This window comes from Lissotriton helveticus, chromosome 8, assembly GCF_964261635.1.
Source record: "Lissotriton helveticus chromosome 8, aLisHel1.1, whole genome shotgun sequence".
Classification (NCBI taxonomy): domain Eukaryota; kingdom Metazoa; phylum Chordata; class Amphibia; order Caudata; family Salamandridae; genus Lissotriton; species Lissotriton helveticus.
The window spans coordinates 31,981,359-32,125,537 of NC_136069.1; the positions used below are offsets into that span (position 1 = coordinate 31,981,359).

At 45.4% G+C, this 144,179-nt stretch overlaps 2 protein-coding genes across 3 annotated transcripts in view; one reads left to right on the top strand and one right to left on the bottom strand.

Annotated features, from left to right (window-relative positions):
* The first annotated feature begins 16,436 nt into the window (after positions 1 to 16,436).
* On the top strand, positions 16,437 to 80,547 carry LOC144772274 (uncharacterized). 2 transcript variants are annotated; one of them, XM_078656507.1, is made up of 4 exons: positions 16,437 to 16,593; positions 27,566 to 27,645; positions 76,417 to 78,942; positions 79,101 to 80,547. In XM_078656507.1, the coding sequence occupies exons 3-4, from the start codon at positions 77,487 to 77,489 to the stop codon at positions 79,496 to 79,498; spliced, it is 1,854 nt and encodes a 617-aa protein (XP_078512633.1). In that variant the 5' UTR covers positions 16,437 to 16,593; positions 27,566 to 27,645; positions 76,417 to 77,486; the 3' UTR covers positions 79,499 to 80,547. The 2 variants fall into 2 exon arrangements, with proteins under 2 accessions (XP_078512633.1, XP_078512632.1); XM_078656506.1 differs by having other exon boundaries at positions 76,417 to 80,547.
* Positions 80,548 to 141,328: 60,781 nt separating this feature from the next.
* Positions 141,329 to 144,179, bottom strand: part of LOC144771447 (uncharacterized) — a 3,570-nt gene continuing 719 nt past the window's right edge. The window contains exon 1 of the mRNA XM_078655885.1: positions 141,329 to 144,179. This exon is cut by the window's right edge and continues 719 nt beyond it. Coding sequence (XP_078512011.1) covers positions 142,753 to 143,979 — 1,227 coding nt within the window. The 5' untranslated portion in view covers positions 143,980 to 144,179 and the 3' untranslated portion in view covers positions 141,329 to 142,752.

Genomic DNA, 144,179 nt, shown 5'->3' on the forward strand with positions numbered 1-144,179 from the left:
TCTCTCGCCTGGATTATGGGAATGCTCTCTACCTAGGAGCACCGGCTTCGGTACTGCAGAGGCTTCAGGTCACACAAAACAGTGCGGCCCGCCTACTGTTCAATCTCTCCCGTCGGCAGTCGGCGAGGAAGGCTCTGAAAGACCTCCACTGGCTCCCAATGGCTGCCAGAGTGCAGTTTAAAGCTTTGTGCATTATGCACAAATCCTTTCACCGTGTAGGCCCAGCGATTCTGCACCCTTTGGTCACGCCTTATGTCCCAGCACGCCCCCTTCGGTCTGGTACCTTGCAGCTGGCCACCTCCTCTAAAATTAACAAAGCCCGTTGGGGTGGCCGCTCTTTTTCCCATTCGGCGACCAGACTTTGGAATGCCCTCCCCTTTGCCATCCGAGGAAATAGCAACCTCCTCTCATTCAGAAAGGCCTTGAAAACGCATCTGTTTGCTAAATCCTGCTGATCTGCCCCGAGCCTGCGCTAAACCATTTTATCTTCAAGCGCTGCGAGGCCCTAGGGCAGTTATGCGCTATACAAATGCAATTTTTCATTTCATTTCATTTCATTTGTCTGCGGGAGGTGAGGGCTTGTAGCGGGGCTAGTTTCTCAATGGCCGCTATTAGATCATTGTTAAATGTGTGCACCGCTATATCAAGGTCGTCAGGACAAGGGTTCACGTTGTTATGGTAGTGAAGTTCTAGGGTAGGGCAAGATATTTTATGCCATTTCCTTCCTTGAGTTCTATTGGCGACCTCTTTCTTGTTAACTTGGGTTAAGTGAATCACAAAAGGGATTAAGAAGTGGTCTGACCAAGCCAGGGGCATACTTTGAAGAATGGTCAATTGTTCGTGGTTCGAAAAGATGAGGTCGAGAGTGTGACCTGCGGTATGCGTGGGGCCCTTAACTTTTTGTGATAGGTTTAGGTTTTCCATTGATTGGAGGAAATGGCTGGCGCGATTGCAGCTGCTTATGTCAACATGGAGGTTGAAATCTCCCAGTACCAGGAAGTGGGGGTGTTTAATCGAGAGATCAGCGATGGTTGCCAGCAGGTCAGAGATGGCTGTTTGCGGGGTGTTTGGGGGATTGTATACTAATATCCCAGAGGCAATGGCCGCTGTGGAGTCTGTGATCGAGAAGTAAAGTGCCTCTATGGGTTTAATGTTCGGAATTTTTCTGGCCGTGATATTCAGATGGTTCTTTAGGATTACAGCGATTCCCCCACCTGTTTTGGGACCTTCTCGGCAGATGCCGGTGAAGTGGTAGCCGGGGGGTATGGCAAGAGAAATGTCCGGGTTGGAGGAATCTTTAATCCAGGTTTCCGTTAGGAATAGGATATCCCAAGTGGTGGAAGAAAGTAGTAGCCAGATATCGGTGGAGTGACCGGGTAAGGAGCGGCAATTCACTAGTCCCATAGAGTGGTTTTTAATGAGAGAGGCGTGACTGGTAATAAAAGCCTGGGGGCGAGTCCAGTGGGGGCACAGATTGAAATGGCAGTAGTCACATTCATATTGCAGAGAGTGAGGATTAGGAAGGGGGAAGTCGCATCTCTTGGACGGGGAGCATGTTTTCTTACCAATGTCCAGAAGCTGTGACCTGGTCCAGGTGAGCCTTTGCGTTGCTGGAAGAGTGGCAGCGTGGCTGGCCCTAGGCACTGAGCTGGCGCGGACGGGCGCAGACGGGCTTGCCTTAGGCGCGCCTTCGGCGCGCCATCGTCGCGCCCGCTGCGCGACCGAAAGAATCACATAATTTATGTTTGTGCGAGCGCTTGAGGCGTAATGGGCGTGGCCTCGAGAAAGGGGCGTGGCCCAGGGGTGCGGTGGGAGATGGCAGCAAGATTTGTGTATCTGGGTTGCCTCGGCAGCGTTAAGATCGGCTGTGTGGCAAGGGCTGTGCTGGAGGAAGGTAGGGGTTTTTCAATCAACACACTCGCGCCTACAGCCATGATCACAGTGCAAATTTTAAAAGCAAACAAACAATTAAATGGTGACTCTCAAATAGTTTTTAAAAGAAGTAAATGCAGAGTGACACTCCCGGCTTCCGCCTCAGGAGGTAAAGTCTTTCTGTAGGTCGCTGACACTTCGCGCCTTAAGTAATCAGGGGGGCGTGGCCTCGAGAATGGGGCGTGGCCCAGGGGTGCGGCGGGAGATGGCAGCAAGATTTGTGTATCTGGGTTGCCTCGGCAGCGTTAAGATCGGCTGTGTGGCAAGGGCTGTGCTGGAGGAAGGTAGGGGTTTTTCAATCAACACACTTGCGCTTCCAGCCAGGATCACAGTGCAAATTTTAAAAGCAAACAAACAATTAAATGGTGACTCTCAAATAGTTTTTAAAAGAAGTAAATGCAGAGTGACACTAACGGCTTCCGCCTCAGGAGGTAACATCTGCTCTACCTCATAATTCAGCTCCATATAAGGAGGCCCCCATTGCCTGGCACCTATATATTTTGAGGGCTGGAGTAATTTGGTAATATGTGGATGCACGAAAATCCCTAAACCCCCCCCACCCCACAGTATTTTTCAAGTTTAATCTTGCACTTCAGGATGATACCAATCTAATGGATCAGAGAGAGTCAACCCCAGGTAGTCAATCAATCAATAGAAAGGGTTATTCGATTCTTACAATAAAAATCATAAACACTCTAACCTGTTCCAAGCATTCTCTATTAATAGCAGGGGTTCGACGTGGTGGATAAAGCATCATATATTTGGTTTTGCCCAAATGAATCTCCAGTTGACACTGTTAGTACAAAAACTCCGAAATGGTGCAGAAGTTTTTGGGCGCCCATCAGTGTTCTGGAGATCAAAAGGGTATTGTCCATAAACAGGAGAGCTGGTACTTTATGGCCCGCCAAAACTGGAACATCACCCTCACAACTTTCTAGATGAGATACTAAACCATTGGAAGAGGGTTGGGGCCAGCACACACCCCTGCATCTCTCCCCAGTTTACATGGATGGGGCCCATTAGCTCTCCCCGGGGCCACACCTAACCTGCATATAAATATTCGTATGCAGCCCAATGATAATATTGAAAAGATAGGCAGGGACACCCAACTGCCAAAACTCTCCATAAGGATTATCTAGGTACTAAATCAAATGCTGATCAGAGGTCAACACAAATTACATAAAGACAACCTCCCCTCAGCAAAAAATACCTACAATATAGCAATTAGAGGCAAATGACCTGATCTATTGGGATGTATGACGTTACAACGCATACTTTTACAACGCATGCCATTACAACGCATTTTCCCAACGCAAAATCTTTTAAAACGCATTCCATTACAACGCATGCCATTACAACGAATTTTCTAAAAACTACCATTACAACGCATTCCATTACGACACATACTACCTTTACAATGCATACCATTACAATGCATACCATTACATTGCATGTATGGTAAGTATTGGATAGTATAGGGGTAAAAATTACTATTCTAACTCCAGGGGGTGCAACAGTAGGGTAAGTGTTGGATAGTGTAGGGGTAAACATTACTATTCTAACTCCAGGGGGTGCAACAGTAGGGTAAGTGTTGGATAGTGTAGGGGTAAAAATTAAAATTCTAACTCCAGGGGGTGCAACAGTAGGGTAAGTGTTGGATAGTGTAGGGGTAAAAATTACTATTCCACCTCCAAAGAGTGCAACAGTAGGGTAAGTGTTGGATAGTGTAGGGGTAAAAATTACTATTCTAACTCCAGGGGGTGCAACAGTAGGGTATGTTTTGGATAGTGTAAGGGTACTATGCGTTGTGATGGTATGCGTTGTAATGGTAAGCGTTGTAATGACTGCGTAGCAATGACATGCGATGTAATGGATCTTGCGTTGTAATGACTGCGTTGTAATGACATGCGATGTAATGGATCTTGCATTGTAAAAGTTTTGTTGTAATGGTAGTGCGTTGTAAAAGTTGCATTGTAAATGTTGTTTCCCATCAATTGTACTATGCCTTCTCTAATTCCCGCTTGGAATAGGAACACAGCATCTGCATCTAACCATCCATTTAGTCAGCCTGTCCATAATAATACGTCTGAACAGTTTTTGGGAACTCCCAGTAAGACTGATCTACAGCCTTTTTTAAAAATAGGGATTATCTCTGAAGTTGAAGGCAGGAGAGCACCAGCAAATAAGGTGTTGAAAACTAAATAAAACAAACAAAATAGAAACACCAAATATCCTTAAAAATCTGAAAAGTTTCAGCGCTCAGTCCATCATCTCCTCATGTTTGCTTTGTTCGCTCTAATTTAGCAGGGTATGCCCAGACGTGGGTCCCTTGCTTACTTTTCCACTGGATTCAAGCTAGCCTGGCTGATGATGGGTGTAACCAGTCCAAGGATGCTTGTGTCCGGTCCAGGGAAGACCTGGTTTGGCAGTTCGGGTCGGGCTGTTCCCATGAGGAACAGGGTCAAGACTGATTTGCATATGGCTGAGTCTGAACTGAGGTGGTGAAGTGAGCCAAAGAACGATGATGGATTCAACCCAGATCTGAGACTAGGGGTGAGTGTCTGAAAAGATCCAGCCCTCTGTCCATCATCTCCTTGTGTTTGCTTTATTCACCCGAAGATAATAAATTACCAACTGCTACACCATAGTTAATGGATAGCTGATTTTCAGCAATCTCAGTCTCCATCAAGACAACACCTACTGCTCAAACTAGGAATGAGTCCAAAGTTGTACCACTTAACTTGGGAGTAGGAAAGAGGAGCTTATCCTCTGCTGCTTTCCATTTAACCATAATTGTAAGAGGCCCTCAAAGAGAAAACAAAATAAACTATAGTGGCCAGAATCAAAATAATTCAATTCATCCCACATTTGCAGACTCTTGAAATTGTAACATTGGCTAATTAAACCCTGTCATCGGCCCCCTCAAAGGTCCTCAAAGTCTCGAACTGCAACTGGGAGTTACAGTAAGAAGATCAAAAGTCCAGACTCACTGGGGCCAATAGTGGCTTGAGCTTTGGAGCTGAGGACAGCAGGGATCCGCAGTTTGAGAGGATAGAAGCATGCACATAAGATGGTGCCCAGAGGCCTTCAGAAGCAAGCCAAAGGGGGTGACCCCACCACGCCTCTTCCTAGCACTGACAGGTGCAGGATGGGCACTCGGCTTTGGCCCGGGCTTTGCCACATTGCTGCCCATGCTCACATCCCGTGCTGTGAGAGCTCAAAGGGCCCGATTCACAGAACTAACTTAAGACAAAATCCTAAACGTACTACTTTTGGTATTCACTGAAGGCATTTAGTAGTAGTAAAGTTAGGATTTTGTCTTAGGTTTGACTTAAGACAAACGTAAGACCGACTTAAGACAGACTTAAGACAAACTGAAGACAGACTTAAGAAAGACTTAAGTTAGGATTTTGTCTTAAGTCTGTCTTAAGTCTGTCTTAAGTTTGTCTTAAGTCTGTCTTAAGTCTGTCTTAAGTCTGTCTTAAGTTTGTCTTAAGTTTGTCTTAAGTTTGTCTTAGGTCAAACTTAAGACAACATCCTTACTTTACTACTACTAAATGCCTTCTGTGAATACCAAAAGTAGTAAGTTTAAGGTTTTGTCTTAAGTTAGTTCTGTGAATCGGCCCCAGTGTGCCTTAATGCAGTTAATCAGGCTCAGGTGCTGGAGAACAGGGTATCGTGGGCATGCAGTCTGTACCCAGTGGCAGCAGGTAAAAACTGTGGTGGCTCCCCCCAACAAAATACAAACAGGCAATGTCCCCCAGCAGTGCAGGTCAAACACTCTCCAGTCCTCCAGAGTGTAAACCGTCAGTATTCTAACTATTCTTCATGCAGGATCCAAACAGGATCAGCCCTCTCACTGCCACTATCAATGGCTGGCAGAGTTGTTTTGATTGAAATGATAGTACTGCCCAGATTTGTGTCCCTGTTCAACAACATTGCATTCCTCTTGGTAAATCCATTTTGTTAAGCTAAGGTCTCTGTTTTCCAAGTTGGTATTGGGAGAAGGAAGCCCTGTATTGAACTGGGGATTGCTCACAACGCCATATGATAAAGGGAGGATTGTGGTCCGCAAATTGGAGAGATAATATCATGCAGCACAGTCCAGCTGTGTGTGGTTGAATCCAGTTACTGTGTACCCCATATTCCAACAACAAATAACCAGGAAGATGTGGGAGACAAAAAACAGAGCTACCTAAACCATCACAGCCTATATAAATTGTTCACTGTACTAACTGGTCGTGTGGTCCATTATAGGGCGGCCGGAGTGTCGCAACTATACTCCCTGACCAACCCGCTCCTTAACAACAAAGCCCTTCCTTAAACACAGGATAAGGGTGTTAAATCTAGACTAGAGAAGGCTGGCCTGGTGAGACTGGGCCAGCTGTACATAAACAATACATTTATAACACTACAACAATTTAAAGGAACCAGGGCGCTGAATGCCATAGAAATGTTTGATTATCTGCAACAGTGGCATGCGGTGTCAGCCAGGCGGCCCTCTTTCCCGGACAAACCTATAGACTTTTTCCCACAAACTCAAATGATAATGAAGCCTGGAAGTAGAGGTTGGATTACTTAATTGTATGGTTTATAAAACAAATACTGTGCTAAGGCTATTAATAAGGCTCTTGAAACATGGGGAGTGGATTTAGAGAGGATAGTAACACCTTGGCTCCGGCGCGAATTCCAAAGCGGCACTGGACATTCCATTCTTGGGCGTTGTTCGGATGGCCCCGGCCGTCGTGCGCACACGCCCGCCGTGACTCATGATGGCCCCCGGCCATCATGAGCACGGAAGGGGTTAAACCTGAAATGTGGAAATAATTCTGAGCTTAAACTAAATGAGTGAACTACAGCCATAAAATGCTTCATTTTACATTTCTAACTGGATTATACTGCTCTCCCAGTTTCTTCCTCAGAATAGACCCAAGTAGGTCTTAGTGTGAGTGCTGTATGGGCGACACAGTTGGATTCTTTCATTTGCATGGGAACGACCCCTGTTTGGCTGATACTTGTTGAAGGTATCATAGACTACTGTGAAAATAGTTAGACTCAGCTCCTTTGATAATGCTTTTGGAATATGCTAAACTCTTCCCTAAATCAATTGATTGCAGGGTTGATTCTGCTGGATAAGCACTGACTGCTTTGATTTCGGATGATAGGGCCGACCCCCAAAGTAGAGGATTGATTGCCAGTGAAGAGACACTGGTAGATTACGCGTCGATGCAGGTCTCCCAGTCATGACGAAAGGATATCTGAGGTTGCTCACACACTACTCAACCCTCCAGTCTGAAGAAATGTTGATACTTAGGGGCCTATTACGTATCTGCTGATCCGAGGCCCGCCAGACTTGTGGTGTCGCGGCGGTGGTGATCTTACGACCGCCCCATTACGACCCTAGTAGTCCTGCCGCCCTGAGAACTCCGAATATGCCAGGGAGCGGTCCAGAGACACCTACATGCTTAGCCGGACCACTGCGGTCCCGTCAAGCATATTACGACTTTCATCACCACCACTGTTTTCATGGACTTCTTTTTTAGATGAAAACAGTGGTGTTGAGGAAGGAAATGGGGCCCTGAAGCACCCCCTTGTGCCTCACGCCTTGTGGATGTACACGGGGGCACAACAGTTGCCCTCCTGTGTGCATGCACAGAAGTTCCAGCACGGCATGGACTTTTTAATCTATGCTGTGCTGGAATATCCTTTGATGTTCCCATTGTGGTACCTATTTTATAGGCACCACCGTGGGAACACCAAAGGAAAAGCCCGCCAAAGACTTGAAAAGTCATTATAGGGCAGGTGGTCTCCAACCACCTTTGGGTGTGCGGCGGTGTGGAAGTCCCACGGCCACACCTTCAAACTCATAAAAGGGCCCTTACAGAGTGATACACAGCTGTCAAGTTTTCCAATCGTTAATGTGTGACATTTCTGTAGTTTCAATGCGGCAATAAATGACATACAACTGTCAAATATATGGCACTTCGAGTGACACTTTCCCACAAGCCCATCAAAGCAATGAACAGTATTTAAATAACTCTCTCTGAGTTTTCAGTCACGGTATCCAGACATATCACACAGCATTGAACATTTGCCTAAAACAAGCCAGACATATTGGTGCCGCCAATGCTTATTAGCAGAATCATATCAATTATTAACAATTTTGCTAACAATGAGAATTGAAATGCTTCAATTCTGAGTGTATTGGACTCTGAATTGAATTCTAGGGCTTTAGAAGTGGTAGAGGTATCTGCAGTAGCACAAACATGCCAGTTCTCCCCTTAACACCATTTTCCTCTATAGTTTGTCACTCCAGTAGCCAATTATATTGCTGCAGACTGTGGTGTACCTTACTGTGCTGATTGTAGGCAGCCTGAGACTTATGCTTGCCAGGGAAGAAGCCTGCTTTCGGACCTAATTTCTGGTCTAGCCTGTGCACAATGTCACAAAACTGCTCCATCGTAAGGCCATCTCTCTGTCGTGTAGTTCCTATTAATCCGTAGAATCTGTGTATTTGTTAGACAACATAAAATAAGGGCTTGGTGCCTAGACCAATTCCGGACAACCCAGCAGGACATGTTGGCCTGTAGGGCAGCTAGCTCACAGTGCCACCATAAGCACCCCTAACCTTACCAGGGAGCGAACGGCTTCTAGCTACCAATGAACATGACAACCCTGACCCCTCAGGGATCGTAAAAACAGTACAGAACCTTTCGCTCAGTCACTCATGTTCACTTATTCTCAGAAAAGTATACAGAGAATACATAGTGGGACATTTTCAATATATTTATTGAACTAGCGTTACTCTTGTATAGAATATGTGTGCTGCAATGACTAATAGACAGAAGCATATAAAAGTGATTTCAAGCACTACCATGGTGCTGAAACAGTGTATATATGCAGGCATAGAAAACAAGGCAGTAATCGAGCGTACTCCTACTATGCAAACCCTACTCTAAGTGTACCTAGAGTGTGTGTAGGTGTGGAGCCAAGATTCTCCCAAGGGATGATCCAACCCCATTACCTGATGAAAGAGGATGAAGGACTCAGTTTTGGTCACAAACTGGACGCCCCTCACAGAGATGTCAGACCACTGTGCAGTGAATTCTCAGTATGCAAGGATCTCTGGTGTCAGCTGGAGGGCCTCCTCTGCTAATCTATTGGGATGCCATCTTTTATAATAGAAAGCGCCTTGCAATGTGCATATAGATTCATGATGTTATGGACATGTGGCTAGCCCTGTTGCCCCATGGATGAAGATAGAGACAGCCTTTGTACGTAGTCTGAGAAGGGACCTTGTACATGATGTTCAGGGCATTGTGATAATGTTGTGCGTAGCTAAATGTGTAAACAAGTTCAGTTTCAGAGAAACTAATCAAATGTTGTCGCATACGCAATATGCGCAAATGGTCATAGCTAAAATGTCATTGTGAAAAATAGGATAATGTAAAAATGAGCTGCTTTGCTGCATGGGCCTAGCCCGGGAACATAACACCCACTCCTCATACTAAGGGTCAATATATAAAAAGCTATCTAGAACAAGAATAAAAGCCAGAATAAAAATAACATTCAAAGTTCTAAAACCAGTCTAAAATCCTCTAAATTAAGCTTCTCTTTAAAATATTCATTTAAAAAAACCTAAAACGTCACTATACCATTTGAAATCCTAAGCACTCAGAAAGCCATGGTGCCTAGAAACATAAGACAGGAATTTATGTGACACGCTAAAAGCATCCTTACAGTCGGAACTGCTAAGAAAAACTCCTGTGTCCTCAGTTGTGCATCTAAACCTGAACGGTAATTCCCAGCACTCATGTACAAAACCTTCTCCAAGCGCTTTGTACCTGCCTACCTGGTGATATTGGAGACAGTATTGGAATTGGAAAGTCGTGACCGGTAGGTTAATGTAACTATGGATTATCCAGTTGGTGTATGGTGTCTCAGCCGCGGTAAAGGGTAATTGGTCTAATTTCTCAAAGTGCAGCATGGTATATTGCGCATCTCTTCATGCCATTATAATCTGTCTTTCAGTTAGATCTTAGCTGAAAACAGACTTGTGGTGTTGATGTTAGAGCACGTGGCCAGAACGCAGTCTTTGCAACATCCAGCAAATATTAACACAATGGACCGCAGTTGTGATTGTCCATGTTGCAAGATAGATATATCTTGTTCTATTTTGTCAATTGCAGAAGACACAATGTTGCCCAGTGAATAGATTCTGGACGTTAATGTGACCATACCATTGTCAACCACAGCCAAAGGGTAAACAACCTTTACAACGAAACTTTTACAACGACCTACCATTACAACGCAACTTTTACAACGCAAACTATTACAACGCATTGCTCTGGGGGGCGCTCTAGGATAGGGAATAGGTTAATTTACTATCCAATAACCTTCCCTACTATCCACGGGGACTGGAGTTGGAATAGTAAATTAAACTATTCACTATCCAGCGCCTAAAAGCATTATGCGTTGTAATGGTATGCGTTGTAAAAACCGCGTTGTAAAAGTAGGCGTTGTAAAAGTATGCGTTGTAACGTCATACATCCCAGCCAAAGCCTTTTCTAAATTAACCCTATCAATGTTGCACAGTCTCTCAGCAGCCTCCTGTTGAGAAACTTTCCAAAGCTCATTGTATATTGCAAACCAGAAGCTCTGTTGACGTGGCTTCTGGGGACCCAATAAAAAAACCTGAGATCCATGTCATCAGAAAGAAGGGACACGTGTTGCTTCACCTGAGAGAGTGTTGAGGTTTTTAGCCATTCAAGGCACAACTTCCCAACACTATATGATGCCACCACCTGAGTGTTCTGGCTGTACATATCTCTGACCAGGCCTATAAACCCGAAATCCTTCAGTGTTACCCATTAATTTGGACTGGCACCCATTTGTGTCCACAGGCCAAACCAACCATGCCTTCCAATTGGGGTCTGATGAATTGTAAGAACCATTTTTTAAAATGGTGTCTAGTGTATCCTCGCTGTATTTTGTTAGTTGTTGCCAACCCTCAAAGCTTGTAAAGGAGGAAATCCTAGGTGTGTTCAAATCCTTCATCTTGGCTATTCCAAGACAGGAAGTCTGTTGCACTGTTTTATTCAGGGAAATTATCTGATGTGGTATGAGGCCTGCTCTGAACAAAGCCTCATTTACCTGAACCTGCCAATCTTTCGTCCCCCAGACAGATTTGGTGTCAATGGTGTCCTTCCAAAAGTCAAAACCCTGTATGGACAGTTGGGAAATAAAGGAAGCAGAGTATATCAGCTTGGTGTTTGTCAGTATATTTTTCTTTGCAGGTGTAGATGCAAGCCTATAATAGTAAAAGGCTGGGTCTGAAGTATCAAAACCAGAAAAATAAGTAAACTTCTGGCCAAATGTTTTTAACTACCTTTGAGTGTAATTGTAAACAGCACGTGGAATACTAGCTTTGTGTAGAAAATGGTGTCCATAATGTTGGTAACAGAACATATCACCGAAATTAGATGTAGCATCATACAGTTCATCATTACAAAATGCAACTGATTGCTCTCGATCAAGCACATTGTACACAGTTTCTATGTCTTAATCATCAGAAAATTTGATTTCATTTAATTGATACAATTTAAGGATATTTTAAACAGATATGAAATTTGTAAAAGTTCAGTAGGACCATACACATCATACGATGATACCCTTCCACAAACAATTCCTACTGGAACTGCTGTAATGTTCACCAGGGACCGGTCCCTCAATTTACAGTGTGAAGATGCATGGGGTTTCAGAACCAAGTTCACAAGTTGCACTGAAGAGCGCTCTAGGAGAAAGTGTCCATTCAGAAATAGGAAAAAGACAGTCACCAAACCAATGCAGATAACCAGGAAAAGTAACCCCATTGTAATCCAGAGATGTAACCAGGGAGGTATGAATTAAGTCTTTTTAAGCCAAAGATAGAAAACCTACCGGCATAGCTTGAAATGGAGAGGCCGTGGTGGCAGCTCAGGTTCACTGGAATCCGATTAGAAGTTGTCATAATGCACGAAGTAGCCAGACGCCGTCCGGCCTATTTTTGGCAGCTCAGCAGGTTTTGTAGAACTGAGAGATGCCTCAATCTGTGGTATATTTACATAGACGTCATTGATGTTCCAAATAGAAATTTGTTATTTGTGTCCAGGTTGGTTGTACAGTAATAGGTGTTTCAACAAGGAAAAGTAGAACTTCATTGTCGTTTATGGCTTTACTTTGGAGAGTGGAATCATCTGTAGTTATTAAAGCTTCCATCAAGCTTCCTAAATGGTAGCGAAAGGAGTGCGGCGGGTACTCAGGATCTGAAACGGGGACTACTGTTGAGAATCGGCTACATAATGTTGTTTGATCAGATCAATAGAGACAAACTTTTTGTCCCGGCGACCGGCAAGGGGCGGAATAAGTACAGTTCTGGTACCTTCGAAAGCCAGGGCAAATTCTTTTTTGTCCACTATTTTCTCTTCAACCAGGTCCCCAATCTACGGGACCCAGGCAGATCTTTCTGGCACAACCCTCACTTCCAAAGTGAGGGTGCGTTTTACTTGGACGTTGCTTTGAGTTTCTGTAAAACAGCCAAACGTTCATTGATGTCAAATGGGGTTTCAGCCACCACTGTTTTGACACCCACGACCCACTAGGGTTTGCCCTCTGGACCCCATATATGTGATTGACTCAACTGCAACCTGAGCCTAATATCCTAGCTGTCAGGGACTGCTTTAAGTCACAGTTTTTCCTCTCAGTGACCAAATTACCCTCAGGATAATAATAATATTAATAATAGTGTCATTTATAAAGCGCGACTACTACCTCTTTCCGAGGTGTCCCGGCGCTGAGCGGATGAAAACAGGGAGGCTAGCCTTGGCTAAAGAGCCAGGTCTTTAGGATCTTCATGAACTTGTTTTCTGATTCAACTAAGCACATATGAGACGGTAAGGAGTTCCACAGCCTGGTAGTCCTCACTGTGAAGGACCTGCCTCCCATTCAGGACTTAGCATAGCGAGGTTCACAAAGCAGGTTCTGGGAGTTGGATCTCAGAGTGCGTTTATGTTGATATGGACATAGCCTCTGTCTGAGATGTCTAGGTCCTTTATCATGCAGGGCACGAAAGGCCAGCACCAGGGACTTGAACTCTATCCTTTTCGCTACCGGTAGCCAATGGAGTTGCCTGTTCTGAGGGGAGATATGACAAACAGAACGGGACCCGTCAGATTAATCTCGCTGCCGCATTTTGTACCGTGTGAAGTCTGTTGATCACATAACACCGTAGCCCTAGGTACAGACTGTTTGCATAGCCTAGCTGAGAGGTCACAGTAGCATTGACTATGATCCTGCATCTTTTCTCTGGTAATAAGTGCAGGAATTTCCTTGGGCTTCTTAGTTTCCCAAAGCAGGATGAGGAAATGTGTCAAACTTGGGTCGCAAAAGATAGGTCTGAATCTCATTTGATGCCCACATTCCTCGCTGTATTTGCTGGAGATGGTGGTGAGCCCAATTCTGCTGGCCACCATAACCCAGCAGATCGAGGGGAGGCTTGACCGAAGAACTGTACCTCCGTCTTGTCTGCATTTAGTTTTAGGCTGTCGTTATTCAGCCTATATAATCACAGAACAAGGGAACCCTTATAGTCAGAAGGGCCCATGGGTAGTAGTAAATTATTAGAGACAGCGGTCCCTTTCAAGAGAGATAAATAAACATAACCACAAAACTTCAATCAGGATTCGGTCTATTACTATCCAAATGGATGGTATTGTGATTTATTTAGCAAACAGAATAAAACATGGAAACAATACATTACCATAAAGTGAGCAGGAAGTGGCGGGGTGTCTGGAAATCAACACATTTCCTTACCTCAGGCATGTAACTTAAAAGTGACTTTAAGTGAGATGAGAAATAACAATATTCACAATAGAAAGAACATCTTGTACTCCGCATAAATCATAAATAACGGTTAGAGTTAAGATGTGGTTGTCGACGACGTTTCGATCCCCATCAATCGTTATGGGATCATCATCATGGGTACTGAATCAGAATGCCTGAGAAGTTGCTTTCGGTACAGGTAGTGGCACAAGATTCTGAAGGGAGAGAAACGGTGTCCCATCCAGGGCTAATGATTTGAACTTTCGGGAAGAATGTACGGAATGAGGTCGTGGAGGAGAACAGGGTCTCGACCTCAACTATTACCGTAATAGTAAGGCGTATCACTGGAGGTGCGTGATAGTACGCTCGTCGTTTGGGGAGTAAAGGATCTCGCACCCGTGGCACTGCAGTAGGGATATTTCTTGTGAATGAAAGGCCTAGACAGTGGCTGCGATGATCTCGGTCCGTAGGTGCCCAGACGTTCAGGCACAATGGAATCATCTTCATTGGGACCCATTGTTATGGGTGGACAATTCTGCAAATACTGCACAGACTGTGATTCAGCTGCCCAGCAACAATCCACATTATCAACTTCTCATTGATTCACCCGGGCCCGGAGAGAAGCTTTATATCATTGGTGACAATTTATAATGAGACTTGGTTATTTTTTGTGTTACATGTCCATTGTCTTCTTATCTTTGTACGGACCTTAAAATCCCTAAAACAGGTAGTAAGTTCCAAGAATGTAGTTTATTAATCCAGTTCCAAGTAAAGTAGAAGGTAGAGGAGACAGTAAATGGCCCCACCAGGAGCAGCCTCCCTGCTGCTCAGCCTGCATCCATCAACTGGCACTCCACACATAACCAAGCAACCAAGCATTCCATGACATCTCCACACATTCCAGCACTCATCCTGGCTGAGCAGTGGGGAAGGAGGGAATAAGGAACAAGAAAGAGGACAACCAAGTCACAACATTAATCCACCTTAGCAGTACGTTTGCAGTAAATACTTAATTGCTCCGGCCTCTCTGGGCCATGGGACTGGTGTCAGTCTACCTGAAAAGAAATGTAATTTGTTGCCACTTTGATGGTGCCTTGTTTTCCGTCACGCAACTTTCAGTGATTGGCCCAGGCAGAGAGTTTTTGTTTTGTAGTTCAGGCTACTGTGCCCGTTTGATACGGTGGATCGTTGCGCCCCCTGTGCTCTGTGTGACACCTGTAGTGGCCTGGGGTGAGGAGAACACGACATCACGGGTGGTCATGGTGGAAGGCAAGGCGGGGGAAGGGTCGGGGAGGTTTGGGAAGGGCTGCACATGATGTTTTCTTCAGTAACTCCCAGGCATGGTTTCCCTTCCCTCTGGCCAAACCCTTCAGGCCACAGGAACTATGGCTTTGACTGCTGGATGCTGTTGATTTAAAAGTCAACAATTTGTAGGCCTCATCTACCGTCCTGCCTCGTGTGTGGTTTCCCTATAGTCTGGTCTGATCTCGGCAGTCGAGCACACACTTTAAAAGATCTAGTCAGCCTGCCCTCAGCTGTCACATGTCCCTTCACGTACCAGCGCCTACAGCAGTGTGACCGCGCAGCAGGGCCAGAAAACAGCCTGCAATGCTGCACTCATGGGAGCACGAGCATCAACAACAGTACACAGACAGTCCACATCTCATGGCCCCTCAGCACAGCCCCAGTATCAATATTCCCCCTCCTGGCAGAGTCTCAGCCTGCCATGGCAGGCCCAGGTAAGCCTGGCCGCAGAGCACTGAACTGAGTACAATGATGACAATGTCAGAGAGGGGGAGAGTGAGGGGAAAATACGTGTTTGAAAGGACAAAATAATTTTGGCTGTGGTTTTGTTGGTCTTTCACCTTCAGATAACTACATATAAAATAACGCCCACTCTTGGCATGAACAGTAAATGTAAGTTTAAATATTGGGTGGGAAATGCACTCTTACATTCTGCAAAATCAAAGGTGTTCTCTTAAGTTGTCTTTCTGTGTGCAGTCTGTAACAATCTTGATTGGCAGAGTATAGAATAGTGACTTTTCTACTTATAGTGCTATGCGGTCCCCTCTTGGGACTGCAAAAGCATTCATGACTTTGCAAGCAATTAATAGTATAAAAGTCAGTAAATGATAAGTGTCACTCATTTGACTGTAGAATTTCACAACTAAGTACACTGAACATATGAAAATGTCAGACACCAGCAATCTGAAACCTTGGCAGCTATGCAAAAGCCAGATGAAAACGTGGAAATGTCACAGAGTCAAACTATACATCTGGCAGCTCATATAAATGCTGCATTACAAGGCCCTGCAGGCTCCAGCTGAAATAAACAGCAGCTCTTGATGCTGAAGTGTATTTTCCATGCAGTGTAAATGTCCCATCCTGGCGAAGTCTTCTTTGCTGACTACAGAGAGGGGAATGTTGAGAGACGCTACAAATTCCATATGAAAATATTCTTTCAATTTGGTGTTTCTTGGTTTATTGTCGTTTGTGTTCATTACAGTTTATCTGTCACTTCTCAGCCGTCTCTTTCAGTTTAGTCCGTTGTCTCTTTCAAATAAGCTAAACCGGCAGTGACGTCTTTCCTTTTCCGGGTTATTCAGAGCAGAGACAGCAGCAGCAGTGAATGCCGTCACTTCCGGCCTCTTCCTCGGCTCCAGCAGCTGTAGGGGCGGAAGGATCCTCGGTCTGTGCGGTGACCTTCACCCTCTGACCCCGGACGTCACCCTCTGACCCCGGATTGTCATCTTCACCGCCCCAGGCCGAGGGGGAGAGGGCTCTGAGCAGGGGTCTGCGCAGGTAGAGTCTACAGACCCCCCCCCCGCTGAGGACAACCTGAACTCTGCACCCCCCCTTCAAGCCATGACCCCCCCCCCCCGGGCTGAGGACCCTTCACCCCCCCTTCCCACCCCTCCTGTGCATCCTCTCCCCTCCCTCCTCTCCTGTGCAGCCTCTCCCCTCCCCCCTCTCCTGTGCAGCCTCTCCCCTCCCACCTCTCCTGTGCAGCCTCTCCCCCTCCCCCCTCTTCTGTGCAGCCTCTCCCCTCCCACCTCTCCTGGGCAGCCTCTCCCCTCCCACCTCTCCTGGGCAGCCTCTCCCCTCCCCCTCTCCTGGGCAGCCTCTCCCCTCCCCCCTCTCCTGTGCAGCCTCTCCCCCTCCCCCCTCTCCTGTGCAGCCTCTCCCCTCACCTCTCCTGTGCAGCCTCTCCCCTCCCACCTCTCCTGTGCAGCCTCTCCCCCTCCCACCTCTCCTGTGCAGCCTCCCCCGTACACCTCTCCTGTGCAGCCTCTCCCCTCCCTCCTCTCCTGTGCAGCCTCTCCCCTCCCACCCCCTCCCTCCTCTCCTGTGCAGCCTCTCCCTCCCCCCTCTCCTGTGCAGCCTCTCCCCTCCCCCTCTCCTGTGCAGCCTCTCCCCCTCCCACCTCTCATGTGCAGCCTGTCCCCCTCCCCTCTCCTGTGCACCCTCTCCCTTCCCACCTCTCCTGTGCAGCCTCTCCCCTCCCACCTCTCCTGTGCAGCCTCTCCCCTCCCACCTCTCCTGTGCAGCCTCTCCCTTCCCACCTCTCCTGTGCAGCCTCTCCCCTCCCACCTCTCCTGTGCAGCCTCTCCCCCTCCCACCTCTCCTGTGCAGCCTCTCCCCTCCCACCTCTCCTGTGCAGCCTCTCCTCTCCTCCCTCCTCTCCTGTGCAGCCTCTCCCCTCCCACCTCTCCTGTGCAGCCTCTCCCCTCCCACCTCTCCTGTGCAGCCTCTCCTCTCCTCTCCCCCTCTCCTGTGCAGCCTCTCCCCCTCCCACCTCTCAAGTTCAAGTTCGGGCATTTATATAGCGCACTACTCACCCATAGGGTCTCAAGGCGCTAGAGGGAGGGGTTCATTATTTGTCGAATAGCCAGGTTTTCAGTTCTTTTCTAAAGGAGATGTGGTTCTGAGTAAGGCGGAGGTGGGTGGGGAGTGAGTTCCAGGTTTTGGCAGCCAGGAAGGAGAATGATCTGCCACCCATGGTGGTTTTTCGGATGCGCGGGACTGCGGCGAGGGCTTGACTGGATGATCTTAGTTGGCGGGTGGGAATGTAGAAGGACAGTCGGGTGTTGAGGCATTCGGGTCCCAGATTATAAAGGGCCTTGTGTGCATGGGTAAGAAGGCGGAAAGTAATTCTCTTGTTGACGGGAAGCCAGTGGAGATTTTTTAGGTGTCCGGTGATGTGCTCTTGGCGCGGGATGTCTAATATGAGTCTAGCTGACGCGTTTTGGATACGCTGGAGCTTTTTCTGCAATTTTGTTGTAATTCCGGCGTAAAGTGTGTTGCCATAGTCTAGTCGACTCGTGACCAGTGCATGGGTGACAGTCTTTCTTGTCTCGAGGGGGATCCAGCGGAAGATCTTTTTGAGAATGCGAAGGACGTTGAAGCAGGAGGACGATATGGCGTTGACTTGTCTGGACATTGAGAGAGAGGAGTCTAGAATGAAGCCAAGGTTACGTGCATGGTCAGTGGGTGTGGGTGCTGATCCCAAAGCGGACGGCCACCATGAGTCGTCCCAAGCTGAGGGGGAGGATCCTAGGATGAGCACCTCCGTTTTGTCTGAGTTGAGTTTTAGGCGGCTCTGTTTCATCCATTCGGCTACTTCTTTCATACCTTCGTGAAGATTGGTTTTGGCGGTGTTGGGGTCTTTGGTGAGTGAAAGGATTAGCTGAGTGTCGTCGGCGTAGGAGATGATGTTGAGGTTGTGTTGACGTGCGATGGAGGCTAGAGGACTCATGTAGACGTTGAAGAGGGTGGGACTGAGTGAGGAACCTTGAGGAACGCCGCAGATGACTTCGGTGGGCTCTGAGTAGAATGGGGGAGTCGGACTCTCTGGGTTCTCCCAGCTAGGAAAGAGATGATCCATTCCAAGGCTTTACCTTGTATGCCGATGTTGTTGAGGCGTTGTATGAGGGTGCTGTGGCAGACAGTGTCGAAGGCGGCGGAGAGGTCGAGTAGAATGAGGGCCACTGTTTCTCCGTTGTCTAGGAGTGCTCGGATGTCGTCGGTCGCCGCAATGAGGGCTGTTTCGGTGCTGTGTTTGGCTCGAAAGCCGTTCTGTGAGGGATCCAGGGAGTTGTTGGATTCAAGGAAGGCGGCGAGTTGGCTGTTGACGGCTTTCTCGATGACTTTGGCCGGGAAAGGGAGGAGGGATATGGGTCGGTAGTTTTTCAGTTCTGAGGGGTCTGCTGTGGGTTTCTTCAGAAGGGCGCTGAGTTCGGCGTGTTTCCAGATTTCTGGAAAGGTGGCAGAGTTGAAAGAGCAGTTGATGACATCGCGGAGTTGGGGAGCGATGATGGAGTCAGCTTTGTTGAAGATGTAGTGGGGACAGGGGTCAGAAGGCGAGCCAGAGTGAATTGAGTTCATGAGGCGGATGGTGTCTTCAATGGTGATTGGGTTCCAGGAGCTGAGGTTGTTAGTTGGAGGGGTGGGATCTGAAGGGGGTGGGGCGGGTTGGTCACTGGGAGTATTCTTGAAGCTGTTGTGGATGTCGGCAATTTTGTTGTAGAAGAAGGAGGATAGCGCATCGCAGAGGTCTTGGGAGTTAGTGATATCGTTGGATGCTGCGGAAGGGTTGGTGAATTCTTTGACGATATTGAAGAGTTCCTTGCTGTTATGAGAATTGTTGTCGAGACGGTCCTTGAATGCTGATTTCTTGGCGGATCGAATCAGTTGGTGGTGTTTGCGGGTGGCTGTCTTGAGGGAGGCCATGTTGTCTGGGGTTGGTTCTTTTCTCCAATTCTTCTCCAGGGTGCGGCATGTCTTTTTGGATTTTTTAAGGTCATCATTGAACCAGGGAGCCTTTTTGCTGGATGATTTCAACTGGTGTTTTTTCAGGGGTGCTAGTTCGTCCGCACTGTGGGCAATCCATTGTCTGAGGTTGGTGGCCGCTTGGTCTGGGTCCATTGCTAGGGTGGGAGGGTTTTGGTTGAGTGATGTGAGGAGTTGGTCGGTGGTGATTTTATTCCATTTTCTCCTGGGAATGGGTTGTGGACGGTTGTGGGATAGGGTGGTTTTGTAGCTGAAGTGAACACAGCTGTGATCCGTCCAGTGGAGAGCTGTAGTGTGATCGAAGGAGATGTGCTTGCTGGAGGTGAAGATAGGGTCCTCCTGTGCAGCCTCCCTCCTACCTCCTCTCCTGTGCAGCCTCTCCCCTCCCACCTCTCCTGTGCAGCCTCGACCCTCCCTCCTGTGCAGCCTCTCCCCTCCCTCCTCTCCTGTGCAGTCTCTCCCCTCCCACCTCTTTCTCTCACCAGAATTATATTATCTTGCTTTTTATTGCCTCTGTGCATGGATTTGTTTCGAAAATGGGTGAGAAATAAGAGACTTTAGCCTTGGGTGCCAGTGTTTGAATGGGTACAAACTGTGTGAGTGAAGTATAGCTTGTGATGTAATTGTTGTGGTGTTATATCTGTACACAGAGTCTGCTCAAACCACCAGAGCAAGTGTGCAGCTTCGTCTGTGCACTAGTGTAGGGAAAAGTGAGAGAGAAGATGCGCTCATCACTGCAGGTGGATACCAACCCGTTTGGCCTGGTCTCTCTTGGATGTGAGCATTGGAAGGGCCCAGACATGAGATGATACCAGTCTTGGGGCGGGTACATTCTTTCATTATCTATAGCATGGGTGCTTCTAAACATTTTAACAGGAGTGACAGCATCTGCATTGGGGTGTTGGGACTCCACTTTTTTGAGTTTGAGGTCTGGATTTTTTTTTCATCTGTTCTTACACTTAAAAAGTAGCTTCACTCAGAGCATTAACCCGTCATCCAGGCAATTATGGGATGACGTTGTGGGTGTGTGGGAATCTCACTAATTGGGCTCATCTTTTTACGTTCTTGATTGTCAAAAGAGAGGTGCTAAAGATGTAACCACATCAAGGCCGATGAAACTCAGTGATGGCTTTGCATGAAGCAGTCAGACCCTATGTTACTCAGGCAGTGAGAAACATCTGTTTTGCAGCAGTCCCTCTTCAATGTTTAACAGATGACAGACTGCCCACTTTGACTTTGTTGTGTTGCAGCATTCAGAAACCTCCACTAAATGACTCAGGCGTTTTAGGACAACACCTCAGTTAGCATTTTTCACAGTAAATGATGCCACTAGGACTTTCATTGACTAGGTTGGTGTGATGCAGTTGTTCTGAAGTAGTGTAATCAAACAGCGCCATCTCCTGGAAGGTTGCAACTTCTTTAATTTTCTAATGAAGTTAGTGCAACTCTTTGTAAAAATAATTGTGTGGCATGAGCTAACATGCACTGTTTCCATTGTATTTACTGGACTGGATGGAAAACACATGCTAAGCAGCCCTCTGCAGTGCTTGTAGGGCTTGTTTAGTTCCTATACCGGCTGGGTGTATGTACATGTCTCACAGTAGTACTTTTTGGGGCAGAAATCTCCCCCACCCCAGCTAAACCTTCTTTTAGTAGTTGAGAGTTGCATGTTTTATTTGCTCACTTGTTGCATTTCACTGTGTGGTTTTTTTTGGATTGGATTTGCATGCTATATGGCAGTCCATCGAGCGGGTCAAGACTGGCCAGATGATCTGACGGCTTCGGTATTCAAAGAGGCACCAGGCAGAGGTGTCCACTATCCCTGCTCAGCTCCTCCCTGGCCATGGAACCGCTTGCTTACCATCTTTGCCAGAGGGCCAGATGGGGTCTTCCTGGAGCTGGGTGTCCTTTACATCATATTGCTTTATGCAGATGACTCTATGGTCCATTTACGCGATGTAGAGGCTTTGCTGCCTGACGTTGTGCGGTTGCTAGATAAATTGGGGATGTCTCAGGGCTCCTCATTAACAGACCCAAATGATGCTTTTTTCCCTCTGGTGCAGCGCCCTCCTTCGCTTCGTGTTGACCCTCTGCGGGCCCATCTCAAGTAGTGTTATGACACTTTTAAATAAATTAAATAACTGGGGGCCAGATGTAGGTGGCCCAATACCGGTCGGTAACGGCCGAAATTACCGAATTTCGGCTGTTACCGACTGGTATTGGGCATTTGGGATGTACGTGGCCTAAATTGCAAATTCGGTAATTTACTGATTCGGTATTTTAAGGAATCAGTAAAATTCGGTATTTAAGAATAGGTAAATTGAGAGTACCTACATTTTGCCCTTTGTGTTCTATTTTATCACTCGGACAAAGACCTCAAGGAGGGCAATCTAGGCAAAGCGATCAGCTCCATCTGCCGGTTCTTGCCCTTTTGGCGGCTGCTGCCTCTATCCCCGCTGGGTCGCATGGCAATATCCAAAATGTTGATGTTCCCTCGCTTACTGTACTTTTTTGCCACACTAGGAGTTTCTGCGAATGACACAGCTTACTGCTCAAGATGATATGAAGCGAGGGACGCAGACCGGTTGCGCTTACCCCCCTACAGCGTCCACTGATGGAGGACGGCTAGGCACACCCAAAATTGAGCATTACTAAGCGGTGGCAAAGCTGCTATGGCCCCTAGTCTAGTTATGCATACCCGCAAATCCTGAACTGGCACTTGTCTATGCAACTCTGGGCACCGTGAGCATCTGTACATGGCTGTCAGACTTGAAATCCCAACTCGTCAAGAAACATGCCAGATGGTTGTGGCCCACTCCTGCTTGTGTCAATTTGTACTCACTTAGGGAGCCCACATCCCATACTTGCTGTCCATTGCAATTTGGGACTTCCCCCAGCTTCACAAAGTGGCGCGACAAATGGATGTTGCCCCTGGAGATAAGCGGAAGTCGAACAGATGGGGAATTGTACGCTTGGGGCTCCATTATGTTCTTTTAGGACGTTATGGACACCTATTGCTTAGAAGCTGGCCAGTTCTTAACCTTCCACACGATACAAAATGCACTACGTACTGCATGGGGTGGCGGCAACATGGAACCTCCTTTGTCTGCCATGCTACACATAATCTTGACTGCAGATAACTCTCGCCACGCAGTCACCACCCTCTACATCTCTCTCAACTCCACCCCGCCAGACTACTCTGCGGGATCACACACCAGATGAAGCACTGTACTATCACACCTCCTAATGAACAAATTCTGGTCCGCACCCTACAAATGGTGATGGACATATCCTGCAATCCTACATTTCGCTTCACACAATTCAGCTATGTAGACAAAACCTACCTCTCTTCCCAGCACATCAAGCATATGTATCTGTATCTGTCCCTCTTCCCCTGAATGCCCCCGCTGCAAACAATCGGACGCCTGATTCTACCACATGGTTTGGGATTGCCAGATGCTACATTCTGTATGGTAGATAGTCACTGCCACACTGCCATGGTGGCTGCACTGTCTGAACACGCTCTTGAGTCCACACCTGGATCCTGCCCATTAGGATAATGCACCCATGCAAAAGGTGACGACACCGCCACATATTCATAGTGCTCGCTTTTGTGCCTGATAACCATGGCATGGAAGTCGCCCACTACCTCTGACCTCCAGCACTGGCTGCCTGCACTACTGGCATGGGTGCCGGCGGCAGAGGCCACCACTCTGCTTCTTCCCTGCTCGTGGGAGGGACACAAGGACCATCGGTGAATACTGGGACATCTTCTTACTTCAGGTAGATGTCAAAAACCATACGTGCTAGTAAACCATTCCACTCTATCACACTTTTTACCCCACACCTGCACGACCACAGACGGACTTCTCGCTTTGAGCAACGCAGTTGCATCTCCCTCCCGGCACATGACTCGTCAGCCAACATGACCATTACTGCAAGGCCCCCTTGGGACTCGAGCGCACAAAGAAGATGAAATCTAGCTGCAACCCCAGCCCCCTTTTTGGTGCTGCTTACTAACGCCCCCGCCCATGTGCTTCCCTTGGAAGGCGACCCACTCAAGAATTCAACCCTCTACACCAGAGGTCTTCAAACTTTTGTAGGTTGAGCCCCCCATGCTGATTATTTTTACATGTCGGGCCCCCCCCACCACCTGACAAATTTCTGGAATCACGTATACCACATAATGGACCGCCACCCTCATATCCTGGGCCATATCCAGCAAATAATATCCAACACAATAAGTGTGTTTAGTTAACTGCAGGTTTGTGAGTGGGTGTAGGGTTAAATGACAAAGGCTTATTACACAGCTCAAAACTCAATCTTCCAGCAGGTACATTAGTACTCTGGTGAACCACACCTGAATATAAGCGATACCACTTTTATTGTTGCCTAAAAAATGCTGGATATACAAGGAACTTTGCAGTGTCAGCCCCCAGTAACAAACCCGCCCCCACCTTTCCAGCCTCCCTGGGAAACGCCTGATACCCGGAGCGGCCAGTCAGCCTTTCTACCACCCTCCAGTGGTGCCCCTCATCTTCGCTTAGACCGTCCCTCATGTGTATTTGATTTCTTTTATAGTGCTACTCATCCCAAGTATGTACGGCAGGGTGTTGAAGTGCTTTAAATCACACACATTATATAAAGACAATGACTCATATAAATGTGAAAGTCAATGTTCAGAAGATAATGGGGCTACAAGGTGTAATCATTCTTTCATCCATCATTCAGTCTTTCACCATTCATTCATTTCACCATGTCCTTCCACCTGTGTGCCCATCCATGGCCACACATATTCAACCATTTGCAAACCTATCCATCATAAATCCTTCAATCAATCATGTCACTCATCCATCCCTACATCACCCTTTAACCCTATCCATCCGTACACTCGTCCATCCATTCACCCTTTTAGTCATCCATCCATTCTCCCTTTCTCTCTCCATCCCCCTTTCTCTAAGCCACCCATCAAGCCTTCCATACACCCATCCACTCATGAATCCATCTATTGACCCTATCACTCATCCATCCTCTCTCATCCATCCTTCCTCTCATCCATTCACCCTTTCACTCCTTCACTCATTGACCCATGCTTTTGTCCATCTACCCTCCCTTTCACTCACTCATCCATCAATCCTTACATCCACCCTGTCATTTATCTGTCCATCCACCCTTTCAATTATCAATCCATCTATCATTTCACTCATCCATCCACCCATTCACTCGCACATCATCCACCATTCCACCCATACATGCATCTATTTACCTTTTCTTTCATCCATCCTCCCACTCACCCATCCATCCTTTCTCTCATTACCCATCCATTCACCCTTTCACTAATCCACTCCACCATCCACCCATCCCTTCACTTACTCACTCACCCACCATTTCACATTAATTATGTTCTGAGCTTTTGTCTGCTGATCTGAGGGCTAAGTTTTCCCTCAGACTAAAATCGTTTGGGTGTTTTTCAAATGCCTGCAGGATACTTGCCAAGGGCCCTTCATCCTTTCAGGTGGCGCCCCATTCAGTCCAAGACCAATAAGCATATGTGAAACTCTGGGGCCTCTCCACACATTCTGCAGGAGGGGGCGTCTTTTTGTGTTATGCCACTTCACCAAGCACATAATAATAAAAACAGGGACAGTCATTTCAGCTGCAGTGGGAATCAGGGAGTCTCTTCTGCCATGAAACGGAAAACAAAGTAACTGACAGTCCACTGGGGACTGTCTGTGCGTTTGCTTTCGGTTTCATAGCAGAGGAGACTCCCTGCCTCCCACTGCAGCTGAACCATTTCAGCTCTCACAATTAACCCATTCCCGGGACGGTTAGCTCTTTCCAGAAGAGAGGCAAACTTTCCCTTGAAGTTAAAAAAGCATGGGCACATCGTGACCCATCCATTTCCCCTCCAACCCTCCGTGACAGCTGAATTCCCTCCATGTCCCCCCCACAGACTTGTGATGTGGGAAATGATAGTAGGAGTTTAGGATGGAGTCCGCGCCCCCCCTGAGATGGCATCGCGCCCCCCCAGGGGGGCGGGCCCCACAGATTGAAGAACACTGCTCTACACCATGATCATGCAACACACACGTCACACTCTCACTCTAAAGTGTGGCCTCGAAAAATCTACTTGCCATTGCGAGTCAAATTTAATTCGGATGAGCTATTTTTAGCACCTACAAGTCCAGTCTGGCGAGTGAACTTAGGCTGGAAAAGAACAGGTGTTCTGTTCATTCAGAAAGTGAATGAGCAATAAAGATGCCATTAAATCTTGTTTTCATCTTGCCACATTTGCTGTCTGTTCAAGGAAAGTGATCAAATCTCAGTGCTTGGAAAATTGAGGTTTTTTTTTCTCTCTTTTACTAGAGTATGAGGTTTTTGTCTAGTGAGCTGTCTGAAGATGTCAGTTATTTTTCTCTAACTCATAACCTTTTAAATAAATTGCCTGTAAATTAATATTACTAACATTTCCAAATATAAAACGAATTACAAAATCGCATTGTTTTGTAAACAAGAAGTGTGATTCAAACAAAGTGTTATATGGGAGGAAAACAAACCAGAACACTTTACTTGATGATGTGCAAATGACACATATTTGCAGAAACACTATTTTCAAACATTATTGCTTATACACTATATAGTTTTATCTGTAAAGCTGCATGTCCATTGGAAAGTTTGTGGCCATTTCAATGTAAAATCTGCTGATTGAACGTGACAGTGTGCGACCACTTCATGCTTTAGTTATTTATTTGTTAAAAATGATAGTTTTTAAACATGATTTCAGAAACATTCCTGACCCCGCCCTGATGACAATACTGTTAATGAACTAAGAGGCAAGGCAGGGGTCATGTGTATCCTACATGTGGCTAGATTTGTATTATATGTGGAAATAAAGTTGTGTCTATTAAATCAAACAATAGTTTTTTGTGCAGCAGACATGCTGAACTCGCACATCTGAAGGTGCTCCCAAATGTGAAAATGAAGAAATTGGCAGCTTAATGAATTAAAATATTTGCCCATAATCACATCATTTGAAACCAGTTTATGGGTCAAGAGCATTACAAATAGGTTGAGTAGATTATTTAAGTCACTAGACCTGCAGGTCTAATAATATTTTAATGATTTGTTTGAGGCCTGTAAAGTAGACTCCACAATTGTATTAAGTTTTGAATAACTATTTAATTGTAAACGTGTTTATCATGTTGCTTCAAAACACAGGCTTATGTTGATGGCTGTAAAGGGATGTAGAGCTGATATCCTACACGTGCCTCACTGCGAAATGTCATTATGCCCACGATTATCCCGAAATGTCATTATGCCCACGATTATCCCTGTTACTAACACTGTACAATGTCTATGAAAATCAATAAAAGCTATTTAAAAATAAACTGCTTCGTACATGCTCCATCGAAGGGACAAATAGACGAGGAAGAAGTGAAACCAATGGGCACTGACAATGAGAAGCAAGGCAAGGAACACACAAAAGATCTATCAAGCCAATCTCGGGTGAAACGTAACAAAGGACATAGGGGAGCCGGGTAAACATGATGGAGATGTTCATGAATAGATGTAGACCACAAACACGCCTTCATTAAAAATATCAAAAACCAATACTTGCCTCCAGACCAAAGCCTAGTCTGCTCTTGTCTTAACAGCCCCAGAGGTCTGAGATAATTACAGAGACAGACAGACTAGGACACACTTGCAGACACTCTTTAACACACTTGCAGACACACTTTAAAAACACACAGACTGTACATGGAAAAGGGGATCATGGGGCAAAAGAGGGTGTGGAATGTGGTTTTGTCTTAGTTCAGTAGCAAAGGCTATCTACAAGGCTCTCTGAATTTTTAAAAGTGTCCCCTTAAAAAATCTACTTGCAATTGCGAGTCAAATTTAATCAGGGTGAGCTATTTTTAGCACCTACAAGTCTCCATTTATCATATTGGCTCACGTTCAGAATCGTTTCTTGTATTTTCCTTAGGCTTAGGCCCTGCAGACTCCTTCCTAGCTCCAGAGACCGTCTGGGGTTCCACTTCAAGTGTCCTCAGATTAAAGTAAAAGGTAAGTGTCATTTTAACCCAGATAAAATGTTTTAAAATTCTCAATTATTGGAGAGACAATTCCTCTCAACTTCTTATTTATGGTTGCTCTTCCCATCTATAATTTTTCAACTATGTTCTTTCTATGAACACTTGTATTTCTTTCTCCTTTCAGCTTATCCTTCTGCTATGTTTCTTATTCCTTAAGTCTTCTCCTCATCTTCCCGTCCCCCTCACACGAATAAGGCCCTTAGTTAGGCCATCAAGACTTGCTAAAAGAATAGAAACCCAGGTGATTTTAGGACTCAACATGTAAGTAGGATTCTATGCACAGCTGTCCTGGTTTTGCCCTCAGTTGCCCTTCAAGGGCTCTGTGCCAGCCTCTAAACCTTTACTCTCCCTGACATGTTCCTTCCCGGACTACCCTGTCACACACCTGGTCAACCACAGTCCTCCCATGAACCATGGAGGGCCAAAACGTTTCATTTGTATTTCTAGGTCTGCCCCTTGGCTCCATGGTGCTCCTACCTCCAACAGCAGCTCATTGGTTTTGATTCCTCCTGGCTTTCATCCATGCTGTAGCTCCTCATCCCTGTGCAGCAGGGTATCCTCCTCTGTGAGCCGACTCCTCGTTGGTGGTTCTCCGCATCCCAGGTCTTAGGGTAAAAAATTGTCAGTATTAGAGAAGCTTTTATACTCCTATGTTGGTTCTCCTTCTCCAAGTCTTTCCTCTCTATCGCTCTTTCTGTCTTTTAATTTGTTTTCAGTCTTTCTTCTCTTTCTACGTTTTACTCTGTTGTTCTTCTGCCGGTGCTTGTCCACTCTCGGTATGCTGAGGGCATCATTGGGATTCCTCCTCCTTAAGCAAGTAGTCCCATCCACGGCAGGGTTGGCGGTAGCTTATTTTTTCCTAATGACCAAACCTGCTAAATCATAAATTGTTAACTCTCTGTAACCAAAAATACAACACTGTACTTCACTATCCACGCTACTAGCAAGACATAATAAAACCCCAAATTCATATTGAAACCACACTTTACATCAACAAGAGGCTTAATGTACAAAGCAAAACCTGAGGTGCTCGTATACTTCTTTTATAAGTGACAGTCCTGTCTTACCTATTTAAACAACAAGAGAGATAGGGTAAAGCAGATTACTCTCACACCCCATAGGATAATCTTTCATAAACAACTAAAGAGTATCTCAAACTACAAAAAATAAATAAAAATAGAGGGTAAGAAGAAGTAAGACAGCCTATCACTACCACCACCACCCGTAAGTGCACTAAGCAGCAAACAAAGACTGTGTCAATTTGGAATAAAGGTAGTGAATTCCTAGTGAGGAAAAAGGAGCCCTCAGGCACCCACACATGGTCGGTAGCCGTTTGTCTTCATCGGGTTCCAGTTTTTAGTCAGTGCAAAAGTATGACATAAAGGTGCAAGTTAAAATGAGTAAAGACCATTCCCCCTGCCAACACTGCAAGGAAATCTGCAAGGAAATCTTTTGTTTTTAAATTAATTACAATACAATCTTCATGGTTAAGATCAGTAACCTATGACTTAGGCGAATTATGCCCTTAGGAGTGCTTCTGGTTAATATATGAATGCACCATTTGAAGATAGTAATTACCACTACTGCCTAGATGGTAGTTAGTATTTCATGATTGGGCCTACCCATTTACTGAGTGGTCAGGGCGGCTACCGATCTACAAACATTTTATTGACTGTGTCACGGGGAAGGTAGAGGGTAGTATAAATATATAGTATTATGAGTTTACACATTTAGAAAGTGAGGAATATGAATATATGATCATTATCTATTAATGTTTTTGGTCTCTTTTCAGATTCCATTTCCCTCAGAGATTAGAGGGCGTGCAGCGATGCCAAGTTGGTAAACGCGTATTAACGAACAATTTTCCACCAAGTGTGAGTAGGTTCCTTAGTGTGTGCCTCCCGCAAGGTGAGAAAAAATATTATTGGTCCTGAGGAATGCTGAGTCGATAAGGACTCTTTAGCTGAAACATGTCGACCCCCTTTTTTTAGGACAGTGGGTTCAAACTGACTTAACCCTTATGTGTCCAATTCTTTCACTTTGTTTTTAATTGAGTTCGAATCACCCCCCTATTAAAAGTGTTGGCAGGGGGAATGGTCTTTACTCATTTTAACTTGCACCTTTATGTCATACTTTTGCACTGACTAAAAACTGGAACCTGATGAAGACAAACGGCTACCGACCATGTGTGGGTGCCTGAGGGCTCCTTTTTCCTCACTAGGAATTCACTAACTTTATTCCAAATTGACACAGTCTTTGTTTGCTTAGTGCACTTACGGGTGGTGGTGGTAGTGATAGGCTGTCTTACCTCTTCTTACCCTCTATTTTTATTTATTTTTTAAAGCTTGGCGGATGGGATATTCACCATTTTTTCGTGCAGTATCAATCAATCAATCAGGGATTTGTGAAGCTCACTACTCACCCGCGAGGGTCTTAAAGCACTGGGTGAGGGGTGGACGAGCAGCTACGTCTCATTCGTAGAGCCAGGTCTTGAGGCTCTTACTGAAAGCCTGCAGTGTATCTCACTGGGAGTAAAAGAAATGGAGTCCTGTTCGCTAGAAATATTGCTAATCAGTACCAATTTCTCTTATTTTGCACATCTGTGTCGATACTTAGGTGTAGCAGTATTTGGTGTTCACTCAGTCATAGCATCTGCTGCAAATGCGCCCATTAAAGAACAATGAAAAGATAAGAAAAGAAAATACATTGTCCACGCATTGATTACATCAAGATGCAGCTATTCCAATGTCATTTTCCTTGAGGCACCGTTGGAGCTGATTATTACAAAAAGAGCAATTGGTGAACAGAATGTTAAACAATGTCAAACATTCACCCCAGTATAGAGATATGGACCCAAGCCCATTGCGTTGTTGCTCCCCATGCCATTCCAGTTTAAACCCAGCCATATGCTGATGAGGAGTGATACCACAAAACTTATCCCAAGATGCTTGTTTCTGGTCCAGGGAGGACCTGGCCTGGCAGTTTGGGCTGGAATGTTCCCCTAAGGAGCAGGGTCAAGACTGATTTGCATATGTCCCGTGTCTAAACTGGGGTGTCCTAGGGAGCAAAAGAATGATGGATTAAACCTAGATCTCTTGACGGGGGGTGAGTGGTTGAAAAGTTTAAGCACCCAGTCCATCATCTTGTGTTTGCTGTGTTTGGCGTAAGTGGCCAAGGATATGCCCAGATGTGGGTCCCTTGCTCTCTGTGCCACTGGTTTCGAGCTAGCCTGGCTGATGAGGGGTGTTACCCCGAAGCCAGTCCCAGGATGCTTGTTTCTGGTCCAGGGAGGACCTGGCCTGGCAGTTCGGGCTGGACTGTTTCCATGAGGAACAGGGTCACTCTGATTTGCTTATTGCTGAATCTGAAATGGGTTGGGGAATTGAGCAAAAGAACAATGATGGATTCAACCCAGATCTGTGACTGGGGGTGAGTGTCTGAAATGTTTCAGCGCTCCGCCCATCATCTCCTTGTGTTTGCTTCACACAGAACACACCCATTCCATTAGCTGTTAAGAATTACATAGAATTAATTAGGGAAGTTTGGGATGTAGGGCACTCCGAAATCACATTTTAAACATTGACTCGGTCAGTATACAATGGAGGGATTGCATTAACCAACATTAAACATATTAGTGGGTGGCCCATATCTCTCTAATGAATGCCTGTATATGTGCACCTAGGGAGGAACTGTCTATTTGGTTGGAGAGGGCAATGATGGCGAAACTTACTTCTGATTGATACATTTACTTGCAGATTCCTCACCTTTTCAATATCCGAGGCACAAGACTGTGTCCGTAACCTTTTCTCCAATAGCTCTGCCACTCTGCCAGGGACGTAGTTCCAAGTCGGCTCCGCACACAGCACCACATGACGTCAGTGGAGCCACAAAGTACCCCTGTCTGCACGCTGACGTCACTTCCCTGAATAACTCTCCTCAGAGTAAAAGCAAATCTTTCATTCAAAAATTTCTCACTGATGATTCTTTTAGGTGCAATTGTTGTCCAAGTGTCCCAAATGAAGCGATCCAGATTCAAACCATGCTGGGTTGATGGGCAAATGCCAATTCCTGACCCTCATGAAATCTGCCTCTGGTTCCTGGTTTTGGACTATGATGTAGACAGGTGCAAATCCTGTCAGAAGATGCATCCCAAGGCTCTGAAAGAAAGAAGAGTCAACATGTTAATGGCCAGAGCTCAGGAAAAAAAGGTTGTAGGAAGTTGTGTCCCAGATCAAGATTATATCCTCAAAATACTCCCAGAGAAAACATAAAAAGAAGAGAAGGCATGGATCAAGACTAAGATCAACAAAAGCAGGTCACCTTCCCCGAAACTGCCACCTGCACCTCCTCCATTGTCTGACATTGAATACCCTCCGGAAGATTAAGACACATCAGAGCCGCCTCCGTTTGACCCAGCACCAGTGGCACAAAAGGAACCAACGATCGCTGTGCATCCATTTCCACCTGTGGTGCTGTCTCCAAGGCCCCAGTCAAGAACCCAGTATCCTAAATTTGAGAATTCTTGGATAGATCCTTCAAACTTTCCGACCACCATGTTAAGTGTATTTATTAAAGATCACTGGTGTGCCACTTGACCGGTTGTATGACGGAACCCCGTATGCATTTACCACGCATGCCTTTACAACACAGTCACTATCTTGACTGTGACTTTACCACACGTTCCTTTATCACACAAGTCATTACAATAACTTGCCTTAGGGGGGTGGTAGGCTTTTAATCCAACATTGTACCCCCCCTAAAGTAAGTCGTGCACTGTAGGGCTCTTGTGTCTGGTGAACTGGTTGCTCAGGATGCTGAATGCGTAAGATTGAATGGTGTCTGTCAATCTGCAGGATGCGTATTCCCACATCCCTATCCTCAGGTCAGACAGGAAGTATCGCCGCTTCATTGCAGGATCAGCGATACAAAAGGGGGTGGTGATGGACGGAGCATCTGAATCAATCAAACACTCACACCCAGTCAAAAGATCTGGGTTTAAACCATCACCGTTCTTTAGCCCACTCTGCCACCCCAGTTCAGACATGGCTATATGCAAATCAGTCTGACCCTGTGCCTCATGGAAACAGTCCAGCCCGAACTGCCAAGCCATGTCTTCCCTGGACCGGAAACAAGCTTCCAAGGACCGGTTTCTGGCATTCCAGCCGTCTTCAGCCCGGCTTACTTGAATCCAGTGGCAAAGTGAACAAGGGACTCACGTCTGAGCATACCCTGCCACACTTATGGAGGCCAAAAGCGGTACAAAAGGGGGTGGTGATGAGCATCTGAATCAATCAAACAATCACACCCAGTCAAAAGATCTGGGTTTAAACCATCACCGTTCTTTAGCCCACTCTGCCTCCCCAGTTCAGACATGGCTATATGCAAATCAGTCTGACCCTGTGCCTCATGGGAACAGTCCAGCCCGAACTGCCAAGCCATGTCTTCCCTGGACCGGAAACAAGCTTCCAAGGACCGGTTTCTGGCATTCCAGCCGTCTTCAGCCCGGCTTGCTTGAATCCAGTGGCAAAGTGAGCAAGGGACTCAAGTCTGAGCATACCCTGCCACACTTATGGCGGCCAAAAGCAGTACAAAAAGGGGTGGTGATGGACGGAGCATCTGAATCAATCAAACACTCACACCCAGTCAAAAGATCTGGGTTTAAACCATCACCGTTCTTTAGCCCACTCTGCCACCCTAGTTCAGACATGGCTATATGCAAATCAGTCTGACCCTGTGCCTCATGGGAACAGTCCAGCCCGAACTGCCAAGCCATGTCTTCCCTGGACCGGAAACAAGCATCCGAGGACCGGTTTCTGGCATTTCAGCCGACTTCAGCCCGGCTTGCTTGAACCCAGTGGCAAAGTGAGCAAGGGACTCACATCTGAGCATACCCTGCCACACTTATGGCAGCCAAAAGCGGTACAAAAGGGGGTGGTGATGGACGGAGCATCTGAATCAATCGAACAGTCACACCAAGTCAAAAGATCTGGGTTTAAACCATCACCGTTCTTTAGCCCACTCTGCCACCCCAGTTCAGACATGGCTATATGCAAATCAGTCTGACTCTGTGCCTCATGGGAACAGTCCAGTCCGAACTGCCAAGCCATGTCTTCCCTGGACCGGAAACAAGCTTCCGAGGACCGGTTTCTGGCATTCCAGCCGTCTTCAGCCCGGCTTGCTTGAATCCAGTGGCAAAGTGAGCAAGGGACTCACATCTGAGCATACCCTGCCACTTATGGCGGCCAAAAGCGGTACAAAAGGGGGTGGTGATGGACGGAGCATCTGAATCAATTAAACACTCACACCCAGTCAAAAGATCTGGGTTTAAACCATCACCGTTCTTTAGCCCACTCTGCCACCCCAGTTCAGACATGGGTATATGCAAATCAGTCTGACCCTGTTCCTCATGGGAACAGTCCAGCCCGAACTGCCAAGCCATGTCTTCCCTGGACCGGAAACAAGCTTCCGAGGACCGGTTTCTGGCATTCCAGCCGTCTTCAGCCCGGCTTACTTGAATCCAGTGGCAAAGTGAACAAGGGACTCACGTCTGAGCATACCCTGCCACACTTATGGAGGCCAAAAGCGGTACAAAAGGGGGCGGTGATGAGCATCTGAATCAATCAAACAATCACACCCAGTCAAAATATCTGGGTTTAAACCATCACCGTTCTTTAGCCCACTCTGCCTCCCCAGTTCAGACATGGCTATATGCAAATCAGTCTGACCCTGTGCCTCATGGGAACAGTCCAGCCCGAACTGCCAAGCCATGTCTTCCCTGGACCGGAAACAAGCTTCCAAGGACCGGTTTCTGGCATTCCAGCCGTCTTCAGCCCGGCTTACTTGAATCCAGTGGCAAAGTGAACAAGGGACTCACGTCTGAGCATACCCTGCCACACTTATGGAGGCCAAAAGCGGTACAAAAGGGGGTGGTGATGAGCATCTGAATCAATCAAACAATCACACCCAGTCAAAAGATCTGGGTTTAAACCATCACCGTTCTTTAGCCCACTCTGCCTCCCCAGTTCAGACATGGCTATATGCAAATCAGTCTGACACTGTGCCTCATGGGAACAGTCCAGCCTGAACTGCCAAGCCATGTCTTCCCTGGACCGGAAACAAGCTTCCAAGGACCGGTTTCTGGCATTCCAGCCGTCTTCAGCCCGGCTTGCTTGAATCCAGTGGCAAAGTGAGCAAGGGACTCAAGTCTGAGCATACCCTGCCACACTTATGGCGGCCAAAAGCAGTACAAAAAGGGGTGGTGATGGACGGAGCATCTGAATCAATCAAACACTCACACCCAGTCAAAAGATCTGGGTTTAAACCATCACCGTTCTTTAGCCCACTCTGCCACCCCAGTTCAGACATGGCTATATGCAAATCAGTCTGACCCTGTGCCTCATGGGAACAGTCCAGCCCGAACTGCCAAGCCATGTCTTCCCTGGACCGGAAACAAGCATCCGAGGACCGGTTTCTGGCATTTCAGCCGACTTCAGCCCGGCTTGCTTGAACCCAGTGGCAAAGTGAGCAAGGGACTCACGTCTGAGCATACCCTGCCACACTTATGGCAGCCAAAAGCGGTACAAAAGGGGGTGGTGATGGACGGAGCATCTGAATCAATCGAACAGTCACACCCAGTCAAAAGATCTGGGTTTAAACCATCACCGTTCTTTAGCCCACTCTGCCACCCCAGTTCAGACATGGCTATATGCAAATCAGTCTGACTCTGTGCCTCATGGGAACAGTCCAGTCCGAACTGCCAAGCCATGTCTTCCCTGGACCGGAAACAAGCTTCCGAGGACCGGTTTCTGGCATTCCAGCCGTCTTCAGCCCGGCTTGCTTGAATCCAGTGGCAAAGTGAGCAAGGGACTCACATCTGAGCATACCCTGCCACACTTATGGCGGCCAAAAGCGGTACAAAAGGGGGTGGTGATGGACGGAGCATCTGAATCAATTAAACACTCACACCCAGTCAAAAGATCTGGGTTTAAACCATCACCGTTCTTTAGCCCACTCTGCCACCCCAGTTCAGACATGGGTATATGCAAATCAGTCTGACCCTGTTCCTCATGGGAACAGTCCAGCCCGAACTGCCAAGCCATGTCTTCCCTGGACCGGAAACAAGCTTCCGAGGACCGGTTTCTGGCATTCCAGCCGTCTTCAGCCCGGCTTACTTGAATCCAGTGGCAAAGTGAGCAAGGGACTCACGTCTGAGCATACCCTGCCACACTTATGGCGGCCAAAAGCGGTACAAAAGGGGGTGGTGATGGACGGAGCATCTGAATCAATCAAACCCTCACACCCAGTCAAAAGATCTGGGTTTACACCATCACCGTTTTTTAGCCCACTCCGCCACCCCAGTTCAGACATGGCTATATGCAAATCAGTCTGACCCTGTGACTCATGGGAACAGTCCAGCCCGAACTGCCAAGCCATGTCTTCCCTGGACCAGAAACAAGCTTCCGAGGACCGGTTTTTGGCATTCCAGCCGTCTTCAGCCCGGCTTGCTTGAATCCAGTGGCAAAGTGAGCAAGGGACTCACGTCTGAGCATACCCTGCCACACTTATGGCGGCCAAAAGCGGTACAAAAGGGGGTGGTGATGGACGGAGCATCTGAATCAATCAAACACTCACACCCAGTCAAAAGATCTGGGTTTAAACCATCACCGTTCTTTAGCCCACTCTGCCACCCCAGTTCAGACATGGCTATATGCAAATCAGTCTGACCCAGTGCCTCATGGGAACAGTCCAGCCCGAACTGCCAAGCCATGTCTTCCCTGGACTGGAAACAAGCTTCCGAGGACCGGTTTCTGGCATTCCAGCCGTCTTCAGCCCGGCTTGCTTGAATCCAGTGGCAAAGTGAGCAAGGGACTCAAGTCTGAGCATACCCTGCCCCACTTATGGTGGCCAAAAGCGGTACAAAAGGGGGTGGTGATGGACGGAGCATCTGAATCAATCAAACACTCACACCCAGTCAAAAGATCTGGGTTTAAACCATCACCGTTCTTTAGCGCACTCTGCCACCCCAGTTCAGACATGGCTATATGCAAATCAGTCTGACCCTGTGCCTCATGGGAACAGTCCAGCCCGAACTGCCAAGCCATGTCTTCCCTGGACTGGAAACAAGCTTCCGAGGACCGGTTTCTGGCATTCCAGCCGTCTTCAGCCCGGCTTGCTTGAATCCAGTGGCAAAGTGAGCAAGGGACTCACGTCTGAGCATACCCTGCCACACTTATGGCGGCCAAAAGCGGTACAAAAGGGGGTGGTGATGGACGGAGCATCTGAATCAATCAAACACTCACACCCAGTCAAAAGATCTGGGTTTAAACCATCACCGTTCTTTAGCCTACTCTGCCACCCCAGTTCAGACATGGCTATATGCAAATCAGTCTGACCCTGTGCCTCATGGGAACAGTCCAGCCCGAACTGCCATCAAACCCAGATCTTTTGACTGGGTGTGAGTGTTTGATTGGTTCAGGTGCTCCGTCCATCACCACCCCGTTTTGTACCTCATTGCAGGATCAGAGCACTACCGTTTGTCTTCACTTCTGCAGCATGAGTTTTCACTAAGGTTAAATGTAAAATGTAAATGTGGAGGTACTTGTATAGCGCACGACTACCCGGAGGCATCTCGGCGCTTGTACGAATATCGCTGAGGAACCCTTCCTGGCTTTTACCTGTGAAGTGTCCACTCCTGGGCACCCCCAAGGTGAAGCAGGCATCCTAGCGTTGTTGGGGCCGTTGTGGAGATTAATCAAGCTATTGCCTAGAGTTGCAGAGTGGGACCCATGATTAGAATAGGGACCGAGGCGAGAATTATCAGGTCCGAGGAAATTGAGCCCAAGACCCGCCGAGGCGGGAATTGAACCCTGGTCCCGGGCCAGGCTTCTGCATCAGGGTCTGCCGCTCTAACCATTGATCCACACTTCCCCACAGGGGAGTTGGTTGCATCTCCCTCGAGAGTAAAGGAATTTCTACATTCCCTAACCTGGACTACTGGCTAATCAAAACCAAGACTCCAGATTTGTTGATTCCCCACGTACAGAAACAACTCCCACTTTTGTACGAACTCTGCTTTAAGTCAACAAAGTCTCACCTTGTGCCCTCTCAGCGCATACTATTCTTGGGACAGTATTGGATACCACATCGGGTCGACCCTTCCCTCGACCTCAGAGGATTCACGACGTTTAGGCTATGATTCTAATCTTTCTGAATGGAGCGATCATTCCAGTTCTGATGGTCTGGTTAGTTCTTCTATCCTCCTGCATTCTCTTGGTCACGCATGCATGCTGACACGCGAGCTCTTGATTGGTGCCCTCACAGGCAGTGATTTCAATATTTTGAAGATCTGTAGGCATGCATAACAATCTCAAGCAACACCGCAGTGCATCTGCAATGTTGGGGCATAAATGTCAACCTGCATCAAGGAAAACTGTTTCATCCTCTTTATCACGTATGCCTCTACCCTCTCATCTGGAGGAACAGGAGACCAGAATTCAATCAGTTGGAATTTCAGGCAATATATCTTCCCTTCCCATCCCTCCTGGCCTTTATCTTGACACACAAAACAACAGCAATGTGGTAAACCAGCAAACGGGGGGAGTGGGGTCATCTCTTCTCTGCGGAAGCTCTGCGACTTTTATCCTGGGCTCAAGATCATGATAGTTGTGTAGTAGCGAATCCCCTGGCCGGAGTTCTCAATGTAGGAGTAGACCGTCTCAGTCAAAGTCATCAGGCAGAACACGAGTGGCGTCTTCACCCAGAGGTGATCCAGGGCATCTTTCAGTTACGAAGGACTCTTCTTGTGGATATGTATGTTTTTATTACATGGAATGTCATGATCTAGTTGTGTATATATGTTGAGAAAATGCTGTCTATATTATTGGGAATAGGACCTGGCTATTCTCTCCTTTGTTAGCGGCTTCCCCCTCACAACCCTGCCTAATGTGTTTTTCGTTGTTTGCACACTTGGCCCTCTAAGCTCCTCAAGAGCTTCTCCTCTTTCCCCATCCCACTAAGCCCCCATCCCTACTCCCCCTACATTACAATATGACTCCATGTCATCAAGCACACCATGATCCAGCCTTGGACTTTCCTTTTACTTATCTCTTTTTCAACAATGTGGGTTCAGCTGAAAGGAACCAAGACTACCACTCTTGGAATGTCAGAGATGAAGAATGGTATCCAGTTTATGACCATCCATGTGAGTGAACCAGATGCAATTTGTTGAGGGTGTCGAGGTTTGGACAGTTAGCTTCAGTTGTTGAATCCTTCTTGTCAAACCTAGTTTCCAGTCCTTGTAGGATGTATAGATTGAGGTCGGTTAGTATAGTCTTGGTCATTGCATCTGCTAAGACACCCTTAACTCTTCCGTTGTTGCAAGTTGGTCTGCAGATCAGAAGGAAGGAGCACAATTTACAGGAAAGTATGCCTATTGTTATTGAATAGAGATTACAGATTATACCTTATCCCATGTAGTTACATGATTTATACCATAATGGGCCATATGTAGGTGGCCAAATACCGGTATTTGGAGATGTAGGGGCCTTAAAAATTACAGATTCGGTAAAATTACTGATTCGGTAATTTACCGAATCTGTAATTTGAGATGTAGGTGGCACTGTAAACAGTGCCACAGGGCCTTAAGGATTCGTTATTTACCACCAACTATTAGTTGTATGTATATATATATATATATAATATATATATATAAGTCACATGACACACAAGCACTGACCAGAGGTGCAACAGGGTGTCAAAGTGACACCCTGCCACTCTTGAATATTCGGTAATTTTACCGAATCGGTATTTACCGATTCGGTAATTGCCATTGATTCCTATGGGCTCGAGGCCCATGTGAATCAATGGCAAATACCGAATCAGTAAATACCGAATCTTAACGATTCGGTAATTTTTAAAGAATATTTACCTACATAGCATTTACCGATTTGTAAATACCGAATCGGTAAAATTCGGTATTTACGAATCGGTAAATACCATTTACCTACATGAGGCCAATATTGCTTAGTTTTCTTCTGTTTGGGAATCATCTACTCGCTGTATTTATGTATACGATGTAATACTCTGTGGTTCCAATCTAGTAGGTCTCCAGTGTGGCTTGGATGAATGTATTGCTATGGGGCTCAACATTTTAATGTTTTTAATGAGTAGGATTGTGGATTTCAGAGGACGTAGGCAGTATATTGTACATAAATCGGTGTTTGGTCATGAAAGAATGAAATGTGTAAGAACCTTTTCTTATTTATGTAAAGTGCTTTATTATGACCTGAAAACGATGCATCACATTAAGCTGAAGGCTAATAAGGCTTTGCCCAATCTGGCAGTGGAAGGTTTAAGTTCCTTTTATAAATCAAGTGATAGGCACTTGAAGCATTGAATTCACACCTTTAAGGTAAACATTCTTGTCAGACTGCTCTATGTAGTAGAATATATACAATGTGGATCATATGTATGTGTTTTTTTAGCGCAAAGCAAAAGGGTAAATATTGCACAAGTTTTGTTTCTTGGGGCACTCAGTCCCTATATGCGACTAGAAGTTGGACTGACAGGCACGTTTGCTAAAACCCTAGATGCTGTGATTCACCATGGCTATCACCTGATCCATTCTATAAAGGCATCACTGAAAGCGATTCTAAATGAACACTTTTTATGATTTAATGAATTAAGTAGTCATTTTTTGGGGTGAAAATCACTTACACACACTGACCTACACCCAGCAGCCGAGGGAGAACTCTTAACGGTCTGCACTACAACTGGGGAAAAAGTAAACCAAACCCCAACATAGTAAACTAGAAGACTCCCTCAGTCCCCTTTTTGAAATCCACTAGATTTGGTAACTCAGTCCAAGTCCAAGTCCTATGCTTTTCACAAGCCAATCCAGTCCTTTGTGTGAAACAAACTCCCAACAAGTGTGAAACAAACTCCCAAAGTCTTGGAAGTGAGATGAGTCAATCGGTGCTTATAAGGGTCCTGGAGTGTTCATCCTGGGTTATCTGCAGAATTTTCAATTATCTCGAGCACATAAGCTCCCTAAAATCTTTGACCAGGAATGATCTAAAAAGACCCCAAATTCTATCGAATTGATCCACTTGTAGTTTAGGTTGCTAACATTTTCTCTATTCCAAGTAGGTCTCATAGTTTGTTCAACCAGGATCTGGGATCGGGTTTGAACCCTACAAAGCTGTGATGATTTGTTCAGCCGTCCCTCGATAGGCTTTTAAGGGCAAAGTTTGTCCCTAAGGAGACCAAGAAGAATGTAGGTGGATTGTGGCGAGGCTGCTGCCGCTTATGACAATATTGGCGATTCTACGTGTGTGCGAGTTTTAACTTGTGCAGGTTTTTATTTTGTTCTGATTTAAATCTTATTCTGTTCTTACCTGTTTTCTGCCCCCTTCTACCGTGGCTGAGTGCCGTTTGTGTGGAGGGCGTACTAGTCATTTTCTTGGCCACTTCCGGACATTTTTCCACTTCTGGGTGATGAAGGGGGTGGATTAGCTTTGCTGCTCTCTCCCCTACTTAACCCGATGTGTCAGCGGATGCGCGCAGCTGGCGCGCCAAAAGCAAGCCTAGGACAAGCCAGTCTGCGCCCGGGCGGGATCAGGGGCCACAAATCCTGGCTCTTCTCAGTCAGCTCCTAGATGTTATTCTTCCTTGATGCTGCATAATCTTCGACCTTCTTCGAACGCGACCTGTCAGGTTCTCATTCCGGACCTTTACCTCCTTCAGTGTTCATGCTGCCATTTTGAGCTCACTCCTAACACTCAGCCGGCGGCTGTTTATGACCCCCAGGCTTGGAGTGGGGCAACCTGTTCTTTTCCTAATATTTTAACTGCTTCTTTGCTGTATAACGAATTTTGCTGTTACAGCTTAAATTGCCGTTCCTTATCCAAACATCAGTTCCATCTGTTTAATTGTCTCATAGATATGGATCCTGATGTAGTCTTTTCATCTGAGACTTAGCTTCAAGGTCGCGCCCTTCCTGATGTCATCTCGGCCCTTCCTAATAATTTTTCGTTGCTGGGAATCAATAGGCCCCTCAAAGTTGGGAGTGGTATCGCCATTGTTTAAAAAAATTTATTAAACTGTAAAATTGTAGACCTCCAGATTTCTAACTGTGAAGCCCTTGCCTATTCTATCCCTTTTAATCACAAGTTTACTTTCTCAGGCACTCCTTTTTATCTCCCTCCTGGGCCTTCTCATAATTGGTGTTCAGCATTTTGTGATCCTGTGGCGCCCCATATCCTCCGAACTGCTAATTTCTCGGTGCTCAGAGATCCCAATCCACATCTGGAGAATGCTGAAGACAAATTTGCATACACATTCACAGAGGACATGAACATTCTTAATCTTCCATTGCTAAAGTCACTTGCTGGTCATTTACTAGACCCTATTTTTTCTAATCTTGCTACCTTATTTGTTGCTTCACCTATCCAGCTTTGCTGGACTGATCATTTTGCAGTCCCTTTTTCCATCAAGTCTCCCTTTATTTCTTCTACTTGGCCGACTTCAAAAATCAAATTGGAACTGGCCCAAACTTAATATATGGCACTCAACAAGAGCTTCGGGATAGTATTCCATTTCTTGACTCCTCCCCTGAACTAGCCTAGCCTACCATTCACCAATGGCTCACAGCGGCCACTGATTCTATTTTACCCTCTATCTACAAGGCAGCAGTGTAGAACCCATCTCCCTGGTCCATGGTTTACTGATTCTCTTAAACAAGAGAAAAAACACTGTAAAGCCTTGGAAAGGCACTGGAGGAAACAGTATCTGCCTGCTGCTAAGCTGGAGTACTTAGGAGCTTTAAAGAGATATCATGTTCTTTGCAGATCGGCTATTGCAGCTTTTTACATTGAAAAGATCTCTAGCTCCCAACACTGTCAGAAAATTTTGTTTAAGGTCTCAGCCGCAGTCCATTCCTGGCTTCTCCCTCATTCTCCCAACTTCAATGCGTGAGTTGGCATCCTTCTTCTACAATAAAGTTATGTCTATTCATGACCAACTTGCTGTGGATACCCTCTAACAAGGGAATCTAATGTTTCCAACTTGCCCCTTGACAGGGTCCCCTGAATTTTTCTCCAAGGCTTCTGCACCAACTAGTTTTTGGACTCCTATGGATTTGCCTTCCTTGAAGCTGTTAGTTAGATCTATTGTCATGGGGATAGGCCCTGACTTCACACTGTGTTAAGTTAGCATGAGCTTATTAGAAGTTTAAACGCCATTTTTCCTTTCTGCTGCTTCTGCACACGGCACATATTGTTATTAATGCTTTGAGCCTAGTAGAATATTTTGCTTCACACAAGAATAATATGTTTTCCTATTGTATCAGCTTTCCTTGGTAAGCTATGTCTGTACAGTGAGTGCCGAGGCCTTCAAGGTTATTTCAACACAGTGGTTGTTGTTCGGTCTGATCAGAGCCCGTTCTAGACATAACACATATGCAGCTGGGGCCAACTCTAGCTTTTGGCCGTTTAATACTGCACTGCGCAGAGCATGCAAACACACTTGGTGAATATTTGCATGCAGAGAGCTGTCGTAGGAGATGATGTGATCCCTTTCTACTAAGACCAAGAGGTACGGGGCTGCACTTCTAAACCCAAAGAGACCTTCTGTAGATAAAATATAATATACTAGCAAGGGAGGGTAAGACTGAGGTATCCTTTAGCCACCTTCCCTTTAGCATTTTAACATGCTTTCTCCCTTTGTATTTTATGGACTAGTAACTATGTTGGTAACCTTGTTGCTTATAATATGTTTGCTTGTATTAGCTAAGATACTGCACCTGAGAACACGGCATTAGAAATACTTCTTTTATAAGCGACAGTCCTGTCTTACCACCAGTTCTGGTCTCTTAAACAACACGTACACTCCATCAGCCAGGCCGCAGAATGTTTGGTGCCGGGCTTCGCTTTAACTCTGGCAGTGCCAGGTCTACCAGGATTGTCAGCTGGGGGTATTTTGTCTTTATGTGGATGCAGTGCTCAGGCTGTTCCATCAGGCTGATTGTATCTGGAAGCCAAATTAGTTTCCCCAAAAATTCTGAATCTTACTTTGAACTAGTTGCTATCATAGGCATCTCATACACTCCCCAACCCACTACAATCTTCCCAAAAGAATCCAGTGAGGACCTCCAGTGTCCAAAGTAAGTGCACCCCAATAATCAGGCCTTTTACAGGATTTCGGACCTGAAAGCATCTGTTCATGCAGGCTGTGAGGCAGTATTGCATCAGACGATTCTTGACAATGGTGACAAATGGAACTATAGACATGTAGCTTTATATCAGAAGGGTGATTCTAGCACGAGCTGATCTAGGCCTCCCCACGGACGCACGTGTGTGTGTGCTCCTGTGCGTGTATGAAAGACTATGTTCACATTTGTGTGTGCTTGTGCACGTCTGTGCATGTGATGGTGTTGACATGTATTTGGGTGTTTTTGTATTAGAGCATGTGATTCTATGTGTGCTTGTGTTTGTGCATTCAGATGTTTCTGTATGTGTGCTTATGTCTGAGCATGTGATGGTGTGTTTATGTATTTGAGTGTTTTGTATTAGAGCATGGAATTGTATGTGTGCTTGTGCGTCTGGATGTTTCTGTATGTGCTCCCTCTGTTCGCGTATGAGAGAGTGTGCATGTGCATGTCTGTGTGTGTGATGGTGTGTGTGTGTGCATGTATTTGTGTGTACGTCCTTGGGTATTTTTGTTACGGAGCATGTGATTTTATGTGTGCTTGTGTTTTTTTTTAATAGTTTCTGTATGTGCGTGTCTGCGTGTATATGAGATGGAGCGCATTTGTGTGTGCTTGTGTGTGCTTGTGCATGTCTGCTTGTGATGGTGTTTGTGTGTGCATGCATTTGGGTGTTTTTGTATTAGAGCATGGGATTTTTTGTGTGCTTGTGTTCTTGGATGTTTCTGGCTATGTGCTTGTCTGTGTGCGTGAGTGCACATATGAGAGTGTGTGCTCACATTGGTGTGTGCTTGTGCGTGTTTGAGCCTGTTATGGTGTGTGCACGCTGGATTTGTTATTGTCTGTCGGCCGCTGTCCTGAATATTGACTTTAACTGCCTGATGCCTAACTTTAGGATGACCACCAGTGTACCAGTGTACAGTACAGTCCCCTGCCTGGCCCCAAGATGGCTTACTTAGTGGTCCCCTACACGTTGTTTTACTTCCCTGGGATAACAATTGGACATTGACCAGACCTTGAACCTATCCCCTAACCTGGCTACACATCAGGACTTGGAACCTGTGGAACTTACCCCAGACTGTGGAGACCTAGTGATTTGGCTGATGACCGGTGGAGCTACCATATAGCTAAAGAGAAGATGGGTTGTGGACTCCCCCTCCCTGCCGTCACCTACCCAGCCGGACCTTGGGCAGATTTTTCCCTCGTCTCTACGTTCTGTCTTCCTCTTACCCCTTTACCCTATCCCCTTACGCTTCCTGCTCCATTCACCTTGTTCCCTATGTGCTTTAAATGCTTTTCTTGATACTTATGTAACTTTTAACCTCCCTAGCTCCTAGCTCCTATCCACTCTCCCCTGAACCTCTCACCTTGCTTGCTAGTCTGCCCAGCCCCCTGTCCTTTGTGCCCTTTGACTAACCACTCCTTCTCCCCTTGTTGGGGAAAGATCCAATGTTTATACTCTGGAGTCTCAGCGTACCCGCTGAGAGATTCCACTGCGCCAAGGGAGCCACTCACAGCTGAGGTATGGTATGGCACCCCTTGCCAAAGCACCCCCTCTCCCCTTTTTGGGGAAGGATCCAGTATGTAGGCTTTGGAGTCTCCGAGACCCTTCTGATGGAGTCCATTGCGTAAAGGGAGCCTCCCGCAACAGAGCTAGGGAAGTGATACCACTTCCCCTGGGATCACAGCTTACTGTACTTTGGACGTTGCTTTGTCTCGTCTACCGGTTTGTGTCTCTGTCACCCTTCTCCTCCTCTTTCCATGCGATGTCCTTCACCCCCCCTCCTCTTTACCGCCCTTCATTACCTGTCTACTTCCCCATCTCCTTCCCCCTCCCCTGAATCTTTCCCCTTGCCTGCTTTTCGCCTTACGTACTTATTGTTTATCTTGAACTTACAAGTAACTATGCTGCCATGCTGCCATGCTCTAATAACTGTGTAACCTTTGTAACGATGTAACCTGTAACTATGATCTGATGCTCATGTAAAGCGCTCTGATACCTCCGGGTCTAGCCAGCGCTATATAAAACCTTAAAAATAAATAAATAAATAAAAAATTGCCAGAGAAAAGAAGCTTTTGGAAAGCCAGTGGGGTCTCTCATTTGGAACCCACTGGCTTTTCCAGTGCCTTTTGGTGATGCTGTACAGCAGTTGCTGTGCAGCAAGGCCAAAACAAAAGTCATTTTTCGGCGCACATATGTGCGATGACAAGTGCAAATGAAAGCTTCATTGCTTGCTTGCTTATCGTTACATGCCTGCTAAGTGATACCGGGGAATTTTTTTTCACCTATCCCAGGTGCCTCAAGAAATGGAAATAATAAAAAAGTATAACTCAAAAATTATTTTACTAGGCAAGGGCTTCAGCAGCAGTTCGCTGCCCGGTTCTAGCCACACATGTTTTTTCTTTTCAGGATTGCAACCAAGGAGCATGTGAGAAGGAAGCAACAGAGAGTGCATGTGGAGAGGAGAAGCAGAGAATGAGGGAAAGCAACACGGGCGGGGAGAAGTACAAGCGTCAGAAAGCAACAAGTAGCATAGAGTTTAGGGTAGTTTTGTTGGGTGGAGAAACACAACAGCACAGTTAGTCCCTAAAAGTGATCAGTGGAGGGATAGAAGCCACACAATCAGAGAAATGGAGAAAAGACTATGATCCAGGGGAGGGACAAATTCAAGATGGACAATCTGGAACAAGGAAAGCAAGGAAAATGTGGCTAGCAATTGAGTCACAATTAAGACACCCCTTGGTAAACAGCGAGTGGGATATAAGCCCAGGGAAATTCGTGGTAAGCCCAAAATAGTTCTTCTTGCAAAGCCCACAATAGTTCTTCTCTGCTTGACCTAAAAACACAGCCCACCACTTAAAATCCTTTTTTTTTCAACTTTATTAACAACACATAAATAATGTAAAATTGCATTTCTATCAACATGTTAACAGACAATTTGCATTTTAATCTAACCTTATAAACAGAGTTTTTGATTCAAGCTACATTTTTTAGCACATGCAACAGATTACCTTCATACAAGAGGCATGCATAAAATAAAATGTGTACCTCCAAACACACCTAAAATAGTTTGCAGAGCTGTTCTAGTTGTCATAGATAAGCTTAACATATATTGTGATTAACTTGTGTACAGTTTTGGAATCATCTGTTATAATTTACCCTTTTTCAATTCATGCTGCTTTTGTTTCACAAAGTGCATGGATTATTGAATACATATTTTAAATGCTTTCGAAGTCTATCCCTCTGCAGCTATTGTGCAAATAACATAAACAGTATAAGCACGTTATAATCTGTAGCACTTTTTTTTTTAAAGCTTTGCGGATGGGATTTTCACAATTTTTTCATGCAGTATTTTATCACAGGGATGTGTGAAGCTCACTACTCACCCGCGAGGGTCCCTAAGCACTGGGGGAGGGGTGGACGAGCAGCTACGTCTCATTCGAAGAGCCAGGTCATGAGGTTCTCCCTGAAAGCCTGCAGTGTGTCTCGTCGGGAGTAAAAGAAATAGAGTCCTGATCGCTAGAAATATTGCTAATCAGTACCAATTTCTCTTATTTTGCTCATCTGTGTCGATACTTAGGTGTAGCAGTATTTGATGTTCACTCAGTCATTACATCAAGATGCGACTATTCCAATGTAATTTTCCTTGAGGCACAGTTGAAGCTGATTATTACAAAAAGAGCAATTGATGAACAGAATGTTAATCATTCACCCCAGTACAGAGATCTGGACCCAAGCCTATCGCGTTTTTGCTCCCCATGCCATTCCAGTTTAAACTAAGCCATATGCTAATGAGGAGTGATACCACAAAATTGGTCCCAGAATGCTTGTTTCTGGTCCAGGGAGGACCTGGCCTGGCAGTTTGGGTTGGAATGTTCCCATAAGGAGCAGGGTCAAGACTGATTTTCATATGTCCAGTGTCTAAACTGGGGTGGCCTAGGGAGCAAAAGAACGATGGATTGAACCTAGATCTCTTGGCTGGGGTGAGTGGTTGAAAAGTTTCAGCACCCAGTCCATCATCTTGTGTTTGCTGTGTTTGGCATAAGTGGCCAAGGATATACCCCAATGTGGGTCCCTTGCTTGTTGTGCCACTGGATTCGAGTTAGCCTGGCTGATGAGGGGTGTTACCCCAATACCAGTCCCAGGATGCTTGTTTCTGGTACATTTAGGACCTGGCCTGGCAGTTCGGGCTGGACTTTTTCCATGAGGATCAGGGTCAACTCTGATTTGCTTATTGCTGAATCTGAAATGGGTTGGGGAATTGAGCAAAAGAACGATGATGGATTCAACCAAGATCTGTGACTGGGGGTGAGTGTCTGAAATGTTTCAGCACTCCGTCCATCATCTCCTTGTGTTTGCTTCACACAGAACACACCCATTCCATTAGCTGTTAAGAATTACATTGGGTTAATTAGGGAAGTTTGGGATGTAGGGCACTCCAAAATCACATTTTAAACATTGACTTGGTCAGTATACAATGGAGGGATTGCATTAACCAACATTAAACATATTAGTGGGTGGCCCATATTGCTCTAATAAATGCCTGTACATATGCACCTAGGGAGGAACTGGCTATTTGGTTGGAGAGGGCAATGATGGCGAAACTTACTTCTGATTGATACATTTACTTGCAGATTCCTCACCTTTTTAATATCCGAGGCACAAGACTGAATCCGTAACCTTTTCTCCAATAGCTCTGCCACTCTGCCAGGGGGCGTAGTTCCAAGTCGGCTCCGCACACAGCACCACATGACGTCAGTGGAGCCACAAAGTACCCCTGTCTGCGCGCTGACGTCACTTCCCTGAATAACTCTCCTCAGAGTAAAAGGAAATCTTTCATTCAACAATTTCTCATTCTGATGATTCTTTTAGGTGCAATTGTTTTCCAAGTGTCCCAAATGAAGCGATCCAGATTCAAACCATGCTGGGTCTTTGATGGGCAAATGCCAATTCCTGACCCTCACGAAATCTGCCTCCGCTTCCTGGTTTTGGACTATGATGTAGACAGGTGCAAATCCCGTCAGAAGATGCATCCCAAGGCTCTGAAAGAAAGAAAAGTCAACGCGTTTATGGCCAGAGCTCAGGAAAAAAAGGTTGTAGGAAGTTGTGTCCCAGATCAAGATTACATCCTCAAAATCATCCCAGAGAAAACATAAAAAGAAGAGAAGGCATGGATCAAGACTAAGATGAACAAAAGCAGGTCACCTTCCCCGAAACTGCCACCTGCACCTCCTCCATTGTCTGACGTTGAATACCCTCCGGAAGATTAAGACACATCAGAACCGACTCCCTTTGACCCAGCACCAGTGGCACAAAAGGAACCAACGACCGCTGTGCATCCATTTTCACCTGTGGTGCTGTCTCCAAGGCCCCAGTCAAGAACCCAGTATCCTAAATTTGAGAATTCTTGGATAGATCCTTCAAACTTTCCGACCACCATGTTAAGTGTATTTATTAAAGATCACTGGTGTGCCACTTGACCGGTTGTATGACGGAACCCCGCATGCATTTACCACGCATGCCTTTACAACGCAGTCACTATCCTGACTGTGACTTTACCACACGTTCCTTTACCACACAAGTCATTACAATAACTTGCCTTAGGGGGGTGGTAGACTTATAATCCAACAACGCGCCCCCCTAAAGTAAGTCGTGCACTGTAGGGCTCTTGTGTCTGGTGAACTGGTTGCTCAGGATGCTGAATGCATAAGATTGAATGGTGTCCGTCGATCTGCAGGATGCCTATTCCCACATCCCTATCCTCAGGTCAGACAGGAAGTATCGCCGCTTCACTGCAGGATCAGAGCACTACTGTTTGTCTTCACTTCTGCAGCATGAGTTTTCACGAAGGTTATGGCAGTTGGTTGCATCTCCCTCGGAAGTAAAGGAATTTATACATTCCCTAACCTGGACTACTGGCTAATCAAAGCCAAGACTCCAGATTTGCTGATTCCCGACGTACAGAAACAACTCCCACTTTTGTACGAACTCTGCTTTTAGGTCAACAAAGTCTCACCTTGTGCCCTCTCAGCACATACTATTCTTGGGGCAGTATTGGATACCACATGGAGTCGAACCTTCCCTCCACCTCACGACGTTTAGGCTATGATTCCAATGTTTCTGAATGGAGCGATCATTCCAGTTCTGATCATCTGGTTAGTTCTGCTATCCTCCTGCATTCTTTTGGTCACGCATGCATGCTGACACGCGAGCTCTTGATTGGTGCCCTCACAGGCAGTGATTTCAATATGTTGAAGATCTGTAGGCATGCATAACAATCTCAAGCAACACCGCAGTGCATCTGCAATGTTGGGGCATAAATGTCAACCTGCATCAAGGAAAACAGTTTCATCCTCTTTATCACGTATGCCTCTACCTTCTCATCTGGAGGAACAGGAGACCCGAATGCAATCAGTTGGAATTTCAGGCAATATATCTTCCCTTCCCTTCCCTCCTGGCCCTTATCTTGATGCACAAAACAACAGCAATGTGGTAAACCAGCAAACGGGGGGAGTGGGGTCATCTCTTCTCGGCGGAAGCTCTGCGACTTTTATCCTGGGATCAAGATCATGATAGTTGTGTAGTAGCGAATCCCCTGGCCGGAGTTCTCAATGTAGGAGTAGACCGCCTCAGTCAAAGTCATCTGGCAGAACACGCGTGGCGTCTTCACCCAGAGGTGATCCAGGGCATCTTTCAGTTACGAAGGACTCCTCTTGTGGATATGTATGTTTTTATTACATGGAATGTCATGATCCAGTTGTGTATGTATGTTGAGAAAATGCTGTCTAGATTATTCAGACTGGGACCTGGCTATTCTCTTCTTTGTTTGCGGCTTCCCCCTCACAACCCTGCCTAATGTGTTTTGTGTTGTTTGCACACCCGGCCCTCTAAGCTCCTCAAGAGCTTCTCCTCTTTCCCCATCCCACTAGGCCCCCATCCCTTCTCCCCCTACGTTACAATACGACTCCATGTCTTCAAACACACTATGATCCAGCCTTGGACTTTCCTTTTACTTATCTCTTTTTCCACAATGTGGGTTCAGCTGAAAGGAACCAAGACTACAACTCTTAGAATGTCAGAGATGAAGAATGGTATCCAGTTTAGGACCATCCATGTGAGTGAACCAGATGCGATTGTTGAGGGTGTCGAGGTTTGACAGCTAGCTTCAGTTGTTGAATCATTCTTGTCACACATAGTTTCCAGTCCTTGTAGGATGTATAGATTGAGGTAGGTTAGTATAGTCTTGGTCATTGCATCTGGTAAGGCACCCTTAACTCTTCCGTTGTTGCAAGTTGTATGCAGATCAGAAGGAAGGAGCAAGCTCAATTAACAGGAAAGTATGCCTATTGTTATTGAATAGAGATTACAGATTATACAGTATCCCTTGTAGTTACACGATTTATATCATCATTTTGCTTAGTTTTCTTCCACTGTTTAGGCCTCATCTACTCGCTGTATTTATGTATACGATGTAATACTCTGTGGTTCCAATCTAGTATGTCTCCAGTGTGGCTTGGATGAAATGTATTGCTATGGGGCTAAACATTTGAATGTTTTTAATGAGCAGGATTGTGGATTTCAGAGGACGTAGGCAGTATATTGTACATAAATCTGTGTTTGGTCATGAATGAATGAAATCTGTAAGAACGTTCTCTTATCTATGTAAAGTGCTTTATTATGACCTCAAAACGGTGCATCACATTAACCTGAAGGCTAATAAGGCTTTGCCCCATCCGGCAGTGGAAGGTTTAAGTTCCTTTTATAAATCAAGTGATAGGCACTTGAAGCATTGAATTCACACCTTTAAGGTAAACATTCTTGTCATACTGCTCTATGTAGTAGAATATATACCATGTGGATCATATGTATGTGTTTTTTTAGCGCAAGCAAAAGGGTAAATATTGCACAAGTTTTGTTCTGTAGTGTAGTTCCTATATTGCCAATAGGCTCTGCGCATTGGAATAATATCTTCAATAGTATAGACGTAGGACAGAGGTTAACTAGGTCTTCTACTGTCGATATTAGACTTAAGTTTTGTGTGCCAGCTAGCTCAGAGTTCACTAGAAACTTTCTCGAATAGGGATTTAGTTTCTGACAACCATAGAACATGACGGGCCTGATTCACAGAACTAACTTAAGACAAAATCCTAAACTTACTACTTTTGGTATTCAAAGAAGTTAGGATTTTGTCTTAAGTTTGTCTTAAGACAAACTTAAGACAGACTTAAGACAGACTTAAGTTAGGATTTTGTCTTAAGTCTGTCTTAGGTTTGTCTTAAGACAAACTTAAGACAAAATCCTAACTTCTGTGAATACCAAAAGTAGTAAGTTTAGGATTTTGTCTTAAGTTAGTTCTGTGAATCGGCCCGACAACTTTGCTCTCCCTGATCAAGAGTATATCTCTAGAGTCGTGTGAAAACAAAAGACAGCTATTTTACTCAGTCAATACGTGCATACTTAGTTTCACCAGATTGCAGAGAAAAGAAGAGACGGGCGTTTTCAATAAAAGGTGTTATTTATTGATCAGTGTCTTTTCTCATACAAGAGAAATGAATTGCTACAATTGCAATACTTATAGTTAAGTAAAGTGCATACAGTAAAAGCAGGATTATGAAATAATACTGTAAAAGCATTGATATGGTTTCTTAGCCATATGATACTTTAAAATGGATAAAAGATATACATACATATATACATTTGACTAATCGTACTCAACTGGTGCTCCTAACTATGCCTACCCCGGTGTACCTGACCTAAGCCTAATACATGGGAAGGAGTAAGTAAGTAGCAGTTTAAGTTAAGTTTGGTTTGCCAAGAATCTGACTCAAGAATTCTCTGTAAGGGTTTAGTCAGTTCAGTACCTGGATTGAGAAGGCTGGAGGGCTGGTATCTCTCTCTCAGGACTCGGTATCCCAGTCACCCGCGGAGGTGGGCTGGAAACGCTGGAGGCTGGATTTCTCGGCAAGAGAAAAGACAGCGTCTTCCTCAGCGCGTCAAAAGGGGAGGGGCAGCGTCCGTGGGCTCTCGCATCAGCTGGGCTCTCCGGCAAGTAGTCACTGCTCCCGATTCATCACCACCGTGTCTTTGCTTACGGCAGCGTTGGTATATTTATACCTGAAAGGTGCCGGGTTTGACGTAAGGATGGACATAAGACGTCAATAAAGATGTCATTAAGAACTGGTCGTTCTTACAGTTTTTTACAGGAGTTCTCGGACGAAATCAAAACAATAGCAGCGGGGATTTCCAAGGTTTGCTGGAGGCTTGGTTTGTTTAGAGAACTCGGTGTGCTTTCTAGGGGGCTGGAGGAATAGTGCTTGCTTAATGTGACAGCATGCGCTATGACTAATTTATGAAACGGGTTTTTGTGCCGTTGTATGGATATTAATGATTTATAACCGGACAAGGGACAGAAATAGGAGTATCGATACAGGTACCTAGATAAACACAATACACCCACTCCATGAATTCATGTCCATAATTACTAATCTAAGCAATAGGAAACACATATAACAGTGCATGTGTATACCGATCCACCCCAAAATACATTATTTTGCATCTGAAATGGTATATGCGAGATACACGAAAATGAGTATAGGTACTGTATGCTTTCAAGCAGTGTAATCATTCAAAGAGATGCACATTTATATCAGCATGAATGATTTGCGAAAATTACACATGAAATGGCTCTTAATACAGAAAAAAGTGAGAGACCACTCCATCACATATAAATACAGTTTACTTGTAAATATGCTAGAGGCTGAGGAAATGTATAGTCTCTATAGTTCCTAAAAATATAAGCTCTGTTCTCGAAGAATAGTTCTACTTTAAGCAGAGGATGAGTGCCAAAAAAAGTAAATATTTTTGGAATCGGGGAAAAATAGTTTCGTTTTCAGGGGAGAAAAAAATTCCAAATAGTCTTAGTAGCTTTGTTTATCAAAGCTGAAGGCCAAATGCAGAGTTCAGGGAACGCCGTGTGCTCGTTTGCTTAAAGTTATTCTTTCTGTTCGGGTGAAAACATCATGTCAGACAGATTTTCAAAAAAACAGTCTACTGCCTCAGGTGAAAGTTCGACCAAGTTGGAGAATGTCGCTACCATGCAGTCGTGCGCATGTTCGCTTTCAATGATGTTTCGATCAGCATTGCTTACAGAAGGTCGTACCTGGTTGATACTGCTCTCATCTTGTACTTCACTACCCTTCAATCGTAGTGGTGAAGTCTCCACGAATGCCGTCATCAGGATAGGTAACCACTGGGGACAACACGATGCATGAGCCTTTACTGGACCCAACAAAGTATCTGTATCCAATGGTACTTCTGATTGTAGTGTAAGACAGTTGTCCAACACGCATTCTTCGCCGCATAACATACATCTTAACACAGGTAAGACACAATTCTGCCATATGGGTCTGAATGAAAGAAACCAGGTCATATTCAGATCCCTTAGCCGGGCTAATCCAAGGACGTTAGTTATGCGGTCCCGATAGCGTATAGCTAGGATCGTTTCTTCCATTGTTGCTGGAGTTTTGTCTGTGACATGGCTTGCCATACCGAAGCCGGAGTAGCAAAAATAAGATGCCTGCTACGAGTCCCAACAGGAGTGGAAGTTCGCCAAAGAGTGAATGGACAAAATTAGGAAAAATGCCCAGGACTGCTTTGAAGGATGTTAACAGTCCCGAAAAAACTGTCTTAAATACACTCGCGATACCATTTGTATCAGAAATGTTTAAGATTTCGTTAAGCATTTCTGCGAAGTGTAGGGGGCAATTTGTTGATAATAATGCATGTATCTCTGTCGTTGTCCTTGCAACTTGGAGATCATACGTTTCTTTTGATGACGTCAAGTGAACTGGCGTCTGTAGAAGCACAGTCTTCATTCTGCTTAAAGTATCAATTCGAATAGAAGAGATATTCAAACTGGGCCAAATTTTTCCCTCCCTGTCTGGAGTGTCGTTTGGAAACAATACTCGCTCACAGCAAGTGACCATGGAACTTACACTAACTAGATAAGCTTTTCCTGGCACTAGGCCACAACATCTGTGATCCACAATTAGAATGTAGCTCCCGTTAGAAAGCCGTCTAAAGGATGGCTCTATTCGAGTTGCAGGTGTGCCAAGCTGGTGACATGAAAGGTTATTAGAAGTCCCCTCACAGGCCCCATGCAAATTTATGCCCTGACACAGAAGTATACCACTTAGTGATTTTTCACAATTATTGCCACTAAGAAATACACTCTGTCCACTTTCACTATAACATATGTGTGTGTAAGGTAATTTCCATGTTGACTTAATGTATCCTTTACCCAACCTTTCATACTGGCCTGCCTGTATATACTTTTGGCAGTATCGAAATTGGAAAGTAGTTATCGGAATAGTTATTATCCCATGTATTATCCATTCAATGACAGGTCGTTCTGACATTGTCAATGGTAATCTCTCGAGTTTTTCAATGCTCAGAATTGTATATTCTGCTCCCTTTTGTGCCAGGCTGATTTGTGTATCAGTAAGGTTATAGATAGAGAATAATGACGTTGTGTTGATTAAACGCCAAGGCACGTAGCCTGAACGCAGATTTTGTAACGTCCAGCCAAGCTGTACAATAGAACGCAATTGGGACTGACCGTGTTGTAACATCAGTAAGTCTTGCTCTATTATATCGATTGCAGATGATACAATGCTGTCCAGTGAATATATTCTGGAAGACAGAGTCATTAACCCATTGTCCACAACAGAAAGTGATTTTTCCAAATTAATACGGTCAATTTCCCGTATTTTCTCTGCTGTCTCATTTTGAGTTACTTTCCAGGCTTCGTTGTAAGCTGCATATATAGAGGCCGCTATGAAACGTTTTTGACACTGTTTGCGTGGTCCCATAATGAAATCACGCAAGTCAGCACCTTCTTTAAGTAAAGTCAAGTGTTGCTTAATTTCTGCCAGTGTGGATGTTCGTAGCCATTCAAGGCAGAATTTACCCACACTGTATGTTGTTACAATCCCTGGATGTTGTCGCTGGGAGTATCTAGGGTCTGGCCTGGACATTTTTAACCCCTGTATTTTGTTCAGGAAACTATCTTGACAGGTATTTGTGTCTGTGGGCCAGATCAACCATTTTTTCCAATCAGGATGTGTTCTGTTTTGGTTTAAAATATGGGATATGTCTATCTCAACATCTGTAGTGCTATTACTGTCAGGTGTTGGCTTTGTAATAGATGGTTTGTTTAAGTCTTTTATTTTGGCTAGGCCAAGACAGGTTGTCTGTTGAATTGTGTCATTCAAGAATATAATCTGTTCTGGGATCATGCAGGCTCTAAATAATGATTCTAAACCTTGCACCTGCCAATCTTTTGTACCCCAGATTGTTTTCGTTTCAATATTATTGTTCCAGAAATCAAAACCAAATGTATTCATTTTATCAAAAAATGTTTCGGAATAGATTAATTTTGTGTTTGTCAGCATGGTTTTCATTCCTGTCTGATTTAACAGTTTGCAATAAAACGTTTCTGCATTACTTGTGTTAAACCCTGAGAAGTAAGAACATTTTTCATAAAATGTATTTGAACTGCCTTTTGGTGGAGTTGCACAATGTTCCCATTGATTATAATTAAAAACATTTCTAGGTTGAGCAGATTTATGCAGATAATGGTTACCATAGTGGTTGTAACAGTACATATGGTCATAATTAGATGAACCCTGTAAATAATCATGTTCAGTAAATGTAGCTGACATCACTAGATCTGACATGATATCATTAATACTTTCAAAGTCTCAATCATCAGAAAATGTGCTCGGTTTTACAAAGTCACTTAATGAAACCTTGAATTGATGAGGATACTTCAGGAGCTCGACCGGACCATAGATTTCGTAATCAGTTTTGTCCCATGCTACCCCACCGGGTAATGGATTGGCTGTGAAGTTCACTGAAGAAAGTTCTCTTTTCTCGATGTGTGAAGACTTGTGTGGTTTCAGGACTAAGTTGATTTTCTGGCTTGCTGTGTCCATTTTAACATATTTCCCCTCAATGAAATGTCCCAACCATAGTACCATGATGAGCCAAAGTAGGAGGAAAAGTACACCCAGTACCACCCAAAATTCAATCCATGGAGTAATCAGATAGGTTGCTTTTAGTTGATGAAAAAGTTATTTTGCTTTGTTTTTAAAAGTCTTTGGACTTGTTGGCTGTTCCTCAGGTTCGCTTGGATCCTCAGAAAAATCATCGAAGTTGATGAAGTAGCCTGATGCAGTTCTGTCAATTGTTTCAATTGCTTCTGGATTTCTTTTTGCTTTTGGAATTTTCTTTGTTTCATTAGCATAGTCTGCGGTTACATCATTGTAGACTGGTGTTTCTTGATGCATTATTGCGATTTGGGTTTCAAGAGGTTTAAGTTCCATGGCTTTGTTGCATAGTCCTTGTTGATTCACTGTAGGTTTATCAAATGTGATTAGTCTTTCAGTTTGAACCTCTTGATTTGTAGCAAACTTTGGTGTTCTGCTACTTCTTGGGAGTCCACTTGGCCTACTACTTGTTATTGGCCACATGATTGTGGTTTAACCAGGTCGATGGATACAACTCGGTTCTCCTTTTTACCAGCAAGGGGCGGTAGTACAACTGATCTTGTTCCGTTGACAGCTAAGACAGGTACTGATTTTCTGTAAGAAGGCCCAAATTCCTTCTTCACCTCTATTTTCTCTCTGACCAGATCCCCAATCTTTGGAATCCAGACAGGCCTTGCTGGGACAGGTGGTTTCTCTTCAGTGGCCGTTGGCTGTTGTTTCAACTTTATGTTGCTCAGGTTTTTTCTTGTTTCATTTAAGTCCTGTAAAATAGCCAAACGATCTTTGATATCAATGCATTTTTCTTTCACCACTGAAGTTTGACTATCGAGGTCCTGGATTAGCATTCTAGTCCCGAACAATAGTTCATACGGACTGAGACCTCGCAGAGAATTTCTTGGCAGATTGTTAAGACTACGTTGGACACTTATTAAATGTTTGACCCACCCAGCCCCCGAACCTAATACCTTTGCCATTATAGATTGCTCTATGCCTTGGTTTTTTCTTTACACCATCCCGTTTCCCTCAGGAAGGAAGTGATAAGAGTCCCGAAATGCAATGCCCATGCTGGCCATGCCCCCCCTATAAGCTCGAGAGCTAAACGCAGGACACTGGTCAGAATGTAGCATGCCCCTTGCGTATATGCCATTATAGACTCGCAAATCTTTTTATAACAGTTCAGACGTCAGCCGAGAGCTGGGGTCTACATTTTAAGTGATGACAGTCTCTATATGTTAATATGACGCATTATTCATACTGGGTATTTTTATATTTATTGCTTGATCCCTATCTTGAGCGAAATGCCATGGCAATACACCGTCTCGGTCGCCACTGCGATCTCTGTTGCAGTTTGGACAGTTTTTTGCAAATATGTGATGTTGCAGGCTCATTCCTGGCCACCAGTATGTGGATTGTAATTCTTCCAGAGATTCCTTAATCCTAAAGTGTCTAAGACCTTCACCCATGTGTGCGTCTGCTATTAACAATACTCTCCTGTTCGTGTTTGGAATTACTCTATCCCCCACTCCAGGGATTTGAGCAAAAGGAACGGAGTTTGCATCGATTATGTATGTATAATTGAGTGGAAAGTTGATGGGTAGCGCTGAGCAGTCGCCTTTTGATGACGTTTTCACCGCCAGCATTGTTTCCCCGTCAATGTATTTTCCCGAACGCTTTTTTGTAACTACGGAAGCCGATTTAGTTGCTTCCGCTGTGGCTGTTTCAGCCAATGAATTCCCTGCAACGTGAACGCCATCACGCTCATGACTCAGTGAGTGTATCACGTGAGTCTTTGGTAGTTCTTTCTGTAAAAGAACTATTTGTTCTCAGAGCGATTTTTGCTTGATTGTGGCACCTGTGTCATCTTTGTAACCGTTTTGAATCCATTTCTGTAAATTGTTATTGTATGATTTGACGCAGTAATACGAATCGCACACTATTAGTGTCGGGAATTCGCGATCGGCATTATCTAGCGCCATTTTTAACGCTATTATTTCAGTTTGTTGTTCTGAATTATTTTCCACTGAATGTGTCTTCGTTAACAGAGGTCTCAATTTACCTCCGCGCCACACGCTTTTCACAATCTCGCATGTGGCGTTATAGGCTTGCTTTCCCCAAACCGAAGGTTGTGCATGTCCGTCTGTGTATATTACACAGGCGTACTGTCGTATGGGCAGAATGTCGATTGGCAGAGGGTATTCTCTTTCATATTCTAGATTTTTTAATTTTTTCATATTCGGGCCAAAGTAGTACTTTACTTTGTCTGTAGCAAGGGAATTTTCCCATTGTATCCATTTTGGATTTAATGCCACGGTAGTTAGATTACACAGGCTTGTTAATGCCTCAAAGGCTGATTCTGCTGTTATAACAGTAATCCGTCTGCCTTGGGCCTGGGCTCTTTCCTTTGCTATAGCTGTTTGGACCGCATGTACAATGTTTTCCTTTATACTGAATGTTTTTTCAGCTTCTGTGTACAAATGTGATTTGTATGCTATTGGTACCGTTTCTCCCTCATTAGAGGTTAGGTATGTGAATCCGCATCTTCCTGGGATGACTCGAATCACAAGGTTGCGTGTGTTATCGCGTGTTTGCAGTTTTGTTTTAGCTAACATGTCTGTTTGCAATGATCTCAAAATCTCTGTGTGTTTTTGAGTCCAATTGATTGTTTTAAAATCTGGTTTTATTAGTTCATAGAGAGGTTTAACCCTCTCTGCATAATTTATAATGTAAGTTCTTCCGAAATTCAGGAAACCTAGAATTGATTGTAAGTTTTTCAGCGTTCTTGGTGCTTGGATTACAGCACATTTCTCTAGGAAATTGTCTGCCAGGCTTTAGCCTTCACTTGATAGTTCATATCCTAAAAACAGGACAGTTAGATGGGCAATTCTTGACTTTTTGAAGTTGAATTTGTAACCCTCTGCTGCGAACCCAAGTATTATGGTGTTCACTCTTTTCAAGTGAGTTTCCAAGTCATCATCTGTTAGATAGATGTCATCGACATAAGATAATGCCTCATCATCATATATTTGTAGTAACTCTGTTACTCTCACTGAGAATAATCCTGGGCTGTTCTTGAACCCCTGTGGCAAACCACAGACATTTTTCTGCGAGCCATTTATTGAGAAAGCGGTCAAATATCTGCTTTCAGGTGCTATATTTTGACAAAAGAATCCATTAGAGATGTCTAATGTTGTTTTGTATTTTTTGCGCACTATGCTATTCATTAGTGCTGCACTGTGTGAGTTTTGTACTGCAAAAGTTTTGCAACATGAGTTAAGGTGTCTGTAGTCCAAAACTAGACAATTTGAATCGTCTGGTTTGGAGACAGGAAACAAAGGATTGTTCATTTGTGAGGTGCAAGTTTCAATCACCCCCTGGTATTCAAGTTGATCTAAGATCTCCCTGACCTGTTTTTTAGCTTCTTGCTTAATTGGGTACTGCCTCTGTGCAGTTGGTTGAGATTTTAACTGGATTTTGTGAGGAGGAGAGTCCTCATCCCATCCCACATGGTTTTTATATAATGCAGGAGCCTGGGCTACTGCCCACTTTCTTGCAAGTGTATATTTTTTATGTATTGGAATGTGATTTGAGAAGGCAGGCATAATAATTTCTTCGCCATGAGGGCACTCCCTGACAAACTCTGGTGGCCAGTCTTTTTCAGCTAAAAGGATGTCATAGCCTTTGGAGAGGTTATCCCAAAATAGACCCCTTATTTTCCTAGTCTTATCTCCCTCTATACGTAATGTTATTTCGTATATTTTATGAGGTTTGCTAACTCTGGTATCTGCAGTTTCCACCTGAATGTATTCATTCGTGTCCACTGTCTCCAGATGATTCATCAGGATCTTGCGAGCTATGCTCACTTCTGCTGCGCTGTCTAGCATTGTCTGAGCCCACTCTCCGTTTTTCAGCTGTGTCCTCAGTATCCTCGGCATGTTTGATTACTTTAATACTGGCTACCTTCTTTTTTGGAAATTGTAATTTTTTACTTTGATGAGCAGGTTCCTTGTCTTTGGACTTGACGTGCTCTTCCCTGTGTTCTGACCGTCCTCTTCTTTCCGATTTCTGCGAGGAAGTCTGAAAAGATCGAGAGGGACATGTATCAATATCTTGATATCTATCAGGTTTCTTCAAATTATCCCTATTTCTAAGGTTGTATCTTTTCTCAGAGGGCTCCCTTTGGGGAGACTTGTGTCCTTGGTCCGGAGATCTCTCTCTCCGCCGAGGAGACCTTCCTCTGGACTGGAATCTTTTTTCTTTGGGAGTGGATTGTTTATTTCCATCCCAGGTCTTTTTTTGAGTGTTCAGATTATTTTTAATAAATACCTTTTCAGGATTTTCAGTTAGTTGTGGTTTCACTGGTTTGCCACCCAAACTATCTCTTCCTAGTTCTTCATAGGATTTCTCTATGATTCTGGCAAGTTCAAATGGTTGTTCTGCTATATCTGTTTCTTTCAACTTCTGGCGGATCGCTACAGATGCTGCTTCCCCTTTTATATTAGTAATATAGCCGAGACCTGCTTGAAGTCTTTCAGTAATTTCATACCCAGAGTTAAAGCAGGTTCTGGACCGTATTCGTCTTGAATTTGTCTTAGCGCATCTGGTATTACCGCCATGGACGGAACACCATGTGTTTTTGTGTAAATGGAAGCAAAGACTGTGCCCCAAGTGTCACAGTCCTCCACATGTGGTGCGATCCCCATTGGAAGACAGATAGTCAGAATTCTGTTTTTCTCAGTAGGGGTAGTATCCGGAAATACTGCCTCTATTTGAGTGATTTTTTGTGCTAACCAGAATGGAATTTGTTCCCGTTTAATGGGTACTTTACCTAGACATGACTGTATGTTCTGTGGTGTGATTTTATTTGTGTTCCCCTGATGAGGGGTCAGCTGTAGAATTTTAATAGCTTGTTGGACTGTTGAAGTCCGCATTACATATTGGACTAATTGTCTATGAATTTTAATCAGTTGTTTTAGCTGTGCTAAAAGTTCTGGTATTGACATTTTTTCAATGTCTGGATGTGGTGTGTAACCGGCTAGAACCGGCCACGTTGCTCCTGGTCTACCTAGTGGACCGAGCCTGGTGATGTGATCATTATGTTTTAGGGCGCCTTTAAACCAGAGCAGGTGCTCTTGGTATTTTAATGGTATTTCCACCTCCTCGAAAGGAGTGTACTCATCCGGTGGTTCCTCTATTTTGTAATAGTGGAACTCATGTGTGACAGCGTTTGCTGCTGGAAAGTTTATCCATGAATAGAATACCTCTGTCTGCCGATATTCATGTGCCTCAATTACGAATATGACTGTACCACCTCTCGATGTTAGTCCATTCTCTATTAGCTTAAGAGTTATAGTTTTTCTTATGCTGACCGGGATGAGTATTGCACCCGGGTCTTGCTGTAGGAGACTTGTGTCATCCGCTAGGAGTTGAGCTGCTATTCTAGCTGCCTCCCTTTCTCCTTCGCTGTCTGACATTTTACTGACAGGAAGGTTTTTTTTTTGTTTTTGTTTTTTTGTTGTCGCAGATCAGGTTTTCAAGGAAACAAAGATTAGATGCACAATATTTTGGAACACTGTATCCTTCAACGTTGAATAAACCAAAAACCATACATAGGAGTCTCCTCCTACTAAGTTTGGCAGATTTTAACCTTTGACCCACTCCAGACGTCTTTGGAGTATTTACGGGAGAAAGGGTCTGTGTGAAAAAGCACGACTAAGTTACTCTAATGCCTTGCGTTAGATTTATCGCCTTACCAAACCGTTGGGCGCCATGTAGTGTAGTTCCTATATTCCCAATAGGCTCTGCGCATTGGAATAATATCTTCAATAGTATAGACGTAGGACAGAGGTTAACTAGGTCTTCTACTGTCGATATTAGACTTAAGTTTTGTGTGCCAGCTAGCTCAGAGTGCACTAGAAACTTTCTCGAATAGGCGAGGAGGATTTTAACCTCCCTGGATAGACAAGAAGGGATTTAGTTTCTGACAACCATAGAACATGACAACTTTGCTCTCCCTGATCAAGAGTATATCTCTAGAGTCGTGTGAAAACAAAAGACAACTATTTTACTCAGTCAATACGTGCATACTTAGTTTCACCAGATTGCAGAGAAAAGAAGAGACGGGCGTTTTCAATAAAAGGTGTTATTTATTGATCAGTCTCTTTTCTCATACAAGAGAAATTAATTGCTACAATTGCAATACTTATAGTTAAGTAAAGTGCATACAGTAAAAGCAGGATTTTGAAATAATACTGTAAAAGCATTGATATGGTTTCTTAGCCATATGATACTTTAAAATGGATAAAAGATATACATACATATATACATTTGACTAATCATACTCAACTGGTGCTCCTAACTATGCCTACCCCGGTGTACCTGACCTAAGCCTAATACATGGGAAGGAGTAAGTAAGTAGCAGTTTAAGTTAAGTTTGGTTTGCCAAGAATCTGACTCAAGAATTCTCTGTAAGGGTTTAGTCAGTTCAGTACCTGGGATTGAGAAGGCTGGAGGGCTGGTATCTCTCTCTCAGGACTCGGTATCCCAGTCACCCGCGAAGGTGGGCTGGAAACGCTGGAGGCTGGATTTCTCGGCAAGAGAAAAGACAGCGTCTTCCTCAGCGCGTCAAAAGGGGAGGGGCAGCGTCCGTGGGCTCTCGCATCAGCTGGGCTCTCCGGCAAGTAGTCACTGCGCCCGATTCATCACCACCGTGTCTTTGCTTAAGGCAGCGTTGGTATATTTATACCTGAAAGGTGCCGGGTTTGACGTAAGGATGGACATAGGACGTCAATAAAGATGTCATTAAGAACTGGTCGTTCTTACAGTTTTTTACAGGAGTTCTCGGACGAAATCAAAACAATAGCAGCGGGGTTTTCCCAGGTTTGCTGGAGGCTTGGTTTGTTTAGAGAACTCGGTGTGCTTTCTAGGGGGCTGGAGGAATAGTGCTTGCTTAATGTGACAGCATGCGCTATGACTAATTTATGAAACGGGTTTCTGTGCCGTTATATGGATATTAATGATTTATAACCGGACAAGGTTCAGAAATAGGAGTATCGATACAGGTACCTAGATAAACACACTACAGTTCCTTGGGGCACTCAGTCCCTATATGCGACTAGAATTTGGACTGGCAGGCACGTTTGCTAAAACCCTAGATGCTGTGATTCACTATGGCTATCACCTGATCCATTCTACAAAGGCATCACTGAAAGCGATTCTAAATGAACACTTTTTATGATTTAATGATTTAAGTATTCATTTTTTGGGGTTAAAATCAATTACACACAATGACCTACACCCAGCAGCCGGTGGGGAGAGCTCTTAAAGGTCTGCAATACAACTGGGGAAAAAGTAAACCAAACCCCAACATAGTAAACTAGAAGACTCCCTCAGCCCCCTTTTTGAAATGCGCTAGATTTGGTAACTCAGTCCAAGTCCTATGCTTTTCACAAGCCAATCCAGTCCTTTGTGTGAAACAAACTCCCATAGTCTTAGAAGTGAGATGAGTCAATCAGTGCTTATAAGGGTCCCGGAGTGTTCCTCCTGAGTTATCTGCAGAATTTTCAATTATCTCGAGCACATAAGCTCCCTAAAATCTTTGACCAGGAATGATCTAAAAAGAGCCCACAGTCTATCGAATTGATCCACTTGTAGTTTAGGGTGCTAACATTTTCTCTATTCCAAGTAGGTCTCATAGTTTGTTCAACCAGGATCTGGGATCGGGTTTGAACCCTACAAAGCTGTGATGATTTGTTCAGCCGTCCCTCGATAGGCTTTTAAGGGCAAAGTTTGTCCCTAAGGAGGCCAAGAAGAATATAGGTGGAATGTGGTGAGGCTGCTGCCGCTTATGACAATATTGGTGATTTTTCGCGTGTGCAAGTTGTAACTTGTGCATGTTTTTAACTTTGTTCTAATTTAAATCTTATGCTGTTCTTACCTGTTTTCTTCCCCGCTCTACCGTGGCTGAGTGCCGTTTGTGTGGAGGGCGTACTAGTCATTTTCTGGGCCATTCCCGGACATTTTTCCACTTCCGGGTGACGAAGGGGGTGGATTAGCTTTGCTGCTCTTTCCCTACTTAACCCGATGTGTCTGCGAACACGCGCAGCTGGCGCGCCAAAACCAAGCCTAAGACAAGCCAGTCTGCCCCCGGCCAGGATCAGGGGCCACAAATCCTGGCTCTTCTCAGTCAGCTCCTAGATGTTATTCTTCCTTGATGCTGCATAATCTTCGACCTTCTTCGAACGCGACCTGTCAGGTGCTCATTCCGAACCTTTCCCTCCTTCAGTGTTCATGTTGCCATTTTGAGCTCACTCCTAACACTCAGCTGGCGGCTGTTTATGACCCCCAGGCTTGGATTGGGGCAACCTGTTCTTTTCCTAATATTTTAACTGCTTCTTTGCCATATAACGAATGTTGCTGTTACAGCTTAAATTGCCTCTCCTTATCCAAACATCAGTTCCATCTGTTTAATCGTCTCATAGATATGGATCCTGATGTAGTCTTTTTATCTGAGACTTGGCTTCATGATGGCGCCCTTCCTGATGTCCTCCTGGCCCTTCCTAATAATCTTTGGTTGCTGGGAATCAATAAGCCCCTCAAAGTTAGGGGTGGTATCGCTATTATTTAAAAAATATATATATATATATATAACTGTAAAATTGTAGACCTCCAGATTCCTAACTGCAAAGCCCCTGCCTTTTCTATCCCTTTTAATCACAAGTTTACTTTCTCAGGCGCTCTTATTTATCTCCCTCCTGGGCCTTCTCATAATTGGTCTTCAGCATTTTGTGATCCTCTGGTGTCCCATATCCTCCGAACTGCTAATTTCTCGGTGCTGGGAGATCTCAAGCCCCACCTGGAGAACCCTGAAGACAAATCTGAGGAGTCAAATTTGCATACACATTCACAGAGGACATGAACATTCTTAATCTTCCATTGCTAAACTCACTTGCTGGTCATTTACTAAACCCTATTTTTTTCTAATCTTGCTACCTTATTTGTTGCTTCACCTATCCAGCTTTGCTGGACTGATCATTTTGCAGTCCCTTTTTCCATCAAGTCTCCCTTTATTTCTTCTACTTGGCCGACTTCAAAAATCAAATCGGAACTGGTCCAAACTTAATATAATGGCACTCAACAAGCGCTTCGGGACAGTATTCCATTTCTTGACTCCTCCCCTGACCTAGCCTAGCCTACCATTCACCAATGGCTCTCAGCGGCCACTGATTCTATCAACAAAGCAGCAGTGTAGAACCCATCTCCCGGGTCCATGGTTTACTGATTCTCTTAAACAAGAGAAAAAACGCTGTAAAGCCTTAGAAAGGCACTGGAGGAAACACTATCTGCCTGCTGCTAAGCTGGAGTACTTAGGAGCTTTAAAGAGATATCATGTTATTTGCAGATCGGCTATTGCAGCTTTTTACATTGAAAAGATCTCTAGGTCCCAACACTGTCAGTAAACTTTGTTTAAGGTTATTACTAAACTCTCAGCCGCAGTCCATTCCTGGCTTCTCCCTCGCTCTCCCAACTTCAATGCGATGAGCTGGCGTCCTTCTTCTACAATAAAGTTATGTCTATTCATGACCAACTTGCTGTAGATGCCCCCCAACAAGGGAATCTAATGTTTCCAACTAACCCCTTGACAGGGTCCCCTGAATTTTCCTCCAAGGCTTCTGCACCAACTAGTTTTTGGCCTTCTATGGATTTTCCTTCCTTGAAGCTGTTACTGAGATCTATCAAGTCTGGTTCACCTCTTGATCCTCTCCCTCCATCCAAACTCATCCTCCTGCATGACTCGATTATATCTTCTCAATACTTCTCTTAGCACACGTTTGGTTCCTCACAAGTTGAAACATGCACTTGTTCGCCCTCTTTTAAAAAAGGAAGGCCTTGACCCCCTCTGTTGGTCTAATTTTCGTCCTATCTCTCGTTTGGCTGTGTTTTCTAAAATTTTGGACTGACACATTAATACTGTAATCTCTTCCTATGTTACTACTCACAATTTGTTGCATTTTTCTCGGTCTGGCTTTAGATCTGGCCTAGTACCGCATCTGCTCTTCTTGGGGTTACTGAACACCTCAGGCTACAACTTTACTGCGGAGGTACCTCTGCCCTCATCCTGCTGGATTTGAGCGCGGCTTTCGATAGGGTGTCTCATTCCATTCTGTTAGACCGTCTCAAAGCCTCTGGCATTGTGGATCTGGCTCTGAGGTGGCTGAACTCCTTTTTAAAAGACCGTACCTTTCAGGTCTTTTTGAACAAAGTGAGGTTAAACCAGCCTTAACCTCCGGAGTCGCTCAAGGCTCCATTTTGAGCCCGTTACTTTTCAATACATATGTCCACCCTTTGGCCGACACGGTAGAGAAGTCGGGTTTGACTATATTTTCCTATGCCCACGATACCCAGATTGTTTTCTCCCTTTCTGCTGGCCAGCACCAAGATCCTTCTTTGTTGCAGCTTGGTTTGAGGAATGTTTCTTCGTGGCTGTCTAGTAATGCTCTTAAGCTTAATGGCACCAAAACCGAGGTGCTCGTTCTGGGCTTTAGGGAATTGCAAATTGGCCTGATAATCTGGGCCCCGTACCTGCCTCTGTCCCTAAAGTCGAAAACCTGGGTTTTATAATCATTGATTAAAAGACTCTGCCTTAAGCCTCAGGTCTCCATGGTAGCGGCATCTTGCTTTGCTACTCTTAGGTGGATCAAAAACATCCTCTGGTTAATTCCACCCCCAGCTCAGAGAACGGTTCTGCAGGCTTTGGTGATATCCAGGCTGGACTACGGCAATGTGCTGTGCCTGGGCGCTGACAGAGGCTCAATACATAGCTTACAGGTCATTCAAAATGCTGCTGCTCGTCTTCTTTTCCATCTGCCCAGATATGCTTCTGCGTCTCCTCTGCTCCACCAACTCCACTGGCTTGGTGTTAACAAGCGTATTCAGTTCAAGGCCCTAAGTTAAATGCTTCGTGCCAAATGTGACCTTGCCCCGTCTGGTTACACCTTATGTTCCGGCTCTACAGTTGGGATCTTCCAGCCTCTCATTTTTTTAGTACCAATATTTCGACTTGCCCGTATGAGAGTTCGTCCATTTGCCTGTCTTGGCCCCAGCTTTGGAATTCTCTGCCAATTGCCCTTAGGAACTGTCATTCCCTGTTATCTTTTTGTAAAGGCTTAAAGACTTTTCTGTGTAGTGACTCGTCTTGATCTCTGTGCTCCCTTTTGCCTGTTGCCTAATTTGGTTTCTGCCTCCACATGCTCTCAGCGCCAGGAAACCCTGTTGGGTAGCTGCATGCTTTACAAGTGCAATAAATAAATAAATAGGCGGGGAATTGAAGCAAGCCAGGCCATGGTGGATACATAAGTTTGCATGATTGCCCACACTTCTGCCAACAGTTCTCTGACCTAGAAGGGTTCCATGTCCACTTCAGGCAGCCGCACCCCACTCTAGGCAACGCCACTCCACTCTACGCAATGCTAATCCACAATACGCAATGCTAATCCACTCTACACAACTCCAGTCCACTCTATACAATGCTAATCCACTCTACACAATGTTAATCCACTGCTCGCAACACCAATGCACTCCACACAACTGCACTCCACGCAACTGCGCTTCACAGCACGCCTCTCTGCGCAACGCCACTCTACGCAACGCTATGCACCTCCATGCAATACCACTCTATGCAACACCACTCCGCTCCAGTGAACGCCACTCCACTCAATACTACTCCACACAACTGCATTCCACGCAACGCAATGCAACTCTGCACAGCCACACTCACCGCGCTGCAACTCCACTCAACACAATTTCAATCCTCTCTACACAACACCATTGCCCTTTACACAGCGCCACACCACACAATTCCACTCTATGCGACGCTGCTTGACTCTACTCCACACCACTCTACACTGTGCTAATCCATGCAATGCCATGCTGCTCCACTCAACTCCATGCTGCTCCACTCAACTCCATGCTGCTCCACGCAACGCCACTCTGCTCCACGCAACGCCACTCTGCTCCACGCAGCGCCACTCTGCTCCAGGCAGCGCCACTCTGCTCCACACAACGCCACTCTGCCCCACGCAAAGCCACTCTGCTCCACGCAACGCCACTCTGCTCCACGCAGTGCCACTCTGCTCCTTGCAGCACCACTCTGCTCCACGCAGTGCCACTCTGCTCCACACAACGCCACTCTGCTCCACACAACGCCACTCTGCTCCACGCAGCGGCACTCTGCTCCACACAACGCCACTCTGCTCCACGCAGCGGCACTCTGCTCCAGGCAGCGGCACCCATCTCCACACAATGCCACTCAGCTCCACCCTGCTCCATGCAACGCCACTTCACTCTACGCAGTACAGCACCACTCCACTCCATTGCTCCCCACTGTACGCAATGCAGCGCCACACAATGGAACTCTAAACAATGCCAATCCACTCCATGCAACTGCACTCCACGCAGCTGTACTTCTCTACTTTACTCTACACTATGGCAGTCCACTCAATGCAACTCCAAGCAATACAACACCACTCCACGCAACACCACACAATTATACTCCACTCTACGCAACACCACTCCACTCTATGCAGCAGCACTCCACTCTATGCTGCAGCACTCCACTCTATGCAGCAGCACTCCACTCTACACATCTCCACTCCACTCTATGCAGCAGCACTCCACTCTATGCTGCAGCACTCCACTCTATGCTGCAGCACTCCACTCTATGCAGCAGCACTCCACTCTACACATCTCCACTCCACTCTATGCAGCAGCACTCCACTCTATGCAACAGCACTCCACTCTATGCAGCAACACTCCACTCTACACATCTCCACTCCACTCTATGCAGCAGCACTCCACTCTACGCAGCAGCACTCCACTCTACACATCTCCACTCCACTCTACACATCTCCACTCCACTCTATGCAGCAGCACTCCACTCTACACATCTCCACTCCACTCTATGCAGCAGCACTCCACTCTATGCTGCAGCACTTCACTCTATGCTGCAACACTCCACTCTACACATCTCCACTCCACTCTATGCAGCAGCACTCCACTCTACATATCTCCACTCCACTCTATGCAGCAGCACTCCACTCTATGCAACAGCACTCCACTCTATGCAGCAACACTCCACTCTACACATCTCCACTCCACTCTATGCAGCAGCACTCCACTCTACACATCTCCACTCCACTCTATGCAGCAGCACTCCACTCTATGCAACAGAACTCCACTCTATGCAGCAACACTCCACTCTACACATCTCCACTCCACTCTATGCAGCAGCACTCCACTCTATGCAACAGCACTCCACTCTATGCAGCAACACTCCACTCTACACATCTCCACTCCACTCTATGCAGCGGCACTCCACTCTACACATCTCCACTCCACTCTATGCAGCAGCACTCCACTCTATGCAACAGCACTCCACTCTATGCAGCAACACTCCACTCTACACATCTCCACTCCACTCTATGCAGCAGCACTCCACTCTATGCAGCAGCACTCCACTCTATGCAACAGCACTCCACTCTATGCAGCAACACTCCACTCTACACATCTCCACTTCACTCTATGCAGCAGCACTCCACTCTACACATCTCCACTCCACTCTATGCAGCAGCACTCCACTCTATGCAACAGCACTCCACTCTATGCAGCAACACTCCACTCTACACATCTCCACTCCACTCTATGCAGCAGCACTCCACTCTATGCAACAGCACTCCACTCTATGCAGCAACACTCCACTCTACACATCTCCACTCCACTCTATGCAGCAGCACTCCACTCTACGCAGCAGCACTCCACTCTACACATCTCCACTCCACTCTACACATCTCCACTCCACTCTATGCAGCAGCACTCCACTCTACACATCTCCACTCCACTCTATGCAGCAGCACTCCACTCTATGCTGCAGCACTTCACTCTATGCTGCAACACTCCACTCTACACATCTCCACTCCACTCTATGCAGCAGCACTCCACTCTACATATCTCCACTCCACTCTATGCAGCAGCACTCCACTCTATGCAACAGCACTCCACTCTATGCAGCAACACTCCACTCTACACATCTCCACTCCACTCTATGCAGCAGCACTCCACTCTACACATCTCCACTCCACTCTATGCAGCAGCACTCCACTCTATGCAACAGAACTCCACTCTATGCAGCAACACTCCACTCTACACATCTCCACTCCACTCTATGCAGCAGCACTCCACTCTATGCAACAGCACTCCACTCTATGCAGCAACACTCCACTCTACACATCTCCACTCCACTCTATGCAGCGGCACTCCACTCTACACATCTCCACTCCACTCTATGCAGCAGCACTCCACTCTATGCAACAGCACTCCACTCTATGCAGCAACATTCCACTCTACACATCTCCACTCCACTCTATGCAGCAGCACTCCACTCTATGCAACAGCACTCCACTCTATGCAGCAACACTCCACTCTACACATCTCCACTTCACTCTATGCAGCAGCACTCCACTCTACACATCTCCACTCCACTCTATGCAGCAGCACTCCACTCTATGCAACAGCACTCCACTCTATGCAGCAACACTCCACTCTACACATCTCCACTCCACTCTATGCAGCAGCACTCCACTCTATGCAACAGCACTCCACTCTATGCAGCAACACTCCACTCTACACATCTCCACTCCACTCTATTGAGCGCTGAGAGACCCACTGGAGGTAATTCGAGTGCTTTACAAATATCAATAACGTAACATATATCACCCCACACAATGCCACCCTGGGGCACTCTAATGCACTCCATACCACTCTATGCCACTCTAACCCATGTCACTCCACTCCACTCCACGCCACACCACTCAACTCCATGCCACTCCATAACACCACACTCAACTTTAGAACATTTCACGCCCCTTTACACCTGTACCTTTTAGTCGTACTGAATAGCAGCCACACTAGAGTACAGCATGGCTAAACATATTGGCAAAGCCATAGGCAAGATCTATCGGCTATGCCAATGCTTTTTATGTTCCTGGCCCAAAGTTATTGTGTCCCTAAATCACTTCCTGTTGCCATCTATCTGCCCTTCTGTGATTTATCTCAGAGCATGTCTTGGACGGCTGAATCTTGAACCTCGAATCAGGCCATGCGTTTTTAAATTTGTTTAGTTGGTGGTTGGAGATGGTTGTGTCAGTGCTGCCGGGTCTGCAGGTTAACATTCAAATGTAGTATGCTGCCCTTTGGTCTTGTATGCGGTTCCCTGTCTATGGTGTTATTGTGGTTAATTATTGAATATTTTCAGATTCATACCTTCGTTCACATGCTGCTGTTCTTCTGAGTAGCATTAAAAGGAGTTCTAGGTAGAGTTGGGAGGAGTTTGTCGTTAGCAATATATTTTTATAGGTGATAGTTATACTGAACGCATCGGTGAGAAGGTGCTCGGTTCATTCACAGTACTAGAAGTTTCTTTAAGTATTGTGAGCTCTGTTTGATGATCTCTTAGCTCCCAATTTCTGGTGCATTGACAGAGTTGTTTGTATGATGTTTTAATGATCTTTAAACACAAGCAGCAGACATGATGAAGTGGAGGATCTACCAATATGACAAGTCATCAGTTATAGTCTAGTACAAAATTACAAAGTGTAATAGTTATAAATCTGTCATACTACATGTCTACAAGGGTACTCTATAGAAAAGGCTGACAAGTAAATACTCAAGCTCTGTTGTGTTTCAGGAAGGCAACATTTCTTAGACATACATCACGTTGCACAGCTTTTTGTATTATCTTCCCAATCGCTCATTAAGTTAGGGTAATTACCTGTGAGCTGCATATAAAGTTTTTCGGCGGCACTCTAGTCAGCAACAGCTTTTAACCCACTTGCTGAGCCTGAACAGTCTTATACGTGCACGGCAGTTCTTCCCCTGCCTCATAGCAGGGTCTATACATACATTTTTCTTGTCTCTTTAATCATGTCTCAATATGTGTATTGTTATCTCACAGTTAGAGTGCTAGTATTCAGCGGGGCTACAATATGTGGATAACAATCTGCTCTGCCATTTCCATACCTGGCGCAGGCATATCTCATGCAGTTATTTGTGAGTCAAGTATCCTGTGAGTCATTGAAAATCTGTCTCTTCCAGAACTTGTTTTAACTTGTGCAGAAGCCCTGTGCAAGTTAGCTTCAGTTAGCCCTATGCATCTTAATTGGATCTGGTTAGCAGATTTGGTTGCTGTCTGTCTGATCTCAACATCGTATGTATAACATTGAAATCTTTATTGCACCCTATATGGTTGACAGCAGTTTGTTCAAGACTGCGGACTGTTTTGACAGACATTTGCACACGCCAACTTAGTTGTCTAGGTTAAGGTTGCAAACACCAACAACTGCCCTCTCTGTAAACTGTATGTGTTGAAGCTAGTAAACACATGAAACACCTGGCCAATCGCTATACATCCAGCATGTAACCACTGAAAGTGGGTCCCTTATTTTGGTTCTTATTTACCGGCCTCCCCAATATATGGCCAATTATCCATCTCTCCTGGCGGAGCAGCTGGCTTCATACGTAGTCAGCCACTCTAAAATCATCCTCATTGGGGACCTAAATTACTGGTTCGACAGCACAGACATAGACACTCAAGCTGCTGAACTGAAAGACCTGCTTACAGATCTCAATCTAAATCAGCAAATTAATGTACCTACTCACCAGAAAGGCCACAGCTTGGACCAGATTTGGACGCATAATTTATCTTTATCCGACCCAGTTATCAGCCCTTGTATATGGTCGGACCATTTTACTATCTATTTTACACTAGAAACACGTGGAAATGTCAGATCCAAGCCATGCAAGAGCAAAGAATTCCGCAAGTGGAAAACCATGGACCTTCCAGGATTTATTGACGTTTTAAGTAAAACCGTACCACCACCGTACGATGACCTGGACACCAGTGAGAGAGCGCTGTCTAACTGGCTACTCAACGCAGCTGACCTCTCAGCCCCCCTGGTACTGGTCCCTAATATCAGAGGGAATGAAGCTCACAAATGGTTCTCCCAAGAACTGAAAGAACTTAAACTGGGGGTCCGACAGAAGGAACGGAAATGGAGACAAGGTTACTCCTCTCAAGCCAGGATAGTGTACTGTACCGCAAGAAAGGAGTACCAAAAAATCTTGCTCCAACATAAATCCAACTACTTCTCCCAAAAAATTTTAACTTCTTCAAACAAAACTAAAGTTGTTTTTAATATAGTCAATGAGCTCTGTGACGATGACAGGACAGCTCTCTCAATAGTTCCTACCCAGAAGTTGTGTAACTCTCTGAATGAATTTTTCAGAGAAAAGATTGTAACTATAAAACGCAACATTGCTAGCTCTCCTAAATCGTCCCCTTTGGATGATATTTTTAATAACCCTATTACATTAGATACCCTTCCTGCCATAGACCCTAAAATCTTTTCCACTCTCTTGGCACGGGTCAAGTCTGGTTCACCCGATGACATTTGCCCACCCCACATTTTCGCAGAGATTGGGCACTCTATTCCTCATGGGATCCTCCCTTTGCTCAACGACTCTCTTGACCAGGGAAAGGTCCCCGCAGGGTTCAAACATGCTCTATTGATTCCCCTGATCAAAAAACCCGGTCTTGATCCTCTTGATCCTTCTAACTATCGTCCGATATCCTTGTTGCCATTCCTTTCCAAAATCCTGGAGGCACATGTTGCTAGTTGTCTCTCTCACTTCATTGAATCTACTGGATACCTGGAGCTTAATCAAGCTGGGTTTCGACCGGGGCACTCAACCGAGATGGTGACACTGGCGGTCCAGAATGTACTTAGATGCAATGCAGACAAGGACATTCCCCAAGCACTGGTACTTCTTGACCTGTCGGCCGCATTCGACACGGTCGACCATACTATCTTGGTCGACCGTGTCGAACAGGCTGGCCTGAGAGGCTCGGCACTTAGATGGCTGAAGTCATTTATCTCGGAACGCACCCAGGCAGTGAGATTAGGAACCTTTACAGCCCCTAAAATCAAAAATGAATGTGGAGTCCCTCAGGGCTCGTCTCTGTCCCCACTTTTATTTAATTTGTATTTACGACCCTTGCTATTCTCATTAAAAAAGTTCAGAGCCTTAATTTTTAACTACGCAGATGATCTGCAATTGATCTTCTGTTTAGACACACCTGGCGCGGTCACCGAATTTCGGGAGACCATGGTTCACATTCAGAGATGGATGGGCCTAAATCACTTAAAACTCAACCCAGGCAAAACTGAATTGATTTTGCCTGGGAAGAGTGCACTGTACTGGGGACCACATTTCTGGCCTCCAGAAATGGGTGACCCCCCGGCTAAGTCCCAAACAGTTAAGAGCCTTGGAATTTCTTTTAATGAAGATCTATCGCTCAAAAATCAGGTAGGGACTGTGGTATCTGCAAGTTTCTTTCAACTTCGCAAGATTAAGAAGATCGCCCACCTTTTAACCCACCCTGCTCTGATTCAGGTCATTATCGCTCTTGTGTTGTCCCGTCTGGACTATTCCAACAGTCTGTACTTGGGTCTTCCAGCGGGGCAGCTCAAGAGACTTCAACTGGTCCAAAACCAAGCGGCCAGGTTGATCTGCAAGATCCCTAAGTGGCAGTCCATTAGATCAGGACTGGCCAGTCTCCACTGGTTGCCAGTAGCGCAGAGAGCAGCTTTTAAAGCAGGATGCATTATCTTCAGGGCTCTACAAGGTAAGGGTCCCGGATTTATTAGCAGCCTGCTTGTTAGTTACACTCCCTCTCGCGCTCTCCGCTCAGGTCAAAAGAACCTGTTAGTGGTGCCGCGAATCAGGAAACAACGCCAAGGAGGTGGATCTTTCCATTTTTTGGCCCCCTCCCTGTGGAACTCTTTGCCATTGCCGTTAAGGCTCCATGAAGATCTGTTAGCCTTCAGACAGGCTTTTAAAACTTGGCTCTTCAAGCAAGCTTACCCTTAGTTAATCCCGTTTTCTTTTTTCTGTTACATGTTATGTTGTGCCAGTTTTCCACAGCGCCATGAAGCCTATGGGCGTACGTGCGCTTAATAAATTTAATTTAACATAACATAACATTAACATACGGAAATTGTAACATTATTCTTTCCTAAGCTATGAACATGATGAAGTGAAATGTATTAATTAACTGTCTTTCTCTGCCATAGGACTTAAGCCACAGCTCACTAACCAAAGCCAACAAGGTCGATACCATTATGTGTTGTTACTATTCCGATTAACGAGGACTCGGGTACATGCTGGGCTGTTCTTTTTAGAGCAGGATCAACGCTGAGTGTCATGAGAATATTTATTGTCAATAGTGGCACAGTGAGCTAAAACATGTACTGAATTGCTACCTAGAATAATTACCAGTGGCTGAAATGCATTCAAGTGTTCATTTTTGTACATTTCATCAAAGACATAGCTTACACTTTACTGTTTATAGATTTTGATATTACAAGTATTTTATATCCACAGAGAGGAGATTCCTGAACACATAAGATGAAGAGTAATGAAGAAAATATGACAATACTTGAAAGTTATATTATACTCAAGAAGAACCAGAAATAATGGCAAGAAGTAATTTGAAATAGAACAACTCGACAAAAGACTGAGACTCTCGTACATGAACAGACAAATCCTGAAAGAACATAAAGTGAAATCTGGCGTCTTTAAGAGGCTGAGGCCATCCATGCTGCGGACCCAAAACATCCAAATAAATTGAAATCACAAAAATTACACTGGCACAAGACATCCAGTATGAAAACATGTTAGATACCACCCGTTATCATAGATAATTATCAGGTAGGTAAAACAATGCTCCCCTCTCCAACATGATAATATAAATGGGGTGTCCTTGCACTTCTACTTGAAAGCTCTTAACATAGGTTGAAGACACAGCCCCTGATAGAAAGACCTTACATATGGGTTTTTTGCTGAGTTTTATATAGCACGAACTTGAACCGAATCGGGTATCAGAGCGCTTTACATAGCACCAGTTACGTTACATGAGGACACACATTCATTTTTTTTGTTAGGCACGGGGAGATTAAGCGATTTGCCTAGAATCACAGGATGTTTGGCGTCCTTACCGAGACTCAAACTCAGATCCCCCAGGTCTATTCAACATTATTATTAACAACAGATGCACTGGAAATACTACCCATATGTAGTGAATATGTAGTGAATATTATAATATAGTTAGGGATTTAACAATTGTTAGTCAGCAAACACATTAACATTATTTATGCCAAAATATAACTGACATCTAGACTCTAAGAAAAAAAACTCACAACGTAACATCAGCTTTGGCTTCTCCTCAGTACCAAAGTAGCATCACTTGACATGCACAAGTGAAAACCCATGAGGACAGAGTGAATGTGGCAAAAGTGTTCATCAGCCATAACAACGAAGAATTAATTAACAAACAAAAAAATAATATAAAGGCACTGTTTACAAGAAGATTTTAACAACTCATCCCTTCACTGCCACCAGTAACAACTCAACAGAAAGCTTATTTAGCTGTAATGAATGTAAGATGATTGTTTATGAGTCATCTGCTCTGTGGGGCAAATATCAAACACAAACAGCAGAAAACACAGACTCATACAGAGAAAATGGAAAGAACAAACCGAAAGAACCCTCAGCGAACCTGCACAATAGGAAAATCATACTCCTGCAGTGAAAATAGCAACCGCTTTACTTTCTCAGAAAAACTAAAGATCCATCAGCGGACACACACCAGGAAAAAAACATATCCTTGCAGTGAATGTAGCAAACACTTTACTGATTTATCAAAACTTAAGATCCATCAGCGAACACACACAAGGGGAAAACCATACACATGCAGTGAATGCAGTAAGGGCTTCACTCGAGCATCAGAATTAACCCTCCATCTGCGATGGCATACAGGAGAAAAACCATACACTTGCCAAGAATGTGGAAAGAGCTTTAGTAAATCTTCACATTTAAAGAGCCACCAACAGACACATACAGTGGAAAAACCATATACATGCAGTGAATGTGGAAAGAGTTTTTCTCGTTCATCAGCTGTAAAGCTCCACCAGCGAACGCACACAGGGGAAAAACCTTACACTTGCAGTGAATGTGGAAAGAGCTTTATTAGATCTACGCATCTAAAGAGCCACGAGCTAACACACACAGGGGAAAAACCATACACATGCAGTGAATGTGGAAAGAGCTTTACCCATGCCTCATACCTAACCATCCATCTGCGACGGCATACAGGAGAAAAACTATGCACTTGCAGTGAATGTGGAAAAAGCTTTACTCGTTCATCAAATCTAAAGAGCCACCAACGTATGCACACAGGGGAAAAACCTTTCAGTTGCAGTGAATGTGGAAAGAGCTTTAGTAGATCTACTTTTCTAAAGCTCCATCAGAGAACACACACTGGGGAAAAACCGTACACATGCAGTGAATGTGGAAAGGGCTTTGTTCAGTCATCACACCTAACCGTCCATCTGCGAAAGCATACAGGAGAAAAACCATACAGTTGTAGTGAATGTGGAAAAAGGTTTAGTAAACCCGCACATCTAAGAATCCACCATTTGACACACACGGGTGAAAAACCATATACATGCATTGAATGTGGTAAGAGGTTTACTGAAGCATCACACCTAGCAATCCATGTGCGACGGCATACAGGGGAAAAACCTTATACATGCAGTGAATGTGGAAAGAGCTTTATTGAAGCATCATACCTAACCATCCACCTGCGATGTCATACAGGAGTAAAACCATACACTTGCAGTGAATGTGGAAAGAGCTTTAGTACATCCAGAAATCTAAAAGGCCACCATCTAACGCACACCGGGGAAAAACCTCACAGATGCAGTGAATGTGGAAAGAGCTTTACGGAAGCATCCGCTCTGAAAATCCACCAGCGAATGCACACAGGGGAAAAACCTTACACTTGCATTGAATGTGGGAAGAGCTTTACTAGCTCATCAACTATAAAGAACCACCAGCGAATGCACACCTGTGAAAAACCATAAATATGCAGTGAATGTGAAATGAGCTTTACTCATTTACCAACTGTAAAGATCCATTAGCGCATGCATACACGAGAAATCATATGCATGGAATGAATTTGGAAATGTCTTCACTGGAGCATCAATTCTAACCTTCCATCTGCAAAGACGTGGGAGAAAGGCCATACACTTGCGGTGAATGTGGAAAGAGCTTTAGTAAATCTTCACATTTAAAGAGCCACCAACAAACACATACAGTGGAAAAACCATATTCATACCGAAAGACCCACTATCTAACACACATGACAAAAACATACACATGTAGAGAATGTGGAAAAAGCTTTACTCAAGCATCAGGCCTAACAATCTGTCTCCAATGGCATAAAGTAGAAAATACACGAAAATGGTGTGAATGTTCAAAGAGCTTTAGTAAATCCATGTGTCTAAAGAGTCAGCAGCTAACACATAAACAAAAAAAACACATGCAGTGGATGTGGAAAGAGCTGTATTCAAGCATTAGTGCTACCCATCCATCTGTGAGGGCATACAGAAGAAAAACTATATAAATACAGTGAAGGTGGACTAGGCTTTGCTATCGCAACATACCTAAAATGCCACCAGCAATCAAACACAGGAAAATCAACATAAAATCTGTAGGATGTTTCAGTGATTCATTAACTGTACGACACCTCAAAATCCTCAACTATAGTAAATAGAACAGCTTTCGTGATTCATCATGCCCAGTGGTCAATTAGTGAACACATAAAAGCGAAAATAACATTCTGTTGTAATGGATGCGGGAAGAGCTTCCATGCTTTTTTGCAACTACATGTGCATAGGCAAATACACACACCGGAAAACTCCTACTTAAGCTTAGAATAGGGTGTGTTTCAGTCTCTCTTGAAGTTATAAGTCACTGTCAGCAACACATCCCAAAAACATGTTTGTTGTAAATGTGGGAGTGTTTCATTTACTTTTCAGTATATAAAGTTTTACATTTTATGAAGAACCTTCCACTTTCAGGTAGCAGTCAATAATTGCAATTTCTAGCTTTGGAAAAAATACAATCATATGTTGAAACTACCCTCCCACTGTGGAAGTTGCCTTGTGCATGCTGTATGAGGAGATTGCTTTTTTATACAATTATGCAATATATTGATAACCTTTGACATTGTTGACCATGGGGCACATTTATTTATTCCATTCATGCACATGGGGTTGATGGATGCCCTAAAGATTTATAAAAGCATTAAGGTCCAGTTACATTTAAATGTATATCCGTTCTTTTTTTTGTAGGATAATAATAGTTAGCCATGTATTATGGCAGCATATTTTCACCACAGGGATGATGAAGGCCAAAGGTCATGTGGTTTGTAAATTATAACCAGGTGCTTTAGATGGGAATGTAGGGTCATGTCATAAATAGAATCCAGTTAGTATTTTTATATTACATGATTATTTTGTGGCATTTGTTTTGAAAAATGTATTGTATTTCAAATGGGAATGTTTACTTACAATTGTAAGTGAGATTGTTCATGCTGTTTTCCACATTTATTTATTAAAACAAGAATGATGAGGTAATAATTTTCATGATTGAAATAATAAATCTTCAAAACACAATAGTAAAGGTCTGTAGACTGGTTTGAGGCTAGCCATTTGCAGATAAAACCCATATTTCATATAGACCCATGAAATGTCTCCAGAACCCCATGAGGTCAGCATAAGAGCATATTACAGGATTACCTGCTATGTGTTTTTTCTGCTATTAACGTATGATATAATGTCATCACTCTGATCTGGGAATTATGTTGCTTGTAAAAAGAAGAGTGCAATGTGTTACGGATAGGATGCATCAATCTTTTTTATGTATATTGGTTTTTCTTGTTTTTAGTAATTTTGATGTGTAGGGTGGCCAGGTGACACCATCTCCCAAGAACGTTTGTTTGAAGTCATAGACTTTATTTTAAGAATCTTTTTTATGAGGTCTGTTAGTTTCTATTGAATAAGAACCTTGATTGCAATACCTGCAATGCACTAATACAGTAAATGAAATCCAGACCTGTCATGCAACATCCACATGGCATTGATTCATCTTGCCATCCTCATGGTGTCCTAATATTTATAGTTAATATAAAAAAATTGTGAATGCATTTTTTAACTTTTTTCAAATGTTTGATTTCACTTACTGTTGGCAACCTTGTCATATCTGTAAATGGCAATCCAGATTAAAAAACAAATCTGAACTTTGCACACAGATTACACTTTAGCATAAATACTGTCTTCTCTTTGCTTTATTGGGCAATATTGCTAAAACGATTTTATGTTATTAAATTTTTCCCTTATTCAACAGCAATTTTTACTTTCATAGCACTCTGTCTGTAGAGCATACTCGGGCACAAAACATATGCATTTCCTTTATTTCTGGGAGAAGCAGTGTTAGCATCTCCCAACTTCAACAGATTGGACAGCAGCGGTGCGTCCATTGGGGCGTAGGGGCGTAGCCCCACTAAGCCACCTGGACGCACCGTGGTATTTTTGGCAATCATTAAACTGTGTTATTATTAGCGCCGGGAATCCGCCGGGAGTGGGACACACCCGACTCAATCGGGAGTGTGCAGGGGGTGGGGCTGGCTGGGCTGCTGCAGCTTGAGTGACGTCCACACCCAGCTGCAGCAGTACTGCGCATGACACGATTAGGTGCCACCTTGCCCGAGCATGCGCGCTGGACTTTCCCCATAGAGAGGGGTGCTGCTTCTTACAGCAGCGCCGCCGCTGAAAACAGGGTAAGAAAGGGCGAGTACTAAATGTGCTCCCCTAGCCAATCCTGGCGCTGCATGTAGCGCCAGGATTGGCTAGTCCACCGCTCGGAAGGTGTCAGGAGTAAAGGCGGGCATTTACTCGCTTCCCCCGAAGGCAGGTGTGACAGCTTCCCTCTTTCTCTCCTGCAGCCTCAGGGTCAAAATATTGACACTACCTTCAAGCCCTCTTGTGTTTGTCCCGCTCAGCACCGCCGCAGTGTTTGCGAACACCCTTGCCCCACAGCAGCCAGAACATGATCTCCTGAAACGCCTAGGATGCCGGGCTGTTTCAAAAAGACCCTGTTTTCCTTGGTTTCGGCTTTAAGTTCTGCATCTTTTCTGACCATAACTGTTGCTATGGGTACCCAAAAGTGGATGACTGGGAAAATCCTCTGTCAGACGGGAGTGGACCTGGTCAATGCCTCGGACCCCGAGCTGCACAAGTTTGTTGGAGACATTTATTATGGACTTTTCCAAGGAGGCAAAGTGCGCCAGTGTGGGCTGGGCGGGAGGTGCTCCAAATTCACAAGTAAGTAAAGGTGTGGACTATTGCAGCCCGGAGACGAGCTTTGAGACGCACTTCAGTTGTGCCTTTGTCTGCACCATGTCGTGCTAAATAAATTAGTCCCTGGAGCTCCTTTTACTTTGTGCGATCGCGGCTCTCAAGTGTAAAAGGCTGGTTGCATCCCGAGGGGGACTTAATGATGAATGTAATAATTAATGGAAGCCCCTCGTGGATTATAATGGGTAGAAAGAGAGTGGTCTTTGCTTGGATACATACCTGTATGTTATGTATATATGCTTGTTGTTCTTTCACACATGTATTGCATTTGGGTTGAATTAATAATTTATACATAAGGCCACCTCATCTTGAGGAATGGATTCTGGTTCCACCTTCCTTCATACTGTCCACGCCCGCACACTCTCCTCCTGGACAAGAATTCTATTCTATCGCATGACGTTTTTCTAGTACAGGGTTCGCCTCCCTTGCGCTATAGTGTATACATCTGCTTCCAATACACGAACTTTATTACAGTACCGACCACTGTAAATATAAATCTACAGATGTTCTGATCTTCTTGTGTTCTTATGAAATGCTAACTCTGTGATAACATTGTAAATATAAACAGCAAATGTGATATATTAATGCAATCTCTGTAACACACTCTAGCGTTCTCCTTGATTATGTCCAAGCTACAGGAAACCTAAAGAAAAAGTGATTAAATATACACAAATATAACCGTGGGGATACTAAGCAAAGAAGCACGTTTTACAAAGAAGAGAAGGACATTTATAGCGCAAATGCAGCACTGTGGCTGAAGGACGTTGACATTTGCCCTATATTCTATCTTTAATATGGAATATATAGGTATGCATACATAAGAGCAGTGCAAGTGCACGTAGATTCCCTTGCAACTTTCTCTCTGTTTCATGGCTACTTTCCCCATACATATGAAGGTATGCTTCCCAACAAGAACCACGACCATGGCACAAAGACTCCTCTCTGTGGCACAGAAGGGAAACTAGCCAAGAGGTTGCCTACAGTTTGCAAAACTGTCACCAGACGTTGTCAAGGGTGTCCCAGGAACCTCCAAGGCCTGGCACTGTGAACACTTTTCACAGGGTGACTGACACACAGTCAGGAAACACACTTGAGGCCATGGCTCTGTGCAAGGTATATGCAACATATAGACAATGAGGAGGGTTCCTGAAGAGGGTGGGCGCTGTCAGTGGCTGCACCCCAGTAGAGGCACTGAGGGCCTCTCTCTTGGTAAAGGTTCAAGCTATAGGCATACAGCATGATTTAGGCTAGTGGGATCACAGCTTTCCCACTGACGATGGAATGCATACCTCTACTCAGGTGGTATATATCAAACACATCATTGTGTATATTGTGCAATGGCTGCCCCACACTAGCCAACCATGGCAAACACATATTATGTCCCCGTCTCCTAAAACGGAATCACCTGTTGGGTCCTTGAGGAAGGCCTGTTTGACAGGAAGCCATGGCATGTCCATGTTTTACATGTTTTCATTCTGTGTTGCTGACTTTCAGTTGAGGTTTTTAACATGTTTAAAATTGTCATGTAATGAATGAATACACTTTTATGTATTTTGCGTTAAAATGTATGCCTGACGTTAATTATTTATGGTTTAGCTGATCTGACTGCACTTTGTAAATTGTATGCATCCCTGGTTTCTATTATTGTGGTCTCTTCGAGATATGGAATTGTGTTGCTGGTGATGACTTTCTCCCATTACTGGTATGTATGTGAACTGCGTGGGGACACACATCACTTTCTCTAGTCTGACGTCAACACTTGTGCCAGATTTAAAAGTTGGAAGGAGGAGTACCCTGGGTACAGTGAGAGATCATTGAGGTGAGGGTGAAGGAGTCTGAAGATTCTGCCTTGTAAGTGAAGGCCGGCTGATTGTTAGAGCTTTTGTTTCTAAAAGGGCCAATGCCATGCCTTGTCTCACTCAGGTGTTGTGTCAGTAACCTCATGCTCCTTGTGGAGGCACACGGAGGCTAGCTACACCTGAGGTCTGCGCCCTAGAGATAACCCTGAACTTTGGCCACTCAAGCTGCCACGGGGGTCTTGGTCTTTACACTTAATGCCACATTTTTATGATGGGTGAGGCTACTCCTCGTTCCAACCCCATTTGTACACTGGTGCTTCTGCACAGGCTCATATTGCTTCGATGAAGGCTGGACTACTCTTTTTACATGCCTAGCATATCCCCAACCCCTTAAAAGCACTGTCCTATAATAAGCCTGCATCTTTTGTCTTCGAAGCTTCATACCAAGCACCTTTTTATTTGATTAATATTCCTCTTTCCACTGCGGGCCCTTCTCTGACTACCTGGTGTTTGACTGTCCTTTGTGTCCTGACTTGCTTTTGATCACCTAAAATTGATGTACCTTGTCCAATAGAATACCGACATGGACTTGACTGTCTCAGCTTCTTCTTGAATAACCTCTCCCCTTAGTGAGCTTGGCTTGCAGTTTCTTTAAGATTTTCATGGATATTCTTTAAGAACTCTAAATTACAGGCGCTTATAGACATTTTACTACATTTTCCTACTTCTCAATCTTCAGCCAATGTCAATTGCCTTGTAATTACTCTACTACAGATAGGTTTTTATTGGTTGGTGTCATTTTCCGTACTAACTCGTTGTTATTGTGTCCTGCAGGACAGTGTCTAGTGTTTGTACATTTAGTGCTTCCACCAGCCACTGCTTGAGAACTGGCTTCCACACTCACCCCACACCTGTCAATCACAGGTGTCACCGGTTAGGTGACCTTGCTAATGAAAGTCTCAGAAGAGGGGGGCGCATTGTGCAAGCCCTGCTACCCCTGAACCAGCATTTCCATTGCATCGCGAGGCCTGCAGTGTTTTGCAACCTGCCGTGACCGATTGAGATGCCTACTGCACCCCTAGTGGCAGGTTGCCACACAGCAGCCGCGGTGCGTCCATTTGTGCCCAGTTAAAATATTGCTATGTGGGCGATCAGTTTTGTCCAAAGCTGCTCCATGTGCTTTGTATGTATGTATGTGTGTGTGTGTATGTATATATATATATACATACACACACACACAATTGAGCAGCACTTTCTCCTTCGTTGTGGTTGAATCATTTAGTCCATATTCAAAACAGTTTGTTAATGACTGTTCAGCGAGTAGGTGAATGTCCCTGTTAACGATATCACGTACCTTAAAGAAATGAGGTGTCTGCAGTGAATCAGAAAATGTAGTGCTCCCCCCCTCAAACCTTTACATCCATTTTAGCTTATGAGTTATTGTCTTGTGCATTGTTTTGTTAATATTCGCCTTAAAGCTAGGCTTCCTCCTGCACTTTGTGTGTTATAAATAAATACAAGTGTTTACTCTGAGTACGGATCCCGAGACCTCGCATCCCACAAGGAGTGGTCTACTTACTTTTCTAGGGTTATGTGCAGTGCTTAATTTGAACCGGTGGCTGCAGGTGGGTCCCACCGGCAGTTGTTTTTGGGGACCACCACTTAATAAATCTCTCCGCGCCTATCAAAAATGAATTTGTTTGTCTGTAATGTAAAACTCTCCAATACCTTCGGGAAGAGTTTGTTTTGTACAAAACTGCAAAAGTAATCTGTCTTGCTCGTTTTTTTTTTTTTTTTAAGAACAAAAGCTCTATTGTACAACCTTAATCTATAGACACGTCCCAGTGCTAGCAGTATGTAGACACTGGGTGTGATATGTCATGTGTGCCACATGTCGCTGTCCTGATGAATAACACAGACACACTAATGTGTGGCCTTGTCACCAGGACTGAGGGCACACCCGATCTGTTTTTCTCCAGCTGTCCGATTCGACGTGACACGCGTTCCGTTTACTAACATGAACTGCTGCTCAATAGGAATAGGGAACTTGGTGCCTGGGGGGTCTGTTCTGTTTTTCTGTGTGCCTGGGGGTCTGTTTTTCTGTGTGCATGGGGGTCTGTTGTTCTGTGTGCATGGGGGTCTGTTGTTCTGTGTGCATGGGGTCTGTTGTTCTGTGTGCCTGGGGGTCTGTTGTTCTGTGTGCCTGGGGGTCTGTTGTTCTGTCGGCCTGGGGGTCTGTTGTTCTGTCAGCCTGGGGGTCTGCTGTTCTGTGTGTGTGGGGGGGTGTTGTTCTGTGTGTGGGGGGTCTGTTCTGTGTTTCTGGGGGTCTCTTGTTCTGTGTTCCTGGGGGTCTCTTGTTCTGTGTGCCTGGGGCGGTCTGTTGTTCTGTGTGCCTGCGGGCCGGTTGTTCTGTGTGCCTGGGGTGGTCTGTTGTTCTCTGTGCCAGGGGGCCGGTTGTTCTGTGTGCCAGGGGGCCGGTTGTTCTGTGTGCCAGGGGGCCGGTTGTTCTGTGTCCCTGGGGTGGTCTGTTGTTGTGTGTGCATGGGGGTCTGTTGTTCTTTGTGCCTGGGGGTCTGTTGTTCTGTGTGCCTGGGGGTCTGTTGTTCTGTGTGCCTGGGGCGGTCTATTGTTCTGTGTGCCTGGGGCGGTCTATTGTTCTGTGTGCCTGGGGGGGGGTCTGTTGTTCTGTGTGCCTGGGGCGGTCTATTGTTCTGTGTGCCTGGGGGGGGGGGTCTGTTGTTCTGTTTGCCTGGGGTCTGTTGTTCTGTCGGCATGGGGGTCTGCCCGATGGTATGTATGCATGTGGTACTATAGGTGTGTTAGTCTGAGAGTGCATGGATGTTTACATGCATGTATCATCTATGTCGAGTCAACATGTGCTTGGATGGTGTGTATCTGTATTTACTATAAAAGTCAAACACATTCGCTTTGCCAATATTTGGATTTCATCTCACTTCAAAAGCAAATTTAAAGTCTAATTTTACGCCCACTTTACCTCTCAGCCTTGGTCATGGTTCCTCTAGAGAGATAACGGATGCAGAAATCTGACATTAATAGAAACAGAGTGGCTGGCTTTTATCTGGTATAAATGCTATCCCCAAGGCCTGTAAGTATGAGTTTTTATGAAATTGCATTTCTGCATGTTGCCTAGCTGCAGGGAGGAGGTTAATATTGTTGTGTAGATATCTCAGTGCACAGGAGGCTGTGGCAAATTACTCAGGACATAAATACAGTGGGGAGTTCATTGCATTGATTGTAATTCTTTTCCCAAACACATGTAAACTCAAACATACTCACACATGCAAACAGCCAAAAACACCAGCACATGTAAACGCAAACCTGCTCACACATGCAAACAGCCACAAACACCAGCACATGTAAACTCAACCATACTCACACATGCACACAGCCACAAACACCAGAGACCAACAAGCAGACAACCACATCCACTCACTTATTCTGATAATGGGAAGTTCCAGGCTCAAGCATGCGTACCGGAGGGCCCTAGAACAGGTGAGGTGCCAAAGATATAAAGACAACACTCCTAGCATTACAGAGTAAAGCTCATCCTCTTTCCGGTTTTTCAAAGCTGTTCCGCTTAGAAAAGGGTCAGTTCCTCTTGAGCATTCCACAAGAGTGACTCGCAGAGTAGCTACAGCAAGAGTCACATGCTGCTTCCTGGGTGTATAGGCCTATGGGGAAGGCATATGAGTCATCAGTCATTGCTTCATAGGTTCCTCGCAGTGACCGTGTGTAGGACCTGTATAATTTGATCATTGAATAGTCATATTGTATGGCTAAGCAGACCTTGAAGTTCAGATTTTTTCTTTTTTGAGTTTTATATAGCGCGAACTAGACCTGAGACATCGGGTATCAGATCGCTTTACATGAGCACCAGTTTCGTTATAGATGAACACCTTCATTTTTTTATTGGTAGGCACGGGGAGATTACGTGATTTGCCCTGAATCACAGGATGTAGAGTGTTGTTGCTGAGACTCTAACCAGGTTACCCAGCTTCGAAGCCGACCACTCTAGCCGAAAGGCTACATCCTCTCCCCTTGATTGTTGATTGTAGTCAATTGGTCACAATTATGCAGCTCTCCTGTACGGATCGCTCATAGTGTTCTATTTACTTAATAAAAAATGTTTGGGGAAAACAACAAAAATGTTTGCCCATATAACGTTATTTTGTATTGCACGTTCTTTAAATGCCATTGTCGACATCCGCCATGCCGCTGTGCTTTTTCCTTGAAGCACATGTCTTTTCAATGCCATCTGAAATTCCTGCAGAGATTGGATGGGCCACATATTGGGTGATGTGGAGTTTCAGTGTAGAAGGACAGAGATGTAAAAGTCCCAGAACTAGGAGGCAAAGATGGTGGCTTGGTGTTGTTTGAAGGTTGTGATTGGTGGATCTAAGGTTCTGATCTGGTGTGTAGTATGGTAGAGTGTCAGAGAAGGTGTTGGGAGCCGTGTCATTTGCTGATTTGAAAGTTGTGATTGGTGAATCTAAAGTTCCGGGTTGGTGTGTAGCATGGTAGGGTGTCAGAGAGTAGGTTGAATGCCATGTCATTTGCTGATTTGTATGTCCATGTAAGTGGTTTGAATACGGTCCTGTTCTTGAAAGTGAGCCAGTTGGCTTGGTGACAGGATTCAGTCTGAGCATAATAGGATGGAATGTATGACGCTCTGCGGTTATACTGAATAAGCAGCTACCTATGTTATGCCATCTATTAATGTAATAACTGCACTTTCACAATTGCTTTATTAACCTTCCTGCTTTCTCAAATTTGCTTGAAAATGCACGATTTTTCTTCTTTTTTTTTAAAATTTTCGTGGGGGGGGTTATCCCCTCAAACCACCCTTTAAGGGGTTTGGGCTCGCTCGCTGCGCTTGCTCGCTACGGTGCTGTATGCAAATCACTTTGCGCCCCACCACTTTCAAATGTCACCCACCGCCCCTGAGATTGGACTGTAACCAACTGACGTGGGTTGAGGGAAGTAAGTGAAACTTATCTTTAGAAAAGAACATGCTATGGAAAGCTGTGGATAATTTCTGCCACTTTCTAAGCATTCTCCACTTTCTTGAAAAACACTTAACTAAATATGGAAGCATGCATAATTCACACCATGAACTTCCATGCTAACGTTATACAGTCTACTCTCAGTTGACATTGAATTGTAAGCCCCAAATGAGCTCTTGCTAACTCTGCCACACTGGAGAGCTTTACTCTCTGAAAGGTGGCTCTGTGGAAACCCAATATGAGGTGCAAATACTTTCTTTTTGTTTCATTGTATTTATTTGATTAAGTAAGCTGTGTTATATGGCAAATATTTAATGGCGATGATGACTTTGTTTTGAAATGTACTCTAAACAAAAAGTCCTAATCTTGCAAATAGATAAAACAGTATGTATGTTGATGCACAGAATGTGATATGTTGTGTATGTTGGAAGGGAGCATGAGTGTCAAGTAGGGAAATCTGAAGTTAGTCATCCATCAACAAAATTAATAACTGGCAAATTACGCTCAGCAGGTTTGCACTGTATGATTTGTCATTGCTGTATGCTCATGTGGATTAGTTATTGGCAAAGATATTTAACTATAACTAAAGAAAAAGGAGTTAAATTAGTGCAGTGGTGGGTGCTGGAAAGCTGCTGCCCAAAGTGACCACACTGCAGTAAGCTCCTGAAGCCAGATACTAAAATCCACCTCACTCCATCCTACAGTTAACATGTTCAAAAACACCGAACAACAGCATAGCTAAATAGTGGATGTATGACGTTACAACGCATACTTTTACTCCGCATACCATTACAACGCGGTATTTACAACGAATACCGTTACAACGCATAGCGCTTAGAGGTGCTGGATAGTGGTAAGTATAATTTTCTATTCCAACTCCAGTCCCCGTGGACACTAGGGAAGGTGTTGGATAGAAAATTAAACTTATTCCCTATCCTAGAGCGCCCCCCAGCGCAATGCGTTGTAATGGTATGCGGAGTAATGGTCGCGTTGTAGTGGTAGTGCGGAGTAAAAATTGCGTTGTAACAGGTGTATACCCTAAATAGTGTGCCGTCTGCTGATTCTGGAGAGCAGTAAATATGCTTCCCTTGACAGACAGGTTGGCCTGGATCACCGGTCCCAATGTGACCGGTTACTGTGCTTAGGCCATGGAGGGTACTTGGTATGACCGCAGAGATTAGCAGAGTATGGTATGCCCCAAGAAAGACCTGTAGCGGTCGCTCATGCTCGTTGTAACATTGGCCATTCTGCAGCCATACACCTCCATGTGGGTTCCAACAGACGAGGGGTGTTAGAAAGGGGGGTTCTTATTGGCATGGTATGCACCCTGCCCAAGCAGGAACCACAATCCTAGTCAGGGGGAGTCACTACACAATCTAAATTATCCTGTGCTCACCCTTGGTAGCTTGGCACATAGCAGTCAGGCTTAACTTAGGGGGCAATGTGTAAAATATTTGTGCAACAATTAAACAGTAAAATAGTGACAACACCACAAAATGACTCCACAACAGTCCAGAAAAACGAAAGTATGACGTTATTATTAAAACAAGACAAAAATGATGAAACTCCAATATGTCAAAGTTGAGATGTGAATTTGAAAGAAATAAATGTCAAAATAACGCTTGAAAGCATATAGTGCTTAGAGGGTTGGTCGTGCCTGACTGGAACAAAATATAAAGTTCATACAACCATGATGGAAGGCGGGTGGGATACAGGGACCCACTTAGGCTTGCTGATTAAAAGTACCTTGACGTACGTCAATAGATACAGAGTGAAGTCAAGCGATGCCTGGGTGATCCCCGATACAACTGTGGCGATGGGATGAGGGCCATGAGCTAAGCATTGGTCCCGGAATATGGCGGGTCCAAGTGCGATGCTGCGGCTGTGTGATACGCCAATCCGATTCCAGAGACATCAGGTGGTATATCAATAAAGCTGCAGCAGACACGTAAGTCCACATCCAAGGATCCAGCACTGGGCTGGCACCTCTTGGCAGGACAGTGTGGTAAATAAATAATTAATTACCGGTACTATTTTTCTAGGCATTAACTGAAACAGATAGCTCAATAAATAAGAGGCAGGATCCGTGGTATCTGAGTCGAATAGGCTTTAATCAGATGGCTCGAGCCAATGAACCATCGGGTTCCATCACCTGCAAAAGGTTCAGGAAGGGACAGACACAGGACAAAGGGAAGTAAAAGCCTAATGTCATATTAACATCATACAGTATATATAGTAAAACAGTGCAATTTCATTGCATACAGTAGGCGTAACAAGTGACAAACGAAAGATAAGAACACAGGGGCGTAAAGAGAAGGCGTGCACAGGGCGTGCACGAAGATCATGTGATGTAAACGTCACAGAAGTGTCATAAATGGGTGGATACATGGAGGGGGCTACCTGGGCAGCTGGAACCTTTAACCTACTGGTGCGCGCAAACGGGCCATGACGTGTAACTGGGGAGAGCTGGGGCTCTGACTTCTGGCACTAGAAGAGGAGACTAAAGTCTGGGATGTCAGGACGACATGTACCTATAGCATATCTGATATCTGGTGTTTGGAGAACATGTTGCTTGAATCTAAATGTCATCAGGGCAAAGGCTACTTGACACTAAGGCTGGTGCATGCATATATTCTACATGGATTGCGTGTGCTATGAATCTTCTATGGATACTAATTCAGTAATTCTCTTGCATGGAGACAGGAAGGCTAGACTATAGCTGAAGATGTTTATACTGTTCGTTAGCTAGGAATGTGAAGCCGGGGAGCTGAACTGATAACTAGAGGCATAACATATTCTTGGCAGACAGGCAGGCAGGCCAGGCCGGGCACCACGCTGCTTGGCAGAAAGTAAGTGAAGGGTCAGGGATGCGGGAGGGGCTGCATCGCTCCTCGGAGTGATTCAGAGGACTTGAAGCTTGAATCTGGTGTCCGGGCCCTGTGAGGCCTAGAGACGGGTGTAACTCGATGATTTAACGTGCACAATGTAAAGACGTTGGCATCATAGGCCTAATACTCGTTGCTTTCGCGAGGACTGGATAACTGGCATACTAACGTTGGACACAACTATAATTGCGTCTTTATTCGGGCAAGGGGATAAATATGCATAGCGTACATGCACATATAGCATATAATGGGGAACACGTAGGGACACATGACAAGGCAAAATTCAATTTTCCTCAACAGACACACCAGCAGATGAGCCCGAGGGCTGGAAATTAGGAGTTCTAAGTCTTTTGTCTTCCTGAGACCTAGGCAACAGGAGGCGAGCTATTGGAGACACTCTGGGTTGAAGGTATGCAGCTCCAGTCTTTTTCACCAAGGCAGAGAGAGTGCAACAGCTGGGAAACACAGCACAGCAAACAGTAGATCCAACAGAGTAGAAGTACTTAAACAGCACGGCGGTTCTTCTTCTGGAAGAGTGGTCACAGGTCCAGAAGTGTACTGAATTGGTAGGGTCAGAGACCCAATACTTATACCCAAATGTGGTTTTAAAGTGGGGCCTTGAAATGAGCTGGTCGCCCCTTTCTTCTCAGCCCTAGCTTCAGACTAGCTGGGAGGGAGGTTAAATCAACCCTTTGAGTGGGGCCAGGCCTCTACTTATTCAAGTGTACCAGCCCCTCCCTCTCTACCTGCACAGGAAGTCATCAGAATGCAGATGAATGTAGATAGGTACTCCGACACACATTTCCTTTCTGTTTTTGTGGCTGTCTAGAGGTAATGGACAAAGTATAGCTGTCACCCACCCTAGATGTATGTTGGAGACAGGCTGTAAGGCACACAGAGCAGTAAGAGCAGAGAAAAGTGGTATTCCTAAAACAGTAATGTTAAAGTCAACTTTACCAGTAAAGAGTATTTCTCATAATCATTCCTAAGATATGAAAACTAATGTAGCTACTCTTTTCTGGTCAGAAATTACTGCCTAAAAGTATATTAAGGAATTCCCAATAACAACCTATGAGAGGAGTAGTCCTCACAGTAATGAAAAACAAGTTTAGCGGTTTGTTACATGTCCTACCTTTTCCTTGCACAGCACCCTGCCCTTAGGGCTACCTAGGGCCTAATGTAGGGGTGACATAGGTGTAATAAAAGTTTTAAGGCTTGGTAATTAGCTTTAAATATGAAGTGGCATTAAACTGCACACACTGGTCCTGCAATGGCAGGCATGAGACATGGTTATGAGGCCACTTATGTGGGTGGCACAATCAATGCTGCAGGCCCACTTTTCACATTTAATTCACAGGCCCAACACACATGTAGTGCACTTTACTAGGCACTTATAAGTAAATTAAATTAGCCATTTGAGGATGAACCAATATTACCATGTTTAGGGGAGAGCGTACAAGCACTTTAGCTCTGTTTAGCAGTTGTAAATTCCACAGAGGTTGACAGCAAAAACAAGGTCACAAACAGGGGAGGAGGAAGGCAACAAGTTTGAGATGATCCTTCAGAGATGGTAATTTTCCAACAAGGGGCCATTTTTGAGTGGAATGCACTGGTAAGGTAAATTTATTATGCATGATTAATTAAAACCGTTGCATTCAGAACGTTAAAGGTAAATTAAAAAAATATTGCATTAATAAAACAATTTAAGATAAAATACAAGGTTAAAAATGCTTTGGTTTTGTGTTTAAAAGACATAAAATTGTTACAACTGTGTTAGCACTGTTGGCGCAGACATGAAGGCCTGTGTAAAGTCAATTATGGAAACTTTCTTGGTTGTCCAGTGATGTGGTCTAGAACTACATCTTTGACTCTCTGTAATAGGTCTTAACTGTTGGCAGCAGGTTTTTTTCAGTCTCAGTGCTGTCAGATCGAAGAATTATGTAAGGCGGCAGTTTAGCTGCACTAAGGTTGGATTAAAGCACAGCATCACTGTCTGCCTGCAGGACCTCACTCCATGCTGGTTAAATATTGGATTTAACAGTGCCTTCCGAATATCCTCTAGTTTCTTCCATATGCATATGATGTGGATCAGAGACTCAATGTCTTTCACACGCAGACAGCAGATCTGATCGCTCCCTCTTCCTTCCACCGGTGGCAAAAGCGGGCTGATCAGACCGACTCCCAACCGAAGCCTTAGGAATTTTTCTTTGATCACAAGCTTGGATCTGACCTTGAGGAAGGGCTGAGATTTAAGAACTTCGTAATTGTTAAGCACGACCCAACCATGAGCTCGCTTGGATACCGCTTCCTTATCCTTTATGACCGATATGAATCTTGTTGTTTTGTGACTATTTGTTTGAAAACCAAGTGGGCCATTGGGGTGCTCCGGGCTTTTGTCAGACCAAGAGCCTGCAAAGATTTCTGAAGGTAGTCATTAGCCCAAAACATCCCAGAGCTGATAGTTCAGAGACCCTGTGTCGGCAGCTCTGATTTTGTGCCAGCTCTTTAAAAAGGCACCCTGCCTTTCTACTTCCTGTTTTTGAAGACCGAATTCTAGTCTTATTTGGGCAGGTGGAAAAAATTTGGGGATTTGGAAAATCGCACGATAGGGGGTTGTAATTATGCAGTCGAGGATAGCAGCGTCTCTTCCTTGTGTGGATTCGCTCCCATAGGTGACTGTTGGTTGTAGTTTCGCACGCAGGACTTTTAAAAAAGGGCTAAGTCCGGAAGCAGTTTCTTCAGGGGTTTTAGTGCCCAGCAGGTCATTACACCCTTCCTTTTTAAGGATTCTGGCTGTGGCTTAAAAGAATTGTTTTTGTCTCAAAGCATGCCCAAGTATTTATAAAGTTGTCACCTGATCCAGACATTTGCCGTCCCAGTGCCAGCGAGGTTTTGACTTCTTGTGGTGGTTTACGCCCTTAACCTTTGATTATTTGAAATGTATTTTTAAGGCGTTCCGGTGTGAAAAATTTTGAATGGCATCTAGAAGGTGCTGGAGACCTATCGGAGTTCTACTGATCAGCACTAGCTGGTCGGCATAGAGTAGGTTTGTCAGTGTCATGCCACCTAGCTTCGGGGCATGTGAGGAGCAAGCATCCAGTTCTGCCGGCAGGTCGGCCAGGAAGAGGCTAAAAAGCAATGGGGCGAGGAAGCACCCTTGCTTTAATCCCTTTGTGGTCATGATTTTGTTTGAGACGTGCTTTCCAGTGACTAGTTTAATTCTTATCCATGTGTCAGTATGCAGCTGTATGAGTTGGTCTAGGTGGAGTGGAGGTATCCCCCATTCCTTCAGCTTTTGCCAGACCTTGGATCGATCGACATGGTCGAAGGCTGCCGAGTAATCTATGAAGCAAAGGTATAGGGGATATTTACCTTCCTTTGCTACATCCATGAGCATGGTTAAGGCCATAATGTTGGTTATGGTTCCTTGCCCTTGACGGAAAACTGTTTGTGTTATTGGTATTATGTTGTTTCTTGTGGACCAAGCAACCAAGACTTTGAGTATAATCCCTGCATAGTTTTTTGCCTCGGTGTCTATCAAGGCTATCAGGCGATAGATGTTTGGATCAGATTTTGCTTCCTGCTTAAATATAAGACTGATGATTGAGCCTCTCCATGACTCTGGGATTGCTGTAGTTCTTAATGCCTGTCCTATTACTGGGACTAGTGCATTGCTCCAGAAGTCAGAGTCCTGTTTGTATTACATCGGAGGTATGCCGTTTGGGACCGGTGCTCCTGCCCGTCTGCCTCTAGATATTTGCTTGCTTATTGCTTCGACTAGAGTTCCATTTTGCATGTCTCCTGTACAGGATGGGTGGTCGTGGCTTGAGGGGAAAGTTGACTCTAGCTGCGGCGGATTAGGCGGTTCGATGCCCACATCATTTAGACGATTGCTATTACTTCCCACCCCAATTAAGATTGTTGTGTTAACGTAAATTGGTGAAGCCAATGCGACTGCTGTTTCCGGTTCATGAACGTTTAAGTGTTTAAATAAATAGTCTGTCCAAGTGGCTTCAGTGATATTGGAGTTGATCCCATGATGATTGGGATGCTGCAGTTTCTTTACTGATTGCCAGAATTTGGCACTGTTTTTCAGATTTGCATCGTGTATAAGTTTCGCCCAAGGATCGTTGTCCTTTATTCTTTTTTTCCTCCCATCTCCTTCGTTAGTGAGGTCTTTAGCTCATGGAGTGTTTGTTGCAGTCTCAGATTGGTTGCAGATTTGCGTTGTTGATTTAGAGTGCTATTTATAGTTTGCTTTAGTTTTTTAGTGATAGTTGCAGTTCAATCAATCAATCAATCATAACACTTGTATAGCGCACTACTCACCCGGAAGGGTCTCAAGGCGCTAGGGGTAGGGGGTCTGTTACTGCTCGAACAGCCAGGTCTTGAGTTGTCTCCTGAAGGCGAGATGGTCCTGGGTCAGCCGAAGGTGTATGGGGAGGGAGAAGGATCTGGCTCCGGCGGTGGCTCTTCGGATGCGTGGCACGGCGGCGAGGGCGAGGCTAGTAGATCGTAGCTGGCAGGTGGGCGTGTAGAAGGTCAGGCGGTCGTTGAGGTACTTGGGACCCAGGTCGTGGAGGGACTTGTGTGCGTGGGTGAGGAGCCTGAACGTGATCCTTTTGTTGACGGGGAGCCAGTGCAGGTCCCTCAGATGGCCGGAGATGTGGCTGCATCGGGGGATGTCTAGGATGAGTCGGGCATGAATAGTAAATGAATGAATAATAAACTAAATGAATAGTAACAACTAAGAATGCGGGAACGCTGACGCCGATTTTGAGCTCTCCTCATATCAATCTTTCATAGACACGTCCCCGGGATTTGTTGTAACAGTCCGGTGCAAACAACAAAGAATACATTCTTCAACAGAGAGGCTGTTTTACATGTGAACTAAAGGTAAAACCAACAACCAGTTGTGCCCCTATTACTCTCTCTCCAGTGACACCCTCCGTTTGCCATTCCACGCGCCCGGCGATTTGCGATTTTTTGTCTTTGAATTAAAAAAATGTTTTCCCCCCTTTGTTTAAATTCACATGTCACCCCTTCTTGTCAACTATGTCTGTGTGTTAATTGTAGGCCTAGCCTGACCAAAAACAAACTGGATGTCAGTATCTCTATATATAAAAATGTAAGCCTTGTGTTAGATTGTGCCTTGAACCCTTGCAAGTATGTCCATCTAATAATTGTTTTTAATGTTTCTTATACAGAATCTTTGCTTGTGTGTTGTTCCTCTTCGCTCCTCTTACCGTGCCATGATGAAGGTGTAGCCCCGGACGGGGCCTCACACCGAAACGCGCGTTGGCGTCTGTTCCCACTCCGGAACTCACTGAACCAACCCGGATACCCAACCATCGGTTCCAATATCACCTTAAACCATCATCGCTTGGTGCTATTTGATGTGTGAATGATTGTTGTATGAGTGTGGATGAAATGTTAGAGCGGAATTTGAACCACTATTCACTTTTGTCATTATGTTTATTTATTATGGGATAGACCAACTTTATGAATCATGTTGATATACCTTTTTACAATGAATAAGAAATACTAACATACATATATATGGAAAAAAATAAATTTTGATAAATGAAAATAAAATAGTACTTGTGACGTAATTTGCTTGGGTTCAGGCTTCCTTACAATATAAAGGACCTTTACGAGGCCGCTTCCTCTAAATTTACCGGGCAGGTACCCTCCCCGCTGTTGATGAACTATTATTGTGTCTGTCCCTTCAGCCTTAGTTATGGCCTGGTCTTGTGACTGTGTGTTATTGCTAGTGATTAATCTATAAGCAAGAGGGTCTTGGTTTTGAGATGGTCTGCTTGTGTTGATGTTTATGCTATTAAGAAGGAGCCCTTGATCAGAGTGATTTGCTGTGAATCTTTCAGAGTCGTGACTGTGATGGGAATTTTTCATGTGGTCAGGTAAATTCCTGTCTGCAGCATGCGCTTTGACCTCTTTCTCGTGGTTATGAGTTTATGATTGTTGGCACTAATTTAGGACCATCCTGTCGGCTGCGCCGTGCAGCTTTATTGTTTTTTGTGTTCCATTGATTAGTGTCGTTCTTCCCGGTGGGGGGGTTGGCGACTCTTTCCCTATGTTTGCGCTTGCTTGCTTCTTCTTCTGGGAGAATGCAGTTGGTGGTGGGATCTTGTAAAGTTGATTCCCTTTCTGTTCAGTCTTGTCCTCTTGTTTGTTACTAGTGCTAGCTAGGCTGCTAGGTGTTTGTTGCTGCTGATTTGTATTTTTGATGTTTGCGATCAAGATCTTTGTGCTGTTTCCATAACTAGCTCGTCTACATTTGATGTTTCGTCGTATAGCAATTCTGTTGTAAATAAACCTGTCGGAGAGCTGTATGTTGAGGGCAAGGCCTGAACGGTTGGTTTCTTGTTCCTACCCTACCTATTTTGCTTTCGCCATGGTCTTTTTGGTAGGCCTTTGTTTCCGGAGGGTGTTGGTTTTGATCCTTGGGAGGGGAGGGGGAATGTTGCCTTCCTTTAGAGTGTTGCTGTTTAGTGATGTTAGCACTGTTGGTCGTGTGCTCAATTGTATCACGTCTTCCTTCGGGATGCACTTGTTGTCTGTTTGCTGGGATACGGTTATTGGTTTCAGTCGACAACAGGTCAGCCAGTGTTGTTGGTAGCGTTTGTAACTTGTCCACGATCGGGGCGCATAGTCATTCTTGTTGCACAAGCTGTGTTTTTGCGGCCGCTGCCTGCCCTCTCTTTATTAGACCGTTCAGCTCGCCTAGCTTTTTATCGATCCCCGAAGTAAAGTCGGCAAGCGTCTGCAAAACAGTGAGCTGGAGGTCCATTTTATGGGTTTGATATTGCAGGGCCGTGGTTGAGTATTGCATGGAACTTAATAGTGATTCCAGATTATAATTTTGCTGATATGACCTGAATTACTTCCTCCAATTTGCAGGCCATTGGGTCGATCACTGGGACCATGGGTGTAAGAAGTGACTAGGTCTTCCCACTCTTGGGAGGCTAGGAAGGTCATGTCACAGTTGGAGGCAGACTGATCATTGATTTGTGGGAACTGCCCTTGCACTGATTGCGCTGTTCCCTTGATTTTACAAGAAACGGGTGAGCCTGCCTGGGATAGATTGTCAACTGAACTGGTGATTGATAAGGTAGGTAATAAGATCAGTAGAGGGGAATTAATTGTTTGCGGTCTGTTTCATCTTCTTTTGGGCGTCCAACTTGTCTGGAGCTGATAATGGACGTTGATAAGGCATTGGGTCTGGTCTCTTATCAACCATTGCTTGTTGGGGAGAGAAGCTGGCACCTTGGCCTAGAAGGTTCTCGGCGGAGTAACTGGAAAGATGAGCGTTCAGAGGTTCTGATCCTTGTCCTGAGCCCTCTTGCTGATTAAAATTTGGTTCTGGCGCCGATAAAGCCCTAGTTGTTGAACTAATGTGTTGAAGGTGAGAGATGCTGATTTGAGCACTGTTTGTACTTTCCACTGAGTTATGTTGTGATGAGCTAGAGTAATCGTATGTGATATCCTTTTGGCGGTTGTGTGTGGGGGTCCAGTAGTCCCTGTTGCTCGGAATTGTCAACCTTGGTTGCACGAGATGACTCCATGTCTTTGGTTGCTTGCTTGGATCCCAGGTAATCTTTGCTTTGAGTTGTGGACTCATTTGAGATGTTCCTTTAGAGTGGATTTGTGCTACGGTATCCTTCGCTGCCAGTGAGTCTGGTTTGTGATTTAGGCTGTTTGTAGCAAATGGGAAAAGTGGTAAAAAGGGGGATTACAGTCCTTCTATACTAGCGCTTTTAGAGAATATTGCTGTTCCGGGGTCTTTTAGGAAGGAGAACTTGGTGTATATTTTTGTTTGGAATATACAGAGATATTTCCTTTTCGGTGCTCTTTCGCCTTCTACCCCAACTAAGTCCTGCTCCACCAGTCTTGCGCTCATTGTGGTTTCTTTATCCCTTGCTTGTGCTGTGATTCTGTCATCCTGTGGCAAAAGGTTGCTGTTGTTATGAGTAGTGACGGAATGTGAGCTGTTCAGGAATCCGGTTACCTTATCTTGCATTAAACAACTTTGTATATCTTCATGTTTTTCGCTGTTTAGAGTGACTTCAAGTTTTTTGTGTTTTGTCTTGTCGCTTGCGTGGTCAAGATCCTGTGGGCTCCTGCCCCTAAGACATCTCGTACCCTCGCTCTTCCGTTTAATTGGCTTGGATTGCGGATTTTGTTGGAGCTTTTCTTACTCTGCCAGATCTCATGACTCCTGACTCCTAGCCTCGATGTTTAGTTCTGTTGATTCAGCCGGTTTGATCGGTTAGACCTTTATTAGACTTTTGTTCTTGGCCCTCAAAGTGGGAGGCGAAGTAGTTAGAGATGGAGAAAGATGGAAGAGAAAGTGGTATAGATGGCACTAGTTGCTGGCTGTAAAGCTACTGCTGGTGTGCTCAGGCCCTCCCCCTAATTCTTCTATGAGGGAGGACTGGTAACTAATTGCTGTTGAGAGAGCACAGGTACGCTAGTGCACTATTATCCAATGGGCTTGTGAGGGCGCTGGTTGGAAGACCCTCCTCCTTCTGCCCTCCCCCCTCTATAGAGGGTCTGCAAGGGGTTTGTTAGACGCACTCACTCACTCGCTCACACTAAATAGAGTTTGGGCAGCAGTTAATACCGTTGGACCTGTTGTACCCACTCACAGAAGCCACTGTTCTCTGCTGTTTGCTATTTGCAGCTGCTTTGACACACCGGAGTGGGGAGAAATAGGGCGATGGACTGGATGCTTGAGATGGTTGGTTGGGAGGGGCAAAGCGGGGACGGTGGAGCAAAATTGAGGCAAATCGGAACCCCTCTACGCCGCTGCTGCACCCACCTTGCTCCAGTCTGTAATTAGGTGACTAGGCAGCTTCGGCAGGCCGGTGGCAGACAGCGACAAGCGTGCGGTCGAACTCGCACCAGTATGCCCGAGTGGTGGACAGGCGATGGGCAGTACTGAGGCTAGCACTGCAACGCTGGCCTGGTTGAACATTGGCACTTTTTGGCCTGCCTGCGTCTGTCCTTTCTTCCTCCTTGTCACAGGCTTAACTCCGCTCCGCTTGTTGCACCTGCCCCTGCTCTCTGCTCCACACTGCTCAGTCCTCGGTGCTGGCACTCGCACAGGCACAGATGACTCAACCCCCTTTGCAGCTCCTCGCAGCTCCTTGCAGTGCGCACAGAGCCAGTGCCGATTTGACAGGAGCGGGGGGTGAGACTCGGTTGTGCTCTGCACTTTGTTGCCCCCAAGGCACCACGAAGACAGTATAGAGGTCAGCGGGGGTCAAGGATCAAGGTCCTGCAAGTGGTAACCGTCAAGCTGGGAGCAGGGAGCAGCAGTTTGGCGTCCTCCCTGCCTGCCTCCTTGCATGCACAAGCTCAGGCTTTGGCTTCGGCTGATGCAATAACACGGCAACTGGAGTACATAACAAGTTTGGTATGCACTGGTGACTGCCTGATTGGGCCTGGGAGAGCTTGTGGATGGACTGCATTGGTCTCCAGGGTATTGGGCCGTACCGCCATCATCATCTGACCTACAATGACATGCCCATTTGAAGGTGGTAGACAAAATGCATGAAAACACAGCAACAAAAAGCCAACGAGGGAGGACAGTGCTATCACTGGGGACTACTGTGTCCAAGTAAGGTGTGGTGTGACAATTCCAGCTGTTGTAATTTGGCAGCGATTGGGTTAGGATAAGCAGAAGCCATCCTGTATTTAGAAGTTATCTTATCCGTTTTGTGGAATCCATTTTGTATTTCTGGCAGCCATTTTGTTTGCCATGTGCTACCACGTGCGTGCCACGTGCCTGTCCTACCTTGCTGTTATCTGCTCTTAGAATCTGCCTAGAGACGGGTTATATTTAGCTTCTTCTACTTCGCACATGCTCAGTTGAGTTTGCAGCTGTTCATGCAGCTATCCCTAGTCTGTAACTGTCAGGATGTGTTTACTAGGAATAGCCACTGTTAGCTCCACCCACTTGTTGACTGTAGGTTTTCTGTATGACCATATATGTACCTAAAACCTGCATTTTGTACTTGTACCGCCTTCTTTTGAGCCCCTGTGTGGGTATAAAAGGACCAAGCTCCTTCCATTCAGTGTGCTACTTCATACACTACCGAAGGGTGTTGTGTGAATGTAGTTCCACCTCATGTGGTTTAATAAAATTTGTATTTTCTGTTACAGTTTCCTTGCCAACTTCTATTCTATTGGTCTGAGGACTTGTGCAGAGAAGGGCGAACCCCTTGCACTGGTAGGCCTTGCTGAGGCCCACCACCACACAGCATGCTCATTGGGAGCCCCAATTCATGCTGTGCATTACAAAACTGAATTCAAACATCAGCATATTTGCGTCTGTCCATCCCTTGCAAGTGCTAATGAATACAATTACCTACTTTACCTGACAGATTAAGAGTGGACTGCTGGCCCTGTGTCCACAGCATTGAGGCTGTGTAGGAGGACCAGTTGTAGGCCGCAGGGATTATAATACACCTAGGCGAAAGTGAGATCGTACTGCTGAACCCAATGTTGCCACACTCTTATCAGTTGTCTTTAGCACCAATATCAACTAAAAGACTCAATGCCTGGTTACAAGTGGGTTGGTTAATCCTGACCCATTTGTGAACTCCTGTTTATGCATGTGTTGTAATTATGAGTTTAATGCTATTTAACATATCCAATAATGATCAAATGTGTTAAATTCCTGAAGCTTTGTTAAATTGCAGCATGGCAAACCTGTAAAATTTAACAGAGAAATTATGGACGTTATTGTGCTAGATGTATTGTGGCGCATTAAACACCAAAATCCAAATGTTATTCTGCACCAGCTCATAATAGGTGCTGGTTATCGCTTTTTTCAGAGGTCTTGATTGTGGAGCATGTGCATCGAGCGCATTATGTGGCACCAACCTCCAGGTGCTCCACCATGTGCCATTATTGTGCGCCTCTTAAGCTATCATGACAGGGGCACTGCACTTCACGTGGCCCAAGGAAGAAAGGATCTCCTATACCAGAACTACCCAAAATTATTTGCTGAATTCACTCTTTCCCCAACGCCTAATATGTAAAATTGCAACTCCGTGCATGATCACATGTGGCAGAGACAATAGGATAGTTTTGAAATAATGTTGAGTTGCAATAATTTGTTGGTTGTTTCCTATCCACCTAGATTGACTCCAGAGCTGCAGGAAAAGGCGTAGGGCTGCAGTAACAGGAAGCACCCAAGGATACACGCCTTTTGGTATTTCATGTGGCTTTCTTGGGTGATTTAGAGAGTTCACCAACCAATTGGAGTTGAGGGGAAGGATCATTGGGCATTTTTAAGTTTTATTCACTAAACTGAACATGTCATAGCAGATTGTGAAACATGCCAGTCTATCGACATGGGATTACAACACTTGTACATGGTATCCATACTCACCCGCCAATGATAGTGCAGTCTGCGAAACAGTAGCTTACAATTCATATAAAGCTCCTCTCATGGAATGTAATAGGGCTTATCTGATTGAGACTTCTAGCTGCAGATTCCGTACCTTAGAATATTCCTCAGGCATCACACTGGACCCGGAGGTAGTTTTTCAAGCAATACCTCTGCACGCCGTAGGTGGCTCAGATTGGCTCCACTTTGGCCGGAAGTGTACTGCGCAGTGCCTATAAAAGTGCCACCCCAGCACATTGATCTCAGATCTTTTCTTTCTGCAACAGCCTCTCCAACTATGGAGAGTTACTTCTGTCCACCTTTTTTCATCATTTTGTCAACCTTTTCTTTTTTACTTTGTCTCCGACCGTGTCCATGAATGTCTACCAAAAATCTGGTGGGTTATAAGACATTTAGGCTGACTGTGATAGACCCCAACCTGGTTTGCCTTTGGTGCTTTGATCGGACCATGACTCCAAGACTTGTGAGGTCTGCTGACCATGGACCCTAAAGCACTGAGGGAGCTTTCCTTGAAGCTCCTGGTCATTTGATGCCAGTTGCCTCCACAATGTTCCTGGACGCGACAAATGTCACTGGGCCATTTACGGAGCTGTTCCAGGCACTAATCATCCCTCTTGAAGTTGTCAGGTTAGTCCCAAAGCAAGTCTAAAAAGTCAAAGAAGGGGCATGGCCAAGATGGCGGAGGGAGCTGATGAAAACTTTGGTCCCTCCACTCTGGCAAATCTCCGTGTACCCCTGGCACCCATGCTCACGAGGGTTGAACTTAAAGTCTTGCCGTCCCCAGGAACACTTGTGCAGAATCAGGCATGCAGGGCAGTGACCATCCAGAGCACAAGCGACCGACCCCGGATGTCCAAGGGAGCGGAGCAGACTCTGCATCGGCAGGGGGTTGTGCCCAATCCAGGTGAGAGGAGTGGGCAGCGGCACCTGACCCTCTGCCCACACAGGAAAACGCAGAGAGGAGCAGCCTTGATCATATTCGAGGAGGTAATCTCAGCCATTTCTAGGCAGAAAGCCTTGAAATCTCCTGGTCCGGACGGCTTCTCTACAGGTTTTTATAAAGCCTTCTGCCCGGAGTTAGCCCTAATCCTCACGCGGCTATAGGGCCACCCTCGATGCACGAAGCAGCCATAGTTGTAATCCCTAAACCTAGGAAGGACAGACGCTCATGCACCAATTATCGTCCCATGTCACTCTTAAACATGGACTCAAAGTTGTTTACGGAAATCCTGGCAGCCCGCCTTAATCCTTTTATACAGTGCCTGATAGGTAAGTGGGTTTTGTCCCACAGTGACAATGCACGGACAATACCAAAAGGTTCCTACGCATTATTGATAAAGCTCATCGTAGGGAGGAGTTTAGCATGTTGCTTTCAGCCGACGCGGAGAACGCTTTTGACCAGGTCCACTGGCCCTTCCTGGAAGCGACACTGGTGCACTTCTGGCTAGGGGATTGATTTAGATCCTGGGTCCTAAGTGGCTATGGGTCCCCAGGGGCCTCGGTGTGAGTGAAAGGACATCATTCAGAGAGCTTCCCAATATGTTGGGGCACACAGTAGGGCTGCCTTCTCTCACCTCTCTGCTCTCTATGTTAAACCCTTCCTGCTGGGAGTGAGAGACCACCCCGGGATTAGGGGAATTCCTCTCAGCAGGGAGGAGCACCAGGTCAGTTTATATGCAGAAGACATAATGGGCATGCTAGATAACCCTCACGAGAGTCTACCCCATTTTCTAAAAGAGTTGGAGGAGTTCAGGGAGGCGCCTGGGTTCCTTATGAACCTCCACAACTCCAAAGCTCTCAAAATTTCAGTTTCCCCTCTCGTAGTTGAGACCTTGAAATGGACCTATGCGATTAGTTGGGTGACCGAGTCCATCCCTTACTTGGGAGTCCAGTTGGGCCTAATCCTGGAGCGAACGAATGTCCTTAACTAACGAGAAATGACAAAACGAGTACGCACTGAGCTGGAGCAATAGTGGCACGCACGCACGCAGCCTTAAAGATGGCCACGCTGCCCAGAATACTCTATCTATTCCAGGCTCTGCCTTTAACTTCCCCGCCTGGTACAATCGCTGCCCGGCAGGCTATGCTCCACCACTTTGTCTGGGTGGGCAAAGAGCCCAGGATGAGTAAGGAGCTAAGTTGGCTCCCTTCAACGGAGGGTGGACACTGAATACCTTGCTTACTCCGATATTTTCAGGCAGCCCAGCTTCGATACTTAGTTGAGTGGTCTAGAGCAGAGGCAGAGAAACCCTTGCTTGTTATGGACAGGGCCCTAGCCGGTACCTCGTTGGAGAAAGTTCCCTTCCTTCAGTGTCCACATCGGGCCCCCAGCCTCTATATCTCCCCAGTCACAAGCTCCCTTCTGAGTGTGTGGGAGAGGTGTACCCACAGAGGATGGTTGACTTCCGTTCCTTCTCCTCTGGCCTTGGTAGTCGAAAACCACGCTGTCGCATCAAGGACCAGGCCTTCGTTTCGAGTGAGGCGGGGAGTAGCTTGCAGAGCAACAGGGATTTGTTTTTATCTGGATGGCTCTATCCCCTTTGACACGCTCAAGAAGAATTACTCCATCCCTGAGGACAAACCGTTCCGATACCTCCGAATTAGACACTGGTTACTGCATCTATCAGTGTGGGGCAGAGCAGATCGAACATTGACCCTTATGAGAAATGGCTCCTCAGCAAACACTCAGACAAACGCCTCATCTCAGAACCATATGTTCTTCTCTGACCCACAAATGTCCAGCCCAGCGACGCTGGGAAACAGAATTAGGACGCCAACTCTCCCAGAAGGAGTGGCGAGACATATACCACAGAGCATGACATACCACCTTTACTATATCAGGTACAGACACAGCCATGAAAATCACATCATATTGGTACCTAACCCCGGTAAGCCTCCACCGGGGGGAACCCACCTTGTATTGACGAGTGCTTGCCTCAATGTGGGGTGAAAGGCATGCTCACCCATACTGTGGGATTGTCCAAAAGATAACCTCATTCTGGGACTCAGTCCTTGACGATATCAACACCCACTTTTCAACTCAGCTACCTAGATTTCCATCGTACACTCTGCTGGGTCTCCCATACCCTCTCACTTATCCCCTCACATCACTAGGGAGCACCAGATAGGTATTGCCCTTGGGGCCGCTCGTCAGACCATCCTATCACTCTGGGGGTCCTCCACCGCACCGACACACCTGGGATGGCCACACTGTCTGTGGGGCTTCCTAGGGATGGAGAAACTCACCCTTACACTCACAGTCCAGGCGACACATTCAGAACTACCTGGCGACCTTTTGTTGAAACCTGAGTCGGGTCGGGGACAATCGATATTTGCCCGGCGGTATTGCCTCTGTGACCCTCTAGTTATTTAATCAATGAAGAGGCAGGCGCTGGAGACTGGAAAGCAGGAAACAAGGTTTTTATTCTCTCCGGAGGAGAACACAGCAAAACGGACAGAAGGTATCGTTCTGAGGTGCTCTAACTTACGTTTTGGGGCATGGCCCCTTATATACAGTGTTTGTGGTTTTTATTACAGTTTACATACATATGATAAAGCTTTGATGTACGAAAAGACATTCCCGGAATCCCCCTTCGGGCCCGTTCCCACACATATCTACAGTCGAAATCCCCACCCTGGTCACAGCAGGTGATGACTATCACGCAGCTGGATATTCCGCCAATTCATGGAATGCGGGGTTCGATCGGATCTCATGGGGTGGGGGGGCTTTGATCAACTCGGGGGTCCTTTGAGGAGGGAAGCTTTCTATTGTACGGGGAGGGGCAAGGGATAGTATCGGCAGAGCTGGGTGTCGGCCTGGGAACGGGGAAGACAAACGGGCACACGGGGAAAAGGGGGTTTGCATCTAAGGGCCGGGGATCATGAAAGGGAAGAAGGGAGGTGTCGCGCTGGGAACAGGATGAGGGCCTGGGGCAGAGCAGCGCCGAAGAGGGGTTTATGATTCAAGGCAGGTGCAAGCAGGGGGGGTGGTCAGCATGCAGGCTTAGTGAAGGCGAAGGGCTATGTCAGGGGCCAGCGGCATGCAAAAGGGTTCGTTCTGATCGGGGCGTCTTAAAATGGCGGGTGCGCACGACAAAAGTGTGGCATCAGGGGAAGAGGCAAGATGGCGCAGATAATGTTCACCAAAACGTACTAATTTTCAACAGTCCTCCCTTTAACATATTCAAGACATCTTGCTGGTTCATTTTCTACTTGGTTCTATTGCGGTGGGCATGAGAAAGAAAACGGTAGGAACCCTAGATGAAAGAGTTGTAAACAATACATTTTGAGATTTCTAGTTTTTAGGAGGTGGACCTATTGGATAAACTTTGATAAACTTGTTCAGCAGGAAAGTCATAGGAATGTAATACAAAAACGGTTCTGTAGCGAGAGCAGCAAGTACATTTCATAACGTGAACTGGCAGGTTATTACATATCTCAGATTCGGATTGGAGCAGGATCAATACAATGGCGGCTGGGAGAGAAATGAGGCATAGCAGAAACGGTGATTGAGGATGTCAAATGTTCGAAGTTAACGAGTTCTCATTATTCTTTGTGGTCTTTCGTTGGCGCTGTGGAGCACCGGCGATGGAGCTACGGGTCCAGCTCTATTCTAAGTTCTGCGTTGCAGGGCACGACCCTTTCCTCGCGTTTCTGGTCGGAAAGGTCCCTTTCGCCCTGTGTCCTTTGAGGTGATTGTCAGAAAGTTCAGATGGAAGAAGAGCGTACAAAACAGTCCATAGGGTAGGTCGGAGAAAAAGGGGGGATGGAGCAAGGCCAAATTAGGAACAGACTAGGGGAACGAGAGACTTCAGATAGGCGGGCGTGTGACCGAATTCAGAGAGCGGGGACTTGTCGGCAAACACTGGACATCGAGCAGGGGCATCAGGTCGGCCCTTTCTTCTCATGTTTGTCGAAAACAGTGCCTCGTCCTGCAGCTCTTTTCTGTCGTGGTCTCGCCTTGGCTAATGTCGCAGGTGTTCCTTAGTCTGCAGTCAGGCCTCGTGCTCCCACATCCGGTCCTTCTCTCCTCCAACAGCAGTACCCTTAAACAAGTTTGAAAAGACAGTCTTTAGAGAATTTGCAGATGAAGATAATCAAAAAGTCTATTTCTCTCCCAGCTCCAGGCAAAGAATGAAAATGCCCGTTATATTAGTGTTCACAACTGGCATATGAATGACCGGTGACGGGCCTGTTGGATCTACTATGACTTTCCTTCACAATTATTTATTACAGTCACGACAGTTCATCTGATGGTGACCCACCTTCGTGAGACGAACCTGGCAAAGATATGCCGTTCTCTAGAGTTTTACATTTACAAAGGGTACTGTGAGTTGTCAACATGGTACTACACAGGCATTTTGCTGAGAGACGAACATGGCTAAACATTTCTTTTCTATCGATGCATCCTGCTTTTCAACTACTACGGGGTTCATTTCGATGATTCACCTTGGACTAGTCAGTTAACCTTGTAAAACATCATTCTGGATCCTACGTAACTTCCTACGGCCTGAGTACTTAATCAGAAAAGACAGGGGTTTTGTGGGAGACGACTAGGGACATAGAAACTTGTGGTAAGGGCGTAAATCGACCCATCTCTCACAACCGGAAATGAGGGGTAGTTTCATAACTCCCGTTTTTGGGCGGCTGATACAGGGGATGTAACAGGGGTGATCATTTTTCCTGTTTGGGTATTGCGACAAGTCGGGGTGGGGAGGGTCGCGTATTCTGAGGTCCTTTCTTATACCATAGGAGCCGTTGACATGTAGTTCCCTTATTACGGGCCAGATTAGGGAACCTCTGTCGTCTTACCTGTCCTTTCCCTTACGGCCCAACCTCGGTTCATTGACTTCTAGCGGAAAAGGAGAGGTAATGACGCGGTCTCAGGGTGATTGTATTAAAGACAAGTTTTTTTTTTTTTTTTTTTTTGTGCAAATACTGACGGTATTTGAAGCCAATTAGGTGGTGTGCTAGGGGTGGCAGTCTGCCAATTTCGGGGCTAATCACTCGGAAGAGTGGGAGTGCAAAAATAGAGGGAGAGAGAGAGAGAGAGAGAGAGAGAGAGAGAGAGAGAGAGAGAGAGAGAGAGAGAGAGAGAGAGAGCGCAACGGCAGGCTAAATAGTACACGTGCAACAGAGAGGGTGGCAGTGTATTCAAGAAAGGCTATTTAGTGCATTACACAGTAAAGGGCATTCATGGGTCTGCGTTAGAATCTTGTAATCATGCAGTTTGAGCATTAGACAGGGTAGAGGGGACGCGCCTTGAGAAAAAGGAAAGAAGAAAGGAGGTACCATTTTGTCGCACTTTCTCGCATTCTCGGTCCTTCGACCAGTTGGGTCAACGCCTCAGTCACACACACACATTCTCTCATAGTTTCGCATCATATGTGACATGGGTTCATTCGTCCGGTCTGGTTTAAGGGTGATCACTTTTTATCAGGTTGTGCTAATTTTTCGGGTTTGTTCGATACGTGAGTAGTTTGCAGGCGTGCTTAGGCACCACCTTGCGGTGCTAGTCTGCTTCGTGTATTAGACATGGCAAGGCTTCGGATCTTCGCCACACCTCGGCTGTAATCTCTGATGTAACCTGCAGAGGGAAGGAAAAAAGGGGGTGGGGGAGACAGCATTCGCGCATATTCAGATACAGGGATTCATAAGTCCTTTACTTACCTCTTACTCGTCTTTCCTCCTCGGGGCAGAGTCCCCGGGGATATGGTTTCTGGAGTCAGGGGGGGGGGGGCAGTGTGCCCTTATAGGTCGTGTGCGGGGAAAACGTAAAAAGGAAACCAGAGGTGCCTAGTACGAGGTATCTAGTCAAAAGGATGTATCTCACTATCGGGATCCTTAAACCTCTTTCAACGCTGTGGCGTTCTAAGGTTCTTCGGTTCTTGGGTCAGCTCCGTTCCCTGATACCTTGGAACGTTGTACTTTATAACATTTACACCATTTCATTTTACCCTCCTTTTACATTCCCTCATTTACACCGTTCGTTTTACCCATCCTTGGAAGTCAAGGCCTTCCTCTACGCGAGAGTTCATGGGTCAGTCGCGTACTTTTGAAGGCGGGGTGTCGTGTTGTCGATCCGACCCGTCCTCCAGGGCTGGGCAACCATCTTCTTTTAACCTTAAAGAGAGAGCAGAGTAGGGTGCACAGAAAAGAACTTTCCCACCGATCCCACATTTTTAAAATAAAGCATGCAATACCCGTCCATAGTTTCAAAAAAACTTTATTTTGCAAAATCATTTCAGCACGTGGATTATGAGGGTGCGGTCGTATTTGGCCGGTCGTGGCAATGGCTAAAGTGCGTACAGTGGGGGGTGTCGTTTGCAGCAATAAAAACATCGGAAAGTTTTATTCATTCATTTGTAAGAAACTAAAACGTCTATTAATTGGCTGGGGGTTCGGGGGGGGGCATTTATTTTCATAATTTAGGAGCATAATCATAATAGTTGCAATCAGATTTCCTATATGTATACCGTATGTGTGCGTCGTAGATGAGATTATACATCAGCTATAAAAAAATATAATACATTGTACATTTGTAATCAGCATTTGTAACGCGATCCTTTCATACTGTTCGTCGAGTGAGCTCTCCTTGTCTTTTCTAGCCAAGTGTACAAAGGATCATATAAAGTCTCAGAACATCAAGCTTATATTAGTGCAAAGGAACACCACGAGGTGTTCGTAAGTTCCGATGGATACCAGCGCCATCTTGGGCGGGGCCGGCTCAGTCCGGAGGCAGTATCAGGGGGAAATGTTCCCATTACTGGCAGTTGGACCAGAGTCCTTTTCGGCAGTTCTAGAATTCATGCTAACAGAGGGAGTGGCAATGTCACGTTTATTTCGTTGGCGATCAAGGCAGCCGTCCCTTACCGGAAACCTGCAGAGGCCGAAGGTTCCGCCGGGGACCTTTGTAGGATCTTCAAGGCTGCGGAGATGCTGTCGGAGATGGGGGCTCGTGCCCCAGCGGGCAAATGTTTGAGTTATATTGCTGGTCAAAGTTACTCTAGTGGCCGGGGCCCGCCTTCCAGCGGACCCAGACGCCATTTTGAGGCCCTACAGGGGCCACTCTCGTCGAGTTTTGCAAGAGTGGGAGAGATCCTTCGGAGTGAAAGGAAGAGGTCCCTGTTGTGTGAAAGCGGGACGTTCAGCTGGGGTGCAGCTGTGATGCCCCCACCTGGGGGGGCGAGGGAGACTCGTTCGCGCCGTCTCCTTCTCCCGGTGCACTCCATGCTGTTCTTTTTCATCGCCCCGCATGAAGGTCTCTCCACATCCGGTGTTCCCCAAGTCTTGTGCTCAGTGCTGTGGGAGTATGGCCACCTGTGGCGCGCATTCGGCGCGGCACGAGTATCAGTGCAGTCATTGCAGGTTCGGTGTTCCGAAAATATGGCCACCATTGCACGTTCGGTGCTGCGCAAGTACTGGGGTGCCACCATGGTGTGTTCGGTGCTGTGGAAGTATTGGCACCATCGCCTGACTGGGGGTGTTCGGCGTCGGGCCGGGGGCTGGGAGACCTCCTATCGGTGGAGGTGGGAGAGGCTCGTCCGCGTCGCCTCTCCCTCCCAGCCCAACTTGGACAAATTGTTGTGGAGGTACGTGCAGGACATCCCGCCGTCCAGAGCTGCTGCGGCTGTTACGGAAGGGAAAAGAAAGAGGTGCCTCGTTCTTCTCTGGACATGTGGCGGGACTACTTAAGTCTATCCAGGCCCGTTGCGGCTGGCTGAGGAGACATGTGGCGGGACTACCTACAACTGCCCAGGCTGCTGGCTCCTGCCTCTCCTCCGGCTCCCCCATACGTTAAGATTTCCTGACCAAGAGTTGGCAGCGGGGCCCGCCTTATATGGGTTGTCGCTGGTTGGGCGTAGCCGTAACCCTGCCCTACCTTGGAAGGTTCCAGAATGGGGGGGGGGGGCGAATGTTCTGTTTGACTTTCATTTTCTACAGTTTTACCGTTATTATTCCTTGTTTGTTGTGCTAAATTAAAAGTTCAAGTTCATCAATGGTCTACGGATTTTGTTTTGCCATTTCTTTCTTTCCAGGTTGCTTTTATGCTAAGTTTCTGCTAACAGAGGTCGAGTAACACGGAAACACGTGTAGAGGGATGACGCAGATTCGTACATTACATACACACAAACTCAGACGGGGGACAGTACAAGTACGACATACAAAGACCCAAGACGAATATAAAACAGTTATTGGTCATGATTATCTCTTTCCGTCTGTGAATTTTAAAGCGAGGCTGGGTTCCCGTCTTGACGTTGCCCGACCTAGGAGAACTTGAGCATGCCGCTGAAATTGTCCTGGCGAAATCTGTGCCATCGGGCATAATCAAACGTGGTGGTTCTATCTGGTCTGCCTATGTAAGTCGGGTTCTTCTTTGTCTCGCGCTTTTTCTCGTACTGCCGGTCTGTCGTTCCTGTCGGCCCTTTGCCTTTACTCACGCTCAGTAGAGTCGGGCATTGGGCTTTCCAGTGTCCGACATATCTACAAAAAGCGCATTGGTCTGGCCCTAAGTCTGGTCGTCTTTTGCATAGTGTCGGGGGATAAGTTGTGGGTAGCGGTGTCCTGGGGTTGTCCTGTCGGTATATTTCTCTACTTGGTTTGTCCTCGTCTTTTCTCTGTCGTTGCATAGCCTCTCTGCGCCACATACCGAGACTGTCGAGCATAATAGGCGTTGTCTTATTATTTCGAAGGGCTATTTCTAACGTTTCTATTTTATCAAGGTCAAAGGATCCTGCCAGTGGCCACTGTTTGTCTTGACTTTCTTTGGTATACCTGTGCCACAATTTATTATAGGCTATGGTAACTAATCCATAGTTTATGAACATGTCCTTATTAGGGGTGCCTTCTAGTGGAGCTATATGGTCCACCTCTAATACACGGTCCGGGCTGAACCAATTATCAATCAATGGGGAGAAGACAGACATGACGGCTCGTAACGAGGGACTAATAAGTCAGCAGTGCCTATCTTATCACTAGGTGCAAAGACTAGACAGAATATTCCTATTCTACGTTGTTTGCAGGCAGTGAATACCTCATGAACAAAAATAAAAAAAAAGAGTAACCAAGAACGCGGAACAATCAAGCAATTAATAAATAAATAAATAGGATAGAAAAAGGACAATGGGGAGAGTAAGTAGGGCGCAAAAGTCCGCGTCCTCTACCCTTTCACTAACCGCAAAGAGGAAGCTGTTGTTTCCGGTTTGCAGACAGAGAATCTCCAGAAGACAATCTGTGAACAGTAGTTCGGGGTTAAAGAACCCAGTTAATCAGTGAGGGAGTGGGGAGTCTCCCAAAAACCGTTGAGAAATAATAGAGTCAGTGGGGGAGAAAGATAGGCGCGACGGTTACGTTACCTATCCTTCACCGTTTGCAAAAGAGAAGGAGCCTACTGTTTCTCCGTGTGCAGACAGTGAATCTCCAATTAGGTCAAACAAAGAGTAATACTAGTATTTTATAAATAATCAAGCAATCAAACAATCAAGCAATCTTTTCGCACCTTGTCGTGATTACACGACCTTACCCGGACCATGTGGACAGTTTCTTGTCTTCCGAATCCAGCGCCCGATCGTCCTCTTTTTCTCGTAATTCTCACGGCACTCCTAATGGTCCCCAGTCAGGACCGTAGATCACTCGAGAGAGGTCTGTTCGGAACTAGTGAAGTTCGGATGATCGGCTGCCAGACGAGGGTCTATTGGGCAAGAGCTCTCCCGATCGTTGCAGTCGTTCACTCTGTCGTCGGGACCTCTCCCACTGGATCCACGAGTCGCTGATGGGCCCCACGCTTGGGACGCCAATTGTTGAAATCTGAGTCGGGGACAATCGATATTTGCCCGGCGGTATTGCCTCTGTGACCCTCTAGTTATTTAATCAATGAAGAGGCAGGCGCTGGAGACTGGAAAGCAGGAAACAAGGTTTTTATTCTCTCCGGAGGAGAACACAGCAAAACGGACAGAAGGTATCGTTCTGAGGTGCTCTAACTTACGTTTTGGGGCATGGCCCCTTATATACAGTGTTTGTGGTTTTTATTACAGTTTACATACATATGATAAAGCTTTGATGTACGAAAAGACATTCCCGGAATCCCCCTTCGGGCCCGTTCCCACACATATCTACAGTCGAAATCCCCACCCTGGTCACAGCAGGTGATGACTATCGCGCAGCTGGATATTCCGCCAATTCATGGAATGCGGGGTTCGATCGGATCTCATGGGGTGGGGGGGCTTTGATCAACTCGGGGGTCCTTTGAGGAGGGAAGCTTTCTATTGTACGGGGAGGGGCAAGGGATAGTATCGGCAGAGCTGGGTGTCGGCCTGGGAACGGGGAAGACAAACGGGCACACGGGGAAAAGGGGGTTTGCATCTAAGGGCCGGGGATCATGAAAGGGAAGAAGGGAGGTGTCGCGCTGGGAACAGGATGAGGGCCTGGGGCAGAGCAGCGCCGAAGAGGGGTTTATGATTCAAGGCAGGTGCAAGCAGGGGGGGTGGTCAGCGTGCAGGCTTAGTGAAGGCGAAGGGCTATGTCAGGGGCCAGCGGCATGCAAAAGGGTTCGTTCTGATCGGGGCGTCTTAAAATGGCGGGTGCGCACGACAAAAGTGTGGCATCAGGGGAAGAGGCAAGATGGCGCAGATAATGTTCACCAAAACGTACTAATTTTCAACACTTTTATAGCCCTGTTATCACACGAATTTAGAGAGCTGACTTGCCCCCGTTACAAAGATGTGCATTGTGTTTTGTGCTTAAGTTGTGACAATAAAAACTCATTTAAATAAGTCATGGGAATGACATCACTGTAGGCACCACTCCCATGTGGAAACTGCATTAGCTCCATTCCACGTCTCCCTGAGTTTCCTGATGCTGGTGCACACCTGCCCAACTACCGAGATTTTTATCTCTTTGCATCTCTTTTTTTGGACAGGCTGACCCCTCTGGAGCACTTTTGGACCTAATGGGTTTGGTGCCAGTCTGTCCCCTCGATCTGGAATGACTGTGATCGTAATACTACGACCTTCCCTGCAGCCCTTTCCAGTGACGACATTCCCCAGCTGTGCCGAACCCATAATCCTACCTGATACAGAACTGGATTTGCGTCGCCTTGCGTCGACTCTGGCGCCACCAGAACTCGACCTTCTGAGTCTGAGACATGGCCTGCGTTTTCTTTTTTAAACAGGCTTGGAGAGGAGTATTATTGGGGAGCATCTGAGGATCCTTATGGTTACATGAACCCCCTTGATAAGGCCTGAGATAACTGGTATGAGGAAGTGGCAGTTGGGGGCTCACTCTTGGCTTTACAAGCGCCACACGCGTGCCCCTCGGGTGCTCACTAAGGAGACTGGAAGTGAATGCAGCACACCTGTGGAAGTCCAGGGTTCCAGTGTTCCCCTATCACAACTATTGGCAAATGTAGGTGGGGTTGCTCCATGCAGCCGTCTCCCACCTCCAGAGTAAGGTAAACCTGCATTTGCTGGAGTTCACTACTTGGTATTTTTATTAACTGTTCAATTAATTAAAATCATTACAGTAAAAGTGCTCAGCATATTGCGGCTAAAACAGATAATTAAAAATTGTTGTTTATGACAGAAGTTTAAAACATATTTTGATAAAAAAGAGTTTGCCTCCACTCCCCAATTCCATCAAAGTTTATCCTCCCCAGGGTTTGTGTTTATGGAGAAGTGGCTTTGGTGGCAGTCCGGAATCCCGTGTTGTTCTATGGGTAGCATTATAGAGCTATGATTTATTCCCATTGGCCTCTGATCCATTAACAATGAGACGCACTTTCCTGGAGGGGTTGCTGGAAGTGCAGACAGGCCTCAATACACTGTCAAGGCCACTTCATCACCCTTGCATTGGTTTTGTAATGTACTTCTCCAGAGTTTTATTGTGTTCATTTGCCAATTTTAGTGCAGTCCTGATGTGGTGAATACATTTCCCCAGCCTGGCTAGGGTCATCGTGCTAGGCTTGGAGAAACACATGGCTGACACTTCGCTACAGGATTTTGCTCTATTGATGTTGCAAATCAGACAAAGTAGTCGCCTTCTTTCCTTGATCAGATTGGGGCAACAGCATAGAAGGTGCAGCCATGATTCCCTCTTGTATGGACAGAGTCTACAATTTGTGGTTTCCCCTCTTTGGGCCCACGAAGGGTTAAAATCTGCAATTCTTAAGGTGATTAGTCTCATGAACAGGATTTTGCTTCTGGCTCATGGTGTGTAGCGCACTTAGGTAGGCCTGGGCTTTGCCTGCTGTGTAAGATCTATTCAGCGGGTCTAAGAGTGGGCTTGAACAGAGGGATTTTCAGTCCAGATCAAATGAGATTTCGGACACTTGTTTGTTTATCACTTTTTTCCATGTGTTCAGAGGGATCTCCGGCCTCAATATGCTTTCATCCACTATTTTCAGTGCTTCGATCGCTTTATCAAGGGCGGAGTGCCAGGGCGTACATGGCTCTTCGAAGATTGATCTTAATTGGTGTTTTAAGGTGTTTGCTGGGGCCCTTAAATTCCTGAGATAGAGTTTTATGATGTCACCCTGGCACATCAAGTCCGGCCTCGCCACTCCTAGCTCCAGCCTTAGCCTTTCATTCCTTGCTGCCCTTGGAATTTGAAGCACTGTTTTATATGCTTTAGATTGCACTGAGTTTAGGCAGGTGTGCTGTGACCTGGGGAAAGCCTGGTGGCCATAGCTGATTGCTGGTAGCAGGTTCACTTTCAAAACTTTCAGTATTGGGCCGGCAGTCAGGCTGATCAAATGATGGTGTAGTTGCTTGAGTAGATGTATGACCCTGTTAGCCTTGAGTCTCTGATGTTTCAAATGGGCAGTCGCCTTTACCCGATCCGTCAGCCAGACCCCTAGGTAATTGTATGACTCCGCCGTCTTTATTTGCAAGTTGCCCAAATGCCATTGTGCTTTCTTTTTCTGATGGTAGGTCCCAAAGATGACAACCTTGGTCTTTCCTTGGTTTACTGTCAGATTATTGATCTAATGAAAGCATTTTAATGCAGTTAGGGCTCTTTGTAGGCCCACCTTTGTGTGATCCGTTATGGCGGTATCATCAGCATATTGAAGCACTGGCAGCCTCGTGTTTCCTAGTCTTGGTGTTTCTAGGCTAGCTCCTTTTAGGGCGTCCCCCAGATCCGCCGTGTATAGATTGAAAGAATGGTAGCCAACACGCAACCTTGTTTCAGCCCGTTCTCCGTGTTAATTTTCGGGGACGCTGTGCTGGCGCTAGTTTTAACTCTTACCCAGGTGTCTTCATAGAGCAATCTTATTGCCTTCAGTAGGTTTGGTGGAATGCCCCAGTTATCTAGCTTCCACCATAGTCTTCTGCGATCCACTTTATCGAAGGCTGTGCTGTAATCCACAAAGTAGCAGAAGAGTGGAGAGTGGGTCTTCATGGCAGCCTGGGTGGATAAGTAGGCCAATGCCATTACGTTATCCATGGTCGATGCCTGAGACCTGAAGCCAGTTTGATAGGATGGTATAATGCTATTCTCTTCTGCCCACCCCTCCAAATCCCTTAGTAGAAGGTGGACGTAAGCCTTGGCTTCAAGGTCAAGCTGGTCAATAAGCCTGTAATTTGAGGGTTTTAAGCGGTCTCCTTTTTTGAAAATAGGGACCAGAATGATACCCCTCTAGGAATCGGGGGTTGTTGCTGATTGGAATGTATGGTTGTATAAAGGAGTTAGCAATGCTGCCCAGAAGTTGGGGCCTTTTTAAAGACCGGTGTTGGAATTCCCCATTGTTCTTCATGTTTTTGATGATCTTACTGACCGTATGGGGATTTGGGTGGGCTGGTGTTTCGCCATGTGTTTCCGCTGGCGTTCTATTATCCTCAGGCCAGTTAAATTGGCTGACTTTCGTGTCTCCTGGAATTATGTTTATTTGGCGGTCTGGGCCCTCCCTGCCATTGGCCCCTTCTGGGCTGACTTTATGGGCAGCGGCGGTTGCATAAAGCTGTTTGACATAAATCAGCCAGTCCTTTTCTGCTACTCCGTTCTCTCTTGAAATTCCTCTTCTGCTCAGTTGATTTATGTGTCTCCACAGGTGGGCTGGGTTCTTCCGTTTTATCATGGTGAATACTTTTAGCCATTCTGTGCTGGCGTTTTTATGTTCACACATTTTCTTTCTTAGCGCTACGGTCCCTCCGAAACGCCGCCCCTCTTTTCTTTTTTACTAGGGCCTTACGCAGGAGGCGTTTGCAGACTTGTATGTTTTTGTTTGGCTCTACGCTACCCCCTCTTGGTTGTCCTTCGGGCCAGGGGTGTTTTGTCTGGGGGTTCCCAATCTTTACTTGTAGGTCCTCCATGATATCTTCCCTGGCCTTTATGGGTGATAGCGGCGAGGACAGATTGCCTTCCTGTTTTTTTCCAGTCATGTTTCTAAGGTATTGCCTATCTTATCCGACCACTTGATCCTCCTCAAGAAATTGTGTTTTTTGTCCCCTACTGATGCTCCGATGGTTTGATGGTGAAGAGCTGTCGGAACTGTCATCAGGAAGACTGCTCACAGTGGCCTATGATCGCTTTCCGTCCTATCTTCAACTTCACTGTCATTCAATCTGGCCGCCAATGCTTTGCTGACCATCATGTAGTCAGTTCTTGAGATGTCTCTGAAGGTGGGGGGAGGGTCCCATGTGTTCGAGTGGGCTTTTTTCAATGCATGAGTTGAGGTCAGCTTATGGTCACTGATGAAGTTGAACAAGGGTGCAGCCCTGCCGGAACTGAGGGGAGGGGGTTTGATAATGTCCAAGTCCCTCAGATTGAAATCCCCCACTGGGATAACCTGGTGAGATTTATATTTGCACAAGAGGTCTTCTAGTTTCCCCGGAAGCCCCTCCAACTTCTTTTTCGTCGTAAGCTGGGCCGGATTGATGTAGCAGTTAATTATTGGAAGAGGCGTAGGATGGAAGTTAATATTCAAACCTCTGAATTGTAGAGCTTGCAATCCAGGTGTTTTTAAGTTGATAGCTTTAGCTTCAAGAGCACTTTCGTGTTTTATAAAAATTTATATCCCACCGGCCCGTCTGCCAAATAGATAATTTTTTATGGCTGGAATAAAGTGCTCTTAGTACCCTGCCAATGCGGTGCTGGACAGGGCCCAGGTCTCTTGGAGGCAGAGTATGTCGGCAGTTTCCAGGAACTGCTTCAGATTTTCATTGCCACTGATTTTACTTATTCCTGCTATGTTCCAGGAGATTATAGTTAATTTCTCTTTGTGGACTGCTCTTCGCCTTGTCCCTTCCCTCGCCAGCCTGGGTTCTCTGATCTTAGGCATACTGGTGCCCCCCATTTATGCTTCCTGGTTGATTAAGTGCAGAGGGGCCTGCACTGATGACCCGGTGGTTGTTTTGGCATGAAATCCTGATACCCGTTGGGACCCTAGGGGATGTCTGAATTATGCCCGAAGAGCCCGAACTATTTGTCCCGTGCAAGATTGACCACGGGGCCTTTGCCCTTTTATCCGGTGCAAGGACATGAGGATATTTTGGATGCTTCACCGCCTGAACATCTATGCCCCACTCAGCGAGTTGTATTTTTATATGATTTAAACCCCACCACTGTTAAGTCACCGTGTGTGTCCCCCTTCGTACTCAGGAATTTCACCCATACTATGTCACCCGTTTGTATTTGGTCTAGGGTTGCCAGATGTTTAAAAAGGCGGAGCATATTGCTCCTTTTCAAGATGTCGTGCTGACCCGTGCTGTAATACCTACGGGTGAGGACTACCTCTTGGACTACTGATGGTGAGCCCAGGATGGGGGTCACTTTTCCTCTGTATGAGGAGGGGTCTGCCTGCCCCAGTCCTGAGTTTTGACTTCATTGTTTGCTCGATGAGTGTCCTGCTTGGGACCAATTGTTGTGCCCTTAATTGGCCCCAGCGTCGGCCTCTTGTCCCGGTTCTACCTGAAATGAGGACAGATCCATCAGTTGCAGCGCTGTTGTGGCTGTCGCTGTCTGAGGACTTGCTTCACGTGGTGCCAGGCTTAGTGTGGCTGTTGGGACATGTCCGATGGGATGGTCTGGCCTTACGGGTGATTCTGACCTTGCTAAAGGTTTGTGGTCCATCACAGCCGAGGTACTCAGAGAACTTGGTTGGCTTTGCTCTTCTGCCCAGGGGTGAGCAGCATGGGCAGGCTTTTTGCCCCAGTTTTTACCAATGAAAATAGGACAAGGCTGGGGGGGATTGATGTTCCCTTGCGGGGGCTGGGGGATGCTCCTCCTCAACTGCAGTTGCCTCCCTCTTGTCTTTATCTTTTTCCGTTGTTTCCTCAGCTTCTTTTTTGCTCGCCTTGATAGAGTGGAGTCTTGTATGTTGGTTATACTTAGGCTTTCCTGTTTTCAGTTTCTATTTTTGGTCAATTCTGGTGGTTTTTTCCAGTGTTTTCAAGTGATTTCAATACCTGGTTATCAGTGGTTACACATTTTTGCACCATTAAAAACAACAAAAACAGGGTTTTTCAGGTGTTTATGGAACTTTTTGCTTTTATTATTGTTTGATTTCTGCACTGATAGTGCATGGTATACAGACAGTGTTTGTACGGAAAAAATGAGGTCCAAATACATTTTTATTAATCATATTCGTATTACACCATACAATACTTATTCAGTGAGTCTTTGGTTATGCATGCTCACTCTTTCCTTCCCATGTAAACTTTTATCTGTGAAAAGTCCCTCTCTACATTGGCACTTGAGACAGGCAACACCAAAATAGCCAGTATACAATTTGCTAACTTTGGCCACTGACATAGCTTTCCATGCCAATACTGGTGCACCTGAAGATTGTGATTCTCTGCAACAGGTTCTGCAACATATGCGTTGAACTGGACACATATGCCCTCCGAGTTATTGAAGCAGTCAAAAATGAGGCTCCTGAGAAAATTTCCCTTTACGGAAAGGATCTATAATTTATGCAGAGTACCACAGTGAGGCTTCATTGACTTCAAATGCCATGGTTGGTTTCTCATACACTGTAAAATTAAAGTTCCTGAATTGCTCCTCAACATTTCTTTGCTTACCAAGTCGCAAGGACTCTAACATGGAATATGTTGTAGTGCCAAAGTCACTAAAAGTGTCGCCCCGCCTACTCTCAAAGGGATGTTTCACGCCTACACAAATGATGCTGAACACTTGGTAGACAATGGTGTTTTCAGACTCCAGTTTGTTTTACTATGTCCACTACAGCAGTCATGCTTTCCTGTAAAAATCTAAGAACGCAGAGGAGTGTACTTTTTTTCAAATCACTATCAATATGTGATTAAAGATCCTCACATTTCTTGCCTTTGGCATCATCACTCAGCAAAAGTTCTGTAAATGGTTGCCACATGGATAATATAGCATTCATGGCCCCTAGGACTATGAAACCCAAGCTAAGTGACACAGTTGGGATGACTCTTTCGCTGATGCCACAAAGCACAAAAAGAGAAATATTTCCGTTTTAGTTTCCGTGCATAATAAAACAGTGCACCAGAATGGACTAAAAAGACAATAGCATTCTTAATTAACTATGAAGAGTGTGAAGATGCTTTCAGCATACCATCTAACAAGTGGCAAGGATCTCTTACAGGGAAGTAAATCAGCTCAGATATCAATTTTGACAGGTCATCACACAACTTATTCATATATGTAGCTGAATCACTGCAAATACAAACAAAATCACTCCAATCTTTGTTGAACTTGGTAAGAACTTTTTGCAGCAGCATTCCAAGTGATACTGCGTTCCATGTTTTCTAAAAGTCTGGTGTCATGTTTTCACCAGTATCTCAGATGCTTTGTGACTGCACTCTTTCACATATACCTGTCACTATACCTTGCATGGAATGTTTAAAGCCTGGGGTGTTTGGCAATTCACCTACTATCAATACTGACTCACTAGAAAAGGGGGCTGATGTACCAAGGGTTTTTACACATTCTCTGTGAGTAAATGTGATGGTACATATTGGGAAAGATTCCTATGCAACCTACATTACTCGTATCAGTGAAATACTCAAGCATAGTTAAAAAGTCAAATGTGATTTTGATATTAAATAAACACCTAAGACATGCTTCTAACACTTGTATATTTAGACCAAAGACCACAAAACTGAAAAAAGGAAGAAGAAACAATATTTTAGTGACATCCCTAAACAACAAGTAAGACTTTAAGACTTATGAGACAGGACTGTAGGAGGCAGGAAAGGCTCTGGCGGACGAGATGGGATCCTTTAGAGAGGGAAAAACATAAATCTTTGCTTAAGGATTATAAAACTGAGGTTATTAGGGTGAAACAAGAACATTTCACTCATCTTACTACCTCTCTTACCTCCCCGCGTGATCTTTTTAAGATCGTCGACTCCCTCTGCACTCTGCAGATGCCTGATCCCACTATAAGTTCCCAGGTCCTCTGTGATCAAATTGCAGGATTTTTTCACACGAAGATCTTAGACATCCATGAGGCCCTTGATTTACAAAAGGCTGAAACTCTTACTGTTTCTATGGATGTCGTACCTCAACTCTCCCGAAGTGGATGTTCCTGCCACCAACACTAGCCTATCTGTGTTCCCTCCTCTCTCGCCCCAGGACATTGATCTGCTCTTAAGCAATCTGAGGTCAGGGTCCCCTCTAGACCCCTGTCCTCTAAAAGTCCTGAAGGAGTGTAGACATACCCTATTGCCCCCGTTCTTAGACATCATGAACAGAGCAATGAGGGATGGTATTTTTCCTGATCAATGGAAGAGTGCGGTAGTCAAGCCCCTCCTTAAGAAGCCCTCCATGAACCCAGATGTGCTCAAGAATTTCCGCCCTATTTCCTTGCTCCCTGCCAAGATGCTGGAGTCCCATCTAAATAAGCATCTGGCGGCGTTCTTGGACCTCTCGGGACAGTTAGATCAATCCCAACATGGCTTCAGGAGGGCCCATAGCACGGAGACGGCCCTGACGTCTGTGCGTGATGACATCCGCACTGAGGTCGATCGGGGCCATACCTCCCTGCTGATTCTTTTAGATCTGACGGCCGCCTTCGATACCGTCTCCCTCTATTCTAACATCTCGTTTGAGGGAGATAGGGGTAGAGGGTTCGGCCTTGAGCCTTTTGGCTTCTTTTTTGAATCAGAGGGAGCAAAGGGTTAAGCTAGGAGACTTTTTATCTCCTCCCACTCCTGTGCAATGTGGGGTCCCCCAAGGGTCGGCATTAAGTCCGACCCTGTTTAACATTTATGTGGCCCCACTTGCCAGGTTGGTGAGATCATACGGGATGGAGATAGTCTCCTATGCGGATGACACACAGATCCTGGTGTCTCTCCCCCGTTCTGCGCCCCCCCCATGCATCACTTCAGAAGTTGTATGGAGGCGGTGGCTGGGTGGATGATTAACAACTCACTCAAACTGAACGGGGAGAAGACAGAAGTACTGGTGTTTGGTGGCAATCTGGTCCACTGAATGGTGGCCTCCATCATTGGGAACCTGTCCTACTCCTACAGATTCTGCTAAGAACCTGGGAGTAATTATGGACCGGGACCTTTCAATGGTACAGCAGGTAAATAGAACAGTAGCTACCTGTTGGGGCATCATCAAAGTACTCCGTAAAATCAAGCATTACTTGTCTCCGCAGGCCCGTAAGCAGGTCGTTGTTGCACTAGTGGCATCACGGCTTGATTATTGTAATGCTTTGTACGTAGGAGCTAACAAGGGTCTTTTGCAGCGTCTTCAGACAGTACAGAATGCGGCGGCTAAATTCGTGCTGGACGCTCCTAGAGTATCTTCCGCCACGGCGGCCAGGAAAACTTTACACTGGCTCCCGATTGAGTCTAGGATTGTCTTCAAGACCCTCTGCCTGACCTACGGGGCACTCACTGGTAAGGGGGCTGAGGGCGTGAGTAAGTTGCTTCATCTTTACACTCCTGAGAGAGCCCTCCGATCGTCGTCTAAGAATTTGTTGGTAGTCCCCCGTGTCCGCCGATCTAAATGGGGCGGGAGGGCTTTTTCAGTAGTAGCCCCCAAACTGTGGAATGGTCTCCCGCATGAAATTAAAACACAACCATCGGTCCAGAACTTTCGGAAGGCCCTGAAAACGTGGCTTTTCTCCAACGCCTACCCATAGTGCTTGTTATTTGACCACTTTATGATTCATTTTAGGCGCCTTGATGTCTCTGGGCTGAGTAGCGCAATATAAGACTTCTATCATCATCATCATCATCATCAACAAAACTCAAGCAGAATATGTTAGCCCAGTCGTTCTTACTGCTACCTTATATAACAAAGTTACATTGTATTGGCCCCTTCAGGAAGAAATAAAAATGACTCTTTCACTTTCCTTTTCCTTTCTTTGAATGGCATTTAGTTTGTGGTTGTGCAGGGTTTTTTTCAGTGTTTATATGTTTACACTGGTGAGGGATATTTCCCTTCAGTTATTATTGGTTTAAACCTAAAACCGGACAGCCTATGTATATCTTTACTGTCCCTGTACTTTGCTTCTGTCCCTGTATTTTGCTTCTTTTCCCGCTGCTGCTGCTCCTGCGGCCCCGCCCCCGTTTCAGCCCGGCTCCTGCCTCCCACTCCTCTAATCCCGCCCCCATCCCCAACGAAGGTCGCACAGCGGATGCGCTGAAGGTGTGCCTAAGGCAAGCCCGTCTGCGCCCGTCCACGACCAGACTGCGACCAGCGCCAGCAACCATGGTTCTCCTGGTCCCCACCGCTACAACTCAACCACCCTCCACGCTCTCAACCCCGGAGGCCACGCCGACTGTTCAAGATCCTCGCCCAACACGACCCATCGGCAGTTCTCGTGTGGACACTGCCGAAGATTCTTCACCATAAACAAGGCGCCCACAACCGCCAAAGGACCACCTACTGAACGACCCACTGAAACCCTGACTTGCATCCTTCTCAACGTACACTCCCTACACCGACACACCATAAAGATCTGGGACCGGATTGACACCCTCTCACCCGACGTCGTCTTCTTCGCGTAAACCTGGACCAACGCCACCTCCGGCCCTGACATCGCCAGTGCAATACCTGAGGGCTAAAAGATCCAAAGAAAGGACCGTTTGCACTGCCCGGGAGGAGGCCTTGCCATTGCACACAAGACCCTCCTCCATCTCCACATCCAGCACGAGCGACCCCCACTCCAACACGGAACACCTCCATTTCTAGATCCAGACCAGCCCCAGGACCACGTTACACGACATCCTCATCTACAGACCGCCTGGACCCCGTGCCCAGCCTGCAACCACCATGGCTGAGCTCGCCGCACCCCACGCTAGCACCTCCACGTACTACATTCTGCTCGGGGACCTGAACTTCCACCTCAAGAAGGCCAGGACCCTGATTCCACCACTCTCCTCGAGAACCTCGCCAACCTAGGACTGAAACAGCTCGTCAGCACTCCTACCCACAGAGTGGATCACACCCTTGACCCCATCTTCGCGGGAGGATCAAACATCTGTTTCAGCCGTACCACCCAGCCACTCTGGACAGACCACCACTACGTCCATTTCACATTCAACACCACCGCACCCAAAACCGCCCGCGCCCACCACGACCAAACTGGGGTAAGGTCGCCGAAGAGCACCTTAACTCCGCCCTCCTCCAAGACCCCCCAATGCCACGACCGACACCAACTCCACAGCCAGGGAATTCCACCGCTGGGTCTCAAGCTGCGCCGACAAGCTGGCACCTCTCCGCCGCACAGCCAGACAACGCCTACTGAAGGCCGCCTGGTTCACCACCGAACTTCATGAAGCCAGACGCTCCTGCTGACGCTTGGAGAAAACCTGGCGGAACCAGAAGATCATGGAAGCACGGAACAACCACAAGAGTGCCCTGAAAGACTACCACCAGCGTACAAGGGACACCAAAAGGACTTTCATCAGAAACCAAGTCAAGACCAACGCATTCAACGTCAAGGAACTGTTCAATGTCATTCAGCAGTTCGCACCCCTTCCCAGGAACTCTGTGACAAACTCAGTTCCTACTTCCACCTGAAGATCAAGGCCCTCTACGACTTCAGCGAGTCAGCAGAAGACAGCACCACAGAGTGAGCAACGTAGTGCTCACAAGGCAACCACGTCTACCTACGACCCCACCATTGGGGGTAAGTCGCCATGTTGCACGTCTGTAATTACTAGCACGAGTCCTTCCGTAATGTAGGGGTTACACGCTGCGGTGCGTAATAATTTCATTACCTGTGGTTTTTCCGCATTAAATCTCATCAGAGCGCATCCACAGGGCGCTTTTTTGATCATTGTGCATGTCTGTATTTTCTAATCACATGACCATACAGTCTTTCATGTTACCATCATATGGGACATGACGGTCTTTGTCTCCCCTGGTTTTAACACTCACTTTGCACTAGTATGCACATGGTTACCTTGCTTCTGGCAACTATTGACCTCACATGAGCACCAACACACTTTTGGAGGATACAATTGTCCCCAGAATCATGCAAGATGAATTACATCAAAATGTTGTGATTTTATTTTATTCTTTTGCAGGTCTCTACTATCCAGGTTTTTCACATGCCCTGGATCTTCTACTAACAACGCTGGTAATATTGAAAATTTCCTGCACTAGGCTTTGTAGTAGTGTTAGAGTTCTTGAGCACTTACTCTTTAGACTTTGGTCCAGAAGAAGGGGCAGCAGGCAAGAAACATGTCGACCACGCACATATACTAGACCCTGTGGATCATTGTCACTCCGTGCAGGGCTCACACATTTTAATTAGGGTAGCACACCCCGTGAATAAAATTAATTCCCTATTTTAAACCACCACTCACACTCATTCACTACACCGACCACTTACCCTCATGCACTAAATGGCTGTCTCTTAAAAGATCTCCGGCAAAGAGCCTCTTCGTGGGAGCCCGTTGGGCATTGCAGCGCCGGCCCGACAAGGAGCACAGCCCCCTGATGAAGCGTGACACCTTGCTCGGTGTGTGAGGGCATTCAATAAGAGACTTGTTTTTCCCCCTCCCCTTGTGAGGACCTGAACATTCTGTTGTCTTTCATATTCCTTTGGAGTGAAGTGCCGGACCACATAAAAAGCTGTAGGTTCCTTTTCTGGATTCAAAGACCACAAGTTACCCCACAGACATTCAACGACATACTCCGATAGCCCCATTGCCCAAGAGGGATCGGGACTCACAGCTTCTGTTCCAGTTGCCTGGCAGTGCCTCGCCCCCCTCCAGCAGGGTGCTTCCTACCCCGTGACTCCAGTAGACACTCCATGTCATAGATCTGGCCCTTCTGGATGTTGCCCCTCTCAACACACCCACTGTGCTTCGGCCCCGGCATCTGGTGCCAGATCCTCGTTCCGTCTGGACCCCTAACAGCACTTCCAGAGCTCTCCCTCTGCCTTCTGACCCCCTATATTTTCCAGATACTTTGGTTTGACTTAACAAGGGATGCTGTCTCCATTCCCCATCCACAATAGATATGTTAAACTTCAATTCAGTCAAGCAGCCTCCTGCTGCCGACACTGGTCATGGTTCTGGCTTTTTCTTGTTGTTCCAACCATTTTTCACCCCTACCCCAAGTTTACTGCTTCTGAGGCACCTGTACTCGCAAATGGCATGATGGAACAGCACACTTCTTCAAACACTGGACTCAAACTGCACAGCTAACTCACGTTCTTCCTTTTCCAATCAATAAATCAATCAATCAAGTGACTTGCAAAGCACGATTACTAACCCATAGCGTCTCAAGATTCTAGGGTGGGGCTGCTGATCTGCCGAATGCACTGTGGTTCCGTTGAAGAGCCAGGTCTTGAGTTCCTTCCAGAGCTAAGGCAGTGAGGGGGAATGCCTGATGGTGCGGCGATGGAGGTGCCGCCTCTGTTGAATTTGTGGTGTGGGCAGGGGTCCGAGGGTGCTACGGAGTGGATGCTCTTCATGATCTTAAGGTGATGTCAGGGGAAGCCAGCTGAGCATGGTCTGCTGGGTTCACTGTTGGTGGATGCGGTGGTTGTGGGTGCGGCTAGAGGGTCTTGGGTATCAGGGCTGTTGAAGCTGTCATATATCTCCTTAATCTTGCGTTGGCAGAAGATGTCGAGGTGGTTGCAGAGGTCCTGGGAAGGTGGTATGTTTGCTGTCTCTGTGCTAGGATTGGTGAATTCTTTGACCACAGTGAAAAGTTTTTTGCTATTGAGTGCTTTGGTATAGATCCTTTTCTGTAGGGCCGCTTTCTTTGTTGTTCTAATGTGGTGGTGGTGTGCGGTGACAGCGGTTTTGAAGGCTGAGTGGTCTTCCAGGGTCTTGCTGCTCTTCTATCTCTTCTCAAGCTGTGGACAAGAGAGAACCAGTTGTTTTTTTGGAGTGTTGCTTGACTAGGTTTTTCTTGAGGGGAGCCAGTGTGTCGGCACAGTTGGAGTTACATTGATGGAGGTTGCGTGCTGAGGTATAATCATCCGCGGATGTCAGTGGTAGAGTTTTACAGAGGGAGGTGGTGAACTGTTCTTCGGTGACCTTGTACCAACTTCTGCAAGGGTAGCGGTGGGTGTGGTGGTGTATGGTGAGTTTGGTGAAGGAGAAATGGACGCAGCGGTGGTCAGTCCAAAGGTGCTTGGAGGTGTGGCTGAAGGTGATGTCACTGGGGTAGAAGATGGGGTTGAGCGTGTGTCCGACTGAGTGGATTTTGGAGGTGACCCGTTGTTTGAGTCCAATGGTGGTGAGGTTCTCCAGCAGGCACACGGTGTTCTTGTCTCTAGGGTTGTCCAGGTGAAAGTTGAAGTCACTGAGGACGATGTAGTCCGTGGAGGCGAGAGCGTGGGGTGTGATGAAGTCGATGATGCAGTCGCTGAAGGATGGACAGGGTCTAGGGGGGATGTAGATGAGGGTACTGCAGAGGGTGATGCTCGGGTTGGTGTGGACCTGGAAGTGGAGCTGCTCCATGTTGTTCAAGTGGTGAGGCGGAGGGTGCTTTTGTGTACGATGGCAATGCCTCCACCCAGTTTGATGAAGTCCTTGTGAAATAATCTTGTAGCCATCCTGGATGGCGCTGGCGAAATCTGGGGCAGAGGTCGGGTTCATCTAGGGTTCTGCGAAGAAGGTGATGTTGAAGTAGACAGAGTCGAGTAGGTCCCAGATCTCCACAGCATTTGTATGGTGGGAGAAGGATACAGCTGAGACAGTTGGGTCCGGTATTTGTCGGCAGTGTGGTGGGTGGGGCTGGTGTGTGTGTGTGTGGTGGCAGGCGAAGGAATAGCTGCAGTTTTGGAAGGTAATAGCGTCCTGGGTGTCATTTTACAATGTCCGGTTGCGGGAGGGGTGGCATCCGGTGTCAAGGGCGTGGAGGGTGTTGGTGTTGTAGCTGTAGATGGTCCAAGGACCAGGGTCCGTGGCGCTGGGCACAGTCCAGGTCCCTTCTGCACACAGCCACCATTAAGTAGCGTGAGGGGCGGGCTCGACAGCTGGGAGGTGGGAAAAACGGGAAGCACTGGAGGGGGGCAGGGTCGCAGGGGGCAAGTAGCAGTGGGGACATGGTGAGAAAAAGGCACAAAAGTGTCAAAAGGAAAAGTGGAAGAATGCCAAAAGTGAAAGAAAGTGACAGAACAGCAGAAAGATGTGGAAAAAGACACAAAAGCAGAAAATATGAGAGGAAAAAAGAGATCAGGAGAAAAGGCAGAAAAGCAGAGAGACAGAAGACTGATGATAAAGCAGTCAATGGCTGGCAGTCCCAATCAGCGCCCCAACCGCGTGAGTCAGCAGTCACTCACCAGCAGTGGTGGTCTGTATATGCCTTAGGTCCCACTATGCTCCCATTCTGACCTCCACAGAGGACCTACCCTTGGACTGATGTGTTCATGTTGCCTTATGACAATTCTGATAAGCATGATATGTTTTCATTATCCTGCCATGCCATATTGTACTGCTAAAATGCATAAATAAAAGAAGTTGAAAACATAATGAAAGTATTGTACTGGATAATTTTGAATACAGGTTTATTTTTTAAAATACCATTGGAATAAACTAGCCTTGACAAGCAGGAGCTTGTATCCCCAGCACACCACTGATGACAGACAAAAGACATTGACACAAGACAGACCAAACTCTATTCGCAGTACCTGTACTGGAGTTGAGGAACAGACCTATGAGAAGGAACGCAAAATCTTCTGCTCCATTTTTTTGGGGGCGGAAAGATCAATCCCTCAGTGTACACGTTCTACCCCATATGATAATGTTGGGGAACTTTGACTTATAGCCCATAATAAGTGTTTGAAATGTCTGCTTCCAATTGAAAAAGTTTTTTCAATGCTCCATGTGCAATCGCCTTAGGCATTTGCTGCGCTGTGTGATGTGTTTGTCTAAGATTGTGCAAGAACATTCTATCTAAATAAGTATATGTCTTTACACATTTCAAATTGTCATTGACCAGGAAGCAGTTGTTACTTTTTTCTGCCCTATTAATATTTTGCTTTTTGCGCATTTATCTTGAGAAAATGTTTAACATTGAAAAAATCTAATGCCTGTACATGTTGCTGCTTCAAATTGTTGGCATAAAAAAGTGCATAGGAGTGGACAGTCCCTAATTGTGGGGGGAAATTACTTACATTGGAAAACATGTTCTGTAAATCATACACATATAATAAAAACTAAAGTGGAGACAACATTCCTCTTTGTTTGAGACCATTCTGTGGTTATCTTAGAGGAGAAGGCTCTATCTCTGCTTAACAGCACTTTGCTTCAGGTGGAAGAGCTATTAGTAAACTCAGCAGAGTGGATGCACGCTAAGGTTGGATAGTTTTTTCCAAAGTAATGGTTGATCCACCTGGTCAAATACCATTGAAACATCTATAAATGTTTTGCATACACAGTTTTCATAGCCAATCATATTTATCAAGAATAAATTAAAGAACTGCTATATTATCAGTTGTTAAGCAATTGGGTTTTAACCCAGATTGTTCACAAGCAATGGTGTTATTAATGGGCAGACCCTGAGCCGTGTCTTCCGGATTTTTCAAGCCACAGACTCCAAGCGAAAAGGAGAAAAACCAAACTGAATCCGGGAGGTGACAAGCAGAGCGGAGAAGCAGGTTGACCCGGGGAGAAACTATGTGTAACAAGGAGGACTCAATTGTTCGGCAATCACTTTTGAAAATGTATGCCAACAGAGAACGTGAAAAATCTACTGCTATGTGCCTCGGGATCTGAATTGGCCATGTAAATGAGGAACTGCAAAGAAGGGAGATATTTCATCTGTGCATTGACTTGTTTTGAGATCAAATTAAAGGTCTCTTTTGATCCAACAATGTTTCCGAAATTGGTTCATGTTCACAAATACATATATATATTTTAGAGGATTTGTGGTCATTACAGGAGGAAAGTTAGGAATAGCAGAATGTCTTTGAACCATCAAGCATTCAAAATGTGGAACAAGAAAATTTGAATCTGGCAACTGGAAGGATCACCCTTTTTTGACCGAAATCAAGGTATATTCCTCAGATGAACGTAGTCAAGACAGATAATAAAGGACAACTTGGATACTTTCTCGGAAAATGTCATGAGAGATTTAAGATATTTATATCAGACAGTTGGGAATCGAAAAAAACAACTACATTTAAAGGAAAGAAAGATATTCCAAACAGTTGATAACATTAAGAACATGTCTGAAGTAATAGTGAAACCGTCTGACAAAGGGGGAATATCAATCAATCAATCAGTAAACTTGTAAAGCGTGGTACTTACCCACGAGGGTCTCAAGGTGCTGCGGGGAGGGGGTGCTCGAAGAGCCAGGTCTTGAGGAGCTTCCTGAAAGTGAGCAGGTCTTGCGCCTGCTGCAGATGGGTGGGGAGGGTGTTCCAGGTCTTGGCAGCGAGGAAGGAGAAGGATCTGCCGCCGGAGGTTGTTCGTTGGACGCGCGGGACAGCGGCGAGGGCGAGGTTGGAGCTGAGCTGCCGGGCGGGGTGTAGAAGTTGAGTCTGGTGTTCAGGTGGGCTGGTCCGGTGTTGTGGAGTGCTTTGTGTGCGTGGGTGAGGAGCTTGAAGGTGATCCTCTTGTTGACAGGTAGCCAGTGCAGGTCTCTTAGGAGGGAGGTGATGCGGCTGTGTCGAGGGATGTTGAGGTTCAGGCGGGCGGAGGCGTTCTGGATGCGTTGCAACCGTTGTAGGTGTTGGGCCGGGATTCCTGCGTAGAGTGCATTGCCATAGTCCAGCCTGCTGCTGACGAGGGCTTGGGTCACTGTTCTTCTAGTTTCGGTCGGGATCCACTTGTAGATCCTGCAAAGCATGCGGAGGGTGTTTTAGCAGGAGGAGGAGATGGTGTTGACCTGCTTCAACATAGAGAGGGAGGAGTCGAGGATGAATCCAAGGTTGCGTGTGTGGTCCTTGGGTGTCGGTGCTGTTCCCAGTGTGGTCGGCCACCAGGAGTCGTCCCAGGTAGAGGGGGTGGGGCCGAGGATGAGGACTTCCGTCTTGTCCGAGTTCAGCTTTAACTCGTGGAGGTTGGTTTTGGCGGTGTGCAGGTCTTTGGTGAGGGAGAGTATGAGATGGGTGTCGTCGGCGTAGGAGATGATGTTCAGGTCGTGCTGGCGGCCACTTGTGCGAGGGGGTCCATGTAGACGTTGAACAGGGTCGGGCTGAGGGATGAGCCCTGGGGTACGCCGCAGATGATGTCAATGGCTTCGTATCGGAAGAGCTCTGCCGGAGAGGAAGGATGTAGTCCAGTCCAGGGCCTTCTCCTGGATTCCGGCTTCTTGGAGAAGAGTTCTTAGTGTGTGGTGGCAGACCGTGTCGAAGGCTGCTGACAGGTCGAGGAGGAGGAGGGCTGAGGTTTCGCCGTTGTCTAGTTGGCGCCGGATGACATCTGTGGTGGCGATGAGGGCTGTCTCGGTGCTGTGGTTTTGTCTGAATCCGGACTGAGATGGGTCTAGGATGTTGTTGTCCTCGAGGTGGTGGGTCAGCTGTATGTTGGCGATTTTCTCGATGACCTCCGCCGGGAAAGGGAGCAGGGAGATGGGCCGGAAGTTCTTGAGGTCCTTGGGGTCCGCCTTGGGCTTCTTGAGGAGGGCGTTGATTTCTGCGTGTTCCAGCTTTTCAGGAATGTTGCTGTGTCGAAGGAGATGTTGATGACCTTCCGTAGTTGGGTGCGATGGTTGCGTCTGCTTTGCTGAAAATGTGGTGCGGACAGGGGTCTGACGGAGATCCTGAGTGGATGGAGTTCATGACCTTGCGTGTCTCGTTGACGTGGGACCAGGAGGTCAGCTGGTTGGTGCAGGTGGCGTTCGGGGTGGGGTGTGTCGTGGTCAGAGCGGGCGAGATGTTGAAGCTGTCGTGAATGTCGGCGATCTTGCGATGTAAGAAGGTGGCCAGTGAGTCGCACAGATCTTGCGAGGGCGGGATGTCGTTGGTGTTGGCGCTGGGGTTGGAGAGTTCCTTCACTATGTTGAAAAGCTCTTTTCTGTCGTGTGCGTTGTTGTCCAGGCGGGCTTTGAAGGAGGATCTCTTGGCTGTTCTGATGAGGTGGTGGTGTCTGCGGATGGCGTCCTTGTGGGCTGCGTGGCAGTCAGGAGTGCGGTCGTCGAGCCATTTCTACTCCAGCTTCCGGCAAGTACGTTTGGAGGTCTGCAGTTCTTCGGTTAACCAGGCGGCTTTCTTGCTGGAGTGGTTGATGGGGGGTTTCCTGTGCGGGGTGAGAGTGTTGGCGCAGTCGTTGATCCACTGTCTGAGGTTATCAACCCATATAGTCCTCTGGGATAAAGAACTGCATAACATGGAGGCATTTACCCATTTAAATATTAGGGATTGCTAAACAAGGATAACGATGGATGAATAAGAAGAGGCCGAGGAGAGCTTCAACAGCAGATTAATAACATTGAAAAATCTGAATCTTTCAAGTTGGGAATGAGTTTTTTCTTAAAACAAGAGACCAGTTCTGCCTGTATTCTAGATCACTCCAAAAATATATAAGGATTTGAATAAGCCACCAGGGAGACCTATAATTTCAGCACAGAATAACATTTTTGAAAATGTCTCTAAGTATATTGATTTTTTTTTAAATGCCATTAGCACTACTCTTCCATAATCCATAAAGGATTCAGCAGACTTTTTAAAGTACTTCCATGATGTTAAGTGGAAGTAAAATATGGTGTTGATGACATTAGATGTCTCAACCCTAGATACATGTATAAGACATCAGAAAGGAATAAGAACAAGTAAGCATATTTTATGCATTAAGCCTATTAGATTTGCAGAGCACCATAAGATGTTGTTGGAAATGATGAAATGGTGCTTGACAAGAAATATATTTCTGTTTGAAAATGAGTTGGTCCAAAATGAACAGGGAACGGCCATGGGCACCTGATTTGCCCCCAGTTATGCTAATTTACATCTAGGCTGGTGGGAGGAGCAGGTCCTCGGGGGTCCGACAATGGAGCACTGGTCAGAAAAAATCATGGTGTGACTAAGATTCATTGACGATATTTTTGTACTGTGGCAGGGCACAGAGACTGAAGCAGATCATTTTATTTCAGAACTAAATGTCAATGATTTGAATCTGAAATTTGTAGAACACAAAAGTAAAATATCTGTAGAATTTCTCGACATTAAAATCTGGGTAAATCAGAAACAACAATATTTAGAAAACCAACGTCGGGAAATACCTTACTCGACGCCAGTCGTTCACATCCAACCGCATTGATAAAGAGTATACCGTTTAGAGAGCTCTACAGAGCAAGGAGGGCATGTAGTACAATAGAAGGGTACGATGAAGTAGAACAGAAGATGAAAACAACGTTTTTACAAAGAGGCTATCCATCTATCCATTTGGGAAGCAGCCTCAAAAAAAGCAAGGGGTTTGAATAGGGAGAGTGTACTTTTTGACCCTTTAAAAACTGCTAGAAAAAGGAAACATTTGGCGACACACAATGCACACAAATTTATAACTACATATTGTGAGGATCATTTGAAAATTCATCAGATTTTAAACAAGCATTGGTGTTTTATTAAGGAGGACCCAGTTATAAGTCAGATGACAACAAAGCAACCTCCGATTACATATAGAAAATCCAAATTGCTAAAATATTATTTGGTGGCAAGCAAGCTTTCAGGGGATGCACATTAAAAAACTTGGCTTCAACAAAAGAAAGGCTTTAGAAAGTGTTTAAAATGCAAGGCCTGCCAGCATGGGGACAATATATTGACATTAAAAACAGCCTTTAATAAAACTATAAAACTAAACAGAATACTGCCATGTAAAACAGGTTTTGTAGTGTATACACTCAAATGCCCGTGTGAGAAATTATATGTAGGGAGTACTACATTACTAATACACAAAATAATTTTACAGCATAGGAGGGCCATAGTTATCAAAAATCGTAGTTATGCAGTGGGCAGGCATTTTGAGAAGGGCCATCAGAGTAACCCAACATTACTGAGATATAGCTGCATTGCACAGATATCGTAGAGAAAAAGAGGTGGGGATAGAGAAAAGGAATTGAGGAAATTGGAAACTTTCCTCATTTTAGAGCTAGATAGCAAGGAACCAAATGGTTTTAAATGGATGCAGAACTCTTCACCTGCTTATATTGAAAAATGCATCCCATTAAACACGATCCTCAGAGAGAGCAAAATGAAATGATCAGGATAGAGAAAATAAAAAGGAGGGTCTATGTTTATTAGCATTAAGCACTTTATAGAGTATAGGCCCTTTATGTATAAAGCAATTCACACAAGTTTTAGTTATTTTTTTTATAACATCAGCTAATACATTATGTAAGGCATTAGCCAAGTGTAAAGACTGATATGCTCATATCAGTCTTTACACTGTTGCTTGTCGGGGGTGCAGTCAACCCCTGGAACTCCACCTTTTGGCCCACAAGGTTGGGCCCCACCCCTAATCCTGTCAGCTCAGTAAAAAGCCTTCGGGTCATCATTAGTAACGACCTTACGTTGAAACCCCAGATCAACGCGGTAGTGTCCTTCAGTTTTTTTCAGTTGAGAAAAATCCGAAAGATTGCCCGCTTCCTGACCACTGAAGCCCTCACCCTGCCCCTATTGGCCTTAGTCATCTCTAGGATAGACTATGCCAACTCTCTTTATGTTGGCATACCGGCATACCAACTAAAGAGGCTACAACTGGTCCAGAACCAGGCAGCACGGCTCATTCATCACCAACCCAAACACCAACACGTACGCCCTCTCTTAAAATCTCTCCACTGGCTCCCTGTCTCTGAGCGGTGCAAGTTCAAACTGGGCTGCATTATTTTTAAGTCCCTTGCCGGCACAGGTCCTTTGTTCATCTCTTCACTACTGCACCCATACGTTCCTTCTCGCAATCTCCGTTCCTCCCATCTGGCTCTACTCCAGACCCCGACCTTCAAACGTAAAAAACAGGGAGGACTGAGGTTTTCATTCCTTGCCCCGTCCTTCTGGAACGCCCTCCCTCTAGGCTTAAGAAAGGCTTTCCCCCTAATCCACTTCAGGTCCCTTCTAAAAACCCACCTGTTCTGCAACGCCTACAACTAACGCTCTCAGCCCCACGGATTGTCTGTTTCCTTTATGCTTTAGCGCCAAGAAACCGCCAGGTGTTAGTTGCGCTTTATAAGTTCTTTTTACATTACATTACATTACATTACTGCTCTTTTAACATTGAGGACAGCCCTTTTGTTTAAAAAAAGGGGGACTTTTCCAGAATTAATACATTCTAGTACAAAGATTACAAGTAAAATGAAGGGATTTGATCCAATAAGAGACGTTCATAAAGTTGAAGAAATGGAGTATTCATGAAATGTCTATTTTAAGGGTAAAAGTAAAAACTGGAATGATCCTTGGTCCTTAATAGGAGAAAAAAAGAGCAATTTTGCTTATTGTAGAAAATGGTGTTGGTTTTAATCAGCTAAGATGTATGAGGATGTTTATTAGTACTATGCACTTTATACAGTTTCTGCACTTTAGGTGTAAAGCAATTTATAAAGTGTATGCACTATTTGTATAAAGCACTTATAAATCTATGGAGAACATTATAGAATGCACAATATAAAGGCACTACCCAAGGAAAAGACATGCATGCAACATTCTCTTAATATGGAGGATAGCTTTTTTGTGGGAACTTTCCCAGTGGAATATATTGTATTATAAAGATTATATTTGTAATGAATTGATCTTTATTTATTGAGTAACATTCATGGAGTTAAAGAAATGTATCATCCATGAAATGGCTATGTTAGGTAGGTTTTTAATCTCAGTATCAATAAGTCACCTAACAAAAGAAAAAAGAAGCAACTATGCATGTTTCAAAATGGTGCTTGTTTTTACCAGCTATAGTGTAAGGGGATGTTCCACATTTGTCCTCCCTCTGTATGTTTGATGTAAACAAGTTTGAACATTTAAAAGGCTACAAAAAACTGGTGCTCGTTGTCGTGAACAAAGCTGCGCCTGACAGCGGAAACACTTAGAGAGTTATGCAACTCATTAAATAAACTTAAGTGAAACCTACAGGAGTGCCGATTTCATCATTGTTTAATGAAGGGTGATTTTGGAGGGTGGTTTTTATGTGATATATACATACACAACTCCCTTGAAAGAAGAGAGTACACACAGGGGGACTGCAGGATCAAAGCTTTTTCTTTAATGTGTTGGGCCTCCCCCGACCCAGCAACTCAGAGAGACGAGTTTTGGCAGATTAACTGTCTTTCTCAATATATGCATGCAGCACTGTCTTTCTCAATATATGCATGCAGCACCTTAAAGGCAAAATCTCAAATACAAGCACTCTTTAGGTACATAGATTAATTGTATGCTATATACTTGCTCTCGATTAAATGCAGAGTGTTGTGGTGAAAGAGGAGTTTAAAATTAATTGTAATTTCATCATTTTCTGGAGCTCGTGGTTCCAGTGTTTCTGCCATACTGAAATATAGTACCTGGACAATATCTGAATCTTGTTAAGTGTGAGCACCATCTCATGCATCTTTCCTGTATTGTAGATTCTGCCTCTTTCCAATATTCCGTTTTTCTATATACATTTAGTACATCTAAATCATCTAGTAGAATGCCACCAATAGAATGTCAACAACCAGCTCATGTTTTCTTTTTTTAACTGTTTTTAATAACATCATGGCAATACAGAGTTAAGTGACCTAGGTCATATTACTGTACACAAGCTCTTCAAAGGTAACGCGGCATAACATCCTTGCTTGGTTTTAGATGATAACCTCTGAGAGTACACCCATCCAAGGACAGGCAGTTGAACATGTTATGTAGAAGCTGATATACCAGAAGAGGAGGTGATGTAATGCCCGGTGTGAAAGGATATTAGTCTCAAAGCAACTAAAGCACACCCCATGCAATAAGCCACCCATTTCAGATGTGCAGTAAAGTAATAAAGTTCTAGATCATGGACTGCCAAACTGCTACTGTCAATGGGGAGCTAGAGTTTGACCAGTGCCAGTCGTCGACATCCCGTTCCCCCAAATGAGATAAGCCGAATCAGGAGTGCTACAAAGTAGTACAAAAGGTGGGCAAGAAATACCATTTTTGACAGCACAAGTATATTGGCAACCATATGATAGATACAGACAGCCAGGTAGCGAAATGAGCATGTTCCCAACAGAGATCAATTCTTACTTCCGACAGTGAAGAGTTGTCTCTGAGGCATGTATCGGGAAAGCGTTTGATTTATGCCAAATCACATGAAGACCAGATAAACGATTAAAGATCTCCAGGGCGCGGCAAGCACCCTCAACATCTGAACGTTCCCCTCGGAGATATAATCAGATATTGCATGCATATAGAGAAACATAGAGGGGATGGCCATCCGTTGGTTCCAAGTATAAAAGCTGTGTCAAGGTAAGGAAACTGCTCTCCAATACCATACTGGCCAAAGTGGCATAGAGAAAGTCCCAGCACAAAGATTCAAAAGCTTTCTCCATATCTATGGATATCGCAAGAGCCTTACGATAGTCTGCTGGAGAGGTGTGAGAATGTACAGTAATTGACGGATGTTAGGAATCATGTGGCATAAGGGTATAAATTCTGTTTGATCTGGATGTTTAAGCTCGCTAACATCTTGGAGAAGTCAGGCAACCAGGATTTCGCGGAGTATTTTATAATCTACATTTAATATAGAAAGAGGTCTTTAAGACGTCACTTTTTCCCTATCTTGGCCGTACTTGAGCAGGGGCACCAATAGCACCACCAGCTGTCTTTACCATACTATAAAACGTGGTTAAGATTGGGGCCAGGGCATCAGCACACAACACCCAGAATTCTAGGGGAATCCCATCCGATCCTGGTACCTTGCCCCTATTCAGGGCCTTAAGTGCCCTCCTGAATCCTTGGACAATGATTTCACTTTCAAGGGAAGCAGCTTCTGTTGGAGGCAGCTGCTTGTGTCTGCTGCTAGTATATAGTCGTAGAGTGGAGGTTGTGTTAGGATAGCTATAAAAGAAGTAGTAATAGGCCGAGAAGGTTGCATTTGCTGATCTCTGTATCAGGGACTGTCCGGGTCTATGTCGGGAACACAGTCTGGGGACTTGAGCAAGGACTGGGGACTGGGTAAAAAATGTACTGTGCTCATAAACAGTAGTACAGCGCTGCCCAGGATCACACAAGGAGAGGAGAAAAAGGGATCCAAAGGGGAAGCCTGAACAAGATGGCTAAGACTCAGAAAAGAAGGACACTCACAAGGTAAATTAGCATTCAGACTAACTACACCCAGGACAGATGTGCAAGACATATATATAATACAACATTAACAATAAAGGGAATGTGGGTTAAAGCACTTAGGACCTCCACATGGTAAGACTGAAGCTCAGTAAGTTCCTAACTCACAATTGCTGTTACAGACACTGACTGAAAATACCCATATATAGGATATGTATGCAAAGGCAGGGTCTGTGGAGCTTATACCTATGGTGATGTTATAACAGTAACTCAAAGACAATACTCACAGTGAACAAGAAACACCACCTAGGTAGTCAGCTGTGCCCGTGGATCCTGGTGATCAAACAGGAACATGCAAGGCAGTAACAGCAAAGGGGTAGAACTAAACACAAGCACAATAGACAAGGAGCTAGCAAGGAGGAGTGCTTAACAGGAAAGTAAGGAAATCACAGGGCACACTTGGCAGAAAGCAGGTAACAAGGTAACAGAAGCAAGACAGCAGAATTGAAAGAGAGCAAATTAGAACTGGAACCAAGGAAATAGGAAGAAAGGCAGGGACTGGAAAAGGATATACAGAAAAGGAGGCTTCAAGGGTATAGTAGAATAGTGCAGGTTCAGGAATCAAGAAAACAAAGTAGCATAGAAGGCAGTGCTGGGGCAGAGAAATGAGCCAAGGCGTCAAGGTGGCACTGCAGGCAGATAACTAAAGCTTTAGGAGTCAAGGTAGCACTGCAGGCAGTCCTAGTTCAGGAACAGGGAATTAATAAAGCTTCAGGAGTCAAGTTAGCACTGCAGGTAGTGCTAGTTAAGGAACAGGGAAATTACTAAACCTTCAGGAGTCAAGGTAGAACTGCATGCAGTACCGGTTCAAGGAAACTGGAAATAGCTACAGCTAAGGAAACAAGGATAAGCTATAGCTCAGGAACTCAGGAAACAAGGTAGCACTGCAGGCAGTGCTAGTTCAGGCACAATGAATAGCTATAGCTCAGGAATCAAGGAACATGGATTAACTAAATCTAAGGAAACACTGGAAACAAGGATATCAAAGGCTCAGGAAACACTGGAACAAGGAGCGGTCTCACCGGTATACAGCTACAATGACCAACACTGGGCTGAAGGGAGCTGTGGCTTAAAAGAGCTCACAGTATTCATGCGTATCCGGTGTGAGCAGGCTAGCAGCAGCCAGCCACAGGTAAGCTGAATTCCTCCACCCATCCTTGGCCTGCAGAGGTGGAGAGGAGGGGATTATAGATAATGGAGTTTCCAGCATGAGCAGACTGGCTTCCACAAAACCCGGCATGGATTGGGAATGGATGTCAATACCTAATTGATGTCCAAATGCCTGGAAGTCAGGATATGCATAGAGGGGAGTGTCTGGAACATATTAGAATACTGGAAAGCCCCAGAATTTAGCCCCCTGGTGGTGGGAACGAGAGCACAGGGAATGAATCTTGACACTCAGGCTGACTACAGACTAGGTCACCCCCTGTTGTTCACACATGAAGTATATGGTAGCCTTGGAGATCAGGGTAAGCCAACCATGCCAGTTTTGTTGCGTTCTTAATGAGTCCTAGTGATGTAGGCTTGATAGTCATACACTCTAGGTGTTCTACTGATTCAAACTGCTTCTCCCTTTAATCTTACATCCGTCCTGAGGCATTGGTCAGCCCTCTGTAAGAAATTCCAATCTTGTTAATAGCTGTTCCTGGGTCAAAGGTCAGAATCTCACTATGCAGCTGGGCTCAGGTCCCCACTGTGGTCAAGATCCAGTGGCCCTGTACAACGGGTTTGAATGCTTCCTATTCCATCCGCGGACAGGAGGTCGTACCAGTGTTTTCCCTGAAATAATTACCAATTGTGTCCCCTAATATTGCTTTGAAGATGGGGTCATCAAGGGTCACGCTACTGAGCTTCCAGTTTGGGATGTCGGACCTGGCTTTTGTCCAGTTAGGGGGACACTAATAGCAGGTTATAGACAGAACATTTGTATTGTTATAGAGGGTTTGCTTTTCCTGATTCATTTTTCCTTGGTCTTGTTACCAAAATTCAATACAATGACAGAAAGAAAAGGTCCTTCAGCTATGATTGTTGTAATTGTATCCTTTTATTACAATTTGCAGGTTATCCTGTTTAACCTTGCGCGATATTCCTTATCCTTGATCAGTAGTTTAATGGTTATTTTTTGTTACTCCGATTACGTTACTGCTTTTTTCATGCACCACCGGTCTTCTAGAATAGCAGATTAGCACTGAATCTTATCCTCACAACACTGCTGAGTATTCAGAACATTTAGGTCACTACAATTGTCAGTGCCTCTGTAGATTTAGGATTGTTTCCTTTAGTCATGCAAAGTTCCTTAATGCCCGAGTCTCCGTCTGCTCTGTCAGGAGTAGCTTTTCAATTTAAATATTGCTGAAAAGCAGACTTTTTACATGATTTACTGATTTCCATGATGTGAACTTACTGATGCCGTAAGAGATGACTCTTTTACTTGGAGGACTTGTCACATTCAGAACACATATACGGTTTCTCACTAGAGCAAGTTCTCGTATGTATTATTAGCTATATCTCTATAATGAATGTTTTATCACATTCAGAATATTTACATGATTTTATCTGCTAGGAATATCATAGGATATTTCTTCCCTCTCTATTCTCAGACGGAGTGATGGATGACCTTTTTATTCAAAAGCATTGTCACATTCAGAACATAGCATGGTTTCCCTACTGTAAATTATACCCCATCATTGGATCTCCCACTTTATTGTAGGTGTGTGAGTTATCAGATGATAGCATAGAAGACTCATTTGATTAAAAGCTTTATCACATTTAGAACACTTAAATGGTTTTTCTCCAGTGTGAATCCTCTGATGAATTAATAGCGTTGCCTTTGTAATGAAAGCCTTGTTACATTCAGAACATTCATATGGTTTTTCCCCTGTGTGGATTTTTTGATGAACTGAAAGACTAATCTTTTGATTGAAGGCCTTGTCACATTCAGTACATTTATACGGTGTTTCCCCAGTGTGGATTCTCTGATGAACTGAAAGCCCACTCTTTTGCTTGAAAGCCTTGTCACATTCAGTACATTTATATGGTGTCTCGCCTGTGTGAGTTCTCTGGTGTGCATACAGATTACCATTTTCCTTGAACGCCTTATCACATTCAGAACATTTATATGGTTTCTCTCCAGTGTGAGTTCTCAGATGCATTGTCAGCATGTTCTTTCTAACGAATGCCTTGTCACATTCAGAACATTTGTAGGGTTTCTCTCCGGTGTGGTATCTATGATGTACTATTAGTTCACCCTTCAGATTGAAAGCTTTGTCACATTCAGAGCATTGATATATTTTCACTCCATTGTGATTTCTCTGGTGTAATGACAGCACATATTTTTGCTTGAAAGCCTTGTCACATTCAGTACACTTATAGGGTTTCTCCCCAGTGTGATCCATTTGATGTAGCATTAGATTACATTTGTTTTTGAAAGTCCTATCACATTCAGAACATCCATAAGGTTTTATCTCAGTGTGAACTCTCTGGTATACTGAAAGCTCACCTTTTTGCTTGAAAGCATTGTGACATTCAGAACAGCTATATGGTTTCTCACCGGTGTGATTTCTTTGATGTATTATTAGCTCATTCTTTGTAATGAAGCATTTGTCACACTCAGAACATTTATATGGTTTCTCAGCAGTGTGTGTTCTGTGATGTCCTGCCAGTGTTTTCTTTGTAATAAATGCCTTGTCACATTCATAACATTTGTAGGGTTTCTCTCCGCTGTGATGTCTCTGGTGTACTATTAGTTCACCCTTTAGAATAAAAGTCTTGTCACATTCAGAACATTTATATGGTTTTTCCTGATGATGGTTTCTCTGGTGCAATGACAGCACATATTTTTGCTTGAAAGCCTTGTCACACTCAGTACACTTATAGGGTTTCTCCCCAGTGAGATCCATCTGATGTTGCATTTTATTCCATTTGTTTTTGAAAGCCTTATCACATTCAGAACATCCCTAAGGCTTTGTCTCATTGTGAACTCTCTGATGTAATGAAAGTGCGCTTCTATGCTTGAAAGCTTATGGACATACTGACCAGTTATGTCGTTACTCACCGGTATGATTTCTTTGATGTATTATTAGCTGTTTTTTTTTTTATTAAACACTTGTCA

What these genes read in the sequence shown, in the direction of transcription:
- LOC144772274 (XM_078656507.1), top strand. Translation starts at nt 77,487, where the DNA reads ATGAGTCATCTGCTCTGTGGGGCAAATATCAAACACAAACAGCAGAAA. An exon ending in CCACCAGCGAATGCACACCT is followed by an intron (nt 78,943 to 79,100) that starts GTGAAAAACCAT and finishes CCATCTGCAAAG; the next exon opens with ACGTGGGAGAAAGGCCATAC.